General features: G+C 40.5%; 1 protein-coding gene across 1 annotated transcript; it reads right to left on the bottom strand.

Annotated features, from left to right (window-relative positions):
- Window positions 1–72,185: 72,185 nt before the first annotated feature.
- LOC126416694 (putative neural-cadherin 2) lies at window positions 72,186–135,081 on the bottom strand. The gene is made up of 6 exons (XM_050084496.1): window positions 135,011–135,081; window positions 118,011–118,200; window positions 107,000–107,238; window positions 94,599–94,793; window positions 85,747–85,902; window positions 72,186–72,516 (listed from the first exon to the last, which is right to left on the bottom strand). Exons 1-6 carry the CDS (start codon window positions 135,045–135,047, stop codon window positions 72,425–72,427), a joined length of 909 nt encoding a protein of 302 aa, XP_049940453.1. The 5' UTR covers window positions 135,048–135,081; the 3' UTR covers window positions 72,186–72,424.
- Between the last annotated feature and the right edge of the window lie 877 nt (window positions 135,082–135,958).

The following is a 135,958-nucleotide window of genomic DNA, read 5'->3' as shown; positions in this document are numbered from 1 at the left end:
TGTCTGCCCAATATTTCTTCATTTTTTCAGATATTTTCTTTCTTTCCTCATCTGAGACCACTCTTCCTGTACTCCTTTTATTGATTTTCATTTTTAGTCTGCTTTGCGGGTCTTGCAGTATTCTAGTTTTCTCTGTCTTGTTTTTTAGGTCATCTACTGTAATTTGGAGTTCTTTTATATCTTCCTTAATTTCTGTGATCCATTTAATGTCGCTCTTGCTATTCCACAATTTTTGAATTATTTTTTTACTATTTCTGTTTTCTAGAGTTCTCATCAGATGTCCAAAGAATGAGACGCGTTTCTTCCTGATCGTGCTCATGACTGCTACTATTTTCTTATATACTGTTTCATTTGATGCTATTCTCCGATGTCAATTTGTTTTATACTGTTTATTTATACATGTCCTAATTATTCTTCTTTATCAGTTTAATAAGCCACGGCTGCAAAATTCTAACACGAATTCTTTACAGACGAATCGAAAAGCTGGTAGAAACGGACCTCGGGGAAGATCAGTTTGGATTCCGTAGAAATGTTGGAACACGAGGCAATACTGACCCTATGACTTATCTTAGATTAAGAAAATGCAAACCTACGTTTCTAGCATTTGTAGACTTAGAGAAAGCTTTTGACAATGTTGACTGGAATACTCTCTTTCAAATTCTGAAGGTGGCAGGGGCAAGATACAGGGAGCGAAAGGCCATTTACAATTTGCGCAGAAACCAGATGGCAGTTATAATAGTCGAGAGGCATGAAAGGCAAGCAGTGGTTGGGAAGGGAGTGAGACAGGGTTGTGGCCTATCCCCAGTGTTATTCAATTTAGGAGACAGAAGAAAAATTCGGAGTAGAAGTTAAAATCCATGGAGAAGAAATTAAAACTTTGAAGTTCGCCGATGACATTGTAATTCTGTCAGAGACAGCAAAGGACCTGGAAGAGCAGATGAACAGAATGGACAGTGTCTTGAAAGGAGGATATAAGATGAACATCAACAAAAGCAAATCGAGGATAATGGAATGTAGTCGAATTAAATCGGGTGATGCTGAGGGCAAGGAATGGAAAGGAAAGCGTTTCTGAAGAAGAGAAATTTCTTAACATCGGGTATAGATTTAAGAATCAGAAAGTCTTTTCTGAAAGTATTTGTATGGAGTGCAGCCATGGATGGAAGTGAAACGTGGACGATAAATAGTTTGGACAAAAAGAGAATAGAAGCTTTCGAAATGTGGTGCTACAGAAGGATGCTGAAGATTAGATGGGTAGATCACATAACTAATGAGGAGGTATTGAGTAGAATTGGGGAGAAGAGAAGTTTGTGGCACAATTTGACAAGAAGAAGGGACCGGTTGGTAGGACATGTTCTGAGGCATCAAGGGATCACAAATTTAGCATTGGAGGGCAGCGTGGAGGGTAAAAATCGTAGAGGGAGCCCAAGAGATGCGTACACGAAGCAGATTCAGAAGGATGTGCGTTGCAGTAGGTACTGGGAGATGAAGAAGGTTGTACAGGATAGAGCAGCATGGAGAGCTGCATCAAACCAGTCTCAGGACTAAAGACCACAACAACAAACAACACCTCGTTATTACTTTGTTGGACCATCTTTTGCCCGGCGTAATGCAGCAACTTGTCGTGGCACGGATTCAAGAAGTCATCGGAAGTCCTCTGTAGAAATACTGACCCATGTTGCCTCTACAGCCGTCCATAACACGGTATTTGACAGTTGTCTGGAAATCGTCCTAAACAGTTAATTATGTCATTTTATGCTGATAACATGCTTTTCCCCTTATTGAAATTCAGTATTATTTTATAAAAATTTAAATGAAATTCAAATAATTTGAAACCCGCTAGCACGCTCCATTCGAGTCATGTGATCCTGTGACGTCAGTGGCTAGCTCGCTGCTCCATCTAGCATAAAGCTAATTCACAGTGATGTCTAGTTTTTTTAAATTTACGTTTCAGGAAAAGGATTATAAATGGTACATAGTACCACACTGTACAAATACATCCATAAAAACTCTTGAAATACTTTTTTTAAGGACATCATCTTCACGCCATTGACTGTTAGAGACAGACAGAACTGGCGTAAAGACGATGTCTTTCAAAAAAAATTTTGTGACTGCGAATCCCAGCTACAACATGTTTATTCCTGAAACACTGTTATTTAGTGTTTCAGGGAACGAGAAGGTGCGTAAAAACTGGTTGCACTTACAGAAAAAGTCACCACGTAGAGTTCCAAGTTTACATACTCAATTAAAAATGTCTTGCACCCTAAAGTTAACATTAATTTACCTCCGAGCAACGCTTTCCCACTGTTACAAAGAACAATAGCGTCAGTCGACGAAATTAAACTCTTAGTAAAAATTATCATTATAGGTGTTTCTTTGCGCGTCATTGATAGCTTGGTTGGTAGAGCGATGGACCGTCGAATGTAGCCTGCTATAACATTCTAACTTATTTATGAAACAAATCGCAGCGCCTTCACTTGAAATAAAACCACAGTTACAAACTTTCACCTTACCGTTTAGAAACAGAGTGTTATTCTGTTTTCCTTGGCCTTTATATGCGCTTACATTTGCAATAGCTATTCACACACGTCATGTTCAAAACGATATTTTCTAGTTAATGTGATTGTTTACTTCATTAGAAACGATGGTTTTTTATCTTGATACCGTCCGGCTAGGACCCTTATCGTTTAAGCTTCTGAAGTTTCATCATCTTACATAAGATGAAATTAAGTCTGCTTCAGACACTGATGTTAATTTACACTCACAAACAGCCCTTACCTTTGTACTACCTGCATGTTGTATATGCTTTATATCTCTCCGCATACAAAACTTCATCGTCCTGCATCTTATTGTGCTGCGGGAGTATGGTGATATATTCAGTATTAACAACACTTTCCAAAATAGGTAATTGTTATAAGCAGAGTAAATGCATTTATCCGCTGTTGTCCATTTCTCAGACAGATCAATCCCACCATGGAAACAACTACTACAGCGAGTTCTTGTTAACGCTATTTTCATATATCGAGCAAAAATTTTAAGAATGTGAGACTCTTCTACGATTTCAACCAGGGTTCCCTTCATTCGCAGTTTTATGTGCTATCCGTTGCGCCTTTGCCGAGCATTTTGTATACCGGAAATAAGAACTAAGATTTACCAAGAATAATTTAATTGTGCTTTGGGGCGTATTTGTACAGAAAATTGGAATAGAGATCAACATAAACATCATTTCCGCCCTTTTTATTGCTCATGAAAACCACACATTGCACGTTGTACCACCCTACAGCCAGACCTTCAGAGGTGGTGGTCCAGATTTCTGTACACATCGGTACCTCTAATTCCCAGTAGCACGTCATCTTGCATTGATCCACACTTGACTATCCACAAGTTCATCAAGGCGCTGTTGGTCCAGATTGTCCCATTACTCAACGGCGATTCGGCGTAGTTCCCTCAGAGTGCTTGGTGGGTCACGTCATACTTAAACAACCCTTTTCAATCTATCCCAGGCGTGTTCGATAAGGTTCAGATCTGGAGAACATGCTGGCCACTCTAGTCGAGCGATGTCGTTATCCTGAAGGAAGTCACTCATAAGATGTGCACGATGGGGGCGCGAATTGTCCTCCATGAAGACGAATGCCTCGCCAATATGCTGCTGATATGGTTGCACTATCGGTCGGCGGTTGGCATTCACGTATCGTACAGCCGTTACGGAGCCTTCCATGACCACCAGCAGCGTACGTTGGTCCCACATAATGCCACCCCGAAACAGCAGGGAACCTCCACCTTCCTGCACTCCCTGGACAGTGTCTAAGGCGTTCATCCCGACCGGGTTGCCTCCAAAGAAGTCTCCGACGATTGTCTGGTTGAAGGCACATGCGACACTCATCGGTGAAGAGAACGTGATGCCAATCCTGAGCAGTCCATTCGACATGTTGTTGGGCCCATCTGTACAACGCTGCATGATGCCGTGGTTGCAACGATGGACCTCGCCATGGACGAAGGGAGTGAAGTTGCGCATCATGCAGCCTATTGCGCACGGTTTGAGTCGTAACACGACTTCCTGTGGCTGCACAAAAAGCATTATTCAACATGGTGGCGTTGCTGTCAGGGTTCCTCCGTGCCATAATCCGTAGGTATCGGTCATCCAATGCAGCAGTAGCCCTTGGGCTTCCTGAGCGAGGCATGTCATCGACAGTTCCTGTCTCTCTGTATCTCCTCCATGTCTAAACAACATAGCTTTGGTTCACTCTGAGACGCCTGGACACTTCCCTTGTTGACAGCCCTTCCTGGTACAAAGTAACAATGCGGGCGCGATCGAACCGCGGTACTGACCGTCTAGGCATGGTTGAACTACAGACAACACGAGCCGTATACCTCCATCCTGGTGTAATTACTGGAACTGATTGGCTGTCAGACCTCCTCCGTCTAAAAGGCGCTGCTCATGCATGGTTTTTTACATCTTTGGGCGGGTTTAGTGACGACTCTGAACTGTCAAAAGGACAGTGTCTGTGATACAATATCCACAGTCAGCGTCTATCTTCAGGAGTTCTGAGAACTGGGGCGATGAAAACATTTTTTGATATGTTTACATCTACATCTACATGATTACTCCGCAAGTCACAATTAAGTGTCAGGCAGAGGGTTAATCGAACCACCTTCAAGCTATTTATCTACTGTTCCACTCACGAAAGGCGCGCGGGAAACACGAGCTCTTCAATTTTTCTGCGCAAGCTCTGGTTTTTCTTATTATATCATGAAGATCATTTCTCCCTACGTAAGTGAGCGCCAACAGAATATTTTCGCAATCGAATGAGAGAGTTCGTGATGAAAATTTCACGAAGAGATCCTGCATAACGAAAAATGCCTTTATTATAATGAGTGCCGCCCCAGTTCGCTTATCGTATCCGTAGCACTCTCTCCCCTATTCCGCGATAACACAAAACGAGCTGCCCTTCTTTGAACTTTTTTGACGTCCACCGTCAATTCTAACAGTGTTCTGCCAAGAAGTTGCACTCTTTGGCTTGCATTCCCAACAACATTATGTGATCGTTCCAATTTAAGATATTCGTAGCTGTAATCCCTAAGTATTTAGTTCAATTTACAGCCTTTAGATTTGTGTGATTTATCGAGTAACTGAAATTTAGCGGATTTCTTTTAGCGCTCATGTGAATGACTTTACACGTTTCATTATTTAGTCAATTGTCTATTTTTGCGCTATACAGATACCTTGTCAAAATCCTTTTGCATTTGGTTTTGACCATCTGATGACATTACAAGACGGCAAATGACAGGATCATTTGCAAACAATCTAACGGGGCTGTTCAGATCGTCTCCCAAATTGTTTATGTCAATCATCAAGAGCAGACAGCCTATAACACTTCCTTGGGGAACGCTGGATATTACTTCTGTTTGATTCGATAACTTTCCGTCAGTTACATCTAACTGTGATCTTTCTGACAAGAACTCAAGAGTCCAGTCGCACAACTGAGGCGATACTCCAGAGGCAAGCAATTTGATTAGAAGTGTATTGTGAGGAACGGTTAAAAGCGGTGGCTCGTTTTATTTTACAGGTTACTGTCCCTTGCTGTAGGGGCTGTAATTTTTATATTTTTTCTAAACCAGCAAGGTAAAACAGAGGTCATTACATCCACCACATGAAGTGAATTTAGTGCTCACGTACTCACACTGAGCCGTGAACACTTCCCAGTTTATCAATGAGGGATAATTGAAAATTATTATTACTATTATCGGTACCATGCGTGCAATGGTCGTGCCAGGGTCGCGATATTGAGTCTTTATCCTATCATTAAAGGCGCGAGACCTGCACGACCATATAGCAACCGTTATAGTTCTGCATTATTCTACTGTGACACTAAGGGTGATTTCACGTAATGAAAGGCAGAATGTAAAGATTAAAGGACTCATTTATTTAACAGTTGAAAATTGAATAATAATACAATCAAATGGGGGTGGGGGAAGAAAGCCTGCCCCAACGTACGTTTATAATAAGCCACGACAGCAGGAGAAAAGGAATAATGTTAGGAACGATCGCCCTATTATCAAATGGAGCTCAATTTACTAAAGGAAGGGGTTGCAGGCATGCAACGACCACCACCGTGAATCATCCAAAGACTAAGAAAGATGCTACTGTGTGTGAATCGCTAGGTAGCCTCCTGTACTAAAGAAATAAAATCAGCAAGACGCGAAACTATTCATACAGGCGACACTAGATAACTTTGGCTCGCGATCCGACTTCGTTAGCGAAACATGAAGGGGCGCCAGACACTCACCACGTGGCGTAAGACAAAGGGCACAAGTTTTCAAGCTAGGAAGACCTAAATTCTGAGTCAAATTTTGCACGGGAGAACCGAAAGAGCTACTGCCAGACGAAACGGAAAAGTGAGCATGAAAGTATACACTTTAATGCCGAACTGCAAGCTACTGTGACTAACCAACACATCGCGCACTAATATGCCCAACCGTACAAGGAAAATCTACAGTCTTATTGCGTAAACCGTAATTTAAGGGATGCACATCAGTGAAATGACCTATGAGGTTCCCTCCGGGCCGCAGGGAGCGAAGCTACAGCGCACGTCGGCGCTCATGCCTACCGGAACTTCCTCTTCTGGAAGCAGCGCGTCCAGTCTCTGGCACGGTCACACCAGAACTGCCCTACTGTCCCTTTGTCCACTACTACTCGCCGAGGGCGGTTGGTGCCTACGTGCGATAAACGGGCGCGCACCTGAACCGGCCAGTCAGAGGGCCGGCATCTCACAGGGAGTCGACCTCGCGACGTTAAAATCGAGCGGAAATAGCAGTTACAAGGTTGGTAAGGCAGGTTGGGGAACTGAGAACAGGAGAAACTTTGGCCACTACTGAACTTTCAAACGACACCACGTGCTACCATGGCGATCGGAAAAAGGATGGGAAACGGGAAGCCATCATGGCTGCTAGGAAGACTGCTGCCCTCGCCCATCAATAACGAAAATTCCTAGCGCGAAGCTTCTCTCACTGATCGGTGTGAGACAAACTGTAAACATCGTCAAATAAATTAGGAAACCAACATAAATTATTAACAGGGCCTGAATTATTGTATTACCGAATACCAGAATGCTGGGATTAGAAATATGAAAAACGAGTACTGAATGGTGAATGAAGTGGACGTCTTTCATTGTGTCAAAAGCCTTCTGGAAACCTAAAAATATGGAATCAATTTGACATCTCCTGTCGATAGCACTCACTACTTCGTGAGACTAAAAAGCTAGTTGTTTTTCACAAGAACTATATTTTCTAAATCCGTTCTGAGTATTTGTCAATAAATCGTTTTATTCGAGGTGATTCATAAGGTTCGAACACACTGGATGCTCCAAAATTACACTGCTAGTCAACGTTTGTGATATGGTTTGTAATTCAGCGGATTACCCCTGTTTACTTTCTTGGATATTGGTGTAACTTCTGTAACTTACCAATCTTTTGGTACAGATCTTTCGATGAGCGAGCGGTTGCATACGATTGCTAAGTTGGAGCTATTATACTAGCTTACTCTGAAAGGAACCTGATTACTATAGAATCTGGGTCAGAGGCGTTGTCATTATTATGTGATATAAGCTGCTACGCTGCACCGGCGATATCTACGTGTAAATTACTCACGTTGGTAGTTATTCTTGATTAGAATTCTGCAATATTTACTTCGTCTTCTATGGTTGAGAAATTTTAGAAAACCGTATTTAATAACTCCGCTTTAGTGGCACTTTCATCAGCAAAAAGTCACCATTGTTATCTCGCAGTGAAGGTATTGATCGCGTCGTGCCACAGATAGTTTGGTTGGTTGATTGATTTGGGGGAAGGGACGAAACAGCGATGTCATCTGTCCCATCGGATTAGGGAAGTGTGGGGAAGAAAGTCGGCCGTGATCTTTCAAAGGAACCATCCCGGAACTTGCCTGAAGTGATTTAGCGAAATCACGGAAAACCTAAATCAGGATGGCCGGACGCGGTCGCCACAGTGTACTTCACATACGGCGAGAATCTCTTTGGGTTTTCTGCCAGATTTCGAGAGAAGGTTTCGTTGTGGAAACTATTAAAAGCATCTCGCATTGAAGTTTGCGCGAATTTCGAGCTTCTGTAAAACTACACCAACCCTGGTGATTTTTCGCTCTTTTAAATTTCACATTCGTTTTTCGTTGCTTCTACAACAGTTTTGTTGTTGATAATGATGACGATGAAGATGCTGTTTGGGTTTTGGGGCGCCGAACTGCGCGGTTATCAGCGCCCGTACAAATTCCCAACCTTGGCTCAGTCCAATCTGCCACTGTCATGAGTGATGAGAACAGCACAAACATCCAATCATCTCGAGGAAGGTACAATAGTGTTTCACCTGTTTTGGATATCATGGGGGATCAGTACCACCTCATATTCATTTATTTGGTAAATATCTCTCAGGTGCCGTCCATACTATCTCTCTGAATTCAAACCGCGTCTGGTCTACGCTTACACAATCGTATTGGAAGGAATGGAGACCGTCTCTTAGGAAGACGTCAAGCGAATTTTTATCTACTTTTTAGACAGAGCATTTTCGTTTTATTTTTCGTGGGTTTGGATGTTACGGTATTCAGTCTCGCTACAGTAACTTTGTGGCCACTAATCCCTTCATCCATCATGATGCTACCTATAAGCTGAGGATTATTATTTTGTTGCTAAGGTGACAAGTATGTTTTCGCAACCATTTACACATAGAGTGGGCTCCTGAACTAATTATTCAAAATAATTTTCTGAGAACGAATTCAGTATCATTTTGGACGACGCTTTATGCCTACCAACGACTCCAAACATGTGTTTTCGCCAAGTACTTTGAGAATACTGTCCTTGGGAACTAGTGATTAAAGCAAATGCTTTGTGAGGGCTTAAAAAGGACCAGTGTCAGCAGCGATTCAGTCCCTAATACACAATACAGCTTATACTAGCAAGGAAGCTAAGCATCTCAAATAAAATTACCTTACTATTAGTAGTGTTGCAGCCACATGTAGTAAGCGTTGCTTCAAGCAGTGGAGAATGGCAAAACAGAGGCAGCCAGCGACTGAAGCGTTGCGAAGTAAGCACGGCACAGATAGCCTTGCTGACAGAAGCAGTCTAACAGCTGACTGACGCAAGGATGCACACAGACCGAGGGCCGAGCGAAGCCTGGAGAATGCTGAGTAAGGGGAAGTGAGGCCAGCACGCTACGTTACGCTGCAATATACTGCGGGAGTAATAACAAAAAGCTACCACCGAGGTTAAAAAACGCCCTCCTTCCGGATATTAAATAGTGGAGCGCAGGCAGCAACAGACAGAAGCCATTAGGAAGCAGTTCTGATCTGACGAGGAATGTGGTCCGTGTCCGAGGGTTCAATCTCCATAGGTGACGATTCCAGCTTGCAGGAGTCACCCGTTCGCCACCAGATGTCACCTTCAGCTCTGGATGTCGGCCCAAGTTCGGTCGGCACCATGGCTAACTAACTACTTCTAGCAGGACCGGCCGCAGCGCGGTCTTGGTCACAGGTGCCGCCGGGGACTGACACCCGGATTTCACGGCAACCCGGCCCCACGGCGCGTGGTCCGTCCATGACGGGACCTCGCGGACATCGCGACTGACGGCTTCCCAGCCGCTGGTGCAGCACGCGTCGGCAGCTGACCTCATGGTGACGCGGCTCCGTGGGGCGCCCGTACGGGGCGCCAAGCGGCGACGAGTTCATCTCAACCACAGGGCATCTTGGCTTAAGCAGAGCACTGGTGGTCCGTGGCCCCCGAGTGCGATCAGCGGCGCGCATTGCATGTATTGTCGGAGAATCTACACAGCAGCAGCCAGGCGGAGGGATCTTCAGGGTTGGGCAGCGACGACGAGGGAGAAATTGTAAAGAAAGTTCAATAAATAATTGTAAAACTCCATGCCGTCTTAGTCTTTGGCGCAGTCACTGTGTCTGCTGCTAACAAGTACTGTAGAAGCTGCAACAGTAAGGACTTCCACTTGATCTAACTGTAATATTCTTAATACTGTACTTTTCTTTGATGTTTGGGTTTTTTCTTGATGAGAGAATTACTTTCAGTTGCTATATTGTGAACAGGCAACGGCCTTGTCGCAGTGGATATATCGGTTCCCGTGAGATCACCGAAGTTAAGCGCTGTCGGGCGTGGTCGGCATTTGTATGGGTGACCACCCGGGCTGCCATGCGCTGTTGCCATTTTTCGAGGTGCACTCAGCCTCGTGATGCCAATTCAGGAGCTACTCGAACGAATAATAGCGGCTTCGGTCAAAAATACCATCTTACGACCGGGAGAGCGGTGTGCTGACCCCACGCCCCTCCTATCCGCATGCTCCACCGAGGATGACACGGCGGTCGGATGGTCCTGGTAGCCACTCGTGGCTTGAAGATGGAGTGCTTTTTTTTTGCTGTATTGTGAAAGGAGACCTGTACCGCTGCTGGCAGTTGTCGTTTTTTTTTATTCTTTCAGATTACGGTTATAGTTATTGGTTTCAAAGTTTTCAAGAGAATCAATAGTAAATACTAGTTTGCCTTTGCGAAACTTTTATGTTGCCATTGGAAATAGGCACGCTTTTGTATTTGAGTTAGATTCCATTTTTTGCACAACGAGAGGAAAATCTCCATTATTTTTAGTCTCTATATCTGGTCGGGGCAGCTGCCTACCCAGTACACATTCAGTGTGGGAAGTAGTGCTGACGTGACGCAAAAGGGAAGCCGCCTGACAGAGTTATCTGCCGTATGGAGGCTGCCAACGATCCGCAGCAGTTTTTGGCACATGCGATGGCAGCACACATGCCTGGGAGGCGCTGTCCGTCACATCGCGAGATAAACATTCAGCTACTCGGCTGCTGCGCGAATTCGACAAGAGGCTCATATCTGCTGAGGCTTCTGACCCGAGCCTAAATTCGCACTGGTATGTTAGCGATAGTTTAGTCCAAACAGAGCGTTTGTCTCGTTGTTTCTGCTGTTATATTCATTTCGAAGACTGGTCTGATGCAGCTCTGCATGCAAGGCAACTCTGTGGAAGACACCTTATCTGTGCATGCTAAATACTAATTACATCCGCTTGAACCTTTTTACTGAAGTCATGCCTCGGTCTCCCATAAAATATTCTTATCTCCGTTACTAAATTAACGATTGCTTGATCGCTCAGAATGTCTCCTATCAACCTTTAAATGCTTTTGTCGAGCTGTGCCGTGAAGTTCTTTCCTCCCCAGTTCTTCATTAGCTTCTCGACTGACTCATTCAATCTCCAGTATTCTTCTGTAGCACCATATTTCGAAAGCTGTTCTATTCTTATCTACATTGTTTGTCGCCCACAATAGTCTTCCGTATAAGGCAACACTCCAAAAACACACGAAAAAGGAAAAAACTACGTGCCATGAAGCAATTATCCGAATAGGACGAAAATTGGTATGTATGATTTACATGTACAACCAAACAAATTATTGTACTTTCAGAAAAATTGGGTAATTTATTCAAGAGAAAGATATTCACAAATCGAGCAAGTCAACAACGTGTTGTTCCACCTCTGGCCCTTATACAACCAGTTATTCGGCTTGTCATTGACGGATACAGTCGTTGAATTTCTTCCTGAGGGATATCGATCCAAATTCTGTCCAACTGGCGCATTAGACAATCAAAATCCAGAGGTGCTTAGAGGACCCAGCCTATAATGCTTCAAATATTCTCAATTGGAGAGAGATCCGGTGACCTTTCTGGCCAAGGTATAGTTTGGCAGTAGAAACCTCGCCATGTGTGGGCGGGCATTATGCCGCCGAAATGTAAGCCCAGATTGGCTTGCCATCAGGAGGCAACGGCATATCGTCGACGAACCGCTGTGCTGTAAGGCTGTCGCCGATGACAACCAAAGGGGTCTTCCTATGAACGAATGGCATCCAGACCATAACTCCTGGTTCTAGGACCAAATGGCAGGAGAAAGTCAGCTTGGTATCCCACTACTGTCACGGGCATCTCCAAACACGTCTTCTATCTGGAATCGCATTGAAGTAGAACTGTCTTCAGTTCAAATGGCTCTAAGCATTATGGGACTTAACATCTGAGGTCATGGGTCCCCTTGACTTAGAACTACTTAAGCCTAACTAACCTAAGGACATCACACACATCCATGCCCGAGGCAGGATGCGAACCTCCGACCGTAGCAGCAGCGCGGTTCCGGTCACAGCGGCCGGTTGTCTTCAGTGATGAGTTCCGCTCAGTACTGAGCCCCGATGACCAACGAAGACGTGTTTGGACACGCCCCGGACTGTGGTGGAATAGTAACCTGACTGTCGCCCGCCATACAACCCTACAACCATCAGTGATCGTTTGGGGTGCCTTTTCATAGCAATACCCGTTTGGTTGTCATCCGCGGCACCCTTACAGCGCAGTGGTATGTCGACGATATTGCTGACCGTCATGGCAAGCCAATCTGGGGTTATATTTCAGCGCCGGCCGGTGTGGCCGAGCGGTTCTAGGCGCTACAGTCTGGAACCGCGTGACCACTACGGTCGCGGGTTCGAATCCTGCCTCGGGCATGGATGTGTGTGATGTCCTTAGGTTAGTCAGGTTTAAGTAGTTCTAAGTTCTAGGGGACTGATGACCTTAGAAGTTAAGTCCCATGGTGCTCAGAGCCATTTGAACCATTTTTTATATTTCAGCAAGAAAATGCCCGCTCATACACAGTGAGAGTTTCTATTGTTTGTCTTCGTGGTTGAAAATCCCACCTGGCCAGTAATGTCGCCAGATCTCTTCCCAATTGAGGACGTTTGGATCACTGCGGGCAGGGGTCTGCAAATAGTTCGGGTTTTTGACAATTTAACTTGCCAATTGCACAGAATTTGGCACGATATCCCTCAGGAGCTTTTGACAATTTAACTTGCCAATTGCACAGAATTTGGCACGATATCCCTCAGGAGGATATCCAACACCTCTGTCAATCAACACCATGCGAATAAATGCTTGCATAAGGGACAGAGCTGAACCAACCTGACTTGCTCAGCTTGTGAAGCTCTTTCTTTTGAATAAATCATCCAATTTTGATGACATTATAGTCATTTGTTTATTGTTTGTCTACAGATGTTCATCACATACACCGATTTCCGTCGCAGTGGAATAATTCCTTTCTGGTACGTCTTTTTTTTGTCTTAGATTGTACTTTCAGAAAGATTCCTCCTAACACTTAAATTTACGTGCTCGCTGTAGCAATTCTGCATTTTATGTCCTTTCTGCTTCCGCCGTTGTCAGTTATTACGCTGCTCTATTAGTAAATCTCATATACTGCTTTCACTGTCTCACTTCCTACATTGATTTGTTCAGTGTAAGCTGATTTCATTTGCCTACTTTTAATTTTCTTGTTGTTCATTTTGCAATCTCCTTTGAACCCCATATGTGTTCCTTTCAGCTTATCTTCCAAGTCCTTTGACGTCTCTGGCAGAATTAAATTACATCGTCATACCTAAAGGTTTCTGTCTCGTCTTTGTGAATTTCCGTTTACAAATTTCTCTGTGGTTTCCTTTACTTCGTACCGGTATATTAACAATGGAGGAATAAGCCGACGTATGTCTATCACTTCCCCTTCTCATTTATTTATTTACTGCTTATTTAGCCTGACCAGCTTAAGACCTCCAGGCACCCTCTTACATCTGACGAGGAACAACATATACAAAAAAAATATTACATGACAATCCAATCAATAATTCGAGTAATTTGCGTTATTATAATATTTGGCAATAATAATAGTAATCATAATAATAGTATAACAATAACAGTAGCACTAACAATGATAAATAAAATAATTAAGAAATAAAGAATGATGTTTCTCTGAGGCGCCAAAGAACCTAGTATAGGCATCCGTATTCAACGTCCATATAAGACAACAAGTGTCTGGCGCAGTTGTTAGATCGGTTAATGCTGCTACAATGGCAGGTAGTCACGATTTAAATCAGTTTGAACGTGGTGTTACAGTCGGCGCACGAGCGATGAGACACAGCATCTCCGAGGTAGCGATGAAGTGGGGATTTTCCAGTACGACCATTTCACAAGTGTACCGTGAATATCAGGAATCCGGTAAACCCTCAAATCTGCGACATCTCTGCAGCAGGAAAAAGATCCTGCAATAACGGGACAAACGACGACTGAAGAGAATCGTTCAGCTTGACAGAAATGTAACCATTTCGCAAACTGCTGCGGATTTCAGTACTGGGATATCAACAAGTATCAGCGTGTGAACCATTCAACGAAACATCATCGATATGGACTTTCGGAGCCAAAGACACACTCGTGTACCCTTGATGACAGCACGACAAAAAGCTTTACGCCTCGCCTGGGCGTGTCAACAACGACATTGGACTGTTGATGACTGGTAACATGTTGCCTGGTTGGGTGTGTCTCGTTTCAAATTGTATCGAGCATATGGACATGTACGGGTATGGAGACAATCTTATGAATCCATGGACTCTACATGTCAGCAGGGTACTCTTCAAGGTGGTGGAGGCTCTGTAATGATGTGGGGCGTGTGCAGTTGAAGTGATATGGGACCCCTGACACGTCTAGAACAACTCTGACAGATGACACGTACGTAACCATCCCGGCTGATCACCTGCGTCCGTTCACATCCAGTGGGTTTTCCGATGGTCTTGGGCAATCCCAGAAGGACAATGCGACATCCCACACTTCCAGACTTGCTACAGAGAGATTCCAGGAACACTATTCTAAGTTTAAACACTTCCGTGGCCACTGAATTCCTAAGTCACGAACATTATTCAGTATATCTGGGATACCATGCAACAAGCTGTTCAGAAGAGATCTCCAACCTCTTGTACTCTTACGGATTTATTGACAGCCCTGCAGGGTTCACGGTTTCAATTCCCTCCAGCAGTAATTCAGACAGTCGATTCCACGCCACGTCGTGTTGCGGCACTTCTGGGTGCTCGTGGGGGAGGGGGGGGGGGACTACAGGATATTAGGGAAGTGTTCCAGTTTCTTTGGCTCTTCAGTGTAATTACTTATTACATAACAAACTCAATAACAATAATTTGCATTATTAACAAAAGTAATCATATGCAATAATAATAGTAACACTAATAATAACAATAGTAATAAAATGACGTCATTAAAACTGAAATTGATTAGTTTAGCACTTTTGAAGCCTTGTTTGGTATTAGAAGAAGTTGTAGGGATAATGCAGGAGGAAAGAACAGATATGAAAGTGACAAAGGCTGCTTGGAAAGAAGAGAATTTCAACAGACAACATTCCTTTCATCTGCTTTGACTCTCATTATTACAATCCGGTTTCTGCACATGTTGTAAATAGCCTTCCCCTCTATGTATTTTATCCTTTATAGGTTGAAAATTTTGTAAAAGTGCGTTTGTCTTTCTTTAAGAACTCCTTTATGATACATTGTAGGGTCAGTATTTATTTATATGTCAAAGAGAACTCAAGCGTGTTTTAGCACTCTGTAATTCGACTCTGTATCTGAGTTTGTTGACCCACCTCTGTAGCAGTGGCTTTCCACTCAGAGTTGGCCAGATACTGATCTGAAAGTAGAAAAAATTATTCTACTGTGTTCGTCAAAGCTGAAATTGAGTACTAGACGCAATCAAAAACCTCTGATTGTTAATCGAAACAGCAATATAAGAGAACTTTTAAAACAAAAATTCGCCAACATTTTACATGTTTGTAAATAAATAACTCAATAAATTCATCATTATCTCGTTTTTCTTGTGCCTTTGTCCCGCGTTAGCACATGGTAGGCACTGTCATTTAACAGATTTGGCATGATTAATTTAAGGGGTGGCCGGATATCGTTCCTGTCGCACCTCGTTACCTATCGGAACGGAATATGTGTACCCCATCTCTCCGTGAGTAGTTTTATTCATGTGGAAGCAACAGAAAGTTTTTCGAAATCTTTGCGAATCGTGTAACTAAGGCGGCCGGGTACCAGCCCGGTATTCACCTAGTCGAATACGGGAAACCGCCTGAAAATCGCATCCAGAATGGCCAGCACACCGACCTTGGGTCGTTAACCCGCCGGACGGATTTGACCTGGACCAGCACGTCTACCCGAGAGGTTAATAAATTACTCATTGAGATTAATGATAAGTTCAAAATACACAAGCTATAATCATCACGTTGATGGGCGCTGTTCCCTGATTTAAAATCAATTCCCGTACTAAATATTAGTGAAGAGACAAACTGTAGATGATGGGAACAAAGACTAGACCCTTAAAAATTAAGCATTTTTAAAGAACTCTTGGTGACTGGTAAGGCCAGTCGATAAAACAGATATCAAATAATCTAATTTAGAATTTGTACTGTGACCATGAAAGATGAATATATCAGTTCAGTTAAATAATTTAAGTAAAACAGGAACTTGATAACTGACATTCAGACTATCGAGGGTACTGAGAGTCAGACAAATATTAGTTACCAACAGAAACATTACTGGTACGTAACAATTGTGCACCGACTGGTAAATAAAGATTATCAAAATAAATCTTCGTGACCACAACATTATTTCGTATATAGATAAAACATTCAACTTTTTTTAATGTACGAACTCAGCATAAACAGCTGTTTACATGATTGCAGCGAAGACAATTCACTTATAATTTTAGGAGATTTTATAACCAGCATACTTCTGTTAATATAAAAGCAGTTATCATCATAGGAAGAACAGCACCTCCTTTTATATGTCGAGCACTACTCACACAGAATATAAGTGCGTGAACATGGCGAGTGCAGCTTAGATACAGAGAAAAAGAGGCTAGGAACTCAATTCCATTGGTCCAACTGGGTATACGATGATAGCTTATGGTGTACAACTAATAGAGAGATAAGAGATACCTGCACAAAGACGGTAAAGAGGACTTATATTCACTACCAACCAAACTCACTCCGATTTTTGTATGATTTTGCTTCAGGTAAATCGCAGTGACTGTTACAAAATGTCCACTATCTGTTCTGCCTCTGTTCAGCTCTACTCTCGCCAGTACAACCATTTTATTGATCCAGATGTGTATGAAATATCATTCCCTTCCTTATGAATGTAATAGACTAGTTAATGCTTTTGTTTTATCCGCTCGTAATCAACAATACGTGCAAACCTACCAGTAAACATAAGATTTCGGCTGAGCTGAGTATTCAGACTCGAAACGAGGTTCATCACATGCATTTCAGAGTACCGACTGCGGAAATAGCATTCATTCATCTTCGGATCCTAAACTCGATGCCCAGTTGGACCAATGGAAATTGAGTTCCTAGCCTCTTTTTCTCTGTATCTAAGCTGCACTCGACATGTTCACGCACTTATATTCTGTAAACGTATTCGTTTTAAATCGTGGGTACTTGAGAAGACGACTATGTAAATGTTCCCTTCCAGGAGAAAATGGTATTTCGGGGCAAAAGCTAAACAGTTACCTGTAGAAAATCTGTCTGAGAATACACAGGGGATATGTAAAATAATGTGAACAGTGGGGGATGGTCGTGTTTGACGGTCAACAACGCAGGTAAGGCAAGTGTCGCGCAGGACTGTGCGTATTCTGTAGATTAGGTTGTTTACGAGTAGTGCACACTTCGTATTTGAATTCAGAGGCCGAGGTCGACGTGCAATGAAAGACCTAACAGAGTTCCAAGGGGGCAGACTGTGTGAGCCAAATTATGTGGAGCATCAGTAACCAAGACAGCCAACTTATTGAATGTTTTGTAAGTAGGCTGTTTAGGTTTTTATGTTGGTAACTCCATGTAGCGCTCTGTATGAAAATCACTGGCTGTGATGTGTGCAGTCTGTGGCTGGTTGGCATTGTTGGAATATTCGCTATTGTAGTGTTTGGCAGTTGGATGTGAACAGCGCGCAGCGTTGCGCAGTTGGAGGCGAACCGCCAGCAGTGGTGTATGTGGGAAGACAGATGGCAGAGTTTTGAGAGCGGATGATCTGGACGTGTGTCCATCAGAGACAGTAAATTTGTAAGACTGGATGTCAATATATATAATGACTTTTGAACACTATTAAGGTAAATACATTGTTTGCTCTCTATCAAAATCTTTCATTTGCTAACTATGCCTATCAGTAATTAGTGCCTTCAGTAGTTAGAATCTTTTATTTAGCTGGCAGTATTGGCACTCGCTGTATTGCAGTAGTTCGAGTAACTAAGATTTTTGTGAGGTAAGTAATTCATGAAAGGTATACGTTATTGTTAGGCAGGGCCATTCTTTTGTAGACATTATTGAAAGTCAGATTACGTTGCGCTAAAAATATTGTGTTTCAGTTTAGTGTTGATCAGAATAAGTAAAGAGCGAAATGTCGGAGTACGTTCAGTTTTGCTCAGCTGTTTGAAAGTCAAATAACGTAAGCGGTTTACTAGCACAGTCATTTATAATTTTTTCTAAGGGGATGTTTCAGTTTCAAGAGCAATTGTTTCAACAGTCAGGACAGCCTACACAAAACGTGGAAAGACGTCATCGTGTAATCTTAATAGTGGGCGTAAATCAAAACTAAATGACAGAGTTCTTCGTGCGCTAACACGAATTGTGTCAAAACAGCACAAAACTACGGCGGCTAAAGTAACTGCAGAGCTCAATAGCCATCTTCGAGACCCCGTATCTATCGACCCTGTCCGCCGAGAACTCCATAAAGCGAACATTCATGGACGATTTGCTATACCGAAACCATTAGTGTCGACAAACAATGCAAAGAAACGTAAAACATGGTGTTAGGAACATAAATCCTGTACGGCTGATCAGTGGAAACACGCCATATGTCCCGACGAGTCAACGTTTTCGTTATTTCCAACATCGGGCCGGGTTTACGTCTGGAGAACGGCAAAAGAAGCGTACAATCCGGACTGCTTCATTCCAACGGTTAAGCATGGGGGAGGAAGTGTGATGATGCGGGTAGCCATATCATGGTATTTTGCTGGTCCCATTGTTACTCTCAAAGGCTGTGCTACAGCTAATGATTATGTGAACATTTTAGGTGAGCAGGTGCACGCCATGATTCAAATGTTGTTCCCCAACAATGATGCCATATTTCAGGACGATAATGCACCCATTCACACAACCAGGACAGTACAATCGTGGTATGAGGAGCAAACAACCGAAAAGCAGCATCTTCCCTGGCCAGCACAGTCCCCGGACTTGAACGTTATGGAGCGCAGACTCCGGAGCATATTTCCACCTCCCTCCTCACCACAGGAGTTAGAAGGTGTTTGGACGGTATTGGAGCGCAGACTCCGGAGCAGATTTATACCTCCCTCCTCACCATAGCAGTTAAAAGAGGTTGTGATCGAAGTATATCGAGAAAGAATCGCTTCTGTATTACGGGCAAATGGGGGTCCAACCCCTTGTTAATAAACCACTCCCAATTAAGTACAGGTGTTCACGTTATTTTGCCTATCCACTGTATATGTACTAGAGCTCCAAGGAACATCTTCCCATGTTGTTTAGACGTTTTCTTACTAAAAATATTAATCTAATTACGCCTTATTCTTACTTGGAGTGGTCACATCGATGAATGTGAGTAAAGTGAAAACCATACGTGTGTAAGAAACAAGATTACTCCCCATACAACAATGAAAATAAATGTAACAATTAAAGGTTAATGTTTGGTAACCTGAAGGTTAGTGTCGGCAGGAGTCAAAATTTTTTAAAGACTTCACTTCGAGGAGTCTGAAACTGTGATTCATGGTAGTGTTCATAATAAAACCTTTCTTTGTAGTGTACAGTAAACATAAATTGAAATCATTCTGAAGTATATTACTCTTGGCTTGAAAATGTTACGATGTTTCGAATGAACTTGTGTTTGACTTCGGATTACAGACTTACGCTGATGAGTATCGGCAACGTAAGCAATGAAAAATGTAGCTACTGCTCATTATCGATTGACTTTAATCATTTCTATTAAACTGTCCGTCATTTCTCTTATTACTAGAATATTTGCGGCTATTTTGTTCCCTAATTCTTTTTACATGTATTTGGTAATTTGGATATTCTAGGATAATTAAGAAATCAGTTACCAGGCATATATTCAAGCTGCATTCCTTAAACAACATTTATTGTACCCATGTTTTTATTGTCGCTATTGAGCAATATAATGTATCGCACATTCACTGGGGTGGCGTCGTCTAAAAGGCGCGCTATTTCGGCAAGCCGACTTCTTGCCATCTTCCGGCGTTCCTGATCACTGGGAAATATATTTTCTCCCATTGCTCTGAGGGGGCAGAGCGGATTGTTTTAGGGCTTGCTATTTTCGCAGATCAGCACTGGGTTTCTAAAATTTATTATAATTGCATTTATTTTCTTTTTCTTGCAATATAGTGCATGATTCATTTAGAGATTATTATAATTTTACAATATAATTTATTTAGACTTATTATAATTTTACAATATAAATCATTTAGACACTGTAAAAATATTACATTTTTATTTTGCATTTTGTTTCTTTTTCTGAGAGTAGCTACGTAAAGATATTTAGACATATATTACTTTTACAAATTGACAGTATTTTAGTGCTGATGGGGAGTGATGTGTGGAGAGAAAGAAGAGTTAGGTCGTTTAAAAAGGTGTGAAGTTCAGGTAAAACGTTGGTACAGAGGTGAGGTGACTTACTATTTTCTTAGGACGGTGCTGTTGTAATAGGAAATTGAGTCTTTCCTTGATAGCTCCTTGAGAAGGCCATGATCGTATGGTTGTTGTAGTAGAGTGTGTGTGTGTTGGTGTGTGTGTGTGTGTGTGTGTGTGTGTGTGTGTGTGTGTGTGAGTGCGCGCATGGTTCTGTCTTGGGGCGGGGGTTGTGAGTTTTTATGTGAGGCCGGCTGGCATGGCGACAATGCTTCTTCGTCCTCCTCAGTTGTCATGGGGGAGCAGACCTCCACGTAGACTGCTGCTGTGCACCGGTTATGCTCAAGACTAGGTTCCAGGCCTTGTTTAATTGAAATCCGCTGTCCATGTTTATTAGTCTGTCATACAGCTACTTATGAAGTTCCAGAAAATGTTGTATTGTTGAAACAAATTGGTGTCGTTATAATTCGATAATTCGTGCTATGTCCATGGGAGATACAGTGCTCTGCCGCAGCGGACTTTGTGGTCAGCTGAACGCAGTCTGTGCGGCGTTTACGCTCAGTGAATCTCTCGTTTACTGTCCAGATAGTCTCACATACATACATTTTCCTACACTGGCAAGAGATGCGACAGACTCCAGGTTTCCCGAGTCCTAGATCATCCTTCACTGATGCTTACAAGGTTTTCGTCTTGGTTGGTGGACGGGGCACACATTTGAACATGAGTTTCTGGAGTTTTATTCCAACTTTTGCTGATGTGTTCCGTACGTAAGGAATAATCGCCCTCGCAACCTCTTTATATTCAACTTCAGCAGGCTATGCTCTTGGTTTCTTCGGTTTTAACGCATGTCCTATCTTGCAGTTGCAGTAACCGATCTTACGGAACATCGCCTGTAAGTGCTGTAATTCATCTACTAGACCGTCACGGTCCGAGATTTCATGTGATCTGCGCACTAGTCACTAGTGAGCTTAAGACACCTCTTTGTGAAGAGACATGACAACTGGAGGCATGCAGGTACATGTATGTCGGTTTACGTTAGACGTTGTGTCCTAGCGTGCCGTCTGGACTTCGTTTGACGAGCACACCTAGTAATGAAGTTACTGGTTTTCCTCTGTCTCCATCATGAATTTGATGTTCTGGTGCAACGAATTCAGGTTTTGCAGGAAGGCTTGTAGGTGACGCCGTCCATGTGCCCAGATAATGAACGCGTTGTATACATACCGAAAATAGCACGAGGGCTTATAAACTGCCGACCCCGGGGCTTATTCTTTAAATGCCTCCATAAACATATTGACCACCGCTGCTAATAGTAGGCAGCCCATGGCTACTGTTTCTTCGTAATAATTTCTAAAGTAGGTTGACGTGAGCACAAATTCAGACAGCTTTGTTGGCGCTGGCGCAAACTTTTCTCCTGTGGGGCCGAGGGAGTCTCTTAGAGGCACCCTTGTGAAAGTCGAAACTTACTATGAGCTCTTCTAGGGCCTGTCGAAAGTTATATAGATTCTGAATGAAATGCACCGAATTTCGTATATGGTGCTGGCATTTGCCCACAAAGCGGCCGAGCATCGCTGTGATATGTTTCGCTAATTCATATGTTTGCGCGCCAATGTTGCTAACAATTGGACGTAGAGGCATTCCTTACTTGTTGACTTCAGCTAGTGTGCGAAGTATAAGCGGTACAGCTGCTCGCGCAAAAAAGTTTCTTCAGCATCTTCTTGTCTGGGAATGTGTGGTGGAGAATCTCAATGGTCTTCCTCTTCACTCAGTTGGTACGATTGTCTTCAATTCTCCTGTATGTGCCGTTCTCTAATAGGTCTCACAATTTTTGTTCGTAAACGGGGCGTGTTAGCACGAGCGTACAGTTCCCTTTGTCTGCAGGGAGGATGACAGTCTCAAAATCTTCTCGTAGCCACTTAAGTCAGTACGGGCCACGGAGCTACCGAACGCCCTGGATCGACGCCCGACGCCGAGCTTCCCCCACCACCGCACCAGGTCCGCTGGAGGAGGCGAGAGGGTTGATGGGGGGCGGGAGGCCGGGGATGAGAGGATATACAAGGGCTATCCACAAAGTGCATTACGTTTTGGAATTAAAAATAAATAAAGTATTGGAAATTTTTTTTATTATATACAGATGAAAGCCACACTTAAATACTACTTTTCTACACAGTTGCCATTTAAATTAAGGCACTTATCGTAGCGATGGACGAGCTTGGAAATTCCTTCGTCATAAAATTCGGCCGCCTGCGCCTTCAACCACGTGGTTACCTCTTCTTGAAGTTGTGCGTCGTCATCAAAACGCTGCATAGCCAACCACTTCTTCATTGCTGGGAATAAGTGGAAGTCGCTCGGTGCCAGGTCGGGACTGTACGGCGGATGAGGAAACAACTCCCACTTAAAAGATTCGAGATCTTCACGAGTGGCATTTGCCGTGTGGGTCCGGGCGTTGTCGTGAATCAGCAAGATCTTCGAGCCCAACTTTCCCCTGCGCTTGTTTTATATCGCTCTTCTGAGGTTGTGCAGAGTTTGGCAATATCTTTGAGAGTTTATTGTAGTGCCTCTTTCCAGGAAATCACAAAAATCACACCTTTTCTGTCCCAAAAGAGGTAACCACGTGGTTGAAGGCGCAGGCGGCCGAATTTTACGACGAAGGGATTTCCAAGCTCGTCCATCGCTACGATAAATGCCTTAATTTAAATGGCAACTATGTAGAAAAGTAGTATTTAAGTGTGGCTTTCATCTGTATATAATTTTAAAAAAATTCCGATATTTTTTTCCGGCCGCAGTGGTCTAGCGGTTCTAGGCGCTCAGTCCGGAACCGCGCGACTGCTGCGGTCGCAGGTTCGAATCCTGCCTCGGGCATGGATGTGTGTGATGTCCTTAGGTTAGTTAGGTTTAAGTAGTTCTAAGTTCTAGGGGACTGATGACCACAGATGTTAAGTCCCATAGTGCTCAGAGCCATTTGAACCAATTTTCCATACTTTATTTATTTTTAATTCCAAAACATAATGTACTTTGTGGATAGCAATCGTATAAAGGCGGCACCCAACAGATATGACCCAGTCATCAGGTACGCCTGAAGATGGAATTTACAGATGAATGCCTACTGTTGTGAACCTGAACGAAGAGTCCCTTTTAGAATCTGGATTATGGAGCAGTGAAAAATGTTTTCTAGTTGGAACGATCTCTCCATTCCTTCTTTCTAGAGTTTTCAGTGGCAGTGCACAATCTTTCTCCAAACGAATGGAGTAAGTAAATTAATTCTGCTGTCGAAGCCATTAGAGACAGTCAGTCTGATTACAGGAAAGGCCTCGTCTTCTTCTCTGTTACATTTCTCTGTAACATCTTGCCAGCAGTAAATTTACAGACTATCGAAATTGAGAATAGTTGGATGCTCATTGAACATAGCGGAACATTTCTTCGTTGTATAAAGATGGAATCTACATGCTAGATACATTCTCCAGTCGACAAGCTTTGGAATTTGGCTTTAAATACCTACACCACACTTATTTTTAATGCCACACAAAGTTTCGACATCTCTGGTACCTACGATGTAAAGTGCCCAAACCTAACAAAAGTCAAGCTTCGCCTTGCTTTTGTCTGGGAAATTAAAATATACAACTTGTGGTGAATTTTTTCTGGTCTGTTTATTCTTCTTTTTCTTTAATGAATGTTATCAGTGTTACCTGAATTATATAAATTTGTATTTATGTACGTATTGTACATGTGTATTTTCCGTTGTATGGGTACCATGCCCAAAGAGATTAATATCTGTGAAAAATTAAAGGAACAGACGGTACAAGGACAGTGATCGGAGCGAGAGTAATGGCGTGAGTTTTTTACACATCTTGTATGAAAATGATGACTTGAACGACTCCAGAACTAACAGCGAAGTTGGTGTAGAAAGGCGTTATGAGGAATGTATTATTCCAATTGGGAGTAACATGATTTAGATTCTACAAGAGATTTACGAGAATAGAGCCATAAATGATGGGAGAATGTGGGTTTTTGCCAGCCCCGGATCTACGATATTTCCGAACCGGAACAAAAGGAGCAAAAACTTGATAACTCCTCCTCCCCCCCTCGAGCGTTTCATATGGGCAATCAAAAATTTTAAAAAATTCGATTTTCCAAAAATATGTTCACTTTGTGGCGCATATCTTTCTGAAGAGTTTGATCTATAAAACATACATGTTCGAGGAAATGGAAGACTGTCATTTGGTCTTAAGTGGGCCAAAGTGCAGTGCCATGCCGCTTCACACAGCACAATCTTCTATCGCACGTCACTGTATTTCCCTCTGTGGAATTCAAACGTCTTTACTTTGTAAACCTATATTCTGGACAGTGGAAATTGAAATGTCCTGTGGTGCCTCTCCTGCTTAAACGACCGGTTTGACTTCCTAGACCACCTAAAAAAAGTCACAGATAATACTGGTTCGGATTATTTGTAACTGGGAGAGTAAGCACTCTTCAGAACATTTTCATTCTTTATTGCCTATTAGCTAATAACTTTCTCTTTTGTGTGACATAAAATTAAATATAGGAAACAGAAAACCAGTAAATACAGGAGACAAGCAAGAAAGTACACATTTCTTCAGTCCTTAAGTCCCAGTATTTTTTGTCTCCAATCTTGCTACAGCTTTATACGGCGTGCTTTCCTCTCTGCGAGAGAATCTATTACCTCATCAAACATCGCCAAACGTTTTCATACATGAAAAATGAAAATGTCATTTTCTAATACTGAAAAAACTGTACATACGAACAGCACCCAAGACTGGTGTGGTTTCACGATTGGATTACGTTTATTTTGTCACTTTCTGCTAGCTAAAACGAACTAGGCCTTTCTAATATTGCAGCAATTGTAACACACCTCAAATATGCAAGACTGTTTCGGCACAATTCTCATTTACGTAATTCACGAAGTCACAGAATCAAAAGCCTATTAGGCCTACTACAAGCAGAAAGTTTTATGTTAGGAAATAGTTTCACATTTTATTCATATGCTCCTGTTTCTCAAGCATGAGATCGAAAAGTAGCAGTGCGAAATTTTTGTGTCCATGTAATTTGTGCGATGTCCCCATTTCTTGTCCTTCCTCATTCTAACAAACAATCTTGTCACCACTAATTCTGTACTATTCTTGCCATCGTCAAAACTTATTCTCCGGTTAACATCACTAACCCTGCCACAATCATCACTTTAGTTAACCCGCGTCTATTCTCCTGTTAGGCGTTATTGCGTGTTAGTACAACCCGTATTCCGCGCTGTTCCGAGAATAGAACTTAAGCGGGTGCTAACCGGGGTTGTGCAACTGGCCCTTAGTAGTGTAGCTATCTGGAAAAATTTTATGTTTAGATTTCATTTTCTTGGATACGCTGAGAAGATTAATATGTAATATTTCTTATCCGTTATTGCTGTTAGTCGTTTATTTCCAGTGTGGTAGTCTGAATCTATGGATTTCTCGAAAATTATAGCAACACTGATCATTCGCATACCCAGTCAAACCACATGAACAAACAGCGATTAGCATTCATCCCTTCGGGTTTATTGGCTCAGCTCGTATAGCCCCGTTCCCTTTTTTTCTGTGGGGTAGTTTTTTTGTTTCTAGATGCGACTGGGATTCCCCTGACAGAGACATCACGTACACTATGCACACTTTCAAAAATCAACATATGATTCGTTCAGAAATCAGCTTAGAATGTGTTCAAAAATTCCAAAAAACCAACAGAACTGTGTTTCAACATCATATGAATAATCGATGGACCTATCTACATCTACATCTACATTGATACTCCACAAGCCACCCAACGGTGTGTGGCGGAGGGCACTTTACGTGCCACTGTCATTACCTCCCTTTCCTGTTCCAGTCGCGTATGGTTCGCGGGAAGAACGACTGTCTGAAAGCCTCCGTGCGCGCTCTAATCTCTCTAATTTTACATTCGTGATCTCCTCGGGAGGTATAAGTAGGGGGAAGCAATATATTCGATACCTCATCCAGAAACGCACCCTCTCGAAACCTGGACAGCAAGCTACACCGCGATGCAGAGCGCCTCTCTTGCAGAGTCTGCCACTTGAGTTTATTAAACATCTCCGTAACGCTATCACGGTTACCAAATAACCCGGTGACGAAACGCGCCGCTCTTCTTTGGATCTTTTCTATCTCCTCCGTCAACCCGACCTGGTACGGATCCCACACTGATGAGCAATACTCAAGTATAGGTCGAACGAGTCTTTTGTAAGCCACCTCCTTTGTTGATGGACTACATTTTCTAAGCACTCTCCCAATGAATCTCAACCTGGTACCCGCCTTACCAACAATTAATTTTATATGATCATTCCGCTTCAAATCGTTCCGTACGCATACTCCCAGATATTTTACAGAAGTAACTGCTACCAGTGTTTGTTCCGCTATCATATAATCATACAATAAAGGATCCTTCTTTCTATGTATTCGCAATACATTACATTTGTCTATGTTAAGGGTCAGTTGCCACTCCCTGCACCAAGTGCCTATCCGCTGCAGATCTTCCTGTATTTCGCTACAATTTTCTAATGCAGCAACTTCTCTGTATACTACAGCATCATCCGCGAAAAGCCGCATGGAACTTCCGACACTATCTACTAAGTCATTTATATATATTGTTAAAAGCAATGGTCCCATAACACTCCCCTGTGGCACGCCAGAGGTTACTTTAACGTCTGTAGACGTCTCTCCATTGATAACAACATGCTGTGTTCTGTTTGCTAAAAACTCTTCAATCCAGCCACACAGCTGGTCTGATATTCCGTAGGCTCTTACTTTGTTTATCAGGCGACAGTGCGGAACTGTATCGAACGCCTTCCGGAAGTCAAGAAAAATAGCATGTACCTGGGAGCCTGTATCTAATATTTTCTGGGTCTCATGAACAAATAAGGCGAGTTGGGTCTCACACGATCGCTGTTTCCGGAATCCATGTTGATTCCTACATAGTAGATTCTGGGTTTCCAGAAATGACATGATACGCGAGCAAAAAACATGTTCTAAAATTCTACAAGAGATCGACGTAAGAGATATAGGTCTATAGTTTTGCGCATCTGCTCGACGACCCTTCTTGAAGACTGGGACTATCTGTGCTCTTTTCCAATCATTTGGAACCATCCGTTCCTCTAGAGACTTGCGGTACACGGCTGTTAGAAGGGGGGCAAGTTCTTTCGCGTACTCTGTGTAGAATCGAATTGGTATCCCGTCAGGTCCAGTGGACTTTCCTCTATTGAGTGATTCCAGTTGCTTTTCTATTCCTTGGACACTTATTTCGATGTCAGCCATTTTTTCGTTTGTGCGAGGATTTAGAGAAGGAACTGCAGTGCGGTCTTCCTCTGTGAAACAGCTTTGGAAAAAGGTGTTTAGTATTTCAGCTTTACGCGTGTCATCCTCTGTTTCAACGCCATCATCATCCCGTAGTGTCTGGATATGCTGTTTCGAGCCACTTACTGATTTAACGTAAGACCAGAACTTCCTAGGATTTTCTGTCAAGTCGGTACATAGAATTTTACTTTCGAATTCAATGAACGCTTCACGCATAGCCCTCCTTACGCTAACTTTGACATCGTTTAGCTTCTGTTTGTCTGAGAGGTTTTGGCTGCGTTTAAACTTGGAGTGGAGCTCTCTTTGCTTTCGCAGTAGTTTCCTAACTTTGTTGTTGTACCACGGTGGGTTTTTCCCGTCCCTCACAGTTTTACTCGGCACGTACCTGTCTAAAACGCATTTTACGATTGCCTTGAACTTTTTCCATAAACACTCAACATTGTCAGTGTCGGAATAGAAATTTTCGTTTTGATCTGTTAGGTAGTCTGAAATCTGCCTTCTATTACTCTTGCTAAACAGATAAACTTTCCTCCCTTTTTTTATATTCCTATTAACTTCCATATTCAGGGATGCTGCAACGGCCTTATGATCACTGATTCCCTGTTCTGTACATACAGAGTCGAAAAGTTCGGGTCTGTTTGTTATCAGCAGGTCCAAGATGTTATCTCCACGAGTCGGTTCTCTGTTTAATTGCTCGAGGTAATTTTCGGATAGTGCACTCAGTATAATGTCACTCGATGCTCTGTCCCTACCACCCGTCCTAAACATCTGAGTGTCCCAGTCTATATCTGGTAAATTGAAATCTCCACCTAAGACTATAACATGCTGAGAAAATTTATGTGAAATGTATTCCAAATTTTCTCTCAGTTGTTCTGCCACTAATGCTGCTGAGTCGGGAGGTCGGTAAAAGGAGCCAATTATTAACCTAGTTCGGTTGTTTAGTGTAACCTCCACCGATAATAATTCACAGGAACTATCCACTTCTACTTCACTACAGGATAAACTACTACTAACAGCGACGAACACTCCACCACCGGTTGCATGCAATCTACCCTTTCTAAACACCGTCTGTACCTTTGTAAAAATTTCGGCAGAATTTATCTCTGGCTTAAGCCAGCTTTCTGTACCTATAACGATTTCAGCTTCGGTGCTTTCTATCAGCGCTTGAAGTTCCGGTACTTTACCAAAGCAGCTTCGACAGTTGACAATTACAATACCGATTGCTGCTTGGTCCCCGCATGTCCTGACTTTGCCCCACACCCGTTGAGGCTGTTGCCCTTTCTGTACTTGCCCAAGGCCATCTAACCTAAAAAACCGCCCAGCCCACGCCACACAACCCCTGCTACCCGTGTAGCCGCTTGTTGCGTGTAGTGGACTCCTGACCTATCCAGCGGAACCCGAAACCCCACCACCCTATGTGCGCTGAATGCTAGACGCTATGTGAAAAAAGCCTTTTTTCCTCAAGAATATGAATTTTGCGCTCCCTGAAATTGCCGCCCGGGGTAAATGACCGGGTTTGCCCTCCTCCCTCGCCCCCCACCTCCTATGTCCGCCTCTGATTTTTGCTGATTCACGGTGAAAAATTATTGATTACCCAATACATTTTCGTGAAGCGATAGTGTATCTAATTTATGTGCATCTTTCTGTTTAATGACGGATTGTACGTATATAATTATATATCGGGGTTGCGATCTAGCATGACAGAAAATCGGTCACCGTGAGTGATTTAAAATATAAGCCCCAGCTGGATATTTCTTCATATATACTCCGAATTTATTTGTACTTTTCAGAAAACCTGTTTGATTCAAATTATATTGTCGTTCAAGAACGCAGTAATCATTTTGGTGTATATTGGCATAAAATGAAGGTGGACTCAATACCATCTTAGGAAAATCAGCGAAGGCAAAGATTGCAGCATCACGAGAGACTTCTGTGCTTTTATCGTTGAGCATAAAGAACATTGACAGCGAAAGTGAACAAAATAGTCGCATATGCGTAACACGGAGCATCAAACAGTTGAAGTAATTCCTTGTCTTACGTAGCAAAACCACAATTATTAATGTAGAAACAAGCTCGCAAGCAAAATTAACTACACAGTTTGAAATTATTTGGTTGTGTTAGAGCAGAGATGTTTCACAACCATCAAAATCTCGCAGTTAGTGGTACATAGAAAAATAAAATATATTGGAATTCGTAATAAACTAACTGAATGCCATTTTACCACCGAAGTAAAGTACCGGAAGATGTAATGTAAACTGGAGAATATCAGTTCAGTTCTAAGATGATCCTGGGAGTCATTCGAAAGAAAGATAGAGAATGAAGTAGAACCATCCCCAACGTCAGAATTCATGTACTGTACTTTGAAATGAGAAAAAAAAACCGGTTTCCATTTATCTCATTCTTCAGTTAAGTTGTTATTTGTACTCTTGGCGTAGTTCACACATAATTAGTGAGTGACGGGTTCCCGCGTTACATAAACTTATCAGTTTTTGTTAGGATGTGAGCAGTCAGAATGCGGAAACGTAACAATTGATTTACAACCTCATCATTGTCCGCAACTGGTCCTTATCTCACGCGAGGCAAGAGAGTGACCGTGGGGCTTGAACTATAAACCAGATAAATCAAGACACTGAGCTGCTGAAGCACTACAGCGGGAGTCTTTGTCGTGTGGGGAGTCAGGCTGCGGTAATAAACCGATTACCGAACTTCTGGTGCTGTGCTTCACGGCCTACATAACTTTCAGGCGCAATGTGCTCCTTCAGAAGGTATAAGCGCCATTGAACTTTTTTTTAACGATGATTTGAGACTGTTCTTAGTTTTCTTCTATCGCGTACAGTTTTATCACAATGGAAGACAGTTTATTTTACTTTTAGTTCGAGGAATTTTACGAGGACAGCAAGCTGAGAACACGAAAATACCCTGCTTTTCATGTGAGTGCTGTTTCCGGGCAAAGCAAAAGAATTTGATTGTAAAGGTTTGGCCAAATCGGAGACACTTTTCGCTTTTTCTTCTTCATCATCAAAATCTTCTGCTTCTTGCGGATTATCTACGGCTGGCGCCGGTTCTCCGTCCCCAGAAGTTATTTTCTTCTGTCTCGACTTTCCTCAACGTTCAAATTCCTTGCTTCCGTTCCCTCCTCCTTATCATCTTGCCAGTTCCATCGTGGGCGACCCCTTTTCTCCGCTGGGATGGTATGCATTTTAGTATCCTATTTGGTATCTTGTCTTCATTCATCTTATTCACATGGTCAAACATCAGCTGTTTTTCCATTTTGATTCTTTGTCAGATTTTGTTTTTTCTTTATTCTAGCCATCCTAGCACAGCTTGAGATCCGTCTCAGTGGCAAGCAGTAATTTTTTCGTCCCAGGATTCTGCTTCGTGCAATACTACAGTATGGACTATAGCGTTATACATTCTCTTCTTCGTTGTTCTTCTCATGTTTTTGTTCCACAGAACAGAATTCACTGTCGTCATTGCTGTTCGTCCTTTATTAATCCTAAGGCGCTACAGTCATAGACTGTGCGGATGGTCCCGGCGGAGGTTCGAGTCCTCCCGTAGGCATGTGCGTGTGTGTGTGTTCGTCCTTAGGGTAATTTAGGTTAAGTAATGTGTAAGCTTAGGGACTGATGACCTTAGCAGTTAAGTCCCATAAGATTTCACACACATTTTTGTAATCTTACTCGTGAATTCATCATTACTTGTGCCCTGTTTATTTAATACTATCCTAAGGTATTTGGCCTTTTCCACAAGTACAATTACTTCTCGATCTACCGCCAAATTTGTAAGCGTAGGCTTCCGCGGCCGTTGTCTTCTTCAATAAAATTCTTCAGGGTATCAGACCGCATCGTCCAATTTAAAATGCGCCAACGTTTCGGCCAGCGTTGCAGCTAGCCTTCATCAGGGCCTTACGTTAACTGCTAAATGAACACACTTGGTTCCTTAAACAGCTGCACGAGAAAACCGTGTCGTTACTTGATTACCGCCAAATTATTTATTTTTCCTTTCCAACGTTCAAATATTCACGTTCATCTTCAGGTCATCTTTACTGTACTCCTCTTTGAGTCTTCTTATTTTTAGCTAGTGCAATCTGGTCATCTGCAAAATACAGGCTAAGTGTCTTGCTGTCCTCTACTTTCACTCCTATAACCTGGCATTTTCTGTGCTAAGTCTGCAGGATCGCTCCTAGATACAGCTTGAACAGCCCACATCCCTGTTGAAGACCGTTATTCACCTGGAATTCTGGCCGAGCTTCCTTTGCTGATGGCCGATGAAGCTTTCAATTTAATTGTGCAATCAGCACACAGGTAAGTAATCACAATAAAAGTCTGAGGTGGCTAAGTCAAATATTTTGGGCGAGATAATTAATTTAATTACACTACACGCAGTAGACGAGCTCTGAACTTGCCATTTGGAGATACGCTATCGCTATAGTTTTATAGTTATACAGTTGAAACTTCTCACATCTTTATGATTATAGCGGATCTCCCTTCTACTTAAATTTAAACATCCTAGCTTTATTTATTCGCGTACTTAATCTATCTTACTTCCTTAATGTCTAAGACGAAAACCAGAAAATCATGAATTTCAACTAAAATTTTAATTTGTGGGATCCAGAATACTGTTTCTACTAAATTATTATGCAAAAGGAATCTAAATATAAATTTTTAAGTTGCTAATCACATTATGGTTGCCAATATTGTAGTTAGAGAGCCAGTGTTGGGAACGGCAAACAGCATAAGTACAAAACATATATTCTATTATTCCACCCCCCACCCCACACGTTGCTTCTGGAAATATGGTTCGTGTTTTGTTTACGAACGCCATAATCATCATGTGTTTCTTACACTAAGGATGTAATAGTACAATGCCATCACTGGCTGAATTGACAGTCGTTTTAATTGAAAAGTCGTTTCACAGACTACGTATACTTCGATAGTGGAATACAGAGGCCGTCTTGTACACGAAATTCTTGTATACTTCAAATCTTAGGTCGCACAAATGCTATCATGATCGGTTCCGACTTTTTACGAAATCATCATCAGAAAATGAATATGCTACGCTTTTAAGAACAAATAAACAGCCTAGGATCGGATCTGAAACAGAATGCAGACGCATTAACATCGTGAGCGGCTCTCCCGTCCCACACAGTTGTACTTTCGCCACTTACTAAGCAACAAATCCAAATTATCTGATGACGAATCGCTAAGAAGTCGATGTCAGTAATAATACAATTAGTGTGGCTCGAGGCTTCATTACAGTGCTCATTCATACCCGCTAGGGGATCTGAGTGTGATGTCTTAACCCATTAATGTCCGGTGTTACATTAATAGTACACGTGACACGGCTGGACTTCTACTTTTTGTGGACAACAAAGAACGTCTGTCATTTTGATCAGCTTATTTAAGGATTGATGAACATCTTGAATATCTTTCATCCTAGTTTAGCAGCTGTGAGCAGCAGTCCGCTACTGGTAACAGTTGGAACTTTAATTGAAAAAAATTTTCTATAGTCAAAATCTCTTTAGAATGCGTATAACAGTTAGTATTTTATCATTCACGTTCAAAAACTGTAAATAGTTCCTTAAGAAATCAACAATCCCATGTCATTTATTGAAATTAATGTAACATTATTTGTATTCTGGTTTGCCAAATGTTCGGTTCTTTACCGATTAGTTCGCTATTTCAGCGCCGTGTTCAGTGTGTGGTACCGAGTGGTTCGGTATTTTTAGAATCCCACTCACATCACTAATTTATTTATTGATTTTCAATATCATATCAATAAAAATTTGGTGTTCTGTTGCCAACCGGCATTCGTGACATTTACTGATCGCTAACCGTCTCCTTCTTTCTCTGCATTCGGTTGCTGGGACCCGCGCCCTTCAACCTACTCTGCGCACCACTTAATCACTTGAACCTCAGAGATGAACAAAGTAGCGTTTTGACTTTATTGTTGGCAATTTTTTTGCATGCATCTCTAACCTATTTGCGAATCAATAAAACATAATAGAAAGGAAGACACTAGAAACAAATTGAGTATTGCTATGGTGAAAGCAGATTTATGCATTCGTTGTTAATTTGAAGTTTGCAACAAGCAACGACTCTCACCAAAAAATTAAAGATAGCAAAAATTTGTTGAAACTAGCTATAGTAGGTGTAATTTTTTGAAGTTCACCCTCAGCCCTCATCTCAGCAAATCCTTTCGCCAGGTAGTGTTCAGTATTTTCGTCCTTTAATCCTAGTAGTACTGTAGAGACACGAGCTACTTTACAGCGATACATAAAAATAACGCTAAACAATAATGAGAGCACTTTAATGATCTTTGCTTCTATTTTGAAAACATATTTATAGAGTTTAATTCGACATTTTTTCGTGGAAAACAAGATATTTGGGGGCACCAAGACTGCGAGAGAAAATCGCTTCCACAAAAACAGTCCCCTTTCAGAAACGAAGGAACAGAGCAAGCTCAGAGAGTTACTATTAATCCTGCCATGCAAATGAAAAATGATATTTTTCTGTGTGAACCGCGTGACATCTCCGTTGTTTCTGCAACATCAAATATGCCTGGCCTGAATTCATTAACTTATGTTAAAAGAGAGTCTCAGCAGTCAAGGAAACACACTGAAGTTCTTCGAGCCTCCATCCTGACGGAATACAACAAGCACATGGGTAGAACTGATAGACTGGATAAATATTCATAACAGGAAATGGCACTGGGCCCTTTCCAGTTGCTTAATGGATGCCTCTGTATACAATGCATTGATACTCTACCGCAAAAATAAAAGTATAATCCACTCACGTAAATTTTCGAAGAGAAATCGTGCAAGTATATTTGGGGAGGTATGCGACGCCATCGAAAGGATATGGATTAACGGTGCACTCAAGTGCTATAGCAGATGAGCTCCAGTTTCACGGAATAAATCATCTGACTTTGAAAACGTGGAAACTCAAAAGAAGACAATGTGATGGAATAAACTGTATGACATCACAAGGTACCCAGAAACCTAATGTAAGAAATGTTATGTGGGACTGTGTGTTGAACATTTTACTGCTTTTCACATCAAGCAATTCGCCGCATTCGTTTTTGATCTGTAATTTGTACTCATACTTAATTTATTTCATTCAGTACAAAAATGTCTAATTTTTTCATTTATATGTATGTTTTTCTCTCAGTAGTTCTAATATCAAAATTATAAAGGTAGAAATTGCTTTTTCGCTTTAAATCCTTCTTTTTCACTGCAAGAGACACAGTAACGACAATAAATGTAAAAAAAATAAAAATGATTAATTTGGGTAGTAATGGGTTTATTAGCTTTTAATGTGGGTGACCGTGATGAGTGCGGTTGGACTAATCTTGTCAGATCCAATTTGCAAAAAATCGTAACCTTGGATTGGTGACTTGAAAAATCGGCGGGACAAGGATCTAAATGTCTGTAATGGTGAGAGTTCTACTTATAGGATAGTTTGCCAGGGACACAAGATGGTTTTTGGTAGATACTTCAGTCTAGTTACCGATTTTATAATCATATGAAGGTATGCACTCTAGAGACCTCCTAAGTAGTTTCCACCATGTTCTACAGTTTTTGCTGTTCTTTAACGTGACGTTGTGTTTTGTACAGTGCTTGTAAATATTTCGCGCTCTACTCACCTACGTGCTCTATAATGTATTAAAGCTGTACGGAATATATTGTTAATTCTTCAGGTACAATATATCGACCATATAACTGGTTTTTGACAATACTTCCGCAGAATTTTATCTCACTTGCTGATTATTGGTTGTGACAGATTAATAATGTAACATATATATTAGATCTGTTAAATACAGTGTTAACAAGATTTTCTCGATTGCAGCGCTTTTATATTTCAAATCGAATATTTGTTCCGTGTATATGACTACGTTGTATCTAGGAACTTATTTTCACTTGTGAGGAAACATTAATTTTGCAGAGTAATTTTTATGATTTTAGAAAAAGGGTGAATACCATAATTTAAGAATGACTTAAGAAAATATATTAAACTTCTATTACCGAGGTTGCTAGTGGCGAAAGCCTGAATATTGTACCAAGGAACAACACTCTCTCCTACATAAAAAAAATAGAACAAGCACGTAAATTTTGAATCATTAGATAAGTGTTTCCTTGTACATTATAACCAAAGTTAGACTGCAACTGTAGCCAAAAATATTTATATGTTCATCAAAAGTAACAACTTTAGGTTGGTACTAAAAAATTCCCGAGAGAGTTCAAGACAAGCCAACAAAGTACTAATTGTCGCGCCAAGAGAAGTCGCGCCAATCAGTGCAACAAGACGAGGGAAAAGCTGAAACACTGTTCAGCAGCATAGTAATAACACAATGCAGTTGAGTGTTTTGCTAACGTACATTTCTGGCATGCTCTGAGGCGTCCCATTAGTTTATCAGCTGACCACGACTTTCTGGCACACAATACTGTAACTTCCTTCGTTTAGCTACCGGAGCGTTCAAAAACTAATTTCGGAACTTTTATGTACTCGACCATTTTTGAAGCGAACGTGCCTTATACTTTTAACTGTTAGCAGTGTCCCGAAGACGGGACATTTGCCGTCACGTGTTAGGTTTGCGCAGGGAGGGTCGTGATACCCCTAAAGATCACAACACTAGGTGTGAGTGTAGTGTCGTGGTTGGGTTGTTAATGGTGAAACAGAAGGATGAAGTCGGTAACCCCTCTCAAATGACACGGAGGAGGCTGCGGATCTTTGGGCCCCTTAATAGGAGACCACCGAGGAGCGCTTCTCTACACCGCATCCAGCCCTCTTACGGCTCTGCGCGGCGTGACGCTGCTGGTAAAGAGGAGGGGCTCCTTTGTCGTCGTTGTTCTCCGCCTCTTTGGCCTCCCGCCCCGCCGGATTTTCATTCCGCCATGGAGTCCAATGATCAGAATGCCTCTCTTTTACTTCTCTTACTGAATAACAAAATCGAAAAGATGTAATTTAAAAGTAAATCTTGGGTCCCACCATTTCTCGAAGGAAGAATAGCTTAATGTTTACTAGAAAAGCAGCCAATTTACCCAACTGTTCGGCGGCTACAAATGGAAAACATAAACACGTTGTGAAAGGAGTTGATTGTGGGTCGCTTTGCACAACAAAAGTTTTTCTCCGTGTGTGATTCCCACCACAGACTCACGTTCTTTGGAGCAAACAGAATGTCGCTAGGTTGATCCGTGTTCAAAAACTCTGCTTCATAAGAAGTTAGTTGATAATAACTTGAAATTTCCTCAAAGCAGACAGTTGCATGAAGGCTTTGATTAGATTAATTTCCTCATGCAATCGTTGGTGATTGAGGTTTCGGTATGTCATCTTCCTTACTGCGTCAATACGTAGACAATTTCTTTTCAAAGAGTCTTCTGTCTGATAGAGTCTCTGTACGACTGGAAGATATGTTGAATGTACTTTTGGCATTCGTGCTAAAGAGTACAGAATTATTTTTGCCTTTGTATGTATCTCCAGAATTTTCTGAAGTTGCTATAAAAACTTGGTGTGTGTTGCACAGTTTTGTTCGCGATCGAAACTGATAAAGATCTGAAGACACTTCGAGTGCTTGTGGGTTACATGGTGTCAACAACAGACCCAAGACAAGCGGGAAGAAATGTGAATGGGGTTGACCAACCGTCTTCTTGTCTGACGAATTTTTGCCTCCAACGTCCAGTGAAAACTTAAATTTTCTGCAATTTATCTAAATATTCCTCACGCTCCTTGTAGCATATCGATGGATTTTTTGAGCTGCGCAGGTGGATTCTTCTGCATTGACTCCCATTTCTAGTCAGTAGTCTGACCTGCAGCTTGGTCGGTCAGCAGCGCCACTGAGTGGCGTCGTGTGAAAGCCGCTGTTGGAAACAATGTTGCGCCACTGCTGGCGGTAGACCGCCACTGAAAGCACACCACAGAAGCTCGGTGGCGCTGCACGTCTGAAAGCGCACATTTAAACCAATGCTTTGCCAGCGAAGTGCCACTGACAAGCACTTCTCAGTGGCTCCATGTGAAGGAGGTCTTAATGTCAACATCAACAACGCATACGCCCTCACCTCATTAGCCGCTGCGGATAAGTTTGAAATTTAATGATTGTTGCATTATCTGGTATTAGAGGAAATTAAAGAACCAATTCTCCTCCTTTAACTGGTCAAATACTGAAGCTGCGGAGAAGTTTGAAATTTAATGATTGTTGCATTGTCTCAAGGAACCAAGTCTCCTCCTCCTTTAACCGCTCAATTATAGACGCCGAAAATTTCTTTCAGTACCATGATTTGAACCGGATGCCCCCTTGTCGAGTGCAACTGCACGAACGGCCTCGGCTACGTTTTGCAGAGTTCGGGGTCATTACAGCATCACGATGTGGCAAAAATTTATTATTTTTTTTTTTATGCAGCTGCCTGCCGGTTGAAGTGTTAGCATCTGTTGGCAGCAACAGCAGAAACGAAGCTGCAAAAATGTGACAGCTGTCTAGCAACGCTGAATGGAAAATTCAGAGATGGCTTTTACCCGTTTGATTGGAATGATTGCAGTCCTTCACACTCGTAAATAAGCGTAAATACCTTTAATCTGAGACATGCGAGTGATGCCTCTTAAGTACAGTCAGTTTCACAAGAAAGTGTACGCCGTTATGTGTCTGAAATAAAAGACACAATTATTAATATACAGGGTGATTCAAAAAGACTACCATAACTTTAGGAATTTAAAACTCTGCAACGACAAAAGGCAGAGCTAAGCACTATCTGTCGGCGAATTAAGGGAGCTATAAAGTTTCATTTAGTTGTACATTTGTTCGCTTGAGGCGCTGTTGACTAGGCATCAGCGTCAGTTGATGCTAAGATGACGACCGCTCAACAGAAAGCTTTTTGTGTTATTGAGTACGGCAGAAGTGAATCGACGACAGTTGTTCAGCGTGCATTTCGAACGAAGTATGGTGTTAAACCTCCTGATAGGTGGTGTATTAAACTTTGGTACAAACAGTTTACAGAGAATGGGTGTTTGTGCAAAGGGAAAAGTTCTGGACGCCCGAGAACGAGTGATGAAAATGTAGCACGCATCCAGCAAGCATTTGTTCGCAGCCCAGGAAAATCGACTCGCAGAGCTAGCAGAGAGCTGCAAATTCCACAATCAACTGTATGGAGAGTCCTACGAAAAAGGTTAGTTATGATGGATCTGCCGCCAGGCAGCCCGTGACAGAGCACTTCATCACTGGCCTCCAAGAAGCCCTGATCTTACCCCCTGCGATTTTTTCTTATGGGGGTATGTTACGGATATGGTGTTTCGGCCACCTCTCCCAGCCACCATTGATGATTTGAAACGAGAAATAACAGCAGCTATCCAAACTGTTACGCCTGATATGCTACAGAGAGTGTGGAACGAGTTGGAGTATCAGGTTGATATTGCTCGAGTGTATGGAGGGGGCCATATTGAACATCTCTGAACTTGTTTTTGAGTGAAAAAAAACCTTTTTAAATACTCTTTGTAATAATGTATAACAGAAGGTTATATTATGTTTCTTTCATTAAATACACATTTTTAAAGTTGTGGTATTCTTTTTGAATCACCCTGTATATGTTTACATGAAAATACAAGTTATTACTAACTGCACTATTACCAGACAATTAATTCAATCACCGCCATTATCGATTATAGCTTGGCACCTTAACCTGCTCTCCTGTAAATCATTAACGTTTCCAAATTCTAAATTTCGTTTGACCCACTTCGCAATGAATGTCTTTCACTTTCTAAGGATTTTAGCAGCAGCTCCATATGAAAGCTTTGGTCCCTTTGAATGATTTACAAGGAAAACTGTCTCACTCATTTTAAACAGCAATCGACAAAACAAAACACTCAGCTCTCGCACTGTTTGTCCACACACTGTGCAAAAGCGCATTGTTAAGTATTCGAGACCAGTAACAGAGATGTCACTGCGGGCGTTATGTTTTTAAATTATTGCGAACAGTTTCTTTTGGAACTGACTGTCTAATGTAAAGGCCTACAATGAGTACCGTTACATCTATAGTTCTGTGTTTGCATCACTCAGAAGCCAAAGGAAGGGATAAAAAAAACGCCACGACACTTATGTATCAAGTGGTAACTGAGCTTACTGGCCCAACATCATGAACTGAGCGCCGCCAACACTTTTCAACATACTCACTTCCGCTTAAGGCTGTCAATAAATTTTAGTGCTTGTAACTGCAGTTTCTACTAACTAACATTACAACACATACCAAATTTGGAGTATAAAAGGAACTATACGCGTCGCATCCCAGTCGGTGGCGACAATGATATGAATGGCTGCGGAAATATCTTCACTTGTTTCACCTCCTTGCCGGTGGGATTACTAACGCAACACTCAAGTCATTGTCGATAGTATTCTCAGCACGACGAGCGTGTGAGGAAGACTCAGCCATGGATGTGGAATTATCACAACTTTCATAGTCACTTGTTTAACGGAATTATGTAACGCTTAAATTCTGGCGAATGGACTAAGATTTGAATGTCACTCGTTTACCGAACCAGTCCAGTGTCAACCACCGCCTTATCTCGCTCTGTAGAAACCAAAGGCATTAATTCTGAGCTATATAACTGTATCACTATTTACTCCTAGGTATGCTTTTTTTACACTTTAAGGGAAGAAAACTGTAGAGATTCCATTGCAAACTCGTACGTATAAAAATACGTTGAAGAGGTTAAACACTGTTTTAAAATATTACCACTAATTATAACTAGCGCGATTTTCTAGAGAAACTCACGCAGCAAAATACGTCATGTGGTCGAAAGTACGCTTCAAGAGATAAATCAGGAATAAAAAGAAAGAAACGAACATGACACTAAATCTCTGCGCGCGGCACATAGAAACGAAGCACAATTCATCAGCAAAACAGAGTTCTTTGGCTTTTTTCGTCTTAAAGTAAAGTTATGAATTACATGACACCATTATAACAGACCGGTTTAAGATTGGAGTGATTAGAGAGAATAAAGCCGTATGTGCTACAGTTTATAAAATCGCGTCCGTGCTGCAAATACACCCTTCCCTGGACAATAAAAACGCAAAGAGAGAGAGAGAGAGGGAGAGGGAGGGAGGGAGGAAGGGAGACCCATGTAGAAGCTTTAAAACACAACTAGATGTTATATTAACTGTGTGGCATCGACAGACGCTCTTTATATAACTTCTTGGTCATTAACTTCTGACCTAATAGGGTTATCGACACTGGTGCCCTCTTATGATAAAATCGTATATTGGTCCACGAGACCGTTAACACTACCGTAATAACACTTTTGTAGAGCCACTAGTAATTTATTTCCTGCATAAATGTTCAGTAATTGAAAGAACACTTCATGACTAAATGGAAACGACGTTCCTAGCTTTTCCATTATGGGAAACCTTTTTTTTTTATTTCGTACATAAATCCTCTTTTTTTTTTTTAAACAATTGTTAGGTTTGTGCGAAAGTCTGTAGTGGTTTTGTTTTGCATGTTGCTATGTGTTTATTTATTGACTGTCATTTTTATTTGTAGTTTGCTGTTGCTATTTCAGTTTACATTTTTTTAATTTTGTCATAGTGAGAGGAGCTGTGGACGCTAGGAAAAATTTCCGACAAATTCTTCTATTTGACTTCAGAAGAGGGGTGACAGCAGCAGAGGCAGCCAGAAACGTCTGCGCCATGTGTGCAGATAATGCCACTGGACACAATATTACAAGGAAATGGTGGCCCTACACGTTCAGGAAGACCTTCGGAGCTTGATGAAGATACTCCACAATGATCCACGTCAGTGTACTGTAGAACGCAAATGCTATGAACTGTGATTATTCCATTATTGTGCCGCATTTGCATACAATGGGGAAGATTCCACAATCGGGCACTGGGTTCCGCAAAATCAGTGGTTGGCCATATGTGGATCTCTGCATGCTCGTCATCAATTGGCTTGTGAAAAATACCGACCATTCATATCCTGTATCGTTACTGGTAATGCAAAATGGTGTCTTTATTCTAACATACGGAAAAGAAAAGACTGATTGAGCCCAGACAAAACACCAACTTCCCATACAAAGTCTTGCGCGTATCCACAAAAGATAATGTTATGCGTTTGGTGGAACAGCGGTGGTGTGGTGTACTACGAATTACTCCGCCGAGGTTTAACCGTCACTTCTGACATTTATTGTCAATGAGTTAGACATCTTGCAGAAGCATTCCAAGAACAACGGCCAGGAAGACTGCATTCCACGGCCAGCATTCTGTTGGAATGACACAAAACACTATACAGGAGTTGCGTTTGGAAGTCATTCATCTGATCTTGCGCCCTCGGATTTCCATGTTTTCCGCTCTCTATCGAAGAACTTTCAAGGAACTTGCTTTTCGGATGAAAATGCGCTCCGAATATGGCTCGACAAGTTATTCGGCTCAAAACCACACGATTTCTACAGTCTCGGAATCGTAGAGTTACGCCAGTGTTGACAGACTGGTGTAAATAATGATGGAGAGTACATTATTGATGACTAAAATCTCTGTATGTGTACCTGTTTTTTATTAAATTTATGGAAATCAACGTTCCGGACTTCTGAATAGACATTATAAGCATATAACTGTTATTTTGTTTTAATTTTTGGGTACAATGATTCCGTTATCCACATTCAATATTATACGCTTCCCGCAGTTCTGCATGGTCCCATTGCGTAACAATATTTATGCGTAAGCACCATCGCCACTAGGGGCGCCCACAAGGGGTGGCTTGAAGCCGCCTTTGTCCCTCCCCTCCCCACCGCCTCCCCACCCGACGGAATCTGAATCGCAAACTTTTTTGTTCGCAACAGAATCCTCATACATTTTTAAAAACGATCGCCTATCATTCCAATTAACAGTAGCCTTAGGCAATTCTAGCATGTTGAGGGACACTTTGACTTTGGCAACCTATGTTTCTTTGCATCAAGTGTATTCGCAGTTGTGAATATGGACAGCCATCAGCTACACATGGAAATGACGACAGCGAAAATTTGAACTGGACCAGGATTCGAATCCAAATTTCCAGCTTTACATGAATTGTCTCCTTAGCGACTTTGGCTATCCGTTCACGACTCACGGCCAGACCCAATCTTCCGTATGTCGGCCGGCCGAAGTGGCCGTGCGGTTAAAGGCCCTGCAGTCTGGAACCGCAAGACCGCTACGGTCGCAGGTTCGAATCCTGCCTCGGGCTTGGATGTTTGTGATGTCCTTAGGTTAGTTAGGTTTAACTAGTTCTAAGTTCTAGGGGACTAATGACCTCAGAAGTTGAGTCCCATAGTGCTCAGAGCCATTTGAACCATTTCTTCCGTATGTCGCCTTTCCTGCATCACAACCCATATTGTAATTCCCGTAGAAGGGAGGACGGACGTTTTTAACTAAAAGACGCTGCTTGATACCAGCGCATAAATACCATATTTCAATTCCTGGGAACGATGCTATGTTCCTTCGCACATGCATGGATGTCCGAAGGAACACTGCATCGTAATTCGGAAAAACACGGGCACTGAAAGATCGTATTTCTCTGCCGACACCGGGCAAACGACTACCAAGTAAAATTCCGTGTGCAGGAATACACATACTGGATGTACGAGTATAGATTGTAGACACATGGTTGACAACATATGGAAAGTTTGAGTCTGGCAGTCGTGCTCGGGTAACCTAATGGCGAAGCTGTGTAGGCCATAGAGTCAATGTCTCCTCAACCCTCGTAACAAGGGCACGCTGCTGTTACCAGAACGAAACATTGGAAAATTGTTTTAGAGTAATTACACCCTTCTTTTTTCCTAACATTACTGCAGCCCCATCAGTTGAGACTGCAATAGAACTCTGTTTCAGAAACTCATCATTAAACTCCAGTGCCTAAATGAAATTACACGCGACCTAGTTGTGTGTTTTGAAAATGAAAGATATTTCGATTTCCTATCATACAATAAAACAGGGATACTCACTATCTATAATCGATAACGCCGTCTATAGATTTAAACTATCGATAGCATATCGATTATTGCCAGTTCATACTTTAACCAACTACTGTACATTATAGGCCTTCCAGAATGAGATTTTCACTCTGCAGCAGAGTGTGCGCTGATACTGTAGGCCTTACTTGAATTCGGTTTTGTTTTGTTAATCAGTTCTGTTCTTACTCGCAGTTGAATTTAATGTAAGTACTATCGTCTATGGCTTTTCTACTGTCTGCTATTGTGCTATTGTGATTGTTGCTAATTATGGATAAGTTTATAACAAGAAAGAAGGGGAAAACCGATTCTGATTCGTCCACTAGCGTTATGTTAAATAAAAAATAAGTACACACTATTAGAACGGCGTAATTATCTATGTACACCGCTTTAACGTTAGTACATTGGAGTCATGATTTGGAGACTGATAGAATTTCGAGGTTGCAATATTCCACTATTTCACAACGTAGCGGAGCAGTTAACATTATCACAAATAATATTTATTTAAAATCAGTGCATAAAAATACACTTGGATTTGCCTATGTCGCCCAAAATTCGCGTTCATCTGCAAAAACCCCACCCGAACGGCGATAGTTACATTTCTTTAAAACATTTGCTCGAAATTCTATCATTCGTAGCTCTAATGGCAGAAATATAGCTCGATCTGGCTACCCAGGAGGCGCTGAGTTATGAAAACCAGGTCCGATACGTAACAATGGGGAGAGGTTTGTGGATGGGTATATGATGACTGCACGTTCTGTAATTCGTTCGTTTCTAGAAGATTTTTTCAGTGGGCTCTTTGAATTCACCCGAGCTGATGCATCCCACCCCCACCCTCCTCCCCCTTCGTACAGAATCTATTTACCCTCTTGTAACACTATAATAACTGAAGCTTTCTCACGTGCTCGATGATTATTACCAAACTGTAATGCTTTTAAGTTGTAGAAACATTACTTCAAAAATAGATTTTTCGTTAATTTTTAACTTCACCGGTAGTTATCGTGATTTGGGGAACAGTCATTTACTTCACAGGCAGACAGTATATAGTTTTTAATGATGGTCTGCGTAAGATATACTGGGACAGCGTCATCAAAGAATCAGTAGAGGTTAAGGCCACGGAGAATCTCATTAACCGTGACACCGGTTTCCTGCTGAGCTCTGCCTGGAAGCCGGCACTCGATCTTCTGAAGACGCAACGGAGGCAACATTTAGACTCCAGAGGACACAAGTATGAAGACGTAGTTAGGCAAAACAGCACAGTACATGTAACAAAGGACGCACGTGAAATGGTACCTCAGGCAACAGACACAATACTTCAAGACATACTAACGAGTCTCGGGCGGCAATTTCAACACCAGTGACCTGAAAATAAAGGCCGATTCGCGTTACAGCGCGGCGCGCGGCAACGCCAGCGGCAAGACTTATCCGCGGTGACGCGGCGGCACGCGAAATAGGCGTTCCCATCTCGAAGCGGCAGACGCCAGTGCTAGCCAATGACAGACCGCCACTGAGGTATGGGGCGGGACAACTGAAACGCGCGGCGCATTTGGTTAATTATACTGTGAAATGTTGGAACACGTGAGGCAATACTGACCCTACGACCTATCTTAGAAGAAAGATTAAGGAAAGGCAAACCTACGTTCCTAGCATTTGTAGACTTAGAGATAGCTTTTGACAATGTTGACTGGAATACTCTCTTTCAAATTCTGAAGGTAGCAGGGGTAAAATACAGGGAGCGAAAGGCTATTTACAATTTGTACAGAAAGCAGATGGCAGTTATAAGAGTCGAGGGACATGAAAGGGAAAGTGGTTGGGAAGGGAGTGAGGCAGGGTTGTAGCGTCTCCCCGATGCTATTCAATCTGTATATTGAGCAAGCAGTACAGGAAACGAAAGAAAACTTCGGAGTAGCTATTAAAATCCATGGAGAAGAAATAAAAACTTTGAAGTTCGCCGACGACATTGCAATTCGGTTAGAGACAGCAAAGGACTTGGAAGAGCAGTTGAACGGAAAGGACAGTGTTTGAAAGGAGGGTATAAGATGAACATCAACAAAAGCAAAACGAGGATAACGGAATGTAGCCGAATTAAGTCGGACGATGCTGCGGGAATTAGATAAGGAAATGAGACACTTAAAGTAGTAAAGGAGTTTTCCTATTTGGTGAGCACAATAACTGATGATGGTCGAAGTAGAGAGGATATAAAATGTAGACTGCCAATGGCAGAGGAAAAGGTTTCTGAAGAAGAGAAATTTGTTAACATCGAGTATTGATTTAAGTGTCAGGAAGTCGTTTCTGAAAGTATTTGTATGGAGTTTAGCCATGTATGGAAGTGAAATGTGGACGATAAATAGTTTAGACAAGAAGAGAATAGAAGCTTTCGAAATGTGGTGCTACAGAAGGATGCTGAAGATTAGATGGGTAGATCACATAACAAATGAGGAGGTATTGAATAGAATTGGGGAGAAGTGGAGTTTGTGGCACAACTTGACTAGAAGAAGGGATTGGTTTGTGTAGGACATGTTCTGAGGCATCAAGGGATCACCAATTTAGTACTGGAGGGCAGCGTGGAGGGTAAAAATCGTTGAGGGAGACCAAGAGATGAATACAGTAAGCAGATTCAGAAGGATGTAGGCTGCAGTAGGTACTGGGAGATGAAGAGGCTTGCACAGGATAGAGTTGCGTGGAGAGCTGCATCAAGCCAGTCTCAGGACTGAAGACCACAACAACAACTGTGAACCTATATGAAAGAAAGACGATGTTGGGTGGAGACATACAAATTTCTTATTTTCTTTACGCTGTACTCTTTCACATATTTCATTGTTCATGTTTTCTTATTTCACCATAAACAAATTTGATGATTATTGTTCATAACAGTTTATTATCTCATGCAAAAAACCGACCTCCCGAGAACAGAAACTTATTGTTACTTTCATAACAGCTTTTAGTATTGCAAGTTACGGTACCTAAACGCAGTTTACTATAACGGTAGTACATTACCTGTTATGTGGTAATCATTTATTTATACACAGGATTTGCTATGTTAAGATCAAGTATTTTAAGCACTCTGTGAGTGTTAGTTACTGAAACTATCAATGAAGTAGTATCTCAAAACTCAGCACCATGTCTAAACTGCCATTAACATTATCATTACCAACAAAGACATAAAGCCAGCACCCATACTACAGTGATACAAGTTTATATGCCCACCTACACCACAGATGATGAACAAAATGGTTCAAATGGCTCTGAGCTCTATGGGACTTAACTTCTGAGGTCATCAGTCCCCTAGAACTTTAGAACTACTTAAACCTAACTAACCTAAGGGCATCACACACATCCATGCCCGAGGCAGGATTCGAACCCGCGACCGTAGCGGTCGCGCGGTTCCAGACTGTAGCGCCTACAACCGCTCGGCCACCCTGGCCGGCGATGATGAACAGATTGAAACAGTGTACGATAAAAGAGATTATTCAGATAATTAAGCGAGACAAAAGTTTAAAATGCGATGTGAAAATGGAATTAGGTAGCAGGCATAGGAGGAGAAAAGAGTAGGAAAGCATAGGCTTGGGGGAAAAGATGAAAGAGAAAGCCAACTGAAAGAATTTTGCACAGAGCGTAATTTAATCACCACCAACACTTTGCTTAAGAAACATGAAAAAAGGATGCGCATTTGGAACAGAATTTTCGAAACTAGATTTTAAGACATTCCCCGGTGCAGACGCAGACGGACGATAATTTATTGGTTATGAACTGCAGTTTACAACCACAGAGATAGTAAACGGTAGCAAATTAAGGAGACAGAAACTGAATAAGTCAAGATCCAGAGTTTTTCGATAATCTCAAATGGACCATTAGGCAACGACTGACTGAAACAGAGGAAGGAATGCACTACAATATGAATACAATCTTTGAGAAAAAAAGTGGTGAAGTCAGCAGTGGATGTACAGGGGTTAAAGATACAATAGAAATCGCGGATAAAACATAATATATTGAATTTAATTGACAACAGGAAACAGATAAATGCAGCAATCGCAACTGCGATTTTGAAAGTGGAAAACATTGATGCCGAAACTAAATAAGAAAAAGAGGAAAGAAAATTTTGCTCAAAAGAGAGCTCATTTGGCAAGACAAAACTAAGCAAAGAAGAGAAGCATAGAAGGCGGAAGAGATGTGTAGAGAGGAGGGGAGGAGCTGATATACAAACTAATACGAGCACAATGTCAGATTCGTGTGAAATGTCTGAACACGCAAGGCAATACTGATAGTACCACTTAGCTTAGTAGACAGACTGAAGAAAGACAAACTTGTGTTCATAGCATTTGTATATTTAGAGAAAGGTTTTGACAATCTTAACTGAAAGACACTCTTTGAACCTCAGGAGGTATCAGTGAACAAACACAGGGACAAGCTTATCTATAACTTGTACAGGAACCAAGCTGTAGTTGTAAGACTCCAATCACTTGAAAGGGAAGCAGTAATTGAGAAGCCAGAAGTAGGGAGGATATAAAACGCAGACTACCAATAGCAAGAAAAGCGTTTCTGGAAATGGAAATTTATTGCGATCGAATATAAATTAAAACGGTTGGGTATTATTTTATAAGGGTGTTTGTGTGGACTGTATCCTTGTATATAAGTGAAACGTGGACGATGAACGGTTCTGTCAACAAGACAATGGACGCTTTCAAAACGTGTCGCTAAAGAAGAATGCTGAAGATAAGATATGTAGATCGTATGGCTAAGGAAGAGGTACTTAATTAAACTGAGGAGGAAAAGGAGATTACGGAACAACTTGTCTAAAGGAGGGAATTAGTTGACAGGAGATATTCTGCGGCTTCGAAGCATCAAAGAGTGTTCAGTTTTGTAATGAAGGCTTGCCAACGAAAAAAAAAAAAAAAAAAAAAGAGAGAGAGAGAGAGACGAATTGTATTTCATGTCAGTGCAACCCAGCAGAAAATAACATTACCTTTGATTAGGTGAGTCAGATGCGTACTTACAGCCAGAATGTTTGTTTTATATAGTCTGTAGCAGATATCACTTGTGATGTAGTTGTGTATGCATCTCTATTACTTACTGCAAACAGCCTTATGTTAGGGAAAAGATGCAACTGAAATGCAATTTTCTTATGGCGACTATCAGCAAATGATGAAATTGGAAATTTATGGTAAGGACTATGGGACCAAACTGCTGAGGTCATCGGTCCCTAGGCTTACATACTAATCAAACTAACTTACGCCAAGGACAACGCACACACATGCCCGAGGGAGGACTCGAACCTCCGACGGGGGGAGCCGCACGAACCGTGGCAAGACGCCCCTAGACCGTGCGGCTACCCCGCGCGGCTGATGAAAATGAATTACTGTTTTGGCTACTTTGCCATTTGTGACATTTTCCGTAAGCCATGTACTCCTTCATGAACCAACAACCAGTGATTGGATACGTATTATCCATGACTTTCGAATGCACTCGCCGTTCTCAAACTATGTAGATGTCATCGGTGGCAAATCTATTGTAACGTAGATCTGCATATGCTGTCACACGTTTTTTGGTCAGTGGAGGCATTTCCCCTTACTTCAAATGTAATGTGTCCATTCTCAAGCGTATTAAAGAATGTACGAGCGTCGTCTGAAACTATTTTTAATTACCGTTTGCGTCGGATAAGCAGTTTAATCAAAAAATAAATACGGCATTTTTGGCAACCAACTATCGAATCGGCAATTGGATCATAACACCTAAAGTTATTAAGAGTAGTCCTTCATAACTACTTGCAAGACTGGGATCAGTGAGACTTTATGGATATTGAAGACGATGTGTAGAATATTAGGCTATATCTGGTACTTTATGCCAAGGCGTTTGACACAAAGATTTGATCAGGGATCTAAAAGCTTTCGGTAAAAGAAATCTACTTATCGGAGTCTGTATATCCTCCCTGTAAAGACTATTTTAGCGATGCTGGACAGAGTAACTGGCAATCTGGTGCCATTACACGTAATTAAAAAGTATTCTAAACGTTGCAAATACACAAAATATCTTAAGACAAAACGAAGTAACTAATAACAAGTTTGTTTACATGGCCATCAATAGCAGCAAGCACGCCTTTTTCTTGCTGTGATGTTTAGGGGAAGGTAGGGGAATTACACGCATGCGGGTAATCCCACGTAGGCTGATTTACGCAGTTTGAATGGCGCAAGCTGTTCCCAGTTGGTGCTACACCCTGCCAGCAGGAGTAACAACTACTACGCAGCTTACGCCAGCCATTTTCCAGTTGCATTGTTGGAGCAGTGAACTATTGTTTATTTTCGGCGTGTCTCATGTAATTTTGGTCACTGTATTTTGCGAGGTAAGTGCTACTATAAGTTGCTTTAATGTAATTCTTGCGTATCAACTACTAACCCAAGATGAAACCTTTAATTTAATTGTAGATTTCTCCCGATGTCTGAATTAGGTGCCGAGTTATGCTTAGGTTAGTCATCGAACTTCCAGTGGGGTAATGCCACGCAGCTGTTGAAGTGGGTGGTATTCCCCCTTGCAGGTCATAATTTCAATACTAACGAGGTTTTTTTTTTTTTAATTTCAGATGGGTAGATATTATAAAAGAAAAACCCAGAAAGCAAAATGGACGCAAGAGAAACTTTGAAAGGCTCTTGATGCCATCAAATCTGGAAGAAAAATAAGAGAAGGATCAAGAGCTTTCGGGATTCATGAAGCTACTCTGCGAACGAGAATGAAGGTTAAAAATACCGAGGGTCCAAAACTTGGAAGAAACACAACATTTTCGACAGAACAGGAAAATGAGATTAGGGATCATGTTATTACAATGGCCAAGCTGTTCTATGGCATTACATGCATCCAGCTGCGAAAGATTGCATTTGAGTATGCAGAGGCTAACAACATTGCAAACAATTTGGATAAGTCATCTAGGTTAGCTGGAAAGGATTGGCTAGCTCTATTTTTAAAAATAAAGTTTTTAACATGAGAAGACCTGAAGCAAACTAGCATTAACAGAATACAGGCATTTAATGAAGAAGAGGTTAATGCATGTTTTAAAAATTTAGAACATGTCTTCAAAAAATATAAATTTTTAAGAGGGGCTAGTGTTCAACATCGATGAAACGGGCATAAATACTGTACAAAAGCCCGAGAGAATTTTGGCTCCTAAAGGTGTTAAACAAATAGGTGGGACCACGTCTTGGGAAAGGGGGAAAAACATGACTGTGGTATGTTGTTTCAGTGCTGCTGGTACCTACATCCCTCCTATGTTTATCTTTCCCAGGAAGAGGATGTCAAATCTCTTAAGTAAAGGTGGACCAGTTGGAGCAATATATGGTTGTTCCATCAATGGCTGGTCCAATGAGTCATTATTTTTCGAATGGATCCAACATTTTCAGAACAATGTAAAATAAACTATTGATGACCTGTGCTGATGATTTTATATAATTGCAGCAGCCACATTTCACTTGATATTTTTGAATTTTGTAAAAAACATTCTATTGTCATGGTAACCATACCTCCACACACTTCTCACAAGCTTCAACCACTAGATGTTACATTCTTTTCTTCTTTGAAATCAGCCTTCAATCGTGAATGTGACATGTATCAAAAAATTACACCATATGAATTAGCAGAACTTTTTAATAAGGCATATATTAAGGTCGCTACCATGGACAGAGAGCACTCAGGGTTTAAGGCATGTGGGATTTGGCCTTTCAATCCAAACAAATTTCAGCATGACGACTTACAACAATGTGAGATCTTCAGAAGTGTTGTCCTTGAAGATGAAGAGGTTCCAAATGCAACAAATGGAAATGAAGTGGTTGCATCTACAAACGAGCCACATATCCCCAAAAGGAGTCAAGAACAAATTCCTGGATCTTCAGCAGATGATGTTCCACTTCTAGTAGGCCTAGAAGAGGTCACAATATCAACTAAAAGTGCATGTGTCAAGCACGTTAGTGTATATGACATATCTCCTGTTCCAAAACAAAAACAAGTTCTTGCTAAGACGAAACAAGCCAAGGGAAAGCCTAAGGGAAAGTCAGTGTTCCTTACAGCAGCTCCAGAGAAGAATAAACTGCTAAAGGAGTTATCAATAAAGAAACAAAAAGAAGCAAAAAAAAGAAAGCTGAAGGAAACAAGAAAAGAAATCTTAAGGATAAAGCAGGTAACTGCAGAAATCTGCAACTTAAAAAAATCTCGAAGAAGAAACAGACATTATATAAGAAGAAACACCATCAAGAATGTGAAAGTAGCACCGAGGATGACCTAAATCTGGACTTGCAGAACATTTGTGGTGACGATGAAATGGATGATATTGATCCATTGGCGATTTCAGAAGATGACTGCTTAGTTTGTGGAGAGTTTGGGAAAGATGGAGAACTATGGTACTTAAAATGTAAAAAACAAAAATTATAAGAGATGTTTGTAGCATTACGTTATTTCGTTCTTAAATATACTGTTTACTATTTGTAGCAACTAATAAGCAAATAAAAATAGCAAGTATTGTACATTTTTATGGTTTGTTTGTTTTGCTTGTTATTACCCAGTACTTTGGGTGTCATTACGCTCAGGGGTGGTGAATACCACGCGTTTGCACTTTTTTTTTATTTTAATGCTCAAAATTAAGGTACTGTTTATAACTATTTACAGACGATTGGAATATGTGGAGAAATGTCTATTGTATGGTATGTACTTATTTTCGTAGGTTTTAAAAACGTAACGAATAGTTCACATCGATTTTTCCTTAGGTGCGTGTATTTCCCCCACTCTCCCCTATTATTCGTTCCAGACGCGTTTCGCCCTTTACTTAAGGCATTTTGTGACATTATGTGATTGCCCTACCATTTTAGATCATTCACTAACCGAGCAGTCGAACGGCAAGACCTACAGTTAACAAATAACGTTGCGAGAACGTAAAAAACGAACGCCTTGTGACGTGACGTGACGTGTTGATTGTGGAAGCGGTGTCAGAGATGCAGTGAGCTATTGACTTTGAAAGCCGCTGCGTGAATGACGGACAATAGAAGAACACTTTTACACATTCTTTTGATGTACCAGATACTCTCAATGAACAGTGACGAAGGCCCACCAAAAGAATGTATTGGAATTGTATTGTCTGTGAAATATTTTTCCTTCTGTAGTTGTCTATGTTGTATCAAGTGGCTGAGCTGAGGTTTGCTCTTTTAATTACCGGTATTGTAAAAAGAAGTCGTAAGTGAGCAAAAAATATATAACGTACAATTTACTAAGTGGAATGTAAGTGTACGGACTTTTATTTGTAACTAGATAACCTACTATGAATGTTTTAAGTTTTGTGTCTTCAGCAAACAGGAAAGCAGCCATTAGCTCTTGGTACAGCGATATTGAGTTATTGGTAACTGGTGAATAATATTGATATTGTGAACAGTCAGAATTGTGTAGGATTCTGATATTTAATCCAGCATAAAGGAAAAGGCTGATGATATTGATTTTCTACGAAAAACTACGTTGGTAAGAATACCCAGTCCAGACTGTGTTTTGTCTGCCGCCATTACGTGAGGGTATGGAGTTGCAGTTTCAAATTGCAGAAATAATCAGACATTAATTCTTTCGATCGATATTACAATATTTGAACTCTGAGGACAAGAACCCACAGGAAATTATTATCTTTCTATTCTGACAGTGAAAATAACATTCAGCATAACAATCTTAGACTTTACGTAAATGAAATAATTTTTGTGACTGGTGCCGAAGATTGATTTTTCTCAGAGTAATTTATCATCGACTTCAAATAAGAATATTTATGACACCAGTGTTGTTATGGAAAGAGGTTGTGGTGTGATATATTAATTATTTGGAACATACATTTTAATGTCACTGAATTTGTGAAACAGCATTTCACTATTTATTTGTAGTGGTAAGGTAGGACGAAGTAATTCATTATAGTTGGTCCCAGCAGCACATACAGTAGATAAGAATTATCAGACATAATTTATTTATTTAAAGTAATACTATTATTCTTGCTGCTACATGTTCATATGTTTTACGATAACATGTACACTCCACAACAATTTTAAATAGAACAAAAACCCATTGCAAAGCAGAAGTAGTTGTGTGTTAGGATACAGTTAGTGAGGTGTTTGAGAAATGAGGCGGTGGATTTGGAGTCTGAAGGAAACTGGGAGAGACAGAGTTCAGTAGTGGCAGCACCATGTGCATCAGGGATATTGATTTATAGGGAACTAGCATCAACAGTCATAAGTAGGGATCCAAGAGGTAGAAGAGTGGAGATGGTGGCGACTTAATGAAGGAAGTGATTACTATCTTTCCTTCATAACCTTAACACCATCTCTCCTATCCATTTCACTTGGAACATCTCAGTCCAGTGTGCCCCAATTTTTGCATCCCATTCCCCCCCCCCCCCCCCCCCCCCCACAAACTTCCAATGATGTGACAGGTAGCCTTGTCCTACTGCCTTTCGAGCTCCTGCTCGCTCCACCAGGCAGCATTCTTCCTCTTTCTCCTCCCCCTCCCCCTCTACTTCATTATTTGATTGCCCCACTCCTGATTGCTACTTTTGTTCAATGAACAGTGGCAGCCTGGCTAGAGCAGCCAGAGATAGTGCTTGTCTGAGTGTGAGGTATGCCTGCTTGTGTGAATGAATGTGTGTTGTCCTTTCTTTTCTAAAGATGGCTTCTGCCAAAAGCTAAATATGTAACAGTCTTCCCATTGTGCCTGTATGCAACACAATAAGTCATCTTTACTTTTCATAATTGTTGATATTCCAACTTGGATTTCCCATTGTTTTATTCAAAAAATGGCAATGTTAGAGGATTACTCCCCATGATAATTTTCTGTGAATGCCAATGCTTGTCTGCACCGCTTTACCATACATGCACATTCATTCCAGACACATACTTAAATTTATATTAGATGACAAAAATTTATATTTTTTATAAACCAGCAGTAGAAACAATTAATGGTAGTAAACAACTTTTTTAAATTTCTGTGCTCCTTCTACAGATAGAAATTTGAGGTGAGAGAGATTAGATGGAGGATTATGATCTCTTATTTTCTTCGGCACATTCTCCTTCACCTGTCTTCTCTTGACATGTGGTCTGAGTAACTTGCTCCTCTTTTCTAACCTTTCCCAGACAGTTGATTTTTTTCCTTATGTTAGAATTAAGTTTAAAGAGAGGCAAATATTCACTGTCTTTGCTGTATGCAGTGCAGGTTGTTAAGCAGCATGTCTGTATTTGCTCACCATAACATGATACAGGTTAACCATATAAGCTGGACAGAAAAAAATTCTAGTTACTGGCAATGGAAGAAACGTAACCGGCGGACAGAAGAAGGAAGTGCAGTATATACTTTAGCCTAGCTTTGTGACTCATCCTGTTAAAATATAACTTAATTTGTAAATCATTCTGCATTTCATAACTTTGATTTTGATGTATAATGTTGGTCTAGATACAAACGAATATGTTTTGACACATGCCCTGTAATTAACACCATTTTTATACCTGTGGATGATCTATTGTTTGTCTGATTGTGGTATTTTTAATAAAAACCATGATTTTTTGAAAATATAAAAATGTTCAGGAAAAGAAAGGAATATAGCAATATAGAAACGAAACCAATAAAAACTGCAAAGAATCTGAACTGAAATGGTTGCAGGAAAAATGTGAAGAAATCTATGGAACGACAGGTTCAAGGCCTAGAAAAGTCAACAGAAAATTTCAAAGCAAACAAATAGTGTGGATATGTGGAAAGAGTACACTTAGGGCCTCTATTAGGGGAGGAACTGTCTGTTAATATGAAATAAGATGAAAAGGACATTGATTTGATGGGTGCAGGGAACGCACTATTGAAGTTGAAGCCTAACATAACTTTGTAAGAGTAGCAATGAAGTGGCAGAGGAAGGACAGATATTTATTTACTTATTTCGCTTTCTCCAGCTAATGGTCATATAGCCAAAGGACAGATAATATTGCTTTGAAATTTCTGAACTCATTGGGAAAGTGGCGACCAAATTCAAGTCAGTGCACAGAATGTATGAGACTGGACATATACCATCAGAAAAATATCGTCTACATAAGCCATACATATTATAAAAGTGTATGTGTGTACGTAAGTTCTACATCTCTTCCTATACCTCTGGATCAATTTCAACCAAATCTGGTACAAATATCACTCCCTGTGTGGAAAGAACCAGTGTAAGGGCAAGACGCACTTACCTGTCAAATGGGTGGGGTGAAAAAGACGTGTAGCACGACATGCAAATAGCCAGACTATATTAATCTAGTATCTGAGAATGAGAGCATTTGTACCCAGATCAGAATAATAAAGTAACTGGGAACCAGTTGTTTACAAAAGAGTTACCATAGCAACAACCAGCCTGAGAACAAACTTGGATATGCGTTTGGTTTCATTCACTTTTGGCATGTCACTCTGCAGATGAGTTATGACACAACCATTATTGATGACATTTGTTTTCTTCTTATGATTTCTTTATTTGTGTTAATTCATCTTTATAATATGCAAAAGAGTATCTGTAGATAGTAGTGAATGTGAGTAGCAAAATAATAAGGCTGCTATGATCCTACAAAGTGAACTAAGTACTGAACTAAACAGCTGCTGCTATCACTGGCATATTGGGTGTGCATGTGTCAGTTAACTGACAACAGTGACCCTTTATGTATCTAACTGTCAATCGCTTTATTATTCTAATCCGGTAGAATGACTTGCAACATAATTTCAAACATATGCGAGGCTTTTTATCACTGACACCCCTCACAAAATGATGAAAGCAAAGCAGTTTATTGCTGACAACCATACTGCTGTCCATCCAGTAAAACTGCTGCATCAAATAGGACCTTCGAATTTATTATTCTTTACCAGTTGCAAAACATTTTGCAGACAGTATTAAGATGTACCATGAACATACTTGCAAAAATATATCCTTGTATGAGACATAGTTCAGGAGATATGTCATTTTGACACTCGGACATATGAGAAACTGCCTCATTATGGACGACGTTTTCATTTATTACTTCTTTACTACTAACTCCATTTGCAACAATTTTGCAAACAGTGTCCACACATACTATTGGAAGTACCTACAAAATTATATCATTGTATGACACAGTTCAGAAAATGTGAGCTGCCTGAAGACAAAACTGCAGTGTGAAATTCACTACAGATACAGGTGAAATACATGAACCTGTGTGGTATAGGGATATCGTCTATGATTAGAAATCCTATCATTCTCAGTCCTGGGTTCAAAACCCACCATTTATATTTTGAATGAAAGTCATCAGCGATGGCAGCTGAAGACTTCCAGCATAAGAAATCAACCACATTCAGCCAATGGTGTTAACAGATGTTCATAATCCTGGCTCACAGACACACACACACGCACATAGTTAGCATTGGTTGCTTGTGTGCTACACAAAAAGGGCAAAGGACTGGATAGAGGTCAAGGGCATTCTCTTGCCCATGGAGTGGGAAATTGCCCCAAAAGGCAGAATAATCACCAATGATCAATGGCATGAGGATGCAGAAGGCAATGGAAACCACAGCATTAAAGACACAATATGTATTCAAGGACATGTGGCCTGCAATTGAGAAAGTGTCATGATAATCTCCCCATTGGCAAAAGATTCTGGAATATCCCCCATTTGGAACTCTGGGAGTGGACTGCCAAGGGGGAACTGACCATGGAAAAAAGACTGAATAACCAACAAAGAAGAACATTCTATGAGTTGGGATATGGAATGTCAGAAGTTTGATTGGTAGAAAAGCTACAAAATCTGGAAAGGGAAATGCTAAAGCTCAATCTAGATATAGTGGATGTCAGTGAAGTGAAATTGAAGGAAGACAAGGAGTTCTGGTCAGACGGAAAGGGGTGGATGTCAGTGAAGTGAAATTGAAGGAAGACAAGGAGTTCTGGTCAGACGGACAGGGTTATATAACAACTGCAGAAAATGGTATAACAGAAGCAGGATTCATTATGAATAGGAAGGTAGGGCAGAGAATAAGTTACTGTGAACATTTAAGTTATAGGGGTGTTTTCACCAAAATCAACAGCAAACTAACACTAACAATGGTAGTTCAGACTTACATGTCAGTGACACAAGCTGAAGATGAAGAGATAGAGAAAGTATATGAGGATATTGAACAGGTAATTAGGTACATAATGGGAGATGAAAACCTAATGGTCATGGGGGAATAGAATGAAGTTGCAGAGGAAGGAGTAGAAGAAAGGGTTACAGGGGAATACAGGGTTGGTAGCAGAAATGAGAGAAGAGAATGACTAATCAAGTTCTGCAATAAATATCAGCTAGTAATAGTGAATATTCTGTTCAAAAATCACAATAGGAGGAGGTAAACTTGAAAATGGCTGGGAGATGAGGAAAGATTTCAGTTAGATTACATCATGGTCAGGCAGAGATACTGTAATCAGATGTTGGACTGTAAGGCATACCCAGGGGCAGACATAGACTCAGTTCACCATGTAGTGGTGATGAAGAATAGACTAGACTAGTCAGGAAGAATCATCGCACAAAGATGTGGGATATGGAAGTACTATGAAATGAAGATATACATTTGACACTCTCTGAGGCTATAGCCACTGCTATAATGAATAGCTCAGTAGGCAGCATGGTTGAAGAGGAATGGACATATCTCAAAAGGCAGTCAAAGAAATACAAGTCACTTAGGAACAAAATAAAAAGGAAGAGCAGGGAAGTTAAGGCAAACTGGCTGTATAAAAAATGAAAGAAATGATTGTCAGAAGAATGGATTCAGCATTTAGGAAAAACACCCTTCAGTGAAATTAAAAGCAAGGGCAGTGACACTAAGAAGTGAATCATAATTTCAGTGTTAAATGCACAGGAGAGAGTGGACAGGTGGAAAGAGTACATTGAAGGCTGACATGACAGAGAAAATAGGAGTCCACAAGGAAGGGATAGAGGTCCAGGATTAGAAACAGAATTTAAAAGAGCTTTGGAAGACTTAATATCAAATAACGCAGGAGGGATAGATAACATTCCATCATAATTTACAAAATTATTGGGCAAAATGGTGACCAAATGACCGTTCTGATGTTATGTTTGACATTGGCAGCAGACTTACATATTGCCATAGCGTTTATTAGGCTAGAAAAATGTTTTGCAGAGTAAAATGGCACAAGATGTATGTGCTGTGTGGAAATACAATAATATATAATCAGTACAATAGCTATGAGACAATAATAAGGTGGAAGACTGAGGGAAATATGCTTGGAGGAAAAACGGTGTTAAGGCAGCAATACAGACTTCCTTCTCCACTGTTCAACACATATTTTTGAGGCGTAATGAAGATAAGATTTTTATATGACATCACTGTGCTTTGGAACTGAGGTACAGTTACAGGCCATGTTGAGCAGCTACTGAGCTCAATTCACCGACTGAGAGTAAATCAAAGAAAGACAAAAGTATTGAGGAGTTTCAGAAATGAGATAAGTGACAAACTTAATATCGTAATTGGGAACCATTCAGTAGAGGAAAGCAAGGAATTCTACTATTTTGGAAGCAAAATAATATGTGTTGTTGTTGTTGTTGTTGTGGTCTTCAGTCCTGAGACTGGTTTAATGCAGCTCTCCATGCTACTCTATCCTGTGCAAGCTTCTTCATCTCCCAGTACCTACTACAACTTACATCCTTCTGAATCTGCTTAGTGTGTTCATCTCTTGGTCTCCCTCTACAATTTTTACCCTCCACGCTGCCCTCCAATACCAAATTGGTGATTCCTTGATGCCACAGAATATGTCCTACCAACCGATCCCTTCTTCTAGTAAAGTTGTGCCAAAAACTTCTCTTCTCCCCAATCCTCTTCAACACCTTCTCATTTGTTATGTGATCTACCCATCTAATCTTCAGCATTCTTCTGTAGCACCACATTTCGAAAACTTCTATTCTCTTCTTGTCTAAACTATTGATTGTCCATGTTTCACTTCCATAAATGGCTACACTCCATACAAATACTTTCAGAAAAGACTTCCTGACACTTAAATCTATACTCGATGTTAACAAATTTCTCTTTTTCAGAAACGCTTTCCTTGCCATTGACAGTCTACATTTTATATCCTCTCTACTTCGACCATCATCAGTTATTTTGCTCCCCAAATAGCAAAACTCCTTTACCACTTTAAGTGTCTCATTTCCTAATCTAATACCCTCAGCATCACCCGACTTAATTCAACCATGTTCCATTATCCTCGTTTTGCTTTTGTTGATGTGCATCTTATATCCTACTTTCAAGACACTGTCCATTCCAGTCAACTGCTCTTCCAAGTCCTTTGCTGTCTCTGACAGAATTACAATGTCATCGGCAAACCTCAAAGTTTTTATTTCTTCTCCATGGATTTTAATACCTACTCCGAATTTTTCTTTTGTTTCCTTCACTGCTTGCTCAATATACAGATTGAATAACATCAGGGAGAGGCTACAACCCTGTCTCACTCCCTTCCCAACCACTGCTTCCCTTTCATGCGCCTCAACTCTTATAACTGCCATTTGGTTTCCATACAAATTGTAAATAGCCTTTCACTCCCTATATTTTATCCCTGCCACCTTCAGAATTTGAAAGAGAGTATTCCAGTCAACATTGTCAAAAGCTTTCTCTAAGTCTACAAATGCTAGAAATGTAGGTTTGCCTTTCCTTAATCTAGCTTCTAAGATAAGTCGTAGGGTCAGTATTGCCTCACACGTTCCAATATTTGTACGGAATCCAAACTGAGCTTCCCCTAGGTCGGCTTCTACTAGTTTTTCCATTCGTCTGTAAAGAAATCGCTTTAGTATTTTGCAGCCATGACTTATTAAACTGATAGTTCGGTAATTTTCACATCTGTCAACACCTGCTTTCTTTGGGATTGGAATTATTATATTCTCCTTAAGTCTGACGGTATTTCGCCTGTCTCATACATCTTGCTCACCAGATGGTAGAGTTTTGTCAGGACTGGCTCTCCCAAGGCTGTCAGTAGTTCTAATGGAATGTTGTCTACTCCCGGGGCCTTGTTTCGACTCAGCTCTTTCGGTGCTCTGTCAAACTCTTCACGCAGTATCATATCTCCCATTTCATCTTCATCTACACCCTCTTCCATTTCCATAATATTTAATATATGATAGACAAAGCAAGGAGAACATATGAAGACAACTTGCACAAACAGGCAGAACATTCTTCACTAAAAGCAGTTTACTAGTAACAAACAGAGGTATTAACATGAGAAGGAAAGTTCTGAAAGAATGTAAATCATTTAGGAGTAAAGGGGCTACTCAGTGAATAGTAGAAGCTTTGAGCCATCGATTGGTAAACACAAAAAAGAATGAAAACATTGATAGCTATTGGAAGAAATCCTTAGAGAAAACACACACACACACACACACACACACACACACACACACACACACACACACACACCCCTACCTTTCTGTGCACCTGCATTGTGCCGGACTGGGTCAGGCAATGTGTGGGTGTAAGTCTGTAACAAGTCTGGAGTAGGATATGCCGGGTGAGTGGATCAGGCTGACCTTGTACATTGACTTTCCAAAGGAATATGGCCCCTGTGGCAATGGACTGGGCATTGCAGTGGCATAAGGATGGGCCAGGATGTTGTGTGGCTTGTCTGGATGACAGAATAGCACTTTAGGAGGGGTCAGAAGGATCTTGGGTAGGATGTCCCTCATTGCTTTGCCCAATGATAGATAATCAAAGCCCTTGTGGAGTATATGGTTCAATTTTTCCAGTCCAACGTGATATTGGATGATGAGGGGGCATAACTTTGCATGTGGTTGTTGGGAGTGGTTGGAGGAGTATTTATGTGTGAGAATGTGGCATTTGAAAACTATTTTCGAACTATGTATGAGGGTTGTGCCCATCTGGAAGGCCTTAGTGAGACCTTAGTGTATTCTGCAAAGGAATTTTCATCACTGAAGATTTACCACCCATAGGTGCCCAGGTTATATGAGAGCAATTTATCCGTGTGGAAGGGGATGGCAGTTGTCAAAATTCAAGTAATATTATTGGATAGTACGTCTGATATTGACAGAGGTGTGGATGGAGCCACAACAATAAGAAAGGTGGTATGTTAGATCGAGGAGGACATGAAGTCCAGCGTAACCTCTTATACCTCCTGAAATTGAAATTGGGCCCACCTATAATCTCTCCCACATCTCCCTCCTCATACCAAAAGACTCGCCCACCCTGAGCATAAAACTTTTGCATATTCCCAAAATCCACAAATCAACAGTCTCTGATGGCACATTTAACTGGTTATTGTGCTGCCACTGAATGAGTTTCCACTCTCACTGACTGCCACATCCAACCAATCATCCAAAGTATAGCCTCTCACATGAAAGATACTAATCATTTCCTCCATCTACTTTCAACTGACCTCACTTGATTATAAGCTGCATCCCTACTCATCACTGTTGATGCCACCTCCCTATACTCCATCATCCCACATGCCCAAGGCTTTACTGCTGTTGCACATTGCCTCTGTCAACATCCTGCCAACTCCAAATACACTACCTGATTCCTCATACACCTTATCAGCTATATGCTCATGCGCAACTACTTGTACAGCACAGTCATAAGATCAGCCCCCTTGTCTGGTTTGGGTTCATTGATAGTGTTTTCATATTTTGGACTCATGGCCAAGGCATCCTACTCTCATTTGTCCACAAACTCAACACCTTCACTCCCATCAGCTTCAATTGGTCCTCCTCAATCCAGTGTGCGTCCTTTCTGGATGTTGACCACCACCTCTCCATCCGCAGCTCTGTCCATCTTAAACCCACTAACCACCAAAAATACCTGCATTTTGACAGCTGACACCAAAAAATTGCTCCCACACTGTCTGGCCACACATGGATGGCATCTTTGCAGTATGCTGAAGGTCTCACCCAGGCGTTCACAAGACAGGCACCACCCCTCCAAACCTAGTCCGCAAACAGATTTCCTGAGCCATGTTCTCACATCCCCCCAAGCCTTCTACCACACCCAAGATATCACCTGTAAAGGACTGCCCCCTTTTCACCCAGTATCACTCTAGACTGTATCAAATGAAAGATGTACTCTGCCAAGGCTCTGGTCGTCTATCATCATTCCCAGAAATGAGGGAAATTCTACCCAAAATCCTCCCAACTCCTCCTGAAATAGTATTCAGGGTCATATTCCAGTGGAAGACCCACATGCAAGACTTGCCAAAACCACTCACCCAGCAATTCCTACTCCAGTCACAGGCTTATCCTATCCCATCAGAGGCAAGACCACTTGTGAAAACAGCTGTCATGTACTAGCTCTGCTGCAATCACTGCACAGCATTTTATGTGAGCATGACCACCACCCAACTGTCCACTAATATGAATGGCCACTGCCAAATGGTGACCCAAAATAAAGTTGACCTCCCAGTGGCACAACATGCTAGGTTTCAGTGGCTGCTTCACAACCCATACCATCTTGATCCTTCCTCCAAGTACCAGCTTTTCTGAACTACATAGATGAGAGTTATCATTGCAGGATGTCCTTTGTTCTTATAGTTAAATTGGCCTCAGTCTGCACTAACCCAATGTCGCCACTCCTTCAATACGACAGTTTCCTCTTGTTCTCTCCTGTCAGCCCTTCCCATTCGATGCTTCCATGCCAGTTTCGACATGTACCACAACTCACTGTTTCTGGTACCCGTTCATCAGTTGCCTATCCCATGCAACTTCCAACCCTCCCTCCCACATTCTGAGCCTGCACACCTGTTGACTTCCTCCAAGTTGCTAACCACTCATCTCCAGCCCCCTCCTTTTGCTTCCCACCTCTTCGTCACTCTACTCAGCCGACCTGCCCACTCCAAATAGGAAGTAGGCAAGTCTCAGATGGAAGAACAACAAGAAAGAGCCGCAAAAAGTCACACCGCTTAGAATGGACTGAAGTAGGTTTTACAAGTGCAGTTCCCAGGTAACTGTAATCCAGATAACAATATACTGATGTCAACCAATTTGAAATACTGTGTGGTGACCACAATATTAACTAATTGATCAACTCCAGTCAAATAAAGGTGCTTGAACTTGTTTCAGATGTAGTCATGGCTTCTTCAACATGTGTTGATTGTACATTTATCTGTGCTCCTCTCAAGTATTTTGATGCTTAGTAATTTATTTACTGTGCTCTATGACAGAGTTGTTCATTCATAGTTCAGATAACTCAGAAATTCCTTTCATTACCTCCTACATTGCTGACCACTGGCTAGAACGTGGATAAACCAGTGACAACGGAGTCAGATCCATCACTGTCATATCCTACATCAGAGCCACTTCTGATATCAATCAAGAAGAAACATACACCAGCTTCTTCACCAACAGCTTCTACTTCAACCACAACAGAGCATTGGCCATTAAAATTGCTACACCAAGAAGAAATGCAGATGATAAACGGGTTTTCATTGGACAAATATATTAAACTAGAACTGACATGTGATTACATTTTCACACAATTTGGGTGCATAGATCCTAAGGATCAGTACCCAGAACAACCAACTCTGGCCGTAATAACGGCCTTGATATGCCTGGTCATTGAGTCAAACAGAGCTTGGATGGTGTGTACAGGTACAGCTGCCCATGCAGCTTGAACACAATACCACAGTTCATCAAGAGTAGTGACTGCGACTGTGACGAGCCAGTTGCTCGACCACCATTGACCAGACGTTTTTAATTGGTGAGAGATCTGGAGAATGTACTGGCCAGGGCATTTTCTGTATCCAGAAAGGCTCGTACAGGACCTGCAACATGCGGTCGTGTATTATCCTGCTGAAATGTAGGGTTTCGCAGGGATCGAATGAAGGGTTGAGCCCCGGGTTGTAACACATCTGAAATGTAACGTCCACTATTCGAAGTGCCCCCAATGCGAACAAGAAGTGACCGAGATGTGTAACCAATGGGGCCCCATACCATCATGCCGGATGATACGCCAGTATGGTGATGACTAATACACGCTTCCAATGTGTGTTCACCGCAATGTTGCCAAACATGGATGCGACCATCATGATGCTGTAAACAGAACCTGGATTCATCCGAAAAAATAACGTTTTCCCATTTGTGCACCCAGGTTCATCATTGAGTACACCATCGCAGGCGCTCCTGTCTGTGATGCAGCATCAAGGATAACTGCAGCCATGATCTCCGAGCTGATAGTCCATGCTGCAATAAATGACATTGATCTGTTTGTGCAGATGGTGGTTGTCTTGCAAACGTCCCCATCTGTTGACTCAGGGATCGAGACGTGGCTACACGATCTGTTGCAGACATGCGGATAAGATTCCTGTCATCTTGACTGCTAGTGATACGAGGCTGTTGGGATCCAGCACGGCGTTCCGTGTTATCCTCCTGAACCCACCGATTCCATATTCTGCTAACAGTCATTGGATCTCGACCAACACGAGCAGCAATGTCGCGATATGATAAACAGCAATTGCTATAGGCTACAATCAGACCTTTATCAAAGTCGGGAACATGATGGCATGCATTTCTCCTCCTTACACGAAGCATCACAACAACATTTCACCAGGCAACGCCGGTCAATTGCTGTTTGTGTATGAGAAATTGGTTAGAAACTTTCCTCATGTCAGCACGTTGTATGTGTCGCCAACCTTGTGTGAATGCTCTGAAAAGCTAATCACTTGCATATCACAGCATCTTCTTCCCGTCGGTTAAATTTCGCGTCTGTAGTATGTCATTTTCATGGTGTAGTAATTTTAATGACCAGTAGAGTAAGTTGTTGTACCAATCTGGGTCTGCATCATGCTCCGTCTCCACCAAACATTGTTAATGTGAAACTGCTGCCACTCTGGTTGACAAACAGTGAATTGTGGTTCATTCAAGTGGAAGCAAAATTTTACGAACACCTAGTGCACTGTGACTTTGATAAATATGCAGTAGTGTTAGCGCAGCTAGACTCTGGTCACATCAAAAATCTGGAGCGTGAGCTGCATGACCAATTGTAAGTCCACCTGAAACAAGCTCTAATTGAATACTATTCTCTAGTGATCCATGAAAGTTTAAAAACTTGCTCTAATCCCAAACCTAAGAGCATTTGAAACCCACAGAACTAGTGTGGGATTTACATTCATTTGCTCACAAAGACTCGTTGATTATGCCTTATATGGCTCAAAAGGCTTCCCAAAGTTACGCCCTGTGTTAGTTGCTGAAACTAATGTACCACTTGTACACAAGTGATCAAAAGTATATGGACACATGGCTGAAAATGAATTACAAGTTCGTGGCACCTTCCATCAGTAATGCTGGAATTCAATATGGTGTTGGACCACCCTTACTCTTGATGACAGCTTCCACTCTCGCAGGCATACCTTCAATCAGGTGCTGGAAGGTTTCTTTGGGGAATGGCTGCCCATTCTTCACCGAGTGCTGCACTGAGCAGAGGAATCGATGTCAGTCGGTGAGGCCTGCCATGAAGTCGGCTGTCCAAAACATCCCAAAGATGTTCTATAGGATTCAGGTCAGGGCTCTTTGCAGACCAGTCCATTACAAGGATGTTATTGTCGTGTAACCACTCAATCACAGGCCATGAATTATGAACAGGTGCTCAATCGTGCTGAATGATGCAATCGCCATCTGCGAATTGCTCTTTAACTCTGGGATGCAAGAAGGTGCTTAAAACATCAATGTAAGCCTGTGCTGTGATAGTGCCATGCGAAACAACAAGGGATGCAAGGCCCCTCCATGAAAAACATGACCACACCGTAAAACCACCACCTTCAAATTTTACTGTTAGCACTACACATGCTGGTAGAAGACATTCACCAGGCATTCGCCATACCCACACCCTGCCATCTAATCGCAACATTTTGTACCATGATTCATCACTCCACACAACATTTTTCCACTGTTCAATCATCCAATCTCCTTACATCAAGTGAGGCGTTGTTTGACATCTAACGGCATGATGTGTGGCTTATGAGCAGCTGCTTGACCATGAAATCCAAGTTGCCTCACCTACTGCCTAACTGCCGTGGTAGGAGTGGATCCTGAAGCAGTTTGGATATCCTGTGTGATGGTCTGGATAGATGTCTGCCTAATACGCATTATGACCCTCTTCAACAGATGGCAGTCTCTGTCAGTCAACAGACGAGGTCCACTGTACACTTTTGTGCTGTACGTGTCCCTTTATGTTTCCACTTCACTATCACATCAGAAACAGTGTACCTAGGGATGTTTAGGAGTGTGGAAATCTCGCATACAGGTGTATGAGACAAGTGACACCCAATGACCTGCCCACCACGTTCAGAGTCCATGAGTTCTGCCCCATTCTGCTCTCTCACGATGTTTAATGACTACTGAGGTCACTGATATGGAGTACCTGGCAGTAGGTGGCAGCACGATGCACCTAAAATGAAAAAAGTTTTTTTGGGGGTGTCCAGGTGTGTTTGATCACATTGTGTAGATTTAGCTAGGAAAGCAGTTACTATGGCTCCTTACCTTGAGGACAATGTTTGTTGTGATCAATTATCATGTCCATCCAAGAGTGGCCCTGGACCAAACATGCCCTGCAGTGTAATGACTAGTGGCCCTGTAATGTGCACGACTGCAACAAACAAAGTTAGCACTAATGCATGCTTCGCTGCAACATATACACAAAAAGCAAGTGACAACTATGCTGAAATTTAAGCAAATTCACAACCCCCAACAATCTCTAGGATGGAAAAAAAATCACCAGTAACACAAATGACACTTTCACTTGGCGTTGGTTACACAAAAAGTTTCGCACTAATACAATGCACCAGATAAATTCAAAGCAGCACAACAGGCAATGAAAAAAATGTTAGAAGAGGGCATTGTAACCATGTCGGACAGTGACTGGTTGTCGCCACTCCAGATGGCAATAAAGGAAGGTGGTATGTGGACGGTACGTACCCTTAGGACTATACCAGTACAACTTTAGGACTTTTGGATTACATAACACCACACAAACATGGCAAAACTTTATAATGGTGTTTTGTGTGATCTCCCATTCATCTTCTTCTATGTCGATGACATTTTGATCTTTTACAAATCGCTGAAAGATCGTTTTCATCATCTTTTTCAGCTCTTTCAATGTCTTGAAGATGATGGTATTGTCTTCAGCCTGAGGAGTGTGTGTTTGCCAAACCTGAAGTTTCATTTTTGGGCTACAAAGTTTCCCGTTCTGGCCTAGCTCCACTACAGGAAAATATTTCTGCAGTTCAAGATTGTCATGCTCCACAGCATACAAAGACCTTTGATGATTCAATTAAATGTCTTCTACCAAATGTAGCAGTGATACAATGACCTCTGATTGACTCCTCTTGGGCAAAAATACCTCTGGCAACAGGAGGGTCCCATAGAATGCAGAAGCTGCTGCAGCATTCAAAAATCTAAAAACAGCACTATCTGAGGCTACATTGCTCACACATCCAAAGCCTTGGGTGCCAATTGGGCTCTCTGTTGATGCCAGCCAGGCAGCGGTGGGTGCAGCCTTACAACAACAATAACAAGTAAATGATTGTGGCAACTCTTATCATTCTTCTCCAAGCATCTGAAAGATGCACAGACAGAACAGAGTGCCATAGGCAGAGAACTGCTGGCCTTGTATCTTGCCATCAAACACTTCTGACCTATACTAGAATGTCAACATTCCACAGTATTTACTTATCATCAGCCTCTCACGTCCATTCTCCTGTGGTCAACAGAATACATCTCACTGTGTTAAGCCACACATCCAGACTTTGTGGCTTGGTACACAACTAAAATTTGCCACATCAAAGGAAAGATAACACTGTTGCTGATTGCCTCTCGTGAACAGTGGCACATATTACTATGGTGGACTGGCGAAAAAGTGCAGATACCCAGTGCACAGACACCTTCGTTCAACAGTACATTCACAGTGCAAACTCCGCCTCACTTCATCTGGTGCATGTACCACTTGATGGTTCCTCATATGAAATGTGGTGGACAGCGGTGGCAACCAACTACATCCACTCATCCTGCAAAAACACCACTGAGGGGTCCTCAATGCGATCCATGACATGTAACATCTCGGTATCAAGGCAAGAGTTAAATAGGTGGCGAGCAAGATCGTCTGGCCTGGGGTCAAAAATGATAGTAGCACATGGGACCACTCCTGCCTTGCATGCCAACAAAAAAAAAAAAAAAATCTCAGGGCATGTGCATGTCACTACTCAGGACTTCTTTCTACCGTCAGCATGCTTTGTCCACATCCACTTAGATCTGGTTGGCCCACTACCAGGCATTAATGGTCAATGTTACCTCCTAACCATTGTTGATCATTACAGCAGGTGACCTGAGGCCACATCGCTCACTGACGTCACCACTGAATTTGTTGCCGCAGCACTGATCAACATATGGTTTTGTATGAAGGCTGTCAGTTTCAAATTTCATTATCCAACCATCTACTCAAATTGTGTGGTACCCAGCACCTTCACGCCATGAGCTATCACCTTGCTAGCAATGGCATCATTGAATGCATGCATTGGTCACTCAAATCTACCACCATGTGCCACAAGGTGTCATGGACTGATATTCTGCCCTGGGCACTACTTGACCTCCGGGAAGCTTTAAAAGAGGATTTGAACTGCTTTCCAGCACAACTAGTCTTCAGTGAACAATGTGGATGCTGGGCGACTTCATCGCACCTTCACCAGCACAGATTCCTGGAGACCAGCTGAACTTTCTTACAAAATTGGAGCAGCACATCAATTGTCTATGCCCATGCAGCCTGCAACAACATGGTCAATGTGATCCGTTGATCTTCAAAGAACTACACACATCAAGCATGTATGGTTGCGTGATGATGCGGTTCGGCCATCTCTCACTTCCCCACACTCTGGTGCATATGAAATGCTCTGCAGAGGATCTAGCACTTTTGTCATCCACAAGAAAGGAGGTAATGATACAGTATCAATGGAAAGACTCAAACCTACCTCCATTGCTCTTCCCCAAGATGAACTACCATGCAATTCACCTGTGCTGACACCTGCACCACATACCCCTGCAGCCATGCACCTCTCCTCTTTGTTTCAAGTGACACCCTCATCGGGGGATGCAGACACCCATGTCCTGCCACCTGCTGCACCATTATTCACTCACACTGGTAGACAAATACAATGCAAATTCCCAGAGATTCCTGGTGCACCAAGCAATCAAATGCACAGTAAAGGAGGGTGTGAGATGGCTTCACTCTCTGAAACTCAACAGCACTGCCTCCCAGTGTGCCAATTTATGCCCAGGTGCTCTCTATGGCTCCTGCTGTTTCCGCCTCTGTCGAGAAATGGCTCAGCCATGCCTCCGCCCAGGCAGTCTGCCACAGGCATGAGTTGGTGATCTCCCCAAAGTCCTTGGGGAGGATAGAAGTCAGATGAGGCAAAATGCGCCATCATTCATAGCTGCAGCCTGTACAGATTTTCAAAGGAGGGAGCTCCTGTGGTGACCACAACATTTACTAATTGATCAAATCCAGTGAAATGACTGTATATGAACTTCTTTGAGATGTATTCATGGCTTCTTCATGGTGTGTAGAGTGTGTATGTATCTGCACTCCTCACCAGAATTTTGATGCTTAATAAATTATTTACTGTGTTCTATGACAGAGTTGTTCGTTTTTAGTTGAGATAACTCAGAAATTCCTTTCATTATCTCCTACAACTGAAACAGGACTGAAATCCAGCTGTTTGGCATTTAAGCCTAGTATTATATTGTTAATGTGCACCATGTGGCTGCAAGAAAGTTTTATGTTCAGTGTCTTAATATTGTCAAGTTTTTCAGATGAACACCACATCCTTAGCTGCAGTAGCAGTCTGGTAGGATGAGTTTGGAGAACAGTTCAGAAATTCAGATGCAGTGCTTCATGAAATCAAGGAAAACCTAAATGACAGTGGGTAGACACAAATATGAACTTTGCTTCTAACCTACAAGTGTGCCACATGCTTAATTTTTGTATTTGTGTAACTTTCCAGCCTGATGTTAATTCACACTCACAGTTGGCTGCCCCTCAAATTTGTTGGTTCAAGTTGCACTGAGTCAGTAGCTTTTGTCTGACTCAAAGATTTCATTTCAGGTAAGTGATACTTTTAGGTTGTAATAAATGAAACACAGCAATCTACAGTCTTCACTCTTTATTTGATAAATAAATATAAATATCCAAAAATCATCACTAAAATAAATATAGCTCACAGATGTATACACATGCCATCAAGTTCAAATTGTGACATGGTTCTGCTTACAAACACTCATGTTTTAAATTTTCATTATTTTGAAAAAGGACTATGACATATAGAGAGAGCAACATCTGCACTCTGCAAAATTTATGTTGTCCTTAATATCAGACTATCTCTGAAAACCACACCACAAGTTGCAAAACAGTTTCTTTTAACTGTATATTCTGATATCATTTGAAGTGGGAATCAATTACGTGATCAAAAGTCCCTTGCTTTAAAACTAAATTTTCTGTTTAGTAAATAATATGACTGACTCTACTGAATGATGGGAAAATAAAATAACAAAAATTGTTTGTGTGTATATTCCATGTGGAGATTTTTAATTTGAAGAGTTTCTCAGGCCACACAAATTCTGTGATTGTGTGCCGCACATGGTTCAAGTTTCCCTTCAGTAGATGGAATTACAATTTCATAGTAAGTTTCCCTTCAATAGATGAAACTGAAATTTAATAACATATTTTTCGTCCATATTTTATTTATCGTTTGCGCCATCAACTCCTATAGTGTGATTTAAGGTATGGTTTCCTGGATACAGTCACAAAAAGTTTTAACTGGAATAATGTGTAAGATAAAGTAATTTGACAGTTCAATGGACAAATTAAAACTGATTTAGTGATAATAAGTTGTTCATTTCAATAGCAGTAGTATGAAAAAGTTTATAATTATTAAAATAATGGTGAAATACATGTTCATTAAATTGAGTGAAACTTTCTAGCTTCAGGTTAGGATTGTGGTGTATTTGCATTACAAAAACAGGTAAGAAAATAATTTGGAATTTGAAGGGTGTAAATTTTCTTCTTTGTAGTAAAAATATACAGGCTTCCCGTTACCTGGTTCAATAGTATCACAATACAACTGAAATAAATCTTTGGCATGTATTTTGCATGAATAGACATACTGTTTCTTTATCACATTCACATACTGCAACTCACTGAAATAACACTTATCAAATATCACAGATGTTCATTAATTCTTCCACTCATTAATTAATATTTTGTATTCTTAATACACTGATACAATCAAAAATATGCAAAATGTTGCGGATAGAAAATTCTCAATAATTAGTGCAAGTCATACATACTATTTCTGTTTAGTCAGCTGTGGTTTGAAATATTATCTGTTAGGCACTTGGTATGTTCCTGGTACTTTGAAGATAGGGATTATTAGATCCTTCCCCTGAGAAGTAGTATACTTACAGTATAGAAGCTCTAGAATTTTGTGCACATTTATATTCACAAAACGTAATGAAACCTGATTTGTGTGAGAAATCTGTAAATATCAATACAACTGTTACAATTCTGTCTGGCACTGTTTCTCCAATAAAATGCAAAATGATCCCCTCTGTGCAAAATTCACAGTATCAGGTTCTTTTTCCTGAAAATCTGGAACAGCAAGAGCACAATGTAAAAAGAATGCTCTTAATATACATAAAAAACAAAGCATTATATTAGAGTGTGTTGGACAGAACACATGTGAAAGTAGAATTAAAAGGAGAATGTAATGATTCAGGTTTATTGTGATGTGGAAATTACAACCGGGTGTTCTTATGCCTCAGAATACCTTGATTGAGAAACAGCCAACAATTAAATAATCTGTAGACGAAAGAATGAAGAATAACAAGAAAAAAAATGTGTCCAAAGTATGAAAATGAGATGTAGAAATTGAGAAGCAAGAAGGAAGTGTATGAAAAAAAGTGAGAACATAATAGATACAATGAGAAAGTGAAGGATTAGATTTTATGGCCACTTAAATAGAATGGATAACAAGGGGCTGAAAAAAAAAAAAAAAAAAAAAAAAAAAAAAAAAAAAAAAAAAAAAAAAAAATCAACTTCTTTGACAAAAATCAAGAAACCCAAATTTCATGGTTTTCAGAAGTGAAGAAAGATCTGCAGGAGTTGGGAATAACAGACAAATACAGAAAATAAGAATAGTACAAAAAGTCATTGATTTCCAAAGAAAACACAAAAGAGGAAGTATTGGGACATGAAAAAGAAAAGAGAAAAAGGATTATGATCTTCAAAATTAGTTGTTTCATGTGTTCCTGAGTTGGCCAAATTGGAATAATAATTTTTAAAAAAATATTTTTTACACTTTTATCTGTTTAAGCAGGGAGTATAACATTGAGAAAGTATTGTTGCTTATGATAAAACTAGTTATTCTGTTCTAGATTTCCCACTGTTTGATAAATCTTATAAAAGAATTCATTTAGATAAAGTAAAAAAAATGCATCAGTTAGGCCCTTCGTTCCTGATCATGAGCTGACTCAAAGGACAATTACTTCTAATCTGCCATCTTGATCCTCTGAAACCATTACAACATTTATGTATGTGCAATAGTGATTAGAATTTCAGTTCATCTTCTCAGATGCATAACTATATTGATTCCAGACCAAAGAGTAGCCAAATACTCCAAAGCTTAGTAACTAGGGGAAATATATCTGTCAGTTCAACTGATGGCTTATGATAATTTACCATTAATCATCAATCTACCAAGCCACTCTTGTTCTATAAATTTCATTACATAAGCTTTCATCAAAGTACACTGCAGAATAACAGAAAGAACTGCCAGACACTCCACCAAATTCTGGTTTACAGCATTCATATGTCAAATAGCAACTATCCATGTATTAGGAAAACTGCCAGACACACCACTAAATTCTGGTTTACAGCAGTCATAAGTCAAATAACAACTATCCATGTATTTGTAACTGATAATACTAGATTAATGAAATGCAGTTTTCAAATAAAACATTCATCAACCTTTATTTTGTACAGCCAAAAGTGTCAACTGAATTATAAACCTTCTAATCTTATAACAATACTCATCAGATAGTTGTTATACTACTCCAACACTGGTATACGTAACACAAATGGTGTATATTGCTGTGTACGGTGTTGTCTTATCCAGTGTTCACAGTTCTTCATGTGGGGTTTTTTCTTCAGTGCTCAGGCACCACACAGTTCCAACTAGTGTTGGGATGCCCCTGTACTAGCCAGGCAGTATGGTAGACATACTTATGGAGTGAGAGAGCACTTTGTTTGGACTAGCATATCAAGAGGAAACACCTATATTAACTGTAGGTTACAGTTAGGTTATCAATCCTCTTCCTTTGTGTTATGTCCTAGCAAGTAATGCCACCCGAGCCCGCTGCCAAAAGGTTGGCAGCATCAAAGTCCGGACGCCGTCCGCATAAGCAGCGCCAGCGAGACAGGAAATCGCCGCAAGTCTGCGCGCGCCACCGCTGGCTTCTGGTTTCTTAAGCGCTGGAGTCGCGAGCGCTAGGACAGTTCTGTATTCGCCGCTCAGTTGTATACTCGCCACCGAATTGTGTACTTGCTAGTTAGTTGTGTGTTCATCGCAGCAGAGTTGTTGTTTGTCGTCAGCCGATGCTGACCTAGCCGCTCCGACTCGAACTAGACAGATTTCTGTAGACACGGAGTTCACTACTGTGTTTCTGTATCTTCGTTAATAAAGATAAGTACCGACTTTTATTTAATCAGAGTGTTTGGGTTTTCATCTTTCTGTTCACTGTTCCAGCGGACCGGTCGGCCCGCTATTAAAAGTGTGGCGGTGACTTCGTAAGGCGTTTCTACAGCGAATTGTTTGTCGCTACGAACGCCGCCACAAAATTTTGAGTGGTTTGAATGTCCACCAGCGAAAAATGCAGAATTTGGCTGAATCCCTCTTAATTCTTTTTTTGTTCATGGGGGAATACTGTATGAGATCTGCATGTTAGAAAAAAGCTAGTTACTGCATAAATTGCACAATTTATACCTTACAAACAGATGCACTCCTCAAAGTTTCTATGAAATATCATCTTCCTGTGTACTACTGCAACTACTTTTCCTGCCCAGAGTTGCACATCTGTGACTGTTTCAAATGTTTTATAATGTACGAAGCACTGGAAGAATATATTTATAACAGGGACAAGAGACATCATAATAGATTTAAAAATTCTTCACAAAAGACATTGCTACAGAAATAGCTTTGATTCATTCAACAAATTAGGAATATAATAAAAATCATGTGGTGAACTGCAGTCCTACTTCAAAGTAGGACATATCCTGTTAAGAATATAAAACTCTGTTCATGAGAGAGGAATGCCATTATTACTATAACAATTTAGTTTCCATAGAAGTTTATGTTCACTCATTTCCATGCCTTCTGTTACTCCCACTGAATAAACATAAGACACATATGCAGTATTAAGAAGTTCCTTATCCTCTTCTCTGTTTGTCATTCAATATCCTATAGCCCATTATTATATTATTGATCTGTGCCCTCATCGTCTTTCACAGTGGCGTAATTCAATAAAATTTTCTCAGTTTACAAGCCACATCACTTCGAGCAAAGCATGCAAGCTTTCAATAGCTGTTTCCACCATTGTCATCAGGAGTTAAAAATCACTGAAGGTGCTGGGCTGGTATGGTGTTCTGTTTGTATAGATATAATGGCAGCACCTGGAACCTTCCAGAGAGAGCTGGAGTGATGAATGTGCAGAAGGCAAATTAGGCAGCTCCTACCAGCTCCATCCCACCACGGCACCGAGTGATGTCACATGGTGTCACATTTGAAACTGCTGCTCCCACATCCCTACAAATATCAAACCTATGCCTTTGCTTTTGCTCAATGTCAAAAGGCTGCCCCCATGCCCTAGAAAGCATGTAACCCAAGTCTCTGTTAAAAGATAGACCAAAATGACATAATGGTTAGGCTGAACTTTGTGTCACTTTTCACAAGAGTGCTGGTCCAAGAAATGCTGGGTCTTTCGGCACAAAACTTTCCACCTGATATCGTCAAGATGTTCCACCATGCCTTAATGACTACATACTTTTTGTATTGCAACAAATGTTATGAGATGATAAATGGCACAGCTATGGGATCCCAACTATCCGACACAAACTTTTTCATAGGACACTTTGAAGAGCATGTTAAAATCTGCTTCTTTTGTCAAAACGCAATAAAGTTTAGAAATATTCATCTTACTGACTTTCTAATGCAATTCAAATTGTGACAGAATCCTGAAATTGTGTGTTATTAGACTAACAACTGAGTGCAAGTCAGGTCAATAATTTATGAAACAGTCAATTCTCAGTATAAAAATAAATACGTAACTTCTTCTCTTACATTGCTGCAAAACCCACAGAAATTCTCATTCCACCAGTTATCAAAGGAGCTCAATAATAACATTATTTCATTGAAAAAATCTGTTGTTGCTTCAATAGCGCAGTAAATATGGAAGTTTTGCACATTCATCATATGGCAAAACACTCTAGTCTTTTCGTGCTACAATTTTCCAAAATCTTGTTTTGATATCTCAAACCTTTTATGAGATATGAGGAATTTATGAATATTTCATTCTAGTTTTCTCATCAGTGCACGAGTTCGTGATGGAGTGCTTTGCATACATTCCATTTTCTCAAGATTGGAAACATGTAGTGATCCTTCCCAGTTTAAGGAATAATTCAATTTATTGTCTTCATTTAATATGCAGCAAAATGCAACCTAACATGCACAAGACACAAATTCATAGTGACACCTTTTTTTACTTCGAACTAAGGATTTCTTGCAGTAGTTTACCTATTACTGAAATATCACACTAACTATGACCATTAATGAAATGATAGGCAGTGCATGTTGAAGCTGATGAATTTAAGCATAAGATGAGCAAGAATCAGAGTTTATTACAGTATAGTTTCTTTAAAATCATTTGAGAAAGATCGCAGATCATCCAGTGTGCGCGAGTTGCTGTTCATGCAGTCAAGCAAGCCTGCCAGGTTTTGCGCCAAATACATCTGTCATTATACTGTGGCCATCTGCTGATGCACCCAGCATACAATGGCAATTACACTTCCCTCCACTCACTCTGTACTGAACTATCAAAAGTTGCAACTTATTTTAAATGCACTATAGTAGGACATGGGGGCAGGAGTTGGATATTGAGCGAAAGCAGAGACATAGACTTGACATTTATAAGGATGTGGGAGTGTCAGTTTCAAATATGGTGCCTGCCCCTTGCGCAATGTGACATAACTCAGTCCCACAGTGGGACAGAGCTGCTAGGTGCTTGTTGGTGGCGTGTGTGTATGACTGTGACTGGTGGATGCAGAGATTACCGACACTGTTATGAGTTAAACGAAATTGTAGTGAACTGTATGCTACTACATGGACCAGCTGCTGGATATAGGTTTCCACCTGAAGGACAGCAACAACACCATCAGTGCTCACTTGCTGTTCACAATGTTTTTACTATTGTAAGTGCTCCAGTTCCTATTAGTTCAACAGGAAAGTATCACTCTATATCAAAGGAAGACACTGAAGCAATGGAACACATTTTTAATTCGTTGACTGGCCATTTTCACCTACAAAACAGAGTGCACAGAAGTTGTATAAATTGAAACCTTTTAAATCCTTGGATCTTTCACACACATTCTGGAACCATTTAAAATGCTTGAAAAATGAGTCTCTTACTCCTCTTTCAGAATTAAAATAATGTTAAATTAGGCTAGGTTCTGATTTTTATGAGCCTCTTATGTGACAATGTTGTAACAAAACAGCTTTTATGTGTGGCAAAAATTTCAGTTGTTTATAAAACCTGTTCAACCTAAAAGTGGAAGCTCTCCTTTTCAGGGAATGTAGAATTATATGGTACTAATCAACAGAAAAAAATCAAAATTTTATGGATTGGGATTTTAAAAAAATCCATAAATTATTAAAAAAAGTTTAGAACGCTGTAGTAAACTTTGACAGGTAAGTCCAAATGGAGGATTTCTTTGTAATCATAAAGCAATTATCTTTAAAATTAAAAAAAAAATCTAGAACTGTTCCAGAGATACAACATTTTAAAATTTTTTCCAAAATTCACATCTTCAAAATGGTATGCACAGCCTTTGGAGGGCTGTATCTCAGAGCAGAAATTTTTGGAAGGAAACAAAAACATACATGTTCCTTACTTAGCCCTTAATTTTAACATAAGCTAAATTCAAAAACATCCGAGACTGTGAAGGTAAGATTTTTTCCTAGTCTGCCTGAATTGATATGGACTATGCCTGTCAATATAATATGGACCAGTGAGTTTGTTCCCCATGATGCAACACCATATGTTAACCAAACCTAGGATGTTGATGGCCAACTTGCAGTAACCAGCGGGGATTGTCTACACTCCAATAATGTATTATGGCAGTTAATGCTATGATGGTTTGTGAATGTAGACTCATTGAAAATAGTATCTTGGTAAAGAACATGTGAATTGTTTGCATTTGTTGATGGGCCCATTCAAAAAACACTACCCAGTTGTGGAAATCAGTGTCATGAAGTTCTTGATGCAATGACATGTTGTATGGATTATACTTATGACAATGCAGTAGTGTGACAGTACTAACTATGGACATACTGGAATTGCAGTGTAATTGCTGGGTGCTTATCCATGGGTTGTGTTGCACTACGACTAGTACAGCTATTTCATTAGCATTTCCTGTAACACGTTTGCTCCCTTTCCTTTTGCTGGCCTGTGTGCTGCCATCAGACATAAAGGTATTCACAATCCTGTAAAAGAATAACAAGAGCGAGCTTTCTCTGGAAAATGCTCGGCATACAAGGCAACAACAGCCTCAACACTTCTCCTACATTCTCCATAAATCAGGATCCTTTCAGTTTGTTCTTGTGTGGTTGCAACATTCAACATTCACTTGGATGTCTGTTCTCCAAATGAGAGGTAGGTATGCAGGGAATAAACACTGTGCAAGTATTGTAATGTTTAGAACCGCCATCTGTTCTACATCTACATGAAAAGTGAGTTCCAGTCGCAGTGTACTGCCTGTTATGATAGATTGTAGTTCGTTACACAGACATGGTGGCACATTGAGTAGTCCCCTGTTCAATATGTCAAAGGAATACAATACTGTGGATGGGGTTTCCAATTAGAAATTGTGAAATACTGGCCTTCCTATCCTCACAGCATGGAGGTGGGATCCCACATGCCATTGGATATTCAAGGGCTACTGAGTAGCATGTCGTAAATTAAAATTGTGTACCCATTTCAGCTCCTCCGATTACAGCACCATCTGCGGTGAAATGAAGAAAATGTTTCAGACAAAACATATGTAGATTTTTCCATAGAATTGTAATCTTCAATAAAAATTGGGGGTTCCCATTGAAGATTTCAAAGTCGCCCCGCCGCCACCCAGACATTGGGTGAGGTGGGTGTGGCATCACTGTATCTGATATGCAGTTTTTGAGATATTTCGATGTCGTCAGTTAAAATTAACACCCTGCATATTTTTATCACACTAGTTCTTTAAAGGAAAGTCTTTCTGCTTAAAACATGCTATGGGAAAGAATAACTTCAAACTCTGAAGTGATGTCCATTTCTGAGAGCAGATCTGCACAACTTACTAAGGCTGTTGTACACGTAGACACAGAAAGTGATGAACACTGAGAAAATCTATAAGGACTTTGTTACAGTGCCAAAGATATATACATTTTTTGATCCAACATAGCCCTCAGCTAAATGAATAATTCATTCTAGGCAACCCCCAACAGCATAAAACTCATGCTAATTAACACTGTTTGCAGTAGGCAAGTAATGGTATAACAAACGGTAGATGGATAGTTATATTATTTACATGCAATTTTCACAGATAACTAACACTTTAAATAAATTTAAAGCAACTGTCCATTATGCAGTTGGTGCCTACTGTATAGTAACTGTTAATAATATAGTTTTGACTGGGAAAGAAGAACCCTGACTATTGAAGTGGGATTACCAAAGCTGCTTTATGTGTCAGCCACAACCAGTTGTCTAGCACAATGTTATATATGTCTATATGCCAACACCTCACTGTTGGTGAAGCTAGACAGATGACCAGTTTTTTTTGCACCAGCAGTATGTACCTAAAAACTGAAAACTAACAATAGCATAGCCAAGTTGTCTTTTACCATACACAGTATAGTGTGAAATCACCGTTCAGGGGCATGGCTATTTGATGAATGAAAGCAGTCTGCTGCTATGAGGTGTGTTGGATGAATTAGAACTGCTTCTCATGAACCAGGGTGTCTACATGGACAAGAAAAAAAAACCCGGATTTCCCGGTTAAAAACACAATTTCTCCCGGATGAAATTGCGTATAAAGTGGGTGAAAATACACCCGGGTTAAGTAACAGAATACTTTCCCTTGGAGCTATAAAACGTATCAGTCCTTTGAATCGTAAAGGTCTTATACCGGCGGAGTACGTCCCACCACTTTAGGAAACGAAATCGTGGAAAAACAATGCATTTGGAAAGTTGTTTAATGCGAGACAATTATTTTCGTATTGTGAAAGTATTTACACAAATTCCACAAATTACAGCACGGTAGCTTCCGAAACTCTAAAATAGAGATTCCGTTGAGCGATGCACTTTTGTCAGCCAGTCATAGCTCATGTCACGTGACCTCGCTAGCAAATGACGGCAGTTATTCAGAGCACGAGGCCAACGAGAAAGACAGGCCGCGGCGTGTACGTTACGAAGTTACGCCGAGCTCGCTCAACTCAGCTAAGTGCATTTCTACACCGGTTAACTCGTAAGCAGATGTGTATGTATGAACGAGAATTGCATCGTCTATTGGTATTATTAGTCCTACAATGATAGGAAGTCCGTAGGCCTACTAACAGGCTCTAATTTGGCAATTAAAATTGTGCCAAAATGATTGTCAGTTGCGTAGAAAAGTCGAAGTGTTCTGGCGTGAAGAGACTTGTGACATTGCTCAGTAACACATTACGCACATTTTTTTGAAGGTCAATTACACTTTTTGGCATCGATTGCATAATTTTTTATCTATGAAAGAACAACATTAAATATGAAAACTAACCTGAAGCTCGGTCTTTTTTTAGCGTGTGTTACATGCTAAGTCATATCAAATACAAATGTGCAGGTAAAATTTTAAATAGTGGCATAAATGACTTATCTTCTGGGCCCGACATTTTTCAAATGGCTGATCCTCAAAGTGTTACGTTTTGAATGAGAGTTATAGCGCCCTGTGATTTAAGAAATTCACTGCACATTCTCACACGTAACATAAATCATCTTGCATGGAAATTTACTTTGAAAGTACCGCATCTCAAGCCACTATTCGTAACATTTTCTGGTGATCTGTTAGAAATTTAAACAATTGTGACGTCATGCACATCGAATGCACGTTAGTTGTTACGGACGTACTGCATAATCTTCGACCTAAAGCCTTTGACACTTTAAGGTGTCGGCAAATTGATCTGTGCATTGTGTAAATTACCCATTTTCTATCCAACTAAACTTTTATTTTGGTGTTATTCTCCGATTTATGTTTCATTGCTGCAGTATTGTTCAGCAGTAGTGGACTAAAGTTCTTTGTCAGCGTATCTGATCTTATATGTCAAAACTACAAAACTAACTGAAATCTAAAACAATGAAAAATCCCGGAATTCTAAAAAATTCCCGGGTTTTTCCCGGATGAAAAAATTCCCGGGTTTTTCCCGGATCTCCCGGATGTCCCGGGCCATATGCACCCTGTGAACAGAGGTGATCAACTAAATATATATCAGAATAGAATAGGTGCAGCTACCGATATTGATGTAATGCTGGTGAAAAGACTGGACACTGGTAGAATCATTGGTTGGACTGTAAACTAGAACACCGCTTTAAGAGATCACAATGCAGTCTCATTTGATCTACGAATTCCATGGAGTTCATGAACTACAGTGGCACCTACTGTTGCCTTGAGACATGCTGATGGGGATCTGTTAGCTCTAGCAAAAAGACACTTTTTGTTGCTTTATGAAGAACGCATTTTTACTTAAAGAGCAAGTATATAGATATAATGTGTACAATACAGACAAAAATAACAGTATCCAGAAAGGCCTTTAAAAATGTGAAAAACACAATGGAATGTAGAAATATCAAGTTGAAGTATAATGGTATGTAATGCATAGAATGTTTACCAATGATACTGGAAGGAAGAAAACATCAGCTAAGGTTGAGACAATTACCACTGACTGAAGAGAGAGTACAAACAATGAATGATTAATCTTAAACAAGTGGAGTGATAACTTTAAGTACATATTCAATTAAAGACTAAGATCTGTGGATATCCATAGAAACCGCTGTTTGGTAAAAGACAGGGGTCTAGTGTGGCAGGGGATACAACCCGTCGGCTTTGAACAATGACGTCATTCCTTAGTCGTAGATAGTAATGTCTTCACTTCGAGGCATAGATAATAAAGCAGTTCTGTGTTCTAATAAGCGCTATCATTAAAATAATTGAATGTGAATCTAAAAGCGATCGTTTATCTATATTTCACTATTTTACCATATTTCACTTTCTTATTCCACCAATATGCTTCAGTAGCTGATAAGTGTTTTTTGGCTTATTAAAAAAAATCTCACGAGATAGAATAAACTGATCCTAAGATACAGATGCTTCAGTAGCTGATAAGTGTTTTTTGGCTTTTTAAAAAAAAATCTCACGAGATAGAATAAACTGATCCTACTTTATTAAGCAATCAATAAAAAAACTAAACTAAAACATAACAGATTTGCTGTTGCTGTTATGTTTTAGTTTAGTTTTTTTATTGATTGCTTAATAAAGTAGGATCAGTTTATTCTATCTCGTGAGATTTTTTTTTTTAAGCCAAAAAACCCTTATCAGTTACTGAAGGGAGCTACAATGCTAAGAAGAATCGCTTCTCGGCTTTTGACAAGATCAATGTTTATCTCTCTCGCATTCCTTTGTTTCTCAACATTCTCCTCAGCTCTTTCATCTTAGTAATACATGCTCTCTGGTAACTAGTGACGTCATTGTTCAAAGCCGACGGGTTGTATCCCCTGCTACACTAGACCCAAAGACAGATGATTGTAGTAACTTCAAATCTATGAAGAAATGTTGGAAATACCAAGAGGATGGATTCTGTGGAGCACCACCTCCAGGCACTTTGCCAGGTGATATCACTGCTAAAGACAGCACCAATCCCAATCACCTATTAAATTAATTGCATACTGAATATCTTAGCAAAGGTGTTAAGCTTCCTTTTGCGGAGCAAAAAAGAATTTCAGCCATCTTTCTGGTAAGAGTGAAGCTCCAGATTCTGAGAATATTTATCCTGAGATCTTGCTGCATGCAGCTCTGCAGATAATACTTCCTTTAACATTTATTATTAATTGGACATTGTTCACGTATCCGGTATCGATATATTCTGCTGGCTGAGCCAGAGGCCATTCTTTTTTAATATCAGGTAAGACGGGGTTACAAATTTTACTTAAAGGATAGCCCTTGACTCTATTTATAATATCTGCCAGTCTAACTTTAATTGACCTGTTTAAGAGACAGCCCAATAGCAAGATGCAGGAGTGACCGTCTGTGTCCACCAACTTTGACTCCACATAGAAACTTATAATGACCATGTGTGTCTCATCTAACATTATTATGAGTCTCTTGGTTAGACAGTGCTCCACCACTGCAGTTTGTATTAATGGTTTGTGGTAAATGTGCTGCACACAACCTATCTATTTTTATAAGTCTAATGATAATAAGTACATGGTGTCAATACATGGTGTCAACCTTACTATATAAAGATATAGTAACAGCTGCATCCCTTGATCTGTAAGAATATGGATATATGAAGAAGGGATAGAAAGCTTCCTTTTCTATACATATGGGTCTACAGAAAGGACGAGGACACTCTGGAACACAGTGTTTATAGAAAACCAATGCATGTGGACTGGTACAGTCATGCAATGAGTTATCAACCACCATACCATTTCATGAGGGACCTGAGGACATTGACAAGGACAACTTGTGCCATCTGAGAAACTTTAACACAATAGCTACAACACCTTAAGTTACATTCAAGAAGAATGCCTACACTGAGAAATAGGTGTGCCATGCTTTGGTGTTCAGTCCTTTGCATAATATGCACCTGAAGATGAAAGTAGATTGGTTGCTTTCCTACCATATGCTGGTAATGTATTGTCAATGATATGATTGGCTCACTTAAAGGTGATATAGGTCAAGGGAAGTTCAGCATTTTAAAAAAAAAGCCTTGCCATTGTTGGAAAATGTATATTGGCCAGAATGGTGTATGATGAGATGCAGATAGATGCTACCACTCTCACTGTTGGTACTGTCTCTTAAATGAATTAACTGAAATTAGACTGGCAGATAATATTAGAAGTAGATGTAAGGGATTCCCTTCAGTAAAATGTTAAATCCTGTTTCATATGGTATTAAAAAAAATTATTCTTAGGTTAGCAGGCATAATGTTTTGACCTACATGCTTGGTAGCGATTTATCATTTCTGGAAGCTTTCACCAGTGGGGTGCTGTATCTTCACTTTGCATTTGGGAGCAGCAGCATGGCTTCTGACACATGCGCTTCAGGTTTACAAAGATGTATAAAAGAGCCACCATTCATGGTAGGAATCAGCAAAGAGATTCTCACCTTAATATGGTGTTCAGATGGACCAATGAAATACTGTTGAGATGACAGGAATATTAAGCACCAAAAATGTTAAAATAATAAGACAGTGAGATTGCTTAAAATCTGAAGAGCTGGGCAGAAGCATAGTACAGGTTCATATCTTACTGGCTGCAGGCACATAGAGAACTATATCAACTGCACTGGTGTTGGTTTGCTTGCAACAAACTTTACACATAATTTCAAACCCTTAAGAAACTTTTTTCGCACTGACAATTTCCATAAAATGATGAAAGGGAAAAATTTCAGTGCTCATACAATAAAACCACCACATCAGGTGTGACATTTAACCATATTTGTGACACATTTTGCAGACAATATCCACTTATAGCACTGAATGTACCTACAAAATTTTATCATTATACAATACCTAGTTCAGGAGATACGTCATCATGAGCATTGAGCTGCTTGAAAACAAAACTGCTGGGTAAAATTTACTAGAGATACCAGTTAAATATGTGTACAAATATGTGTGAAATATATTAAATATAAGTGAAATATATGTCACATATGTGTTGGGTGAATTTTAACCATACATATTACTTACTATCGAGAAAGAAATACTCTGGGGGTAAGAACCACCAATCTCCTTATGGAGTGAGGGTGAAAATGTGGAGAAAGGAGGGGGAGGAGGAAATGGATAGACAGAGAGGGGAAAGGAGGACATGGACATGGATATGAGGAAGTAGGAACTGGATGGGGGTGGGGGTGGACAGAGGAAGTGAAGAGGAGGAGATAAACAGAAAGTGGGGGAGTAAGAGATATACACAGACAAAAAGGGGGTGGGGGGGGGGAGGGAGGAAGATCTCAAAAGAGAAAGGAAATAGGAGGAGAAGGAGAGTTGGGGGGAGGGGGGGGGAAGATGGACAGAGGAGGGAGGAGCAAATGGACAGAAGGGGGAGGAGCGGATGGACAGAGAGGAGGGTGGAAGGGATGGATATCCGACCTAGGCAATGTCGGGAACTCATCTAGTATAATAATAAAAAAAGGGGTAATTTAACACAGTTATACAAAACAGCACATGCAGTGAATTAAGAAGCTGAGAATTTAACCCTTCATCTAATTAATATGTCACTGTTTCTCAAATTTATTGTTAACTATGAAATATTTACAATATCTTCTTCATACCTGCACACAAAGATGAAAAAGAACTAGCTGCTGTTCCACCACCTTCATAAATATACACATTCAGTTCATCTCTGTTTTCAGAAAGCAAATCAGTGTCAATTTTGTTTTTGTGTTCCATCAAGTATTTCGTGTCTGGTCCAGAACTTCCTTTCAAGTCTGAAAAGCATAGGATAAAAGTAATTCATTTTCATTTAATTGCCTTAAGTTCTACATCAGTGATGTCCAACAGTTCAACACTAAGTTACTATACAAGTGTTTTAGGATCTCACTGACAAACAGAGGATCATTTTATTTTAGTAACTATTCCCTCACATAGACAAATTTCTCAACTGTGCACTTCAGGCATCTGTAAATTTCTGATAATGATAGCAGCTACACAAAAATTAAAGGCATGTTCAAATAAATTATCAACAGGTGTTTAAGTGCCTGACTGATCCTCATTATATGCTTGGTACTTTCACAATAGTGACTGTCCATCTCCCAGGAGCATGGAAGGATTCTGTTTCATGTCATGAAATGCATCACTTATTTGGCCTATCAGGTCAGCCCTGAGGCAATTGGAGCAATGTACACTACAATCTTGACACAGATGCAAAGAAAAGAAAGTACTATCAGAGCAGTTAATAGAAAGCACTTAACAGAAAGCAGTGATGTCCCTTAGAGCACCATGAATGTATTATGCATAAACTAATGGTAAGTTGCTCCAATTAAGAATGATGGCATAAATAAAGGACTTGTAAAATGATTACCGTCCTGCTTACAGAAGACCTTTGCTGGAGGGACAGAGGCAAATACATTGTTCCAAATGTGACTAGAGTGGCATACTTAAAAGAGGCCATATCGGTGAATAAAATATGGGTGGGGAAAGCATCATTATTAATATTTGGATGAAGAAAGCCCTCACAGATTTGATATAAGGAGCAAAATCCCAATACCTGCAACTTCTAAATGTAGTACAGCAACAACATTCTACAAATAATCACATGTCCAGTACCTGTATCATGTGAAATGTCACACATACTGGTTAAAGGTTCAATACACAAAATTCATACCATCCTTTAAATACATTATCCCCTCATCACCTCTTCCAAAATCAACACACTGTGCAGTAACACATGTACGCTTATAATCAAAAGTATGTTTATACACAGTATCAAGTGAAATTTGTGGCTGAATTGAGGATATTTTGGTAGGAGAATCATTAAAAAAAGTAGATGTAAATGTTCCGCAGGGAAGTGGGTTGCAAATCTTGGTGTTCATGTTTTACATTAATGATCTTGCTCAAAATGTAAATAGCAACCTTAGATTTCTTGCAGATGATGCAGTTATTTGAATTGAAGTACTGTCTGAAAGAAGTTGCACAAATATTTATTCAGTCTTTGATAAGATTTCAAAGTGATGTAAGGATTGGCAACTAGCTTTCAATGTTCAGGTTTGTAAACTTATGCAGATCACAAAATGAAAAAAATGTAATATCCATTGACTACAATAACAATGAGTCACAGCTGGCATTGGTCAACTCATTCAAAACTTGTATATAACAATTTTGAGAGATATGAAATGGAATGGCCACATAGTGTCAGTCAGAGGCAAAGGTGGTGGCAGATTGTGGTTCACTGGTACTTGAGAAATGCAGTTAGTCTACAAAGGAGACAGTGTACGAAATATTTGTGTGATCCATCCTAGAACATAGCTCAACTGTGTGGGAACTACACCAAATGAGACTAACAGGGGATATTGAATAGATACAAAGATGGGCAGCACAAAAGGTCAAAGAGTTGTTTGAGCTGGGGGAGAGTGACATGAAGATACTAAGTGAACTGAACTGCCAGATGCTTGAAAATAGATGCAAACCACCCCATGAAAACCTACTTAGAAAGTTTCTAAAACCAACTCAAATGATGAATCTAGAAATATATTACAACACTGTACATGATGCTCCCATGGAGATCCTGAAGAGAAGATCACACTAAGTACAGCACACACAGAGACATTTAAATAATCATTCTTCTTGTGCTCCATACAGGAATGGAATGTGAGAAGCCCTAATAACTGGTAAAATTTGATGTACCCTCTATTATGCGTTTTACAGTGGTTTACTGAGTACAGATGTCGATGTAGGTGTCCCCTGCTAGGAAACTGAGACTGGTAGACATATAAAATTTCCATCTATTTCCTCTCGTCTCACCATATGTTCATATCAGTGGAGTCAGACAGGATGTAGGCTAGGATGGATAAAGAATCACACATGTAAACAACACAGTCTGGTAAGCCACACTGACGCAGAACAACAATTAATAATGAGTCAGCTGTGTTGCATTGCATACCAGGACCAATGTGATTCACTCTTTTGCATACTAACAATGAATTAAAATAAGATGTATATTACATAAAAATTATCTTCTGTGTGTGAGAAATTCCTTTCAAATTTCGTGAAATCCTTGAAATGCCTTAAACCCACATTGGGATGTACCCTCTGCTATGCATTTCACAATGGGTTGCCAAGTATACATATAGATCTATGTGCCTCATGCTAGCAAAACAATGCTTGTAGATAGATAAAGTTCCCTCACAGAGACACCCCCCCCCCCCCCCTTCTCCATCTCACTCACTCAGTCACACACACACACACACACACACACACACACACACACACACACACAGTTGTACTCGCAACACACACACTTTTTTTCTAACATTTGACAGTAGGAGGATGCCCTTTTAAGTTTTTACAAAAACACCGAAACAAATTTTCTTGGTAAAAATCATTCATTGTTTCTCAAAATAACTTTCTTTATTATTTTTAATCTTTCTCATGTGTTCAAACCAATTTGGGAACTATTTTTTCCATTCTGATATTAGTAACTCTGGTTTCTGAAGGGTTCAACAGCTTTGTGGATGAAATATCATTGCCCAAACATTCTTTCTTTAACATACAGGAGCAAGAAGAATTATTTGGGTGCTAAATTAAATGAACACAGATAAAAATACTTTAATTCAATTTTTTTCCGCTTCAAATCATCAGTTGTTTTATGTACTCTGTGACAGCTGGCATCATTATGCTGAAGCATTACGAAAATTTTAAGTTATTTCCCCTGACTTCATCAATGATATGCCACCCACAAATTGCACAGTGTTCAGTATCAACTGTTCTTTGATTCTCTACTGCAGTGGTCATGATCCTGACATGTCCAGCACAACCAAAGGAATAAGTGATGAATGTTTTTGTAGTAATTCTGAAATAGACTATTCTGTTTGGTTTCTCATACTCTTAGAATACCCAAACTGTTGGTTGGTGCTTACTGTACTGCCCATACAAATATATCCTAATTTCATCTCCCATGATGATGTTTCAATATGGCTTTTGCATTAACTTGATTGAATTACACCAACTGACACAATCCAGTTTTTGTGCTTTAGTCAAATTGTTTGAAATCCATCAGGAAAAGTAAAATATGCATGAAAAGGCATCTTTGAAAGTCAATAATTGCCTAATTCCTCATGGCCCTGTCTGAGTCACATATTTATTTCCTTCAATCATGTTGCACACAACGTGGATGTATTTTTGTACAACAACCAATTTTGCCTGGTGTATCCTTGGAGTATTTAATGGTGGCATACTTCAATAAAATCTTCTCTCAGTTTACAAGCCACCTCACTTTGAATAAGACACAAACGCTTTTGATAGCTGTCTCAGTCATCATCATTACAAGTTAAAATCAATGAGTGCCAGAGCTGGCATAGTGTTCCACTTATAAGTGCAATAGCAATGTCTGGAACTTTTGAGAGAGAGCAGAAATGATGCATGTGTGGAAGGTGAGTGGGGCAGTTCCAGCCCACAATAGGACCATGTCATTTTAGGTGGCCTGAGGAAGTGGTGCCATGTTTGAAACTGTTGCCATGTGCCTAGAAAAAAAATTTTGCCTAACAGGGTCGCCAGCCATTCAGACACTGAAGCATCACGGATTTGCGTATGTACAAGGTGTTGCCTCGACGCACTGGGTCGATCACAAGAACAACAGATGGCACCATGAGCACCACCAGAGCACCTCCGTGCCAGGAACCTGTTTCCTCCACCATGTCATGTGTGTGGAAGTGGATCAGCATGAATTCCTCTGCATCCCAGCTACGAAGGGTGGCACAAGCTAACACATTGACAGTCCACTCCACCAGAGTCCTGGACCAATTCCATGCACCAGCTCTCAGCAACCCATCAGAGCCTGGTCAGAAGGCACTGCAGTGGACCCTATGACTTTCCAGCAACATCCCAAGACGTATCTGTTGCCCAAATATGCTGAATGCTCAACATCCATCACTAGGGATTATCGGTGGCATAGCCTTCACGTCCCATTATGTTTATTTACTGTGTGTTCCTGTCATATGCCTGTTGGTGATTGAGAAGAGTTATACTTTTTTTATTAAATCTCTCTACTTTGGTCATAATAAACCCCAGTTCTTGTTTACCTAGGTCTTGTTATTTCTTATCAAGTGTCTCCCCATCCGAGACATCAGGGATGACGAGGTATTTGGACCCAGATGGTTAGGTGTGTGTGTTATTTTTCTGTTCCTTATTCTCCCAGGTCACCTGATATTTTGTTTCTTTTCCTTCTTCCTCTATGACCGAACAGCCAGTATCCAAACCTCTTGACATGACACAACAAATGTTCTTTCTGTGGGACTTGCAGCAGGTTTTGCAAGGGTTGGTCAGCACAGTGGCAAGCTTTACAACAGCAGCTGCTGATGGCTCCCAACACCCTTCTTAGCCGGACCTCACAGTTAAAGGCTTTTGCAGTACACCTTTTTGACAATAAAGTTACCTTGGGTAAACTACATGACACATCTTGTACAACATATTCTGGCATATGGTACCTCAGGTGATGCCCATCGTAGGGCGTTTCTCCTTTCCTATGTTGGACCAGAGTTTTACTGCCTTCTGCAGCTATTTAAACCTGAATCAGAACCACATGCTCTATCATATGAGGAACTAAAATTCTGCTTCCAAGAATATTATAACTCGCAGGTACACATTGCTGTGGTGCGGCACAAATTTTCCAGCTGCTGTAAGCAACAGGATCAATTCTACAGGGAATGGGTCATGACGCTCCGAGGTCTTTCTCGGGAATGCCAGTTTCAGTTTTAGGATGAAGTCTGTAAACAGTCTTATGCCTCATCACTCATTTGGGATACGATCCTGGTACACAACTCCGATAAGGGGCTTTGAACGGAGTTACTGACACTGAAAGACACCCCACTGGATGCTTGTCTCCAGCTCATTCAAGCATTTGAGCAGACCATCCATGCATCAGCTTTTGTACATGATCCTCCTCCTGTCTATGCACCCCATCCTCGATCATCATGTGGAACACCTGCTGATGGTTGGGCTTTCCTCCACAGCAACCATTCTTCCAATGCCTCCGCAGTTAGAGCAATGACATAGTGGCAGTCAAAGGACAGCTCACGGCCCTCTTTCAGTGTGGGACCATAACCTGTAAAGGATGCCTCCTTGTCATTGATACTCCAGGGGTGAATTGCTCTCTTTACCGTTTTGGGACTGGAAGTGCACAATTTGACCAATAGCATCCAGCCAGGTACTGAGATCTTCATGAGAAGTATCATTCAGTGTTTGAGCCTTCTACTATGAGTGTCATGGGATTTTAAGCACACATCTCCCTCCTCCAAACTGCCATGCCCCACTTTTTCAAGGCTCAGAACACTCCATTTGCTCTGAGGGATAAGTTACAGGTGGAGCTGCAATGTTTGCAAGATGATCTTGATGGCTGTTTCCAATAGTCAATAGTCCTTGCAAGTGCCTCAATGATGTTCAGAACATCTTACATGGGAAATGCTGGGCATAGTCAACTACCTAGGTGACATCATCATTGCGGGAAGGTTTGCACATGACCTGGCTGATAACCTATATGCTCTTTTCTTTGTCCTCCACACTGCAAATCTTCACTGTAACCTGGAGAAGTGCAGGCTTTTCATTCCTCAAGCAGAATATCTGGGACATATCCTCAGTGTCTCAGGAATTTGGGTAAGCTGCAATATGTCCAGTCTATGCAGGATTTACCACCACTGATGAATGTCACCACTTCAATCAGTATTGGGCCAACTGAATTAGCCATCATAAGTTCATTCCCCATGCTGCAACTACTGCTGCTCTGCTGCATAATCTCTTACGCAGGAATGTGACATGGAATTGGGACATGACTTTCAACCACACTTTCCAGGTCCTTAAGGGGGCATTGCTTCAGCCCATCTGTCTGATAGCTTATGATCTGTAACTTCTTGTGTTCATCACGGCAAATGCACCCAGTTACGGTGTATGAGCTGTCCGCTCGCATATAGTTGACGGGGTGGAATGACCAGTCACCTTCATTCGAAAATGTTGATTTTGGGCCGGTGCAACTATGGACAAAGAGAAAATGAAGCCCCGGCCATTCCCTATGCTTTAAAAAAATTCTACAAGTATATCTATGCTCATCACTCTACCCTACTGATCGACCACAAACAACTGCTGGCACTACTTCACGCTGATGCCACCACTCCCACAAAACCAGCCTTCAATGATGAGCTCTGTTTCTTGCCAGTCATTCCTATGAAATTCAGTACCATTCTCTGACTCATCATGCCAATGCTAACCTACTTTCATGGTGGCTGTTGGGTCCAGACTCCTCCTTTGATTCCAATCCAGAACTCTGTGGCCACTTAGATACTGAAGATGAAGCAGCTCTCACCTTACTACCCACCAATGCTAAGCCCATGGTCCAGCGTTCTGTGGAAGACCCAGGTCTTTGCAAACTTCTCCTTCTAGTTTGTTGGGGATGGTCATTGGACCAACGGCAGATGGTTAACCCAGACATTCAAGGTTATTGGTATTGCTGGCATGAATTCTCTGCCCTCAATGGTGTCTTGTTGCTTCAGGGTGGAAATGGCCTCCCTCGAGTGATCATCCCATCTTCTCTTCAATGCCAGGTTCAACACCTGCTTCACCAATGTTATTGGGGCATCACACTGACAAAACACCTGTCACAGCAACATGTATATTGGAAATGGATAGACATAACATTGCTGGCTTGGTGGATACCAGTATATCTTGCAAAAGGAAACAAGCAGCCCCACTAAAATGCCATTTTCCGTGCTCGCAGATATCGACCCCATGGTCATGACTTTGCAGGCCCTCTTCTCGGCCAACTGTGGTTCACTGCGGTTGATGCTGGATCTGGTTTTCCATAAATCTCCTGGATGTCTTCTACATCATTTCAGCATGTGAGTCAAGCCTTGAACTGCATCTTTGAGATTGACAGTGTGCCAGAAACAATTGTCATCGACAATAGGCCTCAGTTTACATCCACAGAGATCACTTCTTTCTGCACATCCAGTGGAATTGCTCTCGTCCACACAGTGCCTTTCCACCCAGTGTCAAATGGTCTGGTGGAGTGGCTTGTTCGAACATTTAAGGATCAGCTATCAAAGCTTCACCAGCATCTCCCTTTGGTTGATGCACTCTCCACCTTTTTGGCCTCCTACCAACAGGAGGTGACCAGTCCAGCTAATGACTCCACCGAAGGCTGCAGCAATCTGTTCTCTCCCTGCTCCATCCATGGCAGCCAAGGAGCCAGCATCACGAGGTTGTCTGCATCGCTTTTCCATCTGTGATGATGTCTGGGTCCTGACCTTCTCTCAACAAGGCTGCCAATGGACTCTGGTGGTAGTGTTGCAATTGCTGGGACAGGCAATTGTTGACCTACAGCTCCCAGATGGTTCATGCCGTCGCAAACATCTGAACCAAATCTACCCGTGGGAACTACTGTTGGAAACTGACACAGACTCAGGGCATTTCCTTGCTCTAGGTTCATCCGTACCACTGCAGGATGCCATTACCCAGGTACCATCTCTGGTGGCCCCTTTGTCTTAACCCCTCAGACACTGAAGCGTCATGGGTTTACATCTACTACTGTCTATTTGATCCTCTTTTGGGGGAGGGATGCCATATACCCGCTGTTCACATAAATGGATCGGCAACCCCTGAGACACTGAAGCATCATTGGTTTACATATGTACAAGGTGTTGCCTCCCCGGACTGTGCCGATCACAACATGGATGACAAGCAGCAGGACAAGTACCACCAGAGATCCTCTGTGCCAGGGTCCTATTTCCTAGATTGACATGAATTCCTCCACGTCCCAGGTAAATAGGGCAGCGCTAGTCAACACACATTGGTAGTTCACTCCACTGGTGCTCTGAGTCAATTCATGCACCAGCTCTTAGCAACCCATGAGGCAGAGACTGGTCAGAAGCCACAGGAGTGGGATCTACAAATTTCCTGAGATGTACATGTCAGCCAACTATGCCAAACAATCAGCCTCCATCATTAGGGATTATCAATGGCATAGTCTTCATGTCTGACTTCATATATGTCCGTTTTCTAGGCAATATTCAGCCATGGCCAACTTCTCAAGGTTCCCTCTGCACAATGCTCAGCAACAGCATGAATACTCTGTCCTATGTAAATGTTTCTGCACTCGCTTAGTACACCACACACACACACACACACACACACACACACACACACACACACACACACCAGGAACTTGGAAGATCTACGCTGTGTTTAACAGAGAGTAACATATCTCATATCCCGGAGGCAGCCATCCATCCATTCAACTACATCTTTAAATATCTGCTTTGTTCAAATTATTGTTCAGTCTCTTTAGTACAACAATTTATTGATCAGTTACCTTAGTATTATAATTTATTTTAACAACATTTAAGGTTTTGATGTACAAAGACAATATTTTTACTTTATTAACAATGTTTATCAACACTCGTTACCAACAACAAATTCTTACCATGTAGTTCCATGGAAACTGATGCCTCAGTTTCATTAATAGATGCCTTCTCTGGCTTTATGCCAGATGTCCCACCATTCCCACTTCCTGCTTCATCAGCATAATTCATTACATTTTCTTGGATGTCATCTTTAACCTCAATTCTCCTATGGATGCTGAAGAAATACTTGTAACCAATTAGACTAGTAGCCAAAACTGTAAGTTAAATGGTTTAATCATTTTTATATTGTGATATATAATGCTAATTACATTAATAGCAATTTAGAATGTTAGCTACTTGTGGAAATAAACATGTGGATATACTAAAAATTGTAAATGGAGAGTTTCATCAGTTACTTGGTTCAAAATCCCAGACAGAATTTAAAGTCATATACTGAACGACAATTATTGAACTATATGGGGAAAAAAATGTAAATTCGTTACAAACTACAAATGCACACACTTCATTCAATAAGAGAATGTTGCTGCAGACATTCAGATTTAGGTTATGACATATTCGATATGCCTGGCAACCTCGGCAAAAATGTGGTGCAGATGAATGATGAAATTCTGCATGACCCGCTGAAGTGTCGGAATATTGATGCTGTCAGTGACCTCCTGAATGGCTGTTTTCAGCTCAGCAATGACTTTGGGTTTATTGCTGTACAGATTGTCTTTGGTATAGCCCCACAAAAAGAAGTCGCATTTTTTAAAACCGGAGAATATGGTGGCCAATCGAGGACCATGCCAGTGGCCTCTGGGTACGCCAGATCCAGAATGCGGTCCCTAAAATGCTCCTCCAGGACATCAAACAGTCTCCCCCTTTGATGGGGTTGAGCTCCATCTTGCATGAACCAAATCTTGTCGAAATTAGGGTCTTGGATAATGGGAATGAAATCATCTTCCAAAACCTCCATGTACCACTTGGTAGTCACCATGCCATCCAGGAATATCACAATGATTATTCTGTGAGTGGACATTGCACACCACACAGTCACCTATTGAGGGTGAAGAGGCTTCTCGATTGTGAGATGCAGATTCACAGTTCTCCAAACGGATAAATTTTGCTTTTTGATGAACCCATCCCAAAGGAAGTGGGCTTTGTCACTAATCCAAACCATATTCACATCAAAGTCCTGTTCGTCAATTCTGAGGACAAGTGCTGATGAAACACAACCATTGTTTCAAGGCCCTGGGGCTTAATGGCTGATGGGTTTGAATTTTGTAGGGGAAGAGATGCAGGTTTTCAACAACAATTTGTTGCAGTGTCTGGTTGATCCCCATCTTTTGTGCAACTTGTCTGATTGATTTCCTGGGGCTGATTTGAAACACAGCACATGTCTTCTCAATGTTTTAGGCTTTTCACCCCTGGATGACCAAACTGCCAACACTGTCATCACAAACACTACCCATTCTCTCAAACTTGTAAATCAAATTCTTGATTGTTACCACACTTGGACCAGTTGTCTTCAGCTTGAACTCGGTCACAAACTTCCTCTGAGCTGCAGTTGGGCTGTTATTGCTCACACTGTAGGCCTTTGCAAGTGCTATATGCACAGGCACGCTGTACTGTGACATTTTCATGCGCAAATTGTCGACAACAAGGCATATGTGCATGTGTATACTAATTCCCATCATGTCCCACAGCCAAACATGCAGTTTGAATGTCCTAACTCAAACCGTTAAGAAATTATGACAATTTTATTTCACATAGTTCAATAATTGTCACTGTAGTTTTCAGTGTGTATAGATCTTTCTACAATATACAAGAAATATAAAAACAATGCTAAGTAAACTTTTAGTGTAAGCAACTAGATGTTCAATATGTCCGACATGCATCTCGTGGGCACCAGATGTGCCAAATGCACTAAACTGTTGAAAGAAAGGCCTAGCAGTCTTGTGGAAAAGAACAAAGTTTTGCATATTAAGTGAATCTTTGAAATTTAAATTTACTAATGAATGACATTCTTGTCTGAGAGATCCTGCAGCTGCATACATTTTAGAAAAGGTTTGACAAAGTGTAAGACATGAATGCAACACCAGAAAATGTAACTGATAATACCTAAACATCTATAAATGCCTTTTGTGACATTGGACAGACAAGTGCTCAAATGAGGAAGATGCCCTAATCATATGAGGGATATATACATGTCAAATGAGGACAGTTTCCACAAAACCCTGCAACTACAAGATTTGCAAAAATAAATTGTATATGTATGTGTGTACTTCTAAATGAGATAAACCCATTGCAGTACATGGACTTCATCAAAACTTACAATTTACCTGTTTAATCTTGCACACTAAACTGAAATTTTAGAATTAGGAGACATTAAGAAATTCATATTCAATATGTTCGACAAGAAATGTGATACATCACTAATACAGGGAGTACAGTATATTGTCTAAAACAAGAGACTTTCTTGAATCAAGTGTTGTTTGCACTTATTTATGCAACCCATAAATTAATACATAAGGGCTAAATTGTGATATGTACTTATTTTAATCATGTTTCTGTCACAAAGCATTTACACTTTTTTTGTCTTGAGAGCAGCTTGAAATTGCTTGACTTGCAATAATGGTAAGTGAAGTATAAAAGAGAGGATAGGTCATTCACTACTCATGAAATAAAGTAGACACTGAGCACAGGCAGAACGGCAGAATATACCAAACTGTCAGATTATGGCTGTCAGGCAAAGGTCCTGAGTTCAAGTCTCAGCCCGGCACACAGTTTTAATCTGCCAGGGAGTTTCATATCAGTGCCCACTCCACTGCAGAGTGAAAATCTCATTCTGGAAGCAAAATTCTTGATGGATTCTAAACTCTTCTTGGAAAGTAGGAACCATTCTTGAAAGCTAAACTCTTGTTGAAAACTAAAAATCTTCTTGTGATAAAAAAGAAAAAAATCATTTGACTCCAAGTGAGTAGAGAAGTCCTGATTATGGTGCAAATAATGTAAATTTTGAAGTTTTCCCACATTTATGGCCAAATTTTGTATTATACAGTGCTGCTGAAGCAGACAATAAAGCCATTCTCTGATGATCACATTCTTTTTAAGTAGAATACAGGTTACAAATTGTTAAAGAATATATTATTATTCACTATTGGAAGAATCTTGAATCCTATATCGAAGCAATGTATAATGGTATGACATGTGGCGTTGTTGTAGTAATGAGGACCATTTTTTTAAAGTTCCATTTACAGTTAAATAAGTGTTCCATTAGGGTGACTTCTTGGTGCTCCTTGCAATATGGGGAAGTGGATTTTGATGCTCTTCACCTTTGTAATTGCTGATTACCTCACCACATCGTACTAGTCACTGTGTATATTCAGTGAGTGTATCAGGAAGAGTGTATGCCTTCGAACGTTTTGCCTGCCGTTTACTTCAGTAAATATATGAACTGAATGCCAGAAATGCCTCATTTTCAATGTAGCTCTGGTGTTGCCATTGATATAGGTAACCACAGTCAGTGCCCAGCAACAGTTGGTAGCACATCAAGAGATTCTGATAGATGCTAGTAGCATTCATGTGGCACAGTGCCACAACAGATGATGCATGCCCACTGAGCCTGTTTCCACTGGGTGTCAACAAGAGACAATGTGTACCCACTGAGCTTGTCTCCACCAGCTGTCAACAACAGCAATCTCTGCAGGATATAGGACAGCCTCATGGCAGTCAGGATGAGTTCTCTGCGAGCTACTGAGCAGATTATGTAGTGTCATGGCATTCGTAGTGTGTTGCTGAGTGATGACATCTGTAGCTGTATATATCAGTCTATGTTGGTACGGCAATAATTATTGTTGCTGATGTAAAATACGAGGTCTGTCTAAAAAGTATCCGACCTTTGATTTTCGCCCACAAAACAGAGACGATAGTGCGGCACCCTGTACACAGTAAGGGAAGAGACCTTTATGCGCATGCATGAATTTTGTCCCTGGCTTCCAGTTCGGTCACTGAGTGTGGTGCTACACAACGTGTTCACTGGATTACCGATTCTCTCAAGATGACTGAATAAGAGTTGAGCAAAAATAATGCATCAAATTTTATCAAAACCTTGATGATTCTCAAAGCAAAACAATTCGTAAGATTCAGCAGGTGTTTGGAGAAGATGCAATGCGTGTAACACAAATTAAATAGTAGTTCAACTGATTCAAAAAAGGCCGCACATCAGTGGAGAGTGATCAGCCCTAAACCGCTCAGAGTGCACCTGTTGTTGAGAGGGTGCAAAATTTGGTGATGGCAGATCATTGTTTGACGTGCGGAAGATTGTCCAAGAGACTGGAGTGAGTAAAGATTTTGCACATGCAATTTTGCATGATGATTTGAACATGCCTCGAGTAGCTGCGAAATTCGTGCCCAAGTTGTTGTCGCCAGAATAAAAAGACCTCCGTTCTGACATTGCACAGGACCTTCTGGACACCACCAACACTGATCCTGGGTTTCTGAACACCATTATAACTGGAGAACAGTCATGGGTGTACAGGTATGACCCAGAACCAAAAAGACAGTTGTCGCTATGGAAGCATCCCGAGTCTCCAAGGCCAAAGAAGTTGCGGCAGTTGCGAAGCAAAATCAAGGTGACACTGACCATCTTCTTTGATGTCCGTGGATTTGTGCATCACAAATATGCACCAGAAGGACAAACAATGACAAAGGAGTACTATCAAGATGTTCTCCGTGACACAGTTTGGCGCAAAAGACCAGACATGTGGAAGGCAAAAAACTGGCAACTGCATCATGACAATGTCCCCGCACATTCATCGCAGTTGATCCAAAATTTCTTGGCCAAACATGGAATACAGCCGTTTTCAAACCTTTCTACTCTCCAGACATGGCTCTTTGCAACTTTTGGTTGTTTCCAAAATTGAAGACGCCACTGAAAGGAACCCATTTTGAGGGTAGAGAAGAGATCATGCAGAACACGATGATGGAGCTGAACACCATTAAAAAAGAAGACTTCCAGAGGTGTTTCCAGCAGTGAAATGATTGGTGGGCTAAGTGTGTGCAAGCACAAGGGGACTACTTTGAAGGGGATTAGGGTCCCAACCCCATCAGGTATTCAAAATATTTTTTTTGGCCAAAGGTCAGATACATTTGAAGCAGGCCTCGTATGCTCATATATCAACATTCATTCATGATGTGCTCATATAATGAATCCTATTAGTCCAATTGATAGCATAGCATAAAGTGACTACGTTCATGGCCAGTACTTCCGATTTGATCAAAGTTGTGTAAATACACATTTACAAACTGTTGTTGTTGTGATAACGTAGATTTTCCCGGCGTATCAAATACTGATGATTTTCACGGGTTTGCAGCCGGGCTCATTGTCCTGACGACAACACGATATTTCGGCAGACCATCTGGCCGCCATCTTCAGGTGAGATTGAGTGCACAATCACGCCGGAACTCAAGATACCCCAGATTCAGGGGCTTTGGAGCCTACTGCAACCTACATACTTCTGAATCTGCTTGGTGTATTCATCTCTTGGTCTCCCTCTATGATTTTTACCCTCCACGCTGCCCTACAATACTAAATTGGTGGTTCCTTGATGCCTCAGAACATGGCGTACCAACTGATCCCTTCTTCCAGTCAAGTTGTGCCACAAACTCCTCCCCAGTCCTATTCAATACCTCCTCATTAGTTATGTGATCTACCCATCTAATCTTCAGCATTCTTCTGTAGCAGCACATTTCAAAAGCTTCTATTCTCTTCTTGTACAAACTATTTATCATCCATGTTTCACTTCCATACATGGCTACACTCCATACAAATACTTTCAGAAACGACTTCCTGACACTTAAATCTGTACTCGATGTTAACAAATCCCTCTTTTTCAGAAACGCCTTCCTTGCCGTTGCCAATCTACTTTTCATATCCTCTCTACTTTGACCATCATCAGTTATTTTGCTCCCCAAATAGCAAAGCTCCTTTACTACTTTAAATGTCTCATTTCCTAATCTAATTCCCTCAGCATCACCTGACTTAATTTGACTACATTCCATTATCCTCGTTTTGCTTATGTTGATGTTCATCTTATATCCTCCTTTCAAGACACTGTCCATTCCATTCAACTGCTCTTCCAAGTCCTTTGCTGTCTCTGACAGAATTACAATGTCATCGGCAAACCTCTAAGTTTTTATTTCTTCTCCATGGATTTTAATACCTACTCCGAATTTTTCTTTTGTTTCCTTTACTGCTTGCTCAATATACAGATTGAATAACATCAGAGAGAGGCTACAACCCTGTCTCACTCCCTTCCCAACCACTGCTTCCCTTTCATGTCCCTCGACTCATAACTGCCATCAGCTTTCTGTACAAACTGTAAATAGCCTTTCGCTCCCTGTATTTTATCCCTGCCACCTTCAGAATTTGAAAGAGAGAGTATTCCAGTCAACATTGTCAAAAGCTTTCTCTAAGTCTACAAATGCTAGAAACGTAGGTTTGCCCTTCCTTAATCTGGCTTCTAAGATAAGTCGTAGGGTCAGTATTGCCTCACGTGTTCCAACATTTCTACGGAATCCAAACTGATCTTCCCCGAGGTCGGCTTCTATCAGTTTTTCCATTCGTCTGTAAAGAATTCGTGTTAGTATTTTGCAGCTGTGACTTATTAAACCGATAGTTCGGTAATTTTTACATCTGTCAACACTTGCTTTCTTTGGGATTGGAATTATTTTCTTTAAGTCTGATGGTATTTTGCCTTTCTCATACATCTTGCTCACCAGATGGTAGACTTTAGTCAGGACTGGCTCTCCCAAGGCTGTCAGTAGTTCTAATGGAATGTTGTCTACTTCCGGGGCCTTTTTCGACTCCGGTCTTTCAGTGCTCTGTCAAACTCTTCACGCAGTATTGTATCTCCCATTTCATCTTCATCTACATCCTCTTCCATTTCCATAATATTGTCCTCAAGTACATCATCCTTGTATAGACCCTCTATATACTCCTTCCACCTTTCTGCTTTCCCTTCTTTGCTTAGAACTGGGTTTCCATCTGAGCTCTTGATGTTCATACAAATGGTTCTCTTTTCTCCAAAGGTCTCTTTAATTTTCCTGTAGGCAGTATCTGTCTTACCCCTAGCGAGATAAGCCACTACATCCTTACATTTGTCCTCTAGCCATCCCTGCTTAGCCATTTTGCATTTCCTGTCGATCTCATTTTAGAGACGTCTGTATCCCTTTTTGGCTGCTTCATTTATTGCATTTTTATATTTTCTCCTTTCGTCAATTAAATTCAATATTTCTTTTGTTACCCATTTATTTCTACTAGCCCTCATCTTTTTACCTACTTGAACCTCTGTTGCCGTCACTACTTCATCCCTCAAAGCTACCCATTCTTCTTCTGCTGTATTTCTTTCCCCCATTCCTGTCAATTTTTCCCTTATACTCTCCCTGAAACTCTGTACAACCTCTGGTTTGGTCAGTCTATCCAGATCCCATCTCCTTAAATTCCCAGTTTTTGCAGTTTCTTCAGTTTTAATCTACAGTTCATAACCAATAGATTGTGGTCAAGAGTCCACATCTGCCCTTGGAAATGTCTTACAATTTAAAACCTGGTTCCTAAATCTCTATCTTACAATTATATAATCCTGTCAGTATCTCCAGGCTTCTCCCATGTATACAACCTTCTTTTATGATTCTTGAACCAAGTGTTAGCTATGATTAAGTTATGCTCTGTGCAAAATTCTACCAGGCGGCTTCCTCTTTCATCTCTTGCCCCCAATCCATGTTCACCTACTATGTTTCCTTCTCTTCCTTTTCCTACTATCGAATTCCAGTCACCCATGACTATTAAATTTTTGTCTCCCTTCAGTACCTAAATAATTTCTTTTATGTCATCATACATTTCATCAATTTCTTCATCATCTGCAGAGCTAGTTGGCATATAAACTTGTACTACTGTAGTAGGTGTGGGCTTCATTCTATCTCGGCCACAATAATGCATTCACTATGCTGTTTGTAATAGCTTAACTGGAATCCTATTTTTTTATTCATTATTAAACCTACTCCTGCATTATCCCTATTTGATTTTGTATTTATAACCCTGTATTCACCTGACCAAAAGTCTTGTTCCTCCTGCCACCTGCCACAGATTCAGAAGGATGTAGGTTGCAGTAGGTACTGGGAGATGAAGAAGCTTGCACAGGATAGAGTAGCATGGAGAGCTGCATCATACCAGCATCAGGACTGATGACCACAACAACAACAACAACAACAACAAGAATAACATGGATGCTAGTTCAACATATCAGTTTAAAATTTTACATATTAATTTCTTGAAGAAATTAAGATGACTGGTAGCAGCATAAGGAATGGCGTGGTGGAGAGATAAAGTCATTACAGCACTCTGAAATACATCACACAAATTGCAGAGGTGCAGAACCTAAAATATTCTCTATTATTTTTATTTAAATATATATGTCCTTCTGTGCATGTTTTGTCTGAACAAGATGACTAATGGTTAAACCAACAAGTGGATACATGTGTGTTGAAATTTGTCTACACGGTGAGAGTTCTAATTTTTTGGCCAGACTTGGCATAATTTTCTTACTTAAATTATATATTTCTCATCTGTAGATATTTCTAGCTATTTGTAATTGTTAAAAACCTATTTTTCTGTCACTAGTTTTGTTATTTACATTGAAATATTTCACAGTATTGATTTGTACCATGAAAATTGATAGTCACAATTATTAACATAAACTATCTGAGAACAAGTTTACATTAGAGACAATATTTTCAGTCTTCAGTTTTTATTCAAGAAAAATTTCTGTCTTCATTCATAATTTCTCTAATTTGATGAACACTGATGTAATCAGTTTTATAAAATAATAGGAAACTTTTATTTTTCATATTGTCAAAATTTGCAATGTTTGTTATTAATCATTGGGCCTATAAATCTTCACTTACATAATTATTTTCAGAGAACAATACACAGTTTCACTGACAAAAGTCATGTTAATACTTATTTGAACTATTTCCTGTTCTAGAAGGTAATGGAAGCTGGTTTCATAACATATATATTATTTTTGTGCCAAGTGTGTCAGAGTTGTATCAGACAGCATTTCTAGAGATTGATACATTTTGCTCTCAGATCAACTATGATCTTCGTGTGGCACAAGCAAGTTGCATAATGTACTGTTAAAGAAGTATAATGTAACTGGATAAATAAAAAAACTACTCACCAAGGTGGCAGGAGGAGAACACACTTATAAAAATGGTTTTATTTATGCCAGTGGCTCCTTCCTCCAGCAGAAGCGTTAAGAGGAGGGAAGGGGGCGAAGGAAAAGGGCTGTTGAGGTTTTGGAAAAGCGGTAGAGATTGTAAAAGTCACCCAGAACCCCAGGTCAGGGGACACTTACTGGACAGGATGAGGGGGCTGCACCAGATGATTTGAAAACCTGTGAATTTGAAGGTGGAAGGCAGAGTAATATGTAAAACAGAGATTACTGCTATAAAATTTCCTAGATCGTCTGAAATCCCATCCCACTGCCACCACATATGTTGCTTGTCACCATGTCACCATTGATGCCACCTCCCTCTATACCAACAACCCTGATGTACATGGTCTGTCTGATGCTGAACATTTCCACAGTCAGTGCCCACCTGATTTCAGACCTACGACATCCTTCCTGCTCACCTTAATCAACTTTATCACTTACCAACAACTACTTTACCTTTGAGCAGCAACACACAAACAGATCAGGGATATGGCTGTGGGAACCAGGATGGCTCCTTCCTATGCCAACCTTTTCATGGGCCACTTGGAGTGTGCTTTCCTAGCATCCACAAGCCTTCAGCTCCTGGCCTGGTTTTAGTACATTGATGACATGTTTGCCATTTGTGCACATGGTGAGGCTGACCTGTTAAAATTCTTGCAACCTCTATATCCCTTATCCCACTTAATTTTCACATGGTAAGATTTCGAATCTCAGGCCACTCTCCTGATGTTGACCTCATCCTCACCGAAGGCCAGCTACACACTTCTGTTCACATTAAATCTACTAGCAAACAAACTACTTACATTTTGACAAGTTCTGTGTCAAATGTTCCCTCCCATACAGCCTATGCCTTCAGGCAAATGTATTTGTTCAGACTCTTTACAGCAATGCACCATCACTCTCACCTCAGCCTTCACTAGATGTAATTAACTGACCAGCCTAGTTCAAAAACAGATTTTCTAGGCTATCACATCCAGTTCTGGTACTGCTGATCACTGCTAAAAACACTGGAGCACACCACTTGTCACTTAGTATTATTGTGGTATTGACTGTGATTACAGCTGATTATAGCTACTTGAACAAGGCCATGACTTCCTTAAATCATGCCCTGAAATGAAATCCATTCTGTCTGAGATTTTGCTCACCACACTTAGAATTGCTTTTCGTCACCCTCCCAATCTCTGTAATATCCTTGTCAGATCCTAGGCTCCTTCTGCATCCATATTCCTAACCTATGGTTCCTACCACTGTGACCATCCCCAACACAAAACTTGTCCTATGCACCCTTCTACCGCACATATACCAGCCCTGTAACTAGCAAAACATATACTATCAAAGGGAAAGCCACCTGTGAAATGACATGTCACACACCAGCTGTTACATAAACACTGTTTGGCCTTTTTATGTCAGCATTACTACCACTAAGTTATCAGTTAGGATGAATGGGCATAGGCAGAGGGCGTATACCAGCATGACACAATATCCTGTTACAGAGCATGCTCTACAACATGTCAGTAATGACCTCAGTGGCTGTTTCGCCACATGTGTCACCTGGATTCTTCCCCCAGACATCAGTTTCTCAGAACTCTGCAAGTGGAAACTAGCCCTACAATGTGTCCTTGGTTCTCACTACCAACCTCACTTTAATTTACAATAATTTCTCCCTCAGCATTTCTTCACTAAATTCTAGTGTTCTACATCTTTCATTTTCTGACCAATGTATTTTTTGCCATACTCTTCCCACCTCTGTAACACGCAATGCATTTAGATTTTCACTCTTATTAACTTGTGCACAATGTTTTAGCAGTAGGATCTGTCTTCAATATTACACTGCCTTCCATCTTTAAGCTCCCAGGTTTTCAAATCTCATCTGGTGCAGTTCCCGAAAATAATCATTTCCTTTTCATCACGTCCAGTAAGTCTCCCCTGACCTGAGGTTCTGAGTGACTTTTCCAAACTCTACCCCTTTATCTAAACTTCTCCAGTCATTTTCATTCACCTCTCTTCCTTCTTCTTCAGCCCTTCTGCTGGAAGAAGGAACCACTGCCTCTGAAAGCTTGCATATGTAAAACTTTTTTTTTAATATATATATTTGTGTTCTCCTGCTGCTACAAGTAGATTTTTTTATCTGTCCAGATACATTATATTATCAAAAACTTTTTTTAATGTTGTGTTATTTATGTTATTGTAAAATGTGTTTCAAGAACACTGAAATAAAAGAAGAAAATGGTTAACAGCAGCATAACATTCCAGTGACTTGTCATTTAAATGAACCCTGGACAAAATCTTCTCAAAAGGTTACACTGGAACACAGGAAGCAGTCCTGGCACTGAGACCAACTTTGCACGATAAGGACTATTTATCTGCAAATATGCTGCACCTTCTCCTACGAACTAGTTCTAATGTTTTCTAAACTATGAGACAGTTCAAACAATGAGGGAATAAATATTTCAATTCTTTGTAATATATGGACATTAAGTAAGGGATTGCATTACGTAATGCAGATGTGTTTCCCATATTTTTTGTAAAGCTTAACAGAAGTGGAAATAGTTACGCAGCACCCCAGTGCCAAGACAATATGAGTAGCCAACTGAAAACTATGCTGAGACTGTAAGAGTTTTGAAATTTTGCTGCATGATCAATTCAGTTGGTTAATAATTTTCTGATTGGGATGAAACACACAACAGAGGGTGATGTTCAACTATGTACTTGTGCAAACACCACTTTTTTCTTTTGATATGTGACTGGAGCTAATAAAACATGAACTGTGGTGGGTAGTTTTCAAGTCTTGATTGCTTATTATGCTGTCAGATAATGATTGAATTGCTGAAGTAAAAATTTATTATGCTTGGACTTGGGTCACAAATTATCTTAAACTGCTCTCAGGAGAGGTGGGGTGCTGTTTTGTGGCTGTTTGATGAGGGTGTGTGTGGAATGTTAACAACATTTGGAGTTATGGGAGGGAGATCTGGTTGTGGACCACATGTTAAGGGTGGTGCCAGCCTGCCTTTGAAGGCAAGATTTTCAACAACCACCTTCCAATACAATGATTGTCTGCCTAGAATAAACATTTTTGTACAACAGTTAAGAAGTGTGAACAATACTTTGTAAACTCTAGTTATGAATTATATTAAGACAGAAATAATAAATAATAGTTAATATATATTAGAAATCATAATTATTGCTAATTATGGTTTCACTCTTACCAAGAATTAAGACACTGATTAGTAACAAGGCTGTCAAACTCCAGGCCGTGAGACTGAAGGCAGATTTGTCTCCCAAAAACTTGCAGTTCATGCCTGTTTCACCATCTGGACACTGACAATTGTAGTGAAATTTTGTGTTCTGGTACAAGCATTCATCTGAACCAATGCACGACTTTCTTTCACAGGTCTCTGTAGCACAGTCTTTACTTTTGGTAGCCAGTACTTTTTCATCACTGCACCTTAAGACACAAAACTAGATATAGAAATATTAACATTAACATGGAACTTGCACAATAAATCAATTTAAGACAAAAATAACGCTTGAACTACATCTGAGGGATAACTATATCAGTACATCAAGAAATCCTGTCTCCACTTTTCTCATTCAGTAATTATCCATTAAAATCTTCATCAGTCACAAAATACTAAACAGCTGGCCAAGCAAGAAGGTAATGTGGTGGACTCACTTCTAGTTCAAATTCATATCTGATCATCCAAGGTTAGTTTTACGTTTAAGGCATATGCCAAGGTGGTTTCTTATAAAGCATACGGCTGATTTGGTTGTCATTTCTTCCCCAAATCTAAGCTTGGACTCTGTCATTAATAACCTCTACATCAGATTGGTGTTAAACCCTAAATTTCCTACTTTTCTCTTACACAGTAGCAAAGGGACTGACTAACAAGAAAACTATAAAAAATTAAGATACTCTTCTTTGTAAGAAGGCTAACTTGGAAAGAAGTGTGAATAAAACATTGGAAAGATGAACATCTAAATAATTACAAGAACTTATGATCAGGAGAAGGACACATCACAGTACAATCTAAAAGTACGTACCATATCCAGATGACCATGGGCATAAGTTAAATTATATTTAGCAGACACAGATATGCCAGTATTGACATAGAAATTCAGAATAACAAATGTTAAACTAGCATCACAAAATGTGTAATGAACCTATGTCATGCATGATTTTCATGTCCAGATTTTATTTTCATTTAACAACAGCAATAATAATAATAATAATAATAATACTAAAATAGAACACAACTTGCTTAGAATTTCCTGTCTCTTAAGACTATAACACAAGTTTAGTGGCCAAGAACCTGCATGACTGACTTATATATAAACTCAATGATAAGTTTAAAAACTTTTAGTATGTAGAAAGATGTAATGTATATATATAAATCAGTTTTCATGACATTACATTAAAAACAACTAATTAGTAAAAACCAAATCATTATATGATACTTGTATATATGAATTATATTGTTAATGGAAAATCCAGGATGGAATGTAACAATATTAGGGAAGGTGAAGTTGCTACTCACCATATAGCAGAGATGCTGAGTTGCGATAGGCACAACAAAAAGGTGAGGACACCCTATCCACATTCCTCAAGTACCTCAACAACTTCTCCCCCATTTGCTTCACCTGGTCCTACTCAACCCAACAAGCCACGTTCCTAGATGTTGACTTCCACCTCAGAGATGGCTACATCAGTACATATGTCCATATCAAACCTACTAACCACCAGCAATAGCTCTACTTTGACAGCTGCCACCCATTCCATACCAAGAAGTCCCTTCCATACAGCCTAGCCACCCACGGTTGTCGCATCTGCAGTGATGAGCAGCCCCTCTCAAAATATACCAGGGTCTCACTGAAGCCTTCACTGACTGTAATTATCCTCCCAACCTTGTACAAAAACAAATCTCCTGTGCTTACCTCTTCAGACTCCCACCACCTCCCAAAGTCCCACATTTCGGCCACAGAGGAGCATTCCCCTCGTAACTCAGTACCATTCAGGACTGGAGCAACTGAATTACATTCTCCGCCAAGGTTTCAATTACCTCTCGTCACGCCCTGAAATGAGAAATGTCCTGCCCACTTTCCTTCCCAACGCTCCTACAGTGGCATTCTGCCGTCCACTGAACCTTCACAATGTACCCATCCATCCTTACACATCCCCTGCTCCCAATCCCTTACCTCATGGCTCATACCCCTGTAATAGACCTAGATGCAAGACCTGTCTCATACATCCTCCTACCACCAAGTACTCCAGTCCAGTCACTAGCATCACCTATCCCATCAAAGGCGGGGCTACCTCTAAAACCATTCACGTGATTTACAAGCTAAGCTGCAACCACTGTGCTGCATTCTATGTAGGCATGACAACCAACAAGCTGTCTGTCCACATGAATGGCCACGATATCCCTCATCTCAATGATTGCTTCACAGCATGTGCCATATGGATGCTTCCCACCAACACCAGCTTTTCTGAATTGCACAGGTGGGAACTTTCCCTGCAATACATCCTACATTCCTGTAACCCTTCTTGTCTCACTCAACCTTTGTTAATCACTGTTCACACCCATGCAGCCCCATCCCTGTTCCCATTCCAGCACTACACAGTCGTCATTTCACCGCCACACCCAGTCTTTTAATTTCTCTCCTTTCTGCTATTTCCTCTCCCCCCCCCCCCTTTCTCTCCTGCCCTCCATCTAAACTGCATCACTTCACTGTCCGCCACCCCCACCATACTACCCATCCCTCCCCCTCCCCACCCCAGCCTCCTCCTTCATGCACTGGCGCTGCTGCTTGCAGTGTGGTTTCAGTAATCTGAGACGTGTGTGCAAGTTCTTGTGTGTGTGTGTGTGTGTGTGTGTGTGTGTGTGTCTATTGCTTACAAAGGCCTTAATGGCCAAAAGCTATAATTGTGTGAATCTTTTTGTTGCGCCTATCACGACTCAGTATCTCCACTATATGGTTCATAGCAACTTCCCTTCTCTAATATAATTATATTGTTAAAGTGTAAATGTACGTACATAATGTAGTTGATGAACATAGTAACATATAAATCTTAGGTTGTTAAATACTTTTCTGACTACCAAATTCGACAATAACACATAAATTCATATCATGGTTATCATCACATTGATTTGTAGAATTTTCCTATTCTTACTTGTTCCAAATCATTCTGTATTTACTGTACACTTTTGCTACTTCTTCATTTTAGTGTCAGAACACAACTCTTCTCTATACACTGTACAGTGTGAGATGTTTGGATTTGCCCAAGGAACAAATCATTTATAAAAATGTACAATGTATTTGAGTCTCTGCCATATCAAATGAAATATTTAGCTCTGTTAATATCCAGTGGCTTCCCTGTGTGGCACTGAATTATTTGGATAAAATCATTTGATATCTTCTTGACACTTTTATGTAATATTCTGAACAATTCAGGTGTAAGATATGACACCAATGTTGTAAATTTAGTGTTTGGCTCTGGAATCATCATTCCACATGTAAGTTACTACTAGTCTTATCTTTCAGTTTATCTGAAAATATTATGAAAAGGATAGACTGCTCTCACCATATAGCAGAGATGTGAAGTCCCATACAGACCCAATAAAAAGACTGCCAAACAACTAAGCTTTTGGCCAAAAAGGCCTTCACTGGAATTAGACAACACACATCACATAAATGCAACTCACACACACGTGACCACAGTGTCTGGCTGCCAAGGCCAGACTGCGAGCAGCAGTGCATGATAAAAGAAGCAGTCTGGGTAGTGGGGGTAAGGAGGATGCTGGGGTGGGGAGGGGGAGGGATAGCAGGGCAGGGATGGGGAACAGTAAAGTGCTGCTTGTGAGAGCATATAAGCAATTAGGTGGAGAGAGGTTAGGGCAGCTAGATGCAGTCAGAAGGTTAGACAGAGGGCAGAGGGGGGAGGGGGGGGGGGTATGTGTGTGTGCGTGGAGTAGGGGCAGTGGAAAAGGAAAAAAGGAAGGAAGTAAAAAGAGTGTGGGTGAATTGGTGGAATAGAGGGCTGTTTAGTGCTGGAGTGGGAAGTGACCAATGAGGGTTGAGGCCAGGAGAGTTACAGGAACATAGAATATACAACAGGGAAGGATCCCACCTTCACAATTCAGAAAAGCTGGTGTTGGTAGAAAGGATCCACATGGCACAGGCTGTGAAGCAGTCATTAAAATGAAGAACGTTGTGTTGGGCAGTGTGCTCAGCAACTGGGTGGTTAAGCTGTTTCTTGGGCACAGTTGGTCAGTGGCCATTCATGGAGAAAGACACCTTTTTGGTTGTCATGCTCAAGTAGAATGCAGCACAGTGGTTGCAGCTTAGCTTGTAGAACACATGACTGATTCCACAGGTAGCCCAACCTGTGATGGGATAGGTGTTGCTTGTGTCTGGATTGCAGTAGGTGGTTGTGAGAGGATGTATGGGACAGGTCTTGCATCTAGGTCTATTGTAGGGTTATGAGGCATGAGGCACAGGCTTGGGAGAAGGGGCTGGGCAAGGGATGGACAAGGGTATTGTACAGGTAAAGTGGGTGGCAGAATACCACTGTGGGAGGGGTGGTAAGGATACTGGTTAGGACACTCCTCATTTCAGAGCATGACGAGAGGTAGCCAAAACTCTGGCAGAGAATGCAATTCAGCTGCTCTAGTCCTGGGTGGTACTGAGTCACAAGGGGAGTGCTCCTCTGTAGCTGGATGGTGGGACATCAGAGGTGTGTGGTGACGAGAGATAAGAAATGGGAGGTCTGTTTCTGTAAAGGTTGGAAATGTAATTACTGTCTGTGATGGCTTCAGTGAGACCCTTGGTGTATTCTGAGCGGGACTGCTTGTTACTACAGATGCAATGGCCACAGGTGGTTAGGCTGTTTGGAAGGGACTTCTTGATATGGAATGGATGGCAGCTGTCAAACTGGAGGTATTGTGTTGGTCAGTACGTTTGATATGGATGAATGTACTGATGTAGACCTCTTTGAGGTGGAGGCCAACACTGAGAAAGGTGACTTGTTGGGTTGAGGAGGACCAGGTGAAGTGAATGGGAAGAGAAGGTGTGGAGGTTCTGTAGGAATGTGGATAGGGCGTCCTCATCCTTAATCCAGATTATCTAGATGTCAATGAATCTGAACCAGGTGAGGGGTTTGGGATTCTGGGTGGTTAGAAAGAATTTTTCTAGATGGCCCATGAATAGGTTGGTATAGGATGATACCATGTGGGTGCATATTGCATATCCCGGATTTGTGTGTATGATGAATAGGTTGGTATAGGATGATACCATGTGGGTGCATATTGCATATCCCGGATTTGTGTGTATGTTGTCTAATTCCAATGAAGGCCTTTTTGGCTGAAAAATTACTCGTTTGACAGTCTTTTTGTTGTGCCTATCTGGGACTCAACACCTCTGCTATATGGTGAGTAGCAATATATTCTTTTCATAATATTGTCATTATTCCATCCTGGATTTTCCATTCATTATATCTGCCTCAATCACCAAAGTAGTAAAGTTAAATACAGAATAAAGTTGATAAACCTTATAGAAATGGTGAAAAAGTAACTTGTGATGTGCTGAGGTGAGAGCCACGGAAACGGAAACACCTCAGCTCATCACAACGAGACTACCATGCCAGAAGAACAAAGGGAGTGATTGTTACAAAACATTTTCATGCAAACATCAGTCCAGCTTCCAAAGTTACATTGCCTCTTACTAAGTTTTCTCTTTTTCCACAGGATAACCACACCATTTATGAAAAGATCAATATGATCTTATTGTGAAATTGTTTTTGTAATGCCATTTAGCCTGAAGATGAAGTATTCCCTCGAAACAAGTAACAGGATAAATAAATAATACAATACTTAACAAAGTTTGTGACTGGTAGCGGTAATTTAAAAAACCTTCACATAGTGCTCGTTCTGCCAGGTTGCAGGAGAACTTTTGTGGAGTTTGTAAGGTAGGAGATGAGGTACTGGCAGAAGTAAAGTTGTGAGGGTGGATCATGAGTCATGCTTGGGTAGCTCAGTCGGTAGAGCAGTTGACCGTGAAAGGGATAGGTCCCGAGATCAAGTCTCAGTCTGGCACATAGTTTTAATCTGCTAGGAAGGTTCATATCAGTGCACACTCCACTGCAGAGTGAAAATTTAATTCTGGTTTCCAAATACTTGGCCAGCACAATCACTTGATCTCAAGCCCTGTGATTTCTAGTTGTGGGGCTACCCGAAGGACAGGGTTTACCAAGAGAACATTCACACATGTGCTGATCTGAAGTGCAGCATATCAAGAGAGGTAGCAGGATGGATCTCATTTCAATCTCAATCCTCCCCACTCCACCAAGAGTGTCTTTCCGCCATTCACCTAACCTTCGTAACCTCTTAGTTCATCCCTATGAAATCCCCAAACCACCTTCCCTACCCTCTGTTTCCTACCCTTGTAACCGCCCCCGGTGTAAAACCAGTCCCATGCACCCTCCCACCACCACCTAATCCAGTCTGTAACCCGGAAGGTGTAGACAATCAAAGGCAGAGCCACGTGTGAAAGCACCCACATGATTTACCAACTGACCTGCCTACACTGTGAAGCTTTCTATGTGGGAATGACCAGCAACAAACTGTCCATTCGCATGAATGGACACAGGCAGACAGTATTTGTTGGTAATGAGGATCACCCTGTGGCTAAACATGCCTTGGTGCATCGCCAGCACATCTTGGCACAGTGTTACACTGTCCGGGTTATCTGGATACTTCCCACTAACACCAACCTGTCAGAACTCCGGAGATGGGAACTTACCCTTCAGTATATCCTCTCCTCTCGTTATCCGCCAGGCCTCAACCTCCACTAATTTCAAGTTGCCACCGCTCATACCTCACCTGCCTTTCAACAACATCTTTGCCTCTGTACTTTTGCCTCGACTGACATCTCTGCCCAAACTCTTTGCAAATGTCTGCCTGTGTCTGTGTATGTGCGGATGGATATGTGTGTGTGTGCGAGTGTATACCTGTCCTTTTTTCTCCCTAAGGTAAGTCTTTCCGCTCCCGGGATTGGAATGACTCCTTAGCCTCTCCCTTAAAACCCACATCCTTTCGTCTTTTCCTCTCCTTCCCTTTTTCCTGATGAAGCAACCATTGGTTGCGAAAGTTTGAATTTTGTGTGTATGTTTGTGTTTGTGTGTGTGTCTATCGACCTGCCAGCACTTTCGTTTGGTAAGTCACATCACCTTTGTTTTTAGGTATATTTTTCCTACGTGGAATGTTTCCCTCTATATATCATATCTGCTTGTGTCTGTGTATGTGCGGATGGATATGTGTGTGTGCGCGAGTGTATACCTGTCCATTTTTCCCCCTAAGGTAAGTCTTTCCGCTCCCGGGATTGGAATGACTCCTTACCCTCTCCCTTAAAACCCACATCCTTTCGTCTTTCCCTCTCCTTCCCTCTTTCCTGACGAAGCAACCATTGGTTGCGAAAGCCAGAATTTTGTGTGTATGTATGTGTCTGTTTGTGTTTCTATCGACCTGCCAGCGCTTTCGTATGGTAAGTCACATCATCTTTGTTTTTAAATGTATTTTTCCTGCGTGGAATGTTTCCCTATTATATATATATATTTTTTTTTAAAAACAAAGATGATGTGACCCACCATACGAAAGCGCTGGCAGGTCAATAGAAACACAAACAGACACATACACACACACACAAAATTCAAGCTTTCGCAACAAACTGATGCCTCTTTCCTGATGAGGTAACAGTTTGTTGCGAAAGCTTGAATTTTGTGTGTGTGTATGTGTCTGTTTGTGTTTCTATTGTCCTGCCAGCGCTTTCGTATGGTGGGTCACAACATCTTTGTTTTTAAATATATTTTTCCCGCATGGAATGTTTCCCTCTATTTTATATATATATATATATATATATATATATATATATATATATATATATATATATATATATATATATATATATATATATATATATATATAAAATAGAGGGAAACATTCCATGCGGGAAAAATATATTTAAAAACAAAGATGTTGTGACCCACCATATATATATATATATATAACAGAGGGAAACATTCCATGTGGGAAAAATTATATATAAAAACAAAGATGAGGTGACTTACCGAACGAAAGCGCTGGCAGGTCGATAGACACACAAACAAACACAAACATACACACAAAATTCAAGCTTTCGCAACAAACTGTTGCCTCATCAGGAAAGAGGGAAGGAGAGGGGAAGACGAAAGGAAGTGGGTTTTAAGGGAGAGGGTAAGGAGTCATTCCAATCCCGGGAGCGGAAAGACTTACCTTAGGGGGAAAAAAGGACAGGTATACACTCGCACTCACGCACATATCCATCCACACATACAGACACAAGCAGACATATTTAAAAGACAAAGAGTTTGGGCAGAGATGTCAGTTGAGGCAGAAGTGTAGAGGCAAAGAAGTTGTTGAAAGACAGGTGAGGTATGAGTGGCGGCAACTTGAAATTAGCGGAGATTGAGGCCTGGCGGATGACGAGAAGAGAGGATATACTCTCTGCTGGAAGTATCACTTTGCCACGAAGAAAAATGATCCTACTCCTAATGATCCGACTCCCCAAGACACCATCCAAATTGAACCCTGCCTGGAACAGTTCCGTCCTCCGTCACAGCGGGACCCACCTCCTCTTCCTCAAAATCACCCTCTCCAAACCTTCCAGGAATTTCTGACTTCCAGCCTTGCATCTCAATCCTTCTTAAAAAACCTTAATCCTACACCCAACATCACCACTGCTGAAGCCCAGGCTATCCGTGATCTGAAGGCTGACCGATCCATCGTCATTCTTCCGGCGGACAAGGGTTCCACGACCGTGGTACTTGATCGTCGGGAGTTTGTGGCTGAGGGACTGCGTCAGCTTTCAGACAACACCACATACAAAGTTTGCCAAGGTAACCCCATCCCCGATGTCCAGGCGGAGCTTCAAGGAATCCTCAGAACCTTAGGCCCCCTGCAAAACCTTTCACCTGACTCCATCAACCTCCTGACCCCACCGACACCCCGCACCCCTACCTTCTACCTTCTTCCTAAAATCCACAAACCCAATCATCCCGGCCGCCCCATTGTAGCTGGTTACCAAGCCCCCACAGAACGTATCTCTGCCTACGTAGATCAACACCTTCAACCCATTACATGCAGTCTCCCATCCTTCATCAAAGACACCAACCACTTCCTTGAACGCCTGGAATCCTTACCCAATCTGTTACCCCCGGAAACCATCCTTGTAACCATTGATGCCACGTCCTTATACACAAATATTCCGCACGTCCAGGGCCTCGCTGCGATGGAGCATTTCCTTTCACGCCGATCACCTGCCACCCTACCTAAAACCTCTTTCCTCATTACCTTAGCCAGCTTCATCCTGACCCACAACTTCTTCACTTTTGAAGGCCAGACATACCAACAATTAAAGGGAACAGCCATGGGTACCAGGATGGCCCCCTGGTACGCCAACCTATTTATGGGTCGCTTAGAGGAAGCCTTCTTGGTTACCCAAGTCTGCCAACCCAAAGTTTGGTACAGATTTATTGATGACATCTTCATGATCTGGACTCACAGTGAAGAAGAACTCCAGAATTTCCTCTCCAACCTCAACTCCTTTGGTTCCATCAGATTTACCTGGTCCTACTCCAAATCCCATGCCACTTTCCTTGACATTGAGCTCCACCTGTCCAATGGCCAACTTCACATGTCCGTCCACATCAAACCCACCAACAAGCAACAGTACCTCCATTATGACAGCTGCCACCCATTCCACATCAAACGGTCCCTTCCCTACAGCCTAGGTCTTCGTGGCAAACGAATCTGCTCCAGTCCGGAATCCCTGAATCATTACACCAACAACCTGACAACAGCTATCGCATCCCGCAACTACCATCCCGACCTGGTACAGAAGCAAATAACCAGAGCCATTTCCTCATCCCCTCAAACCCAGAATCCCCCACAGAAGAACCACAAAAGTGCCCCACTTGTGACAGGATACTTTCCCGGACTGGACCAGACTCTGAATGTGGCTCTCCAGCAGGGATATGACTTCCTCAAATCCTGCCCTGAAATGAGATCCATCCTTCATGAAATCCTCCCCACTCCGCCAAGAGTGTCTTTCCGCCGCCCACCTAACCTTCGCAACCTGTTAGTTCATCCCTATGAAATCCCCAAACCACCTTCCCTACCCTCTGGCTCCTATCCTTGTAACCGCCCCCGATGCAAAACCTGTCCCATGCACCCTCCCACCACCACCTACTCCAGTCCTGTAACCCGGAACGTGTACACGATCAAAGGCAGAGCCACGTGTAAAAGCACCCACGTGATTTACCAACTGACCTGCCTACACTGTGATGCATTCTATGTGGGAATGACCAGCAACAAACTATCAATTCGCATGAATGGACACAGGCAGACAGTGTTTGTTGGTAATGAGGATCACCCTGTGGCTAAACATGCCTTGGTGCACAGCCAGCACATCTTGGCACAGTGTTACACCGTCCGGGTTATCTGGATACTTCCCACCAACACCAACCTATCCGAACTCCGGAGATGGGAACTTGCCCTTCAGTATATCCTCTCTTCTCGTCATCCGCCAGGCCTCAATCTCCGCTAATTTCAAGTTGCCGCCACTCATACCTCACCTGTCTTTCAACAACTTCTTTGCCTCTACACTTCTGCCTCAACTGACATCTCTGCCCAAACTCTTTGTCTTTTAAATATGTCTGCTTGTGTCTGTATGTGTGGATGGATATGTGCGTGAGTGCGAGTGTATACCTGTCCTTTTTTCCCCCTAAGGTAAGTCTTTCCGCTCCCGGGATTGGAATGACTCCTTACCCTCTCCCTTAAAACCAACTTCCTTTCGTCTTCCCCTCTCCTTCCCTCTTTCCTGATGAGGCAACAGTTTGTTGCGAAAGCTTGAATTTTGTGTGTATGTTTGTGTTTGTTTGTGTGTCTATCGACCTGCCAGCGCTTTCGTTCGGTAAGTCACCTCATCTTTGTTTTTTTATATATATATATATTCACACATGTGCTGATCTGAAGTGCAGCATATTAAGAGAGGTAGCCGGCATACCTACAGACGTGCTTTGTTCACTGTGCAGAATATTTTCCTGCACTTTCAGACTCTTCTGGACACTGATGGCCGCCATTATATGTTCACATGACAATGAAATAATTGTAAAAGAAAATCACTTACATGCAATTAGTTTGCTTCAATTTATCGCTACACTTCACTGGTTCTGTACAAATTATGAAGTTGCAACCAGAGGAAAATCCACAACCATGCTCAAGATTAAGAGCCATTGTTACTTGTCCCCACTGTGTCACATTGGATGCTGGAGGCAATGGAAGGGCTCTGCCATCTAATCTCACATCATCTACACAACCTGCCAACAAGAAATAGTTTCAGTAGTTGGTGCTCCAAAGCTTGCAGATACTTGTCAAACCTCATATTTCATAACCCTCAGCTGATTTGAAAATCGTTGTTATGACTCCCAGTTTGAATTGTTACTAATTACCATCAGCCACAAGAATTTTTTCATTTATGTTAACTGTGTGGATATGTACATAGCAGTTTTTCTTACTCTATATAATGCCAAAAGCATAAACTACGCAAGAGAACTGAATACATAAAATTTAAACATTATTCAGAATAACCAATATATCAATAATATAACAATTCATCACAGTGAACTTCTGGTGATCTGTAAGCTGTTGAAATAACATTACTATCAGATGGCAAACAGTGTTGATGTTCCAACACACACACACACACACACACACACACACACACACACACACACACACACAGACAGACAGACAGAGAGAGAGAGAGAGAGAGCGCATGACAAAATTAATTACAGATAACAATCATAAATTACAAGTGACAAATATAGCAATTTGAATTTAATCATTATTACATAATCATTGTTTACAAGGTTATTTTTTGAAATTTAAAAATTCTTTTACAGAGTAAAAACATTTTTCCACCAGAAATGACTTAAGATTATGTTAAAAAAAAAAAAATATGTTGATGTGATTTTAAATCACTGGGTAGGTTGTTATATAGCTGAACTGTTATCTGTGATACACTTTTTTGGTACAGTGCTGTTCTACACTGTGACATGTGGATATTATTTGTGTTCCTTGTGTTGTGACTGTGTATATGCTTATTTTGTTGAAGATGTCCAGTTTGGTTTAAAAGCTACTCATTTGCGAACAGGATACGCTTATATATGTAAAGGCTCGCTAGGCTCATTATTTTCATCTGGATGAAATGTGGTCTACATGTTTCCAGTTTTCTTAGATTGCAGGTAGCCCTGATTGCTCTTTTCAGCATCCTAAAGATCTTTATGCTGGTGGCTGAATTTCTCCAGAAGATTAGCCCATATCGAAGTAGTGCATGGAAGTATGCATAATATGCCTGAATAACTGTTGACTTGCTTGCACTTTTATTTAACACATGCAGAGGATAACAAGCTTTTGAACGTTTTTTCTCAAGTTCTTTTATATGACAGTCCCATTTTAAATTATCTTGTACCCAGAGGCCTAGAACCTTAGTGTCAGTAACTGAGTTCAGTAACGTATTTTCAAGGTATGGTACTGAAACAAAGTTTTGCACATGTGGAGAAGAGTGGAAATTCATGAAGACAGTTTTTTTCTTTATTTATTATTATTTTATTTTTTTGAAACCAGCTACTTCCAATGAGATTTTGTCAGCAGCTGTTATTAATATGCTGGTGTCATCAGCAAATAAGATTAGTTTTCCCAATTTAATAAAGTCATTTATATCATCAATATAAAGTAGGAACAGTAGAGGTCCTAGGACAGAATCTTGCGCACTCCGTACTTTATTGTTGATTTACTGGAGACATGTGTTGTTGTGATAATATTTCCTTGTACTGAAATGTCATCATGCCTTGAAACCACCACTTGCTGCCTGTTTTCTAGGTAAGATCTTATCCACTGATTTGGGATTCCTCGGACACCTTTTTGATCTAATTTGTGAATGAGGAAGTCATGGTCAATTATGTCAAAAGCTTTTGAAAGGTCCAGAAAGATACCAGTATCATCTTTTCTGTCATCCAGTACTTTAAGCACAGCTTCTATGTACTCATACATTGCTGTTGTTGTAGACTTTGATTTACTGAATCCATGATGATTTGCTGAGAGTAATGAATTTTTTGTAATGTAGCTTAGTAGTCTATTGTAGAAAATTTTCTCAAATATTTGGGAGAAAACACTGAGTTGGGATACTGGATGATAATTATTTACATTTTCAGAGGCCCCTTTTTTGAACAGTGGAGTTACTTTAGCTGTTTTTAGGCTATTGGGAAAGGTTCCAGTTGATAAAGAGTTGTTTAATATTAGATGTTTTAATACATTATCAGATGACTTTTTAAAGACGTAGTCTAGCACACCATCCAGTCCACATGAATATTTGATTTTGAGTGACCTTATTATTTGTTTCACCTCTGTTTCCATGACTGTTTGAAGGAACATAGACTTAACACTAGCATTTAAATAATTTGGTAGTCATGTAGGTCCATCGTCATACTGATTTTTGATTAACTGCTTTGGTATATTAGTAAAGTACATATTAAACTTTTCAGCTACCTCTTTTGGATCTGAGTGTCTGTTATTTTCAATTTGAAGAGAGATATTTTGTGAAGTTGACTGTTCTGTACCAGTGTCTGCTCTAATAACCTTCCATACAGCTTTCATTTTATTGTTTGCATTTGAGATGTACTCATCATTTTTTCGTATTTTGGCTTTTTTTATTACCTTGCTGAATATTTGGTTGTATTTTTTCATGTAATTTCTAAATTCTGGAGTAGTATTTCTGTGCTTAATAAGACAGTGAAGAATTTTTTTCTTTCTGATGGAAGTTATAATACCTTTCGTTATCCAACATTTATTTTTTACTATCTTAATCTTCCCTTTTTTCATTGGAAATGCTATATGAAAGTAGTGAAGGTATACATTGTGGAAACTGTCGAACATGCTATTTACTTCAGTTTTACTGAAGACATCGCCCCATGTTTCCCTTGACAGCATAAAATTAAACACTCTAATGTTGTCATTGCTGAAGTCTCTCTGTTCAATCATCTGGTTACAAAGGTATCTGGAATAATGCATTAACTAGATTTATTGCACACTGCAGAATGAAACCACTAACATATTTACTAAAGAGTATTTAAACCTGGGGTTTACCGTGGCCAATTCAAATTCACTGAGGTATGAACAGTGCATGGAGCGGGAATAACATGTAACCTATAGAACTCAAGACCAATTTCACTGACTTTTGATCAAATGGAATTTTTCTTATGAAGATACAAGTTGCATCTGAACAGTCTTGTGAATGGTTGTATATGTCAAAAACCATGCTGGTTAAGATGAGGCACCCACATGTATGCATTGAGAGACATATCAATGAGTAAGCCCTATCATGTAAATCACAGGGGAACAGTGTTGGATGCTACAGCCAAGCTAAGAGATGCCTTCACTTGATGTTTTGATTCAGATCAGAATAACAGCAATGGAGACAAATGGCATGTTAGCACAAGTGTGCAGTGTTGAAGCAATGAGTGAAAAGTGTGTGTCTGTGTAGTTCAAATGCTTTATAGTTGGGAGTAGACCATAGACCAGCACAATTCCAGACAGCACAGAATGAAGGTGATGGATAGTTGTGGATGATGAGCAACTGCCTTTGAGATGGATAGCAGAAGAGCTGAAGGTACGCAAAGACAATGTAAGTATTATTGTTCATGAACATCTGAAAAGAAAGAAGAGTTATGCCCAGACTGTACTGCACGCAATGACAGACAAGAAGAAGCAGACTCATACGGTAACAAATGGAGATTTCATTGACATGTCTGACTGGAATCCATGGGTATGGAAACCATCATTACAGAAGACGAGACTTGGTGCTGGAGACCATGTGACAGTCAATGGCAAAGTGTTCATCATTTTAGCAACCCCCCCCCCCCCCCCAAAAAAAAAAAAAGAAAAGAAAATTGCTGACAAAATCCAAGATTGAGATGATGCTGCTTGCCTTTTTTGATAGCAAGGACTTGGTCCATGATGAATTTCTATCCAATGGTCAAACTGTGAACTCATAAGTTTACAAAGGAATTTTTGAAATGGCTGCTGAACACATCCACTGGGTTCAGTTAGAACTGTACTGGAGTGGACAGTAGAATTTTCTCCACAGTACAGCCTGTCCACACTCTGCGACACACATGCTCAACTATCTTCTGTAACGCAAGATGATTGTTATTTTATTTTTATTTTACATGTCTAGTTCTGTAGGGAATTGAAGAGCAAATCTTCAAGGGCACTGAACATGTCAGTAAATGAAATTACAAAGTAAAAGCAATAACAGATAAAATAAACTGTTTCTGAACCCAAAAAGGACAAGCCATAAGTTTATGTAAATGTAATCAACAATATAACACAAGAATCAGTTTAATTTTTCAAGGAACTCCTCAACAGAATAGAAGAAGTGACCCATGAGGAAAGTCTTCAGTTTTGATTTGAAAGTACACAGCTAAGATCTTTGCATTCTTGTGGTAGTTTATTGAAAATGGATGCAGCAGTATACTGCACACCTCTCTGCCCAAGTGTCAAGGAAGTGTGATTCAGATGAAGATTGGATTTCTGCCTGATATTAACTGAGTGAAAGCTGCTAATTCTTGGGAATAAGTTGATATTGTTAACAAGAAATGACAGTGAAGAATATATATATTGAAAGGCCAATGTCAGAGTACCCAGATTAATGAATAGGGGTAGACAAGAGGTTCATGACCTTACACCACTTATTGCCCGAACCATTCGTTTCTGAGCCAATAATATCCTTTCAGAATGGGAAGAGTTACCACAAAATATAATACCTTACATCATAAGCGAATGAAAATAAGCGAAGTAGCCTATTTTTCTTGTCAAACTATCACTTACTTCAGATACAGTTTGAATAGCAAAAATGGCAGCATTAAGTCTTTGACCAAGATCCTAAATGTGGGCTTACCATGACAGTTTGCTATCTATCTGAACACCTAGAAATTTGAACTGTTCAGTTTCACTAATCATACACCCAGTCTGTGAAATTAAAACGTTTGGTTTTGTTGAATTGTGTGTTAGAAACTGTAAAAACTGAGTCTTGTGATTTAGCGTTAGTTCATTTTCTATGAGCCATGAAATGAACTTACGTCATGAACTGCACTATTTGAAACAGTGCCAATGGTGCACACAACATCCTTTACTACCAAGCTAGTGTCATCAGCAAACACAACTATTTTAGAATCACCTGTAATACTAGATACCATATCATTTATACAAATAATGAACAGGGGTGGCCCCAGCACTGATCTCTGGGGCACTTCCCATTTGACTGTGCCCCACTCAGACCCCTCATCATAACCATTCTCAACAGCGTGGATAATAACATTTTGCTGTTTCTTGTTGAAGTAAGAGGTGGGCTAACTGCGAGCTACTGGCCAAATTCAATGATGGTCCTACTTTGGAGCTATATTTTGTGATCAACACAATTAAATGCCTTAGTTAAATCTAAAAAGATGACTAGCATTTGAAACCATTTGTTATCTATCCAGTACCTCACAGGGAAAATAGAATATAACATTTTCAGTTGTTAAACCACTTTTAAAACCGAAATGTACATTTGATAGCAAATTATGCGAAATAAAATATCAATCCTTACATACACCACCTTTTCAATAACTTTAGCAAACACTGGTGGCATAGAAATAGGTCCAAAATTATCTACATTATCACTTTTTATAAAGCGGCTTTACTACTGGGTACTTTAATCAGTCAGAAAACTGATCATTCTTAGAGGAAAAATTACAAATATGGCTAAGTACAGGGCTAACATGTGCAGCACAGTACTTTAATATCCTGCTAGGCACACCACCATAACCATGAGAGTCCTTGGTCTACAGTGATTAAATTATTGGCTCAATCTCCCCCTTGTCAGTATCACAGAGGAGTATTCAGACATCAGTCTCAGAAAGGCATTTTCCAAGACAGTAGAAACTAAATTCTTATTTAACTCGCCAGCAATGCTCAGAAAATGATTGTTAAATGTGGTACATATATCTGATTTATCAGTAACTGAAATATTTTTACTTCAAACAGACTTTATATTGTTGATCTTGTGCTGCTGGCCAGACACTTCCTCCACAACTGGCCATATGGTGTAAATTTTATCCTGTGAATTAGCTATTCTATTTGCATAGTAATTCTGTCAGAGACAGCAAAGGACTTGGAAGAGCGGTTGAATGGAATGGACAGTGTCTTGAAAGGAGGATATAAGATGAACATCAACCAAAGTAAAACAAGGATAATGGAATGCAGTCAAATTAAATCAGGTGATGCTGAGGAAATTAGATTAGGAAATGACATACTTACAGCAGTAAGTGAGTTTTGCTATTTGGGAAGCAAAATAACTGATGATGGTCGAAGTAGAGAGGATATAAAATGTAGACTGGCAATGGTAAGGAAAGCGTTTCTGAAGAAGAGAAGTTTGTTAACATCGAGTATAGATTTAAGTGTCAGGAAGTCTTTTGTGAAAGTATTTGTACGGAGTGTAGCCATGTATGGAAATGAGAATAGAAGCTTTTGAAATGTGGTGCTAGAGAAGAATGCTGATATGGGTAGATCCCATAACTAATGAGGAGGTAATGAACGGAATTGGGGAAAAGAGGAATTTGTGGCACAACTTGCCTAGAAGAAGGGACTGGTTGGTAGGACATGTTTTGAGGCATCAAGGGATCACCAATTTAGTATTGGAGGGCAGCGTGGAGGGTAAAAATAGTAGGGGGAGGCCAAGAGATGAATACACTAAGCAAATTCAGAAGGATGTATGTTGCAGTAGTTACTTGGAGATGAAGAAGCTTGCACAGGATAGAGTAGCATGGAGAGTTGCATCAAACCAGTCTCTGGACTGAAGACCACAACAACAACAACTAATTGCTAATTGCATACCACATACTCTTTGCCTTCCTAACAACGTTTTTAAGCACCTTACAACACTGTTTTTAATGGACTACTGTAGCTTAATTGTGACTACTTCTAACATTTTGATATAATTTTCACTTTGTTCTACATGATATCCTTATCCCACTAGTCAGCCAACCAGGCTGCCTTTTACTGCTAACACCTTATTTAGCACATTCTGATGGAAAGCAGCTTTCAAAGAGCGTGATAAAAGTGTTAAGGAAACCATTAATTATGTCATCTATGTTCTATGTACAATAAACATCCTGCCAGCCTTGTTCCTTCATGAGGTTTAAAAAACTCTCTATTGCCATTGGATTATGGTAGCTTTCCTACATAGTTTATAATTAAATATAACATTTCTTTGAGTACACATCATTTCAGTGTTAAAATCTGTGCATCATGGCCTGAAAGGCCATTCACCCTTTCACTAGACTGAATAAAAATATTGTCTATGGTTGTGCCACTATTCCTCTGCACCCTGGTTGGAATAAACACAGTCTGCGTCAGATCATATGAATTTAGAAGATCTTCCAAAATCCTTTTTCTTACATAGTCACTACTAATTTAATATTGATATCACCACATATAACTAATTTTTGGACTTCCTATTAAGTGAACCAAGAACCCTCCCTAGCTTGAGCAGAAATGCTCTGAAGTCAGAGTTAGGGGACCTATAAAATAGTTTCACTAAATTCAACTGCACCCGTAGAACATTCAAATACCTGTTCAGTGCACTGCCATGATATGTCTATTGAGTCAAATGGAAAACTGTTATTTCCATACATGGCCACTCCCCCACTCCATGAAGAACTTCTTCAACAACAGCCAGCTGATCTGTATCCTGGTAAAGGAAGCCTCTGACTTGCCAAATTATTTAAGTGGTGCTCCAATAAACCAATAATGTCACATTCAACATCTAGAAGTAGTTCACTAACATTATTTCTAATACCTCTTATATTTTGATGAAATATGCTAATTCCTTCACTACATCTACATCTACATCCATACTCCACAAGCAACCTGACGGTGAGTGGCTGAGGGTACCTTGAGTACCTCTATCTTCTCCCTTCTATTCCAGTCTCGTATTGTTCATGGAAAGGATTGTCGGTATGCCTCTGTGTGGGCTCTAATCTCTCTGATTTTATCCTCATGGTCTCTTCACGAGATATACGTAGGAGGGAGCAATATACTGCTTGGCTCCTCGGTAAAGATAAGTTCTCGAAACTTCAACAAAAGCCCGTACTGAGCTACTGAGCGTCTCTCCTGCACAGTCTTCCACTGGAGTTTATCTATCATCTCTGTAATGCTTTCGTGATTACTAAATGATCCTGAGATCATTTGGACCTTCTCTACCTCATCTATCAACCATATCTGGTACAGATCCCACACTGGTGAGCAGTATTCAAGCAGTGAGCGAACAAGTGTTTTCGGATTGCATTTCCTTAGGATTCTTCCAATGAATCTCAGTGTTGCATCTGCTTCACTGATGATCAACTTTATATGATAATTCCATTTTAAATCACTCCTAATGCCTACTCCCAGATAATTTATGGAATTAACTGCTTCCAGTTGCTGACCTGCTACATTGTAGTTTAATGATAAGGAATCTTTATTTCTATTTATTCGCAGCATATTACACTTGTCTACATTGAGATTCAATTGCCATTCCCTGCACCATGCATCAATTCGCTGCATATCCTCCTGCATTTCAGTACAATTTTCCGTTGTTACAACCTCTCGATATACCACAGCATCATCTGCAAAAAGCCTCAGTGAACTTCCGATGTTATCCACAAGGTCATTTATGTATATTGTGAATCTCCTCTGAAGGTGATTCCTTTATTAGGGAGACTTCCTTTAAGCAGGGATACGTATCAGCTAACTTCAGTCTAAAAAAGATGCAGCTCTAATGCCAACTACTAGAGGAATTTTCCCACGTGTGATCCCTCCACCGCCCACTACACTGTCACCTATAAGCTTTGCCAGCCTCCCTTTCCCATACTTATTGAGGTTCAGGCCATGCCTAGTGAAACTCGATCTACTGATAGACTCAGCTGGCACCACTGCAATGTGAACCATGCCGTCCACCATTGGCACCTTCTCCACGCCCATGTTAACATGCCTAACACCAGCACTAGGATGAGGCCAATCATGACTCTGAAACAGCTGGACAAAGTGCACATTAGTGCCACCATTTTGAGTAGCTATCTTCACCAGGTCAACACCTACATCATACTCCTCGTCCCTATCAATACTATTCCCAGCTCCACCTGATCCTCTTTCATAAAATTCCTCACCACCCTTCTTGTTCAAATGGTTCAAATGGCTCTGAGCACTATGGGACTCAACTGCTGAGGTCATTAGTCCCCTAGAACTTAGAACTAGTTAAACCTAACTAACCTAATGACACCACAAACATCCATGCCCGAGGCAGGATTCGAACCTGCGACCGTAGACCCTTCTTGTTCTCCAGATTTGGCACCAGCAGACTTTTTTTTCTTTCTCCACCTTAAATTAGTCCTGAAAGGCTTATGCTTAGCAGATGTTGTGGATATCCAACAGTATGTGATTAGGTGCCTTGAGTGATTCCACAAGAAGTGTTTTTTGACAGTTTCCAACAGCTTTACAACTGATGGCAGAAGTGTTTTGTAGCTAATGGTAATTACTTTTGAAGGGCAGTGTAAAGGTATTTTGTCTGTAACTCGTTTCCTTCATTTCTGGACACAATTCCCTGAACTTTTCAGACATGTCCTGTATAATGTTCTTAGTAGTTCACAACATGGGAGTTAAGCTTTATAACAAACTCCCTGAAAATATAAAAGCTATCACTGAGGTCAATACATTTGGAAAATCTCTAAAGTCATATTTACAGCATCACTGCTTCTACTCCATTGAAGAATATTTATATTTATGAAATGTGTTATATAAATACTTACGTGTAAAGTGTATTATTGTAAGCTTAAATATGTATGCCTTGAAATTACTTTCAGACTGTATATTTATAACTTGACTTGTCCAATGTCTTATGCATAAGCTGCTATGTAGACAACAGGACCAATAAAATACAATCTACAATCTACAAACATAGTTTCCAAACAGAGTAATCCACAGTAATAGCAGAAGGAACCCTTTATAAGAACTGACAAATCAACTGAATAAATGAACCAATATTATTAGCACTTTTTTTACATGTGTTCAAGGTCTTTGATACTGTCAATCATTCAGTTCTCTTAAATGAACTAAAAACTTATTGTATATAAGAAATGGCACTAAATTCCTCAAATCCTGATCCCTATGACAGAGTACAGTGTGCCATACTATATTACAAAAATGGAGGGTAGACTCTAACAATGACATAAGCAAATAGTAATATTCTCAAGTCTGCTGTCTCACAGGGTTGCATTCTTGGTCAGCTCGTGTTTCTAGTAAATACTAATGATGTAAAAAAGATACAAAACTTAAACTTAGTGATTTACACTGATGATACATTTTTTTACTTGCTGGGACTAAACTGAACAGTTACAAATGCAAAACAACAGAAGGAACAGTAAGTATTATCGTCAATAGACTTACATTAAATGCGGATAAGGCATTATCCTCAAGTTTTTATTAAATTATGATTCACCTAAATGCTAAATGTATTAGTTCATGCTTCAGACATTCTGCCTCAGATCCATACCATCAAACAATTTACACACAAAATAAAGTAGTGCAGGAACATCTGTTGTGCCATCGATTTTCACTGTTCGATGTTGAAGAACTTCAGAATTAAAATCATAATAAATTAATAGCAACAGGAAAATAGGACTGTTTGATTTAGGCAAATACAATAAAAGAAATAAGAACGTGATATAAAAGCAACTAAAACAAGAAGAAATACTTACATTTCACTAAATTACATAGAGAGGCATTAGTTTGTAATGTAGTTTTTTTAAATAGGGACTAATATGGAATTCAATATCTTGGTTCAGTGAAGTATACCATATCAGCACTTTTTGTAATCTAAAGAACTGCATTTTTGGCAGTTTGATATTTCAATGCACTAATTGGTAGCTGGCTAACTTACTTTTCTAATAATCAGCCTTGCAACAAATCTGAAGCAGCCTGCCAAGAATTCCTCTCCTGTGCCAACCTCTTCAACTCAGAATAGACTTGCGCCCAACATCTTCATTTATTTGTTGGAGCTATTCCAATCTGTCTCTTCCTCAACAGTTTTTATCTTGTACAGCTCCCTCTGATACCATAAAAGTTATTCCTTGATGTCTTAACACATGACCCATCTTTGTGTCTCTTCTTTATTTTCAATACTGTCCACACTTTCCTTTCCTTGCTGATTCTGTAGAGAATTCCATTTCTTACATTACCAGTCCACCTACCTTTCAACATCTTTCTATAGTTTCAGCTGTTTGCTTTTCCAGTTTTCCCAAGGCCCAAAACTTGCTTCCATACAATGCTGCGTTCCAAACGTACAATCTTAGAAATTCCTTCATCTAATTAAGAAAAATTTTTGGTATTACTAGAAATTTTTGGCCTGGAATGGCCTCCTTGCCTGTGCTAGTCTGGTTTTATGTCCCCTTTGCTTTGTCTATCAGGTGTTATTTTGCTTCAAAGATGGCAGAATTCTTTCACTTCATGTACTTTGTGGTCCTCGATCCTTAGTCTTATTTCTTCTATTTTCATTATTCTTGTCCTTTTTTTGTTTACTCTGAATCCACAGTGTTTGCTCATTACAATGTTCATTCCAATAATGATCATATCATTGATAGCTTTCATTCTGAATTTTAAACTCACGCTTGAACCTTCCTTTCATTTTTGTCATTTATTCTTTGATTTGTACCTTGACCAATAGGGACAAAAGACTACATCCCTGTCTTACACCCTTTTTAATCTGAGTATCTTATTCATGCTGTTCCATTGTAATTTTTCCCTATTCATTCTTGTACGTGCAGCGTATTACCCACCTTTCCTAATAACTTATACCTATTTTCCTCAGAATTTTGAAAATATGACACAATTTTACATTCTTCAATGCTTTTACTAAGTCAGCCAGTGCTATGAACATGTCATGATTTTTCACAAGTCTTACTTCCATTATCAAGGGCGTCAGAATTGCCTCTCTGGTATCCTTCCTGAAGTCAAACTGATTGTCAGCTAACACAGCCTCAATTTTCTTTTCCATTCTTTTGTATGTTATTCTTGTCAGCTAATTCAATACATGAGCTATTAAGTAGATTGTGCAAAAATTCTTGCACTTATCTGCCCTTACTTTCTTTGGGATTGTGTGGATGATATTTTTTTGAAAGTTATACTAATGGTATGTCTCTGGTCTCATAGATTCTACATACTAACTTGTGCAGTTGTTTGGTTGTCATTTCTCCAATGATTTTAGAAATTCTGATAGGATGTTGTCTATGCCCTGCACCTAATTTGATTGCAAGCCTTCCAAAGCGGAATCCCCTGGATCCCTTACGTTTTCCACATCAGTTCCCATTTGTGCTTTTATCATGCCGTGCCGACAACCCCCCCCCCCCCCCCCCCCTCTCACCTCCTATAGAGGCCTTCAATGTATTAATTTATTGTTTTCCTGCCATAGAGGTCTTGAATGTATTGTTTTCCTCCAGCCACAGATTTCTCTACATTTGACTGTGGAACTGACTTTTCTCAATGCTGGATCTGTCCTTCGGACAACCATTTTTTATTTGATTTCTTCAGTTTTTTCCTGCAGCCATTTCACCTTAGCTTCCCTGAATTCCTATTTGTTTTGTTCCTAAGTGACATTTTGCTATATTCCTGTATTTTCCTAGACAATTTTGTGCTTTTTGCTTTTACTGATCACTTGAAGTACTTCATCTGTTACCCAAGGTTTCTTCACAACTACCTTTGTTGTCTCTATATTTTTCTGCCTAATTTTTGTGATTGCCCTTTTTGAAGACATCCATTTCTCTTCAACTGAACTGCTTGTTGTGGTATTGCTCACAATGTCTACAATGTTAGAGAGCTTCACATGCATCCCATCATTCATCAGTACTTCAGCATCCCAGTTGTTTCCACGTTGATTCTTCCATGATTCTCTTAAACTTCAGATTGAAATCAAACAGTGGAAAATACAGGATGAAATAATGACAATATTATTAAAAGGATAGATTCCTATTCACCATACAGTTGCAGACATTCAAAGAAACCATCTATACATTTGAGCTTTCAGCCAAAAGGCCTTCTTCTAAAGCATAAAACACACATGAATTCACACAAACACAACTCACTCACACATGACCACTGTCTGGCAACTGGGGCTGGACTGTAAGCACTGCACATGATGGGAGAAGCAATCTGTGGATGACGGGGGTAAGGGAGAGACTGTGATGGGGTGGGGAGGGGAGGGATAGCAGGGTAGAGGTGGGGGACGATAAAGTGCTGCTTGTGGGAGCATGGATAGATGTGGTGGGGACAATGTTGGGCTGCTGGGTGCACTTGAGAGTGGAAAAGGAGAGAAGTAGAGGAGAGGAAAAAAGACTAGTGGCTGCTTTGGTGGAATAGACGGCTGTGTAGAGCTGGAGTGGAAGCAGGGAAGGTGTTAGGTGGGTGAAGGACAGTGGTGAATGCTGAGTCCAGGGTGGTTATGGGAACATAGGATATATTGTAGTGGAGTTCCCACCTGCGCATTTCAGTAAAGCTGGTGTTGGTAGGAAGGATGCAGATGGTGCTTGCTGTGAAGCAGTTACCGAAGTGAACCATGTTGCACTAGGTAGCATGTTCAGCAACGGGTGTTTTAGCTGTCTCTTGAGCACAATTGTAGGTGGCCATTCATGCAGACAGGCACCATGTTGGTTGTCATGCCCATGTAGAATACAGCACATTGTATCAGCTAAATTTGTATATCACATGACCGTTTACACAAGTAGCTCTGCTGTCTTTGATGGGATAAGTGCAGCATACGACTGGTGACTGGACTGGAGTAGGTCATGGTGGGAGGATGTAAGGGAAAGGTCATGCATCTAAGTCTATTACAGAGATATGAGCCATGAGGCAAGGAGTTGGGAGCAGGGCTGGAATAAGGATGCACATCAATAGTGTGTGTTTTCAGTGGACAGTGAAATACGAGTGTAGCAGAAATGGGAAGTATAGTGGATAGAATAGTCTTCATTCCAAGGCATGGAGAGAGGTAGTTGAAACCCTGGCACAGGATGTGTTTCAGTTGCTCCAGTCCTGGATGATACTGAGTCACGAGGGGAGTGTGCCTTTTTGGCCAGAGAATGGGAGTGTGGGGGAGAGACAATTTTTTTTTTTTTTTAATTGGAGGAGGGGTCTGTCTGCGGCTCAATGTTTCCTCTATATAGTGAGCAGCAATCTATCCTTTTCATAATAATGTTGTTATTCCACCTTGGACTGTAGTTATTCCTTCCTGGACTCCTGATTGTTTCGTAGGGCTATAAATAGAGACACACCAAATGAAATGAGTTTTGCTGTAGAAGGGCAATGTGTGAAACCTTCAATGATACTGTAACAGAATCTTAAAGAAAGATATCTTACAAAACCCAAAGAGATTCTTGTCAAATGTTAAGGCTGTCAATGGCACCTAAGATAATCTCTAGACACTCATAGATGGCACAACAAGTGAAACTGAGGATAGCAATGCGAAGGCGGACATGATTAACTCTGTTTTCAAATTTGTTGTTCAAAGTAATATCCAGAAATACTGCCTCAGTTTAATTCTCACACCACTGCTAGGATATGTGGTAAATATACTAATGTCAGAAGTATTGAGAAAATGTTGAAATCACTATCACTGAACAAAACTCCCTGTAATTTTGTACACAGTATTTACAACTTAATTAGGGCTTCTATTAATCATCATACAACAAAACAATAAACCACAGTATAAATAGACCATGATCCTACCACTGTCAAATTCTAACACATGGTAGTAGAATTTTCTCTTTCTTACACAAAACTATAACATGGTCTCACAAACAGACAACATTCAAATGTGATTTCTGAGTGAGTAACTCAGTGTGTAGTCTTTACCTATATAACAGATTTCAAAAACTTTTCATATTACAGTCAATACTACAGTCAACCTATAGTCTTTCTTCTGTAAGTGCGCCAGCCACAGTGGCCAAGTGGTTCTGGGCGCTTCAGTCCGGGACCGCGCGACTGCTACAGTCGCAGGTTCGAATCCTGCCTCGGGCATGGATGTGTGTGATGTACTTAGGTTAGTTAGGTTTAAGTAGTTCCAAGTTCTAGGGGACTGATGACCTCAGATGTTAAGTCCCATAGTGATCAGAGCCACTTGAAGCATTTTCTGTAAGTGCTTCTACGGAAAGAGGACACTTTGGCTTAAGGCAATGTGAGGAACAGAGAATGAATACCATTGGCCACACATCTAGAGGTATAATGAGAATGGGAATGTTTACTCATTTCTTGGTCAGTACATGTAACCCATAGATGCGTTCATCTTGTACCAACCAGCAGCAATGGTATACATAACACACTGAAGTAAGAAGGACTTGCAAAAGCAGATTACAGGGAATTTCAAGTTTAAACAGACTCATTACATTATTTATTTCTCAATTGACTCATGGAATGCAACAACATTTCACAATCCTTCGAAACAGCCAATGCTGATAGATCACTTAAAGTTGGCAGCAATCAAAAACAGAGGACGCTCAACACAAACTGGTTCAATTTTTGTAGCTTTCTTTCTGTAATTGTACCCATTATACCATCAGCATTCACGTGTGTCTTCATTTGCTACCGAGCGTGGTGGCGCAGTGGTTAGCACACTGGACTCGCATTCGGGAGGACGACGGTTCAATCCCGTCTCCGGCCATCCTGATTTAGGTTTTCCGTGATTTCCCTAAATTGCTTCAGGCAAATGCCGGGATGGTTCCTTTGAAAGGGCACGGCCGATTTCCTTCCCCATCCTTCCCTCACCCGAGCTTGCGCTCCGTCTCTAATGACCTCGTTGTCGACGGGACGTTAAACACTAAGCTCCTCCTCCTCCTCCTCCTTCATTTGCTTCTAAAGAGAATCAGTTCTCATCATATGTTCTCGCAGTGAAAATGAAGACATAAAAACTCCAAGAAGCAAGAAGATTAACTACTCTCGTGTTTATTTGAAGAAATGGGAGGAACAATATTCTAGGTTGAAGTCCGTGGCCTCCAGTGTTAACTAAGCTTACAGTGTACTGTTTTATTTCTCTCCGTTTGTGGAGTTACCTCAAATTATGATACTGAACATATAAAAGGTTAAAAGCTAGCAAAGTATGCTAGTTTTTTATTTATACCTTCATTGTCACCCACTCCAAGAAAATATGCTGTAGGTGTGTGGTTGAAATGTATTGTGACTAAATCTCTCCTAAAACCTCCCTTAAAATGTAGATCAGTAACTGGTGATCTCCCTTAAAGCCAAAAAAAAAAAAAAAAAAAAATGTGGTCACCCTGTTATGACATAAATGTAAAAATCTATAAATCTAGCAAAATCTGAGGCACTAATCTCTTACTGGTAATTTTCAAAGTGCTTCACAACACTGGAGAAGTAATGATAATCAGGTTGTCAGTGTTTAATGACTGCAAGAATATTTGTCCTACCGCATAAATGTGATTGCTTATAGTAACTTGTTGAACATATGACATGGGATGTAAAGAAGCCTCTAAACTTGATAAATAAAGATTAATATGGATTATGTGGTCTAGTTTAACCCAAACTGAGAGGTGTAGTATTTTGTTATGATCAATTTAGTACACTCTGAATCAATGATTGAAAGACTTTTTTTTCTTTTTTAGTATTTTTTTAAACAAGTTATTTTATAAAAACTGACTTATTAGTCATTTTAAATAACTCTGTGTTGTACTTCTCAAAATATAGTTTGCACCCTCTGCACTGTGCATTAGTTATATCAATGGCACTAAAAAAGTAAAAATGTAAATTTAGAATGTGAAGTAAATATCATCATCTAATTGCAGAGTACATACATATAGGTATGTGCACATTACAGATAACTACAGTTGCAGTTTCTTAATTATTTGTACTTAACAGTTTTTCCATATTGTGTTGTCTTTTGGGGTCATAAGTCTTCTGGCTGATTTGGCCAACTATGATTTCATCCCTTGTATCAATTTCGATTGATTATGAGTATAGTATATAGAATGTGATAGTGAAGGTTTATTCAACACTCACCATTCTTAAAATCAGCATAAATTTCTAAAGTGTCCATGCCTGTGTATTCAGCTTTCCCACCAGCATGGATTCCTTCCTGTTTATCAATTACCAACCACTGATGCCCTTCAAATACTGATGTTTGATTATACCGTGTGAATTCACCATCATCAAGCTGCAGAGTTGATAATGACCCATATCGTGAAACCTGAAAATTTCATTAAAAGGTGCAGTTTAACTCATCAAGCAATAAAAAGAACTTTTCCCAACATTTTCGTCTTGAGCCTTAAACTTACCTTAACAGTATGCCAGTTTCCATCATCAACAGTTACATAACACAAACAGGTGTATCTCTCTTCTATGTTTTTACTGTTTAAATTATATTTGAAATATACATTTCTTTGCTTTATCTGAAACAGATACAAATCTAATTTGAACATAATAACTTGCATATTCCTGTTGATGAGGTCACAAATAAAAATCTGTAGCAAGAGGAAAGAAAAACATGAGTTTAATACTAGAACTTAGGTCCAAATATTCATTTATGATTTTTAAAGTGCTTCTTCTGTTTGTTATAAAACAAAAATAGCTATTTCCTTTACAAGATTTTTAATATAGTTTAATAGTTTGGTATTATGGACACTATTAAATCCAAGGATGGTTGACTCAGGATGGTGTGCAGGACATTGGATACAAACTACCACTTCCTCAGTGGCCGTTGTTATGGCATAAAGTTGGTGCCATCATGCCAGTCAGGAATGACGGAGAAGAGAAGGCTGTGACAAGAGGTCAGCCATTTGCACGCTGACTGATCTTCCTCCAGGACGACAATGCGACAGCAGTGGCCTTTAAGCTTCAACATTAACCACTTAGTTAGCCAATGCATTGCAGCCTCTTCATTAGCAATCTCTATGTACCTCAGTTAGAGATCAGCAGCCATTGCAGTTACGTTGACGTAAGTATTTGTAT

The sequence above is a fragment of the Schistocerca serialis genome, chromosome 8 (genome assembly GCF_023864345.2).
Source record: "Schistocerca serialis cubense isolate TAMUIC-IGC-003099 chromosome 8, iqSchSeri2.2, whole genome shotgun sequence".
In the NCBI taxonomy this organism is placed as follows: domain Eukaryota; kingdom Metazoa; phylum Arthropoda; class Insecta; order Orthoptera; family Acrididae; genus Schistocerca; species Schistocerca serialis.
The sequence above is the reverse complement of the archived record's forward strand: the minus strand, read 5'-3'. Positions and strand labels throughout refer to the sequence as shown.

What these genes read in the sequence shown, in the direction of transcription:
- LOC126416694 (XM_050084496.1), bottom strand. Translation starts at nt 135,047, where the DNA reads ATGGACACTTTAGAAATTTATGCTGATTTTAAGAATG. An exon ending in AATCAGTGTCTTAATTCTTG is followed by an intron (nt 94,794 to 106,999) that starts GTAAGAGTGAAA and finishes TTTAACTTACAG; the next exon opens with TTTTGGCTACTAGTCTAATT. An exon ending in TTTTTCATCTTTGTGTGCAG is followed by an intron (nt 72,517 to 85,746) that starts GTATGAAGAAGA and finishes TTGCTGTTCCAG; the next exon opens with ATTTTCAGGAAAAAGAACCT.